We start from the raw sequence: 144,179 nt of genomic DNA on the forward strand, positions 1-144,179 counted from the left end.
CCTTGATGATTGATGTTGATATAGAGGGAGACATTCCTTATGATGATGTTGATAGAGCAGACATTCCTTGATGATGAGGTTTAGATAGAGAGACATTCCTTGATGATGATGTTGATAGACGAGGATACATTCCTTGATGATGATGTTGATAGAGAGACATTCCTTGATGATGATGTTGATATAGAGGGAGACATTCCTTGATGATGATGTTGATAGAGAGGGAGACATTCCTTGATGATGATGTTGATAGAGAGACATTCCTTGATGATGATGTTGATAGAGAGGGAGACATTCCTTGATGATGATGTTGATAGAGAGACATTCCTTGATGATGATGTTGATAGAGAGACATTCCTTGATGATGATGTTGATAGAGAGGGAGACATCCTTGATGATGATGTGATAGAGAGGGGACATTCCTTGATGATGATGTTGATAGAGAGGGGCCTTCCTTGATGATGATGTTGATAGAGAGGGAGACATTCCTTGATGATGATGTTGATAGAGAGGGAGACATTCCTTGATGATGATGTTGATAGAGAGACATTCCTTGATGATGATGTTGATAGAGAGACATTCCTTGATGATGATGTTGATAGAGAGACATTCCTTGATGATGATGTTGATAGAGAGGGAGACATTCCTTGATGATGATGTTGATAGAGAGGGAGACATTCCTTGATGATGATGTTGATAGAGAGGGAGACATTCCTTGATGATGATGTTGATAGAGAGGGAGACATTCCTTGATGATGATGTTGATAGAGAGGGAGACATTCCTTGATGATGATGTTGATAGAGAGGGAGACATTCCTTGATGATGATGTTGATAGAGAGGGAGACATTCCTTGATGATGATGTTGATAGAGAGGAGACATTCCTTGATGATGATGTTGATAGAGAGGGAGACATTCCTTGATGATGATGTTGATAGAGAGGGAGACATTCCTTGATGATGATGTTGATAGAAAGGGAGACATTCCTTGATGATGATGTTGATAGAGAGGGAGACATTCCTTGATGATGATGTTGATAGAGAGACATTCCTTGATGATGATGTTGATAAAGAGGGAGACATTCCTTGATGATGATGTTGATAGAGAGACATTCCTTGATGATGATGTTGATAGAGAGGGAGACATTCCTTGATGATGATGTTGATAGAGAGGGAGACATTCCTTGATGATGATGTTGATAGAGAGGGAGACATTCCTTGATGATGATGTTGATAGAGAGACATTCCTTGATGATGATGTTGATAGAGATGGAGACATTCCTTGATGATGATGTTGATAGAGAGGCATTCCTTGATGATGATGTTGATAGAGAGACATTCCTTGATGATGTTGATAGAAAGGGAGACATTCCTTGATGATGATGTTGATAGGGAGGGAGACATTCCTTGATGATGATGTTGATAGAGAGACATTCCTTGATGATGATGTTGATAGAGAAGGAGACATTCCTTGATGATAATGTTGATAGAGAGACATTCCTTGATGATGATGTTGATAGAGAAACATTCCTTGATGATGATGTTGATAGAGAGGGAGACATTCCTTGATGATGATGTTGATAGAGAGGGAGACATTCCTTGATGATGATGTTGATAGAGAGGGAGACATTCCTTGATGATGATGTTGATAGAGAGGGAGACATTCCTTGATGATGATGTTGATAGAGAGGGAGACATTCCTTGATGATGATGTTGATAGAGAGGGAGACATTCCTTGATGATGATGGTGATAGAGAGGGAGACATTCCTTGATGATAATGTTGATAGAGAGGGAGACATTCCTTGATGATGATGTTGATAGAGAGACATTCCTTGATGATGATGTTGATAGAGGAGACATTCCTTGATGATGATGTTGATAGAGAGGGAGACATTCCTTGATGATGTTGTTGATAGAGAGGGAGACATTCCTTGATGATGATGTTGATAGAGAGGGAGACATTCCTTGATGATGTTGATAAGAGGGAGACATTCCTTGATGATGATGTTGATAGAGAGACATTCCTTGATGATGATGTTGATAGAGAGGGAGACATTCCTTGATGATGATGGTGATAGAGAGGAGACATTCCTTGATGATGATGTTGATAGAGGGAGACATTCCTTGATGATGATGTTGATAGAGAGGGAGACATTCCTTGATGATGATGTTGATAGAGAGGGAGACATTCCTTGATGATGATGTTGATAGAGGGACATTCCTTGATGATGATGTTGATAGAGAGGGAGACATTCCTTGATGATGATGTTGATAGAGAGAGAGACATTCCTTGATGATGATGTTGATAGAGAGGAGACATTCCTTGATGATGATGTTGATAGAGAGGAGACATTCCTTGATGATGATGTTGATAGAGAGGGAGACATTCCTTGATGATGATGTTGATAGAGAGGGAGACATTCCTTGATGATGATGTTGATAGAGAGGAGACATTCCTTGATGATGATGTTGATAGAGAGGGAGACATTCCTTGATGATGATGTTGATAGAGAGGGAGACATTCCTTGATGATGATGTTGATAGAGAGGGAGACATTCCTTGATGATGATGTTGATATAGAGGAAGACATTCCTTGATGATGATGTTGATAGAGAGAGAGACATTCCTTGATGATGATGTTGATAGAGAGGGAGACATTCCTTGATGATGATGTTGATAGGGAGACATTCCTTGATGATGATGTTGATAGAGAGAGAGACATTCCTTGATGATGATGTTGATAGAGAGGGAGACATTCCTTGATGATGATGTTGATAGAGAGGGAGACATTCCTTGATGATGATGTTGATAGAGAGGAGACATTCCTTGATGATGATGTTGATAGAGAGGAGACATTCCTTGATGATGATGTTGATAGAGAGGGAGACATTCCTTGATGATGATGTTGATAGAGAGGAGACATTCCTTGATGATGATGTTGATAGAGAGGGGACATTCCTTGATGATGATGTTGATAGAGAGGGAGACATTCCTTGATGATGATGTTGATAGAGAGGGAGACATTCCTTGATGATGATGTTGATAGAGAGGGAGACATTCCTTGATGATGATGTTGATAGAGAGGGAGACATTCCTTGATGATGATGTTGATAGAGAGGGAGACATTCCTTGATGATGATGTTGATAGAGAGGAAGACATTCCTTGATGATGATGTTGATAGAGAGGGAGACATTCCTTGATGATGATGTTGATTGGGAGACACTCCTTGATGATGATGTTGATGGGAGACACTCCTTGATGATGATGTTGATAGAGGAGACATTCCTTGATGATGATGTTGATAGAGGAGACATTCCTTGATGATGATGTTGATAGAGAGGGAGACATTCCTTGATGATGATGTTGATAGAGGAGACATTCCTTGATGATGATGTTGATAGAGAGAGACATTCCTTGATGATGATGTTGATAGAGAGGGAGACATTCCTTGATGATGATGTTGATAGAGAGGGAGACATTCCTTGATGATGATGTTGATAGAGAGGGAGACATTCCTTGATGATGATGTTGATGTTGATAGAGAGACATTCCTTGATGATGATGTTGATAGAGAGACATTCCTTGATGATGATGTTGATAGGGAGACATTCCTTGATGATGATGTTGATAGAGAGGGACATTCCTTGATGATGATGTTGATAGAGAGGGAGACATTCCTTGATGAGATGTTGATAGAGAGGGGAGACATTCCTGAGTGAATGTTGTTGATAGAGAGGGAGACATTCCTTGATGAGTTGTTGATAGAGAGGGAGACATTCCTTATTGATGTTGATACAGAGACATTCCTTGATTATGATTTGATAGAGAGACATTCCTTGATGAGATTGTTGATAGAGAGGGAGACATTCCTTGATGATGATGTTGATATAGAGGAGACATTCCTTGATGATGATTGTGATAGAGAGACATTCCTTGATGATGATGTTGATAGAGAGGAGGACATTCCTTGATGATGATGTTGATAGAGAGGGAGACATTCCTTGATGATGATGATTGATAGGGAGGGAGACATTCCTTAATGATGTTGTTGATAGAGAGACATTCCTTGATGATGATGTTGATAGTGAGGGAGACATTCCTTGATGATGATGTTGATAGAGAGGGAGACATTCCTTGATGATGTTGTTGATAGAGAGACATTCCTTGATGATGATGTTGATGGAGAGGGAGACATTCCTTGATGATGATGTTGATAGAGAGGGAGACATTCCTTGATGATGTTGTTGATAGAGAGACATTCCTTGATGATGATGTTGATAGAGAGGGAGACATTCCTTGATGATGATGTTGATAGAGAGGGAGACATTCCTTGATGATGATGTTGATATAGAGACATTCCTTGATGATGATGTTGATAGAGAGGAGACATTCCTTGATGATGATGTTGATAGAGAGGGAGACATTGCCTTGATGATGATGTTGATAGAGAGGGAGACATTCCTTGATGATGATGTTGATAGAGAGGGAGACATTCCTTGATGATGATGTTGATAGAGAGGAGACATTCCTTGATGATGATGTTGATAGAGAGACATTCCTTGATGATGATGATGATAGAGAGGGAGACATTCCTTGATGATGATGTTGATAGAGAGGGAGACATTCCTTGATGATGATGTTGATATAGAGGGAGACATTCCTTGATGATGATGTTGATAGAGAGACATTCCTTGATGATGATGTTGATAGAGAGGGAGACATTCCTTGATGATGATGTTGATAGAGAGGGAGACATTCCTTGATGATGATGTTGATAGAGAGGGAGACATTCCTTGATGATGATGTTGATAGAGAGGGAGACATTCCTTGATGATGATGTTGATAGAGAGGAGACATTCCTTGATGATGATGTTGATAGAGAGGGAGACATTCCTTGATGATGATGTTGATAGAGAGGGAGACATTCCTTGATGATGATGTTGATAGAGAGGGAGACATTCCTTGATGATGATGTTGATAGAGAGGGAGACATTCCTTGATGATGATGTTGATAGAGAGGGAGACATTCCTTGATGATGATGTTGATAGAGAGGGAGACATTCCTTGATGATGATGTTGATAGAGAGAGACATTCCTTGATGATGATGTTGATAGAGAGGGAGACATTCCTTGATGATGATGTTGATAGAGAGGGAGACATTCCTTGATGATGATGATGATGATGATGTTGATAGAGAGGGAGACATTCCTTGATGATGATGTTGATAAAGAGGGAGACATTCCTTGATGATGATGTTGATAGAGAGAGAGACATTCCTTGATGATGATGTTGATAGAGGAGACATTCCTTGATGATGATGTTGATAGAGAGGGAGACATTCCTTGATGATGATGTTGATATAGAGGGAGACATTCCTTGATGATGTTGTTGATAGAGAGAGAGACATTCCTTGATGATGATGTTGATATAGAGGGAGACATTCCTTGATGATGTTGTTGATAGAGAGGGAGACATTCCTTGATGATGATGTTGATATAGAGGGAAGACATTCCTTGATGATGATGTTGATAGAGAGGAGACATTCCTTGATGATGATGTTGATATAGAGGAGACACTTCCTTGATGATGATGTGATAGAGAGAGAGACATTCCTTGATGATGATGTTGATATAGAGGGAGACATTCCTTGATGATGATGTTGATAGAGAGGGAGACATTCCTTGATGATGATGTTGATAGAGAGGGAGACATTCCTTGATGATGATGTTGATAGAGAGGGAGACATTCCTTGATGATGATGTTGATATAGAGGGAGACATTCCTTGATGATGATGTTGATAGAGAGGGAGACATTCCTTGATGATGATGTTGATAGAGGGAGACATTCCTTGATGATGATGTTGATAGAGGGAGACATTCCTTGATGATGATGTTGATAGAGAGACATTCCTTGATGATGATGTTGATAGAGAGGGAGACATTCCTTGATGATGATGTTGATAGAGAGGGAGACATTCCTTGATGATGATGTTGATAGAGGGAGACATTCCTTGATGATGATGTTGATAGAGAGGGAGACATTCCTTGATGATGATGTTGATAGAGAGACATTCCTTGATGATGATGTTGATAGAGAGGGAGACATTCCTTGATGATGATGTTGATAGAGAGAGACATTCCTTGATGATGATGTTGATAGGGAGACATTCCTTGATGATGATGTTGATAGAGAGGGAGACATTCCTTGATGATGATGTTGATAGAGAGACATTCCTTGATGATGATGTTGATAGGAGGGAGACATTCCTTGATGATGATGTTGATAGAGAGGGAGACATTCCTTGATGATGATGTTGATAGAGAGGGAGACATTCCTTGATGATGATGTTGATAGAGAGGGAGACATTCCTTGATGATGATGGTGATAGAGAGGGAGACATTCCTTGATGGTGATGTTGATAGAGAGACATTCCTTGATGATGATGTTGATAGAGAGGGAGACATTCCTTGATGATGTTGTTGATAGAGAGGGAGACATTCCTTGATGATGATGTTGATATAGAGGGAGACATTCCTTGATGATGATGTTGATAGAGAGACATTCCTTGATGATGATGTTGATAGAGAGGGAGACATTCCTTGATGATGATGTTGATATAGAGACATTTCTTGATGATGATGTTGATAGAGAGACATTCCTTGATGATGATGTTGATAGAGAGGGAGACATTCCTTGATGATGATGTTGATAGAGAGGGAGACATTCCTTGATGATGATGTTGATAGAGAGGGAGACATTCCTTGATGATGATGGTGATAGAGAGGAGACATTCCTTGATGATGATTGATAGAGAGGAGACATTCCTTGATGATGATAGATTGATAGAGAGGACATTCCTTGATGATGATGTTGATAGAGAGGGAGACATTCCTTGATGATGATGTTGATTGGGAGACACTCCTTGATGATGATGTTGATAGGGAGACATTCCTTGATGATGATGTTGGTATAGAGGGAGACATTCCTTGATGATGATGTTGATAGAGAGGGAGACATTCCTTGATGATGATGTTGATAGAGGAGACATTCCTTGATGATGATGTGATAGAGAGAGAGACATTCCTTGATGATGATGTTGATAGAGAGGGAGACATTCCTTGATGATGATGTTGATAGAGAGACATTCCTTGATGATGATGTTGATAGAGAGGGAGACATTCCTTGATGATGATGTTGATAGAGAGACATTCCTTGATGATGATGTTGATAGAGAGAGAGACATTCCTTGATGATGATGTTGATAGAGAGGGAGATATTCCTTGATGATGATGGTGATAGAGAGGGAGACATTCCTTGATGATGATGTTGATAGAGAGGGTGACATTCCTTGATGATGATGTTGATAGAGAGACATTCCTTGATGATGTTGTTGATAGAGAGACATTCCTTGATGATGTTGTTGATAGAGAGGGAGACATTCCTTGATGATGATGTTGATAGAGAGGGAGACATTCCTTGATGATGATGTTGATAGAGAGGGAGACATTCCTTGATGATGATGTTGATAGAGAGGGAGACATTCCTTGATGATGATGTTGATAGAGAGGGAGACATTCCTTGATGATGATGATGATAGAGAGGGAGACATTCCTTGATGATGATGTTGATAGAGAGACATTCCTTGATGATGATGTTGATAGAGAGGGAGACATTCCTTGATGATGATGTTGTTGATAGGAGCGACATTCCTTGATGTTGATGTCTGATAGAGGGGAGGACATCCTTGATGATGATGTTGATAGAGAGGGACATTCCTTGATGATGATGTTGATAGAGAGGACATTCACTTGATGATGATGTTGATAGAGCGGAGACATTCCTTGATGATTATGTTGATAGAGAGGGAGACATTCCTTGATGATGATGTGATAGAGGGAGACCATTCCTGATGATGATGTTGATAGAGAGGAGACATTCCTTGATGATGATGTTGATAGAGGGAGACATTCCTGATGATGATTGTTGATAGAGAGAGACATTCCTTGATGATGATGTTGATATAGAGAAGACATTCCTTGATGATGATGTTGATTAGAGAGACATTCCCTTGATGATGATGTTGATAGAGGAGACATTCCTTGATGATGTGTTGATAGGAGGGAGACATATCCTTGATGATGATGTGATAGAGAGGAAGACATTCCTTGATGATGATGTGATAGAGGGAGACATTCCTTGATGATGATGTTGATAGAGAGACATTCCTTGATGATGATGTTGTGATAGAGGAGACATTCCTTGATGATGATGTTGATAGAGAGGGAGACATTCCTTGATGATGATGTTGATAGAGAGACATTCCTTGATGATGATGTTGATAGAGAGACATTCCTTGATGATGATGTTGATAGAGAGGGAGACATTCCTTGATGATGATGTTGATAGAGAGGGAGACATTCCTTGATGATGATGTTGATAGAGAGGGAGACATTCCTTGATGATGATGTTGATAGAGAGGAGACATTCCTTGATGATGATGTTGATAGAGAGACATTCCTTGATGATGATGTTGATAGAGAGGGAGACATTCCTTGATGATGATGTTGATAGAGAGGAGACATTCCTTGATGATGATGTTGATAGAGAGACATTCCTTGATGATGATGTTGATAGAGAGAGAGACATTCCTTGATGATGATGTTGATAGAGAGACATTCCTTGATGATGATGTTGATAGAGAGGGAGACATTCCTTGATGATGTTGTTGATAGAGAGGGAGACATTCCTTGATGATGATGTTGATAGAGAGACATTCCTTGATGATGATGTTGATAGAGAGACATTCCTTGATGATGATGTTGATAGAGAGGGAGACATTCCTTGATGATGATGTTGATATAGAGGACATTTCTTGATGATGATGTTGATAGAGAGACATTCCTTGATGATGATGTTGATAGAGAGGGAGACATTCCTTGATGATGATGTTGATAGAGAGGGAGACATTCCTTGATGATGATGTTGATAGAGAGGGAGACATTCCTTGATGACGTTATTGATAGGGAGGGAGACATTCCTTAATGATGTTGTTGGTAGAGAGACATTCCTTGATGATGATGTTGATAGTGAGGGAGACATTCCTTGATGATGATGTTGATAGAGAGGGAGACATTCCTTGATGATGATGTTGATAGAGAGGGAGACATTCCTTGATGATGATGTTGATAGAGAGACATTCCTTGATGATGATGTTGATAGAGAGGGAGACATTCCTTGATGATGATGGTGATAGAGAGGGAGACATCCCTTGATGATGATGTTGATAGAGAGGGAGACATTCCTTGATGATGATGTTGATAGAGAGGGAGACATTCCTTGATGATGATGTTGATAGAGAGGGAGACATTCCTTGATGATGATGTTGATAGAGAGGAGACATTCCTTGATGATGATGTTGATAGAGGGAGACATTCCTTGATGATGATGTTGATAGAGAGGAGACATTCCTTGATGATGATGTTGATAGAGGAGACATTCCTTGATGATGATGTTGATAGAGAGGGAGACATTCCTTGATGATGATGTTGATAGAGGAGACATTCCTTGATGATGATGTTGATAGAAGGAGACATTCCTTGATGATGATGTTGATAGAGAGGAGACATTCCTTGATGATGATGTTGATAGAGAGGGAGACATTCCTTGATGATGATGTTGATAGAGGGAGACATTCCTTGATGATGATGTTGATAGAGGGAGACATTCCTTGATGATGATGTTGATAGAGAGGGAGACATTCCTTGATGATGATGTTGATAGAGAGGGAGACATTCCTTGATGATGATGTTGATAGAGAGACATTCCTTGATGATGATGTTGATAGAGAGACATTCCTTGATGATGATGTTGATAGAGAGGGAGACATTCCTTGATGATGATGTTGATATAGAGACATTTCTTGATGATGATGTTGATAGAGAGACATTCCTTGATGATGATGTTGATAGAGAGGGAGACATTCCTTGATGATGATGTTGATAGAGAGGGAGACATTCCTTGATGATGATGTTGATAGAGAGGGAGACATTCCTTGATGACGTTATTGATAGGGAGGGAGACATTCCTTAATGATGTTGTTGGTAGAGAGACATTCCTTGATGATGATGTTGATAGTGAGGGAGACATTCCTTGATGATGATGTTGATAGAGAGGGAGACATTCCTTGATGATGTTGTTGATAGAGAGACATTCCTTGATGATGTTGATGGAGAGGGAGACATTCCTTGATGATGATGTTGATAGAGAGGAAGACATTCCTTGATGATGTTGTTGATAGAGAGACATTCCTTGATGACGATGTTGAGAGAGGGAGACATTTCTTGATGATGATGTTGATAGAGAGGGAGACATTCCTTGATGATGATGATGATAGAGAGACATTCCTTGATGATGATGTTGTTGATAGAGAGACATTCCTTGATGATGATGTTGATAGAGAGGGAGACATTGCTTGATGATGATGTTGATAGAGAGGGAGACATTCCTTGATGATGATGTTGATAGAGAGGGAGACATTCCTTGATGATGATGTTGATAGAGAGGGAGACATTCCTTGATGATGATGTTGATAGAGAGACATTCCTTGATGATGATGTTGATAGAGAGAGAGACATTCCTTGATGATGATGTTGATAGAGAGGGAGATATTCCTTGATGATGATGGTGATAGAGAGGGAGACATTCCTTGATGATGATGTTGATAGAGAGGGTGACATTCCTTGATGATGATGTTGATAGAGAGACATTCCTTGATGATGTTGTTGATAGAGAGACATTCCTTGATTATGTTGTTGATAGAGAGGGAGACATTCCTTGATGATGATGTTGATAGAGAGGGAGACATTCCTTGATGATGATGTTGATTGGGAGACATTCCTTGATGATGATGTTGATAGGGAGACATTCCTTGATGATGATGTTGGTATAGAGGGAGACATTCCTTGATGTTGATGTTGATAGGGAGACATTCCTTGATGATGATGTTGATAGAGAGACATTCCTTGATGATGATGTGATAGAGAGACATTTCCTTGATGATGATGTTGATAGAGAGAGAGACATTCCTTGATGATGATGTTGATAGAGAGGGAGACATTCCTTGATGATGATGTTGATTGGGAGACATTCCTTGATGATGATGTTGATAGGGAGACATTCCTTGATGATGATGTTGGTATAGAGGGAGACATTCCTTGATGTTGATGTTGATAGGGAGACATTCCTTGATGATGATGTTGATAGAGGGAGACATTCCTTGATGATGATGTTGATAGGGAGACATTCCTTGATGATGATGTTGATAGAGAGGGAGACATTCCTTGATGATGATGTTGATAGAGAGGGAGCCATTCCTTGATGATGATTGTTTGATAGCGAGGAGAGACATTCCTTGATGGAATGATGTTGATATAGAGGGAGACATTCCTTGATGATGTATGTTTGATAGACAGGGAGACATTCCTTGATGATGATGTGATCTAGAGGAAGACATTCCTTGATGATGATGTGGATAGAGAGACATTCCTTGATGATGATGTTGATCTATGAGGGAGACATTCCTTGATGATGATGTTGATATCGAGGAGACATTCCTTGATGATGATGTTGATAGGAGAGGGAGACATGCCTGGATGATGATGTTGATAGAGAGGGAGACATTCCTTGTGATGATGGTGATTAGAGAGACACTCCTTGATGAGTGATGTTGATAGGGAGACATTCCTTGATGATGATGTTGATAGAGAGGGAGACATTCCTATGATGATGATGATGTGATGATGCAGAAGGGAGACATTCCTTGATGATGATGATGATAGAGGGACATTCCTTGATGATGATGTTGATAGAGAGGGAGACATTCCTTGATGATGATGTTGATAGAGAGGGAGACATTCCTTGATGATGATGTTGATAGAGAGGGAGACATTCCTTGATGATGATGTTGATAGAGAGGAGACATTCCTTGATGATGATGTTGATAGAGGGACATTCCTTGATGATGATGTTGATAGAGAGACATTCCTTGATGATGATGTTGATAGAGAGAGAGACATTCCTTGATGATGATGTTGATAGAGAGGGAGACATTCCTTGATGATGATGTTGATAGAGAGGGAGACATTCCTTGATGATGATGTTGATAGAGAGGAGACATTCCTTGATGATGATGTTGATAGAGAGGAGACATTCCTTGATGATGATGTTGATAGAGAGGGAGACATTCCTTGATGATGATGTTGATAGAGAGAGACATTCCTTGATGATGATGTTGATAGAGAGACATTCCTTGATGATGATGTTGATAGAGAGGGAGACATTCCTTGATGATGATGTTGATAGAGAGGGAGACATTCCTTGATGATGATGTTGATAGAGAGACATTCCTTGATGATGTTGTTGATAGAGAGGGAGACATTCCTTGATGATGATGTTGATAGAGTGACATTCCTTGATGATGATGTTGATAGAGAGACATTCCTTGATGAGGATGTTGATAGAGAGACATTCCTTGATGATGTTGTTGATAGAGAGGGAGACATTCCTTGATGGTGATGTTGATAGAGAGAGAGACATTCCTTGATGATGATGTTGATAGAGAGAGAGACATTCCTTGATGATGATGTTGATAGAGAGAGACATTCCTTGATGGTGATGTTGATAGAGAGAGAGACATTCCTTGATGATGTTGTTGATAGAGAGGGAGACATTCATTGATGATGATGTTGATAGAGAGAGAGACATTCCTTGATGATGATGTTGATAGAGAGGGAGACATTCCTTGATGATGATGTTGATAGAGAGACATTCCTTGATGATGATGTTGATAGAGAGGGAGACATTCCTTGATGATGATGATGATAGCGAGGGAGACATTCCTTGATGATGTTGTTGATAGAGAGGGAGACATTCCTTGATGATGATGATGATAGCGAGGGAGACATTCCTTGATGATGTTGTTGATAGAGAGGGAGACATTCCTTGATGATGATGTTGATGGAGAGGGAGACATTCCTTGATGATGATGTTGATAGAGAGGGAGACATTCCTTGATGATGATGTTGATAAAGAGACATTCCTTGATGATGATGTTGATAGAGAGACATTTCTTGATGATGATGTTGATAGAGAGGGAGACATTCCTTGATGAGGATGTTGATAGAGAGACATTCCTTGATGATGATGTTGATAGAGAGGGAGACATTCCTTGATGATGATGTTGATAGAGAGGGAGACATTCCTTGATGATGATGTTGATAGAGAGGGAGACATTCCTTGATGATGATGTTGATAGAGAGGGAGACATTCCTTGATGATGATGTTGATAGAGAGGGAGACTTTCCTTGATGATGATGTTGATAGAGAGGGAGACATTCCTTGATGATGATGTTGATAGAGAGGGAGACATTCCTTGATGGTGATGTTGATAGAGAGGGAGACATTCCTTGATGATGATGTTGATAGAGAGACATTCCTTGATGATGATGTTGATAGAGAGGGAGACATTCCTTGATGATGATGTTGATAGAGAGACATTCCTTGATGATGATGTTGATAGAGAGGGAGACATTCCTTGATGATGATGTTGATAGAGAGACATTCCTTGATGATGATGTTGATAGAGAGACATTCCTTGATGATGATGTTGATTGGGAGACAGTCCTTGATGATGATGTTGATAGGGAGACATTCCTTGATGATGATGTTGATAGAGAGGAGACATTCCTTGATGATGATGTTGATAGAGAGGAGACATTCCTTGATGATGATGTTGATAGAGGGGAGACATTCCTTGAGATGATGTTGATGAGAGGGGAGACATTCCTTGATGATGATGTTGATAGAGAGGGAGACATTCCTTGATGATGATGTTGATAGAGAGGGAGACATTCCTTGATGATGATGTTGATAGAGAGGGAGACATTCCTTGATGATGATGTTGATAGAGAGGAGAGAGGAAGACATTCCTTGATGATGATGGTGATAGAGAGGGAGACATTCCTTGATCATGATGTTGATAGAGAGGGATACATTCCTTGATGATGATGTTGATAGAGAGGGAGACATTCCTTGATGAGGATGTTGATAGAGAGACATTCCTTGATGATGATGTTGATAGAGAGGGAGACATTCCTTGATGATGATGTTGATAGAGAGGGAGACATTCCTTGATGATGATGTTGATAGAGAGGGAGACATTCCTTGATGATGATGTTGATAGAGAGGGAGACATTCCTTGATGATGATGTTGATAGAGAGGGAGACATTCCTTGATGATGATGTTGATAGAGAGGGAGACATTCCTTGATGATGATGTTGATAGAGAGAGAGACATTCCTTGATGATGATGTTGATAGAGAGACATTCCTTGATGGTGATGTTGATAGAGAGACATTCCTTGATGATGATGTTGATAGAGAGGGAGACATTCCTTGATGATGATGATGATAGCGAGGGAGACATTCCTTGATGATGATGTTGATAGAGAGACATTCCTTGATGAGGATGTTGATAGAGAGACATTCCTTGATGATGATGTTGATAGAGAGGGAGACATTCCTTGATGATGATGTTGATAGAGAGGGAGACATTCCTTGATGATGATGTTGATAGAGAGGGAGACATTCCTTGATGATGATGTTGATAGAGAGACATTCCTTGATGAGGATGTTGATAGAGAGACATTCCTTGATGATGATGTTGATAGAGAGGGAGACATTCCTTGATGATGATGTTGATAGAGAGGGAGACATTCCTTGATGATGATGTTGATAGAGAGGGAGACATTCCTTGATGATGATGTTGATAGAGAGGAAGACATTCCTTGATGATGATGGTGATAGAGAGGGAGACATTCCTTGATCATGATGTTGATAGAGAGGGATACATTCCTTGATGATGATGTTGATAGAGAGGGAGACATTCCTTGATGATGATGGTGATAGAGAGGGAGACATTCCTTGATGATGATGTTTATAGAGAGGAAGACATTCCTTGATGATGATGGTGATAGAGAGGGAGACATTCCTTGATGATGATGTTGATAGAGAGGGAGACATTCCTTGATGATGATGTTGATAGAGAGGGAGACATTCCTTGATGACGATGTTGATAGAGAGGGAGATATTCCTTGATGATGATGTTGATAGAGAGGGAGACATTCCTTGATGATGATGTTGATAGAGAGACATTCCTTGATGATGATGTTGATAGAGAGAGAGACATTCCTTGATGGTGATGTTAATAGAGAGGGAGACATTCCTTGATGATGATGTTGATAGAGAGGGTGACATTCCTTGATGACGATGTTGATAGAGAGGGAGATATTCCTTGATGATGATGTTGATAGAGAGGGAGACATTCCTTGATGATGATGGTGATAGAGAGGGAGACATTCCTTGATGATGATGTTGATAGAGAGAGAGACATTCCTTGATGGTGATGTTAATAGAGAGGGAGACATTCCTTGATGATGATGTTGATAGAGAGGGAGACATTCCTTGATGATGATGTTGATAGAGAGACATTCCTTGATGATGATGTTGATAGAGAGAGAGAGACATTCCTTGATGGTGATGTTAATAGAGAGGGAGACATTCCTTGATGATGATGTTGATAGAGAGGGAGACATTCCTTGATGATGTTGTTGATAGAGAGGGAGACATTCCTTGATGATGTTGTTGATAGAGAGGGAGACATTCCTTGATGATAATGTTGATAGAGAGACATTCCTTGATGATGATGTTGATAGAGAGAGAGACATTCCTTGATGATGATGTTGGTAGAGAGGGAGACATTCCTTGATGATGATGTTGATAGAGAGGGAGACATTCCTTGATGATGATGTGGATAGGGAGACATTCCTTGATGATGATGTTAATTGAGAGGGATACATTCCTTGATGATGCTGTTGACGTGTGAACAGTTAGATATTGTTGTTTTAGGCGTGTGTATTGACAATTACATATGCATCTACACGAGTGTATAGTGTTACATGTTTTGTATTTATACATTTTTATAATTACACATGTATTTGCACGTGTTTAAATTGATGTATCCACGCGTGTTTATAGATCTATACCATATACATAACATATTTAGATGGGTTCGATTAGCTTTGTTTTTGTCGTCATATCTGCGTATTTTTACAAAGACCTATCCAAAATTCGCTTGTCTATCGCTGGTAGTTATCGAAATATGGCTATGGGGTTCGTTTTGAAGCTTGTCTGGTAATTTTCATAATTTATGTCCAGAAAATTTATCCGCGATAAACAAGAAATACATATTAATCATACCAAAAAAGGAATGACCATGAAAATCTTCGAAAACACTTAGCTCTGGCATAGATTAATTGTTCAGATTTCACACGCAAGTACCATACTGCCTTTAGCAGGATGTGTAGCATTAAAAAGTATAGTCACACCGGAGTTATCCCCCTTTAGTTTATGCAGGCGCTATATCCAGCTAGGACTCCGTTTTTTCAATCTTAGAGCGTTTAAAAAATTATCTTAAAGACATTTTCGAAAATACGGTTAGATATCTGGAATAAGCTATACTTTTACCGTGTGCTCGCTAGATATGTTAAAGCGTTTTCTAGTAACGCATTAATTACAGATTTGAAACCACTTAATTTTTTCAGCATGAAACATCTTCATTTACTTCCTGTTAAATATATTATGCATATCATTATTACATCCTATAGAATAAAAAAGTTTCGACAGTATACAGAAAAAATGTCTTTTCCGTATGTGTATACATTTAATACAGTGGGATAGATCAATGTGGATGTAACAATGGAGGGTATTGTTGGCGAATGTGAACAGAAACTTGAATTATTAGTTATACAGTATTTAATGACATTAACGTCTCAAAACCCATCAATTTAATCAGATACATATAAAAATTATGTACAATGACCAAGGAGGACAAACTTTATGACACGTGTGCCGAATGGGCCTCGAACTCAAGAACTACGGCACAAGATCGCCTAGCCAGAACTACCCACAGCTTACACCAGTACACGAAGTCAAATATATATCTATATATTTTTTTTTCTTTTTGTTTTCGATCTTCTATTCTAGCTTGTTGAATTATGCTACACATATAATTAAAATATTAGATTATATCATCTGGACACAAAAATATTTTTAGGATTTTTTTTTTTTTTTTTTAATGAAATAATAGTTTTCCATTGTTTTCCAGGTGTTTTGTCTCCCACGGTTAAAAAAGAACAAGATACAAAATCAGAATCAGAGTGATGAATCCCAAATCCTTTCTCGGTGACACACGTCATTACCATCTAAAAAAAAGAATATTATAGTTCGAAAGTCTCGGTAGCTTTTCTATGTCTGACGTGAAGGTGAACACCTGTCATGAAAATCCTTATATCTATCTTAGTAATTGTAAAAAGTTCTTCGGATTAATTTCTCTCTTAATCTAAAAAAAAGAGTAGCACATGCGATTTATTATTGATTTTTCTAGCACGCTGAAATTAAGATATTATTCAGAATTGATGAAAGCTGTAATTCCATTCAATGTCGATATGGAATGAGATCATTAATTCAACTCGGTTTTATACTTATTAAAAGGGATTAGTAAGTAAGTTTTTTCCAACATATAAACAACTACTCCCATAATTCAAAAGAAACTATTATGTGTTTCAATTTCAATTTTATTTTAGTTGATTAACTTAATTTACAATCAATTATTTCTAAACTTGTTTAGTATATATGGTATATATTTGCATAAATCAACTAACGGCTGAGATTTCTTACAATAAAATTTGAACTTCTTAAAAAATCCTAAAATTGGAAAACAAGTTCTAATACATAATGCATTTTAATTTAGTCATACAAACCTAATTGATCGATTTTGTTATTAAATGTGAGTTTTAATAAATTAGTATAATATCGAAACGGTTATATTTGATGAAAAAATCTTGACTGAAAGTCTGAGAAAATAATTATACTATTCTCTACAAATCGTATTTTTTGTCGATTTTGTCTTTCATTAACAATTCAAAAAGTTCATTCCTAGTATATAATCACTACATCAAGATGCAAATGAATAAAATTGCGGTCAGTAGCACAAACGAGAAATAAAAATGGTATTAACAATTTCTAGTTAATTATGTTTGATATGGCTCGCATTATTTCATCTTAGTGTGAAATATATTTGATATCATTAAACTAACAATATGCATTCTCGCCTTCTTTGTCGGGTTTGCCTGCTAAATATTCACAGACGTATTTTTTGCAGTATCATGATTATTCTTTTTTTCTCTCCCGATTACCACGATGGCGTGATGCAAACCGTCTACAAATCTAGGCTTTTGATTGGCTGGTCGTGCAGACCGCACCCTGGGCCCACCTGAATGGCTAGTCAGAGCTAATGCAGGACTGATGTTTGGTCGATAAACATATTTTATTGCCGTCGGTTAAAAAGTAGTTCCGGCAGCCAGTGCTCATTTGTCGGTGAATCGCTCCGCCTACCGGCGGTTTGGAAAAACTTAATTTGATAAGACGGTGTAGCTGTGAGTGCGATCGATAAGCGTAACCAATGGAAACGGCCGACAAGGGCAGTAAGCCAACTAGAGCTAGCTTGCCCATCCGGCTCATCTGCAGGCCTAATTATAGCGCAGCAGCCAATGAAATACGTCCATATTGTCCGCGTGACTGCCTCAGCGATCAAATGATTGTGGGCTGACAGAACCAGTATTTATATGAGATTTATGTGATGTTAAATCGAGCTGTAGTCGGCCCAAGCGACGGGGTGTGACTGTTCGCAGCCATGGCATACTGATACACGACTGATCAGACTTCGTGTCCCTCGCTATAAGGCGATCTATGCTATTCGCTACGTGAAAATTTTATCTGAATGTCTCAAGCTGTATCCACGCGTATCCCTCCGTTGATGTCTAATTTTGTCTTTCTTTCCATATTTCTCTCAATCGTTCTCTGTTTCCCATTACATCCGTTGTTACCCATTTCTATAGATAAGTGTTTACTGAGATATCTATATGAATACCACGGACTTGTATTATTCTGTGATCTAAATTTTCCTCTTAAGGAACATTGTTTTCACCAGCAAAATCCACCTGTCTTTAGAGACGAAATACACCAATATGCAGATCGTTCGCCCCTTTGCTATATAGATTTAATATATCTTTCAGGAATAATTGTTTTTGACACAGGTTCAGGAATAATTGTTTTTGACACAGGTTCGGGAATAATTGTTTTTGACACAGGTTCAGGAATAATTGTTTTTGACACAGGGACTTGACACACAGTAAAACTTGATATTGAAGTTTATAAGGTCTAGGGGATAGCTGACAAGTTCATGTGATACAAATCGTATAATCTGTATCCTTATCATAACAGTATACCTATAGCCACAGGACTTTTTTTCATAAATAAGACAATATTATGACAATATGTTCTTTTAAATTACAATGTAACATGGTAACATTGGCTGTAAAACGTTATGAGGGGACACCAGGAGCACACAATTAATATTAACAGTATCACAGGGACCTGAGAATTTGTTGCATGTGTATTTTGGACCTATCCTGGTGTGTACATCACACACGTTTAAGAGGACTGGATTAAATGTCATTAAACATAATTAAAACTGTGGCGGGGGTTATTTTTACCCAACATTGATCTTGATTTTGATTTTTGAATTGTTCTATGTATCGATATTCCTCCGATCAAACAAACAAACAAACAAACAAACAAGCAAACAAACTCCTGCAGATCCTGTAGATCCCAGGTAAGAATTACATTCCTATGTTGTAAATAATCTGAATAATATTCCCCCTCATGCCAATACATAGAATACACCACGATTATCTCCCTTTCAGTGTTCCTAATTAACATTGCCTAATTAGTCTTAGTAATGCCGGCATCCTTGTTTTTTTCAGATTTTCCACCGGTTGATCATTGAACCCCAAACCACCATTTGTACAAGGTAAATAGTTGATAGTACACCGACATGACCTAGTAACCATTCTCATATCCCCTTAAAGTAGAGAGTGGAGCTCTGTTTTGTACTTTTCAAAAAAAAAGAGTTCCACTTTTCCAGCATTGTGTTAAACACAAAAACTAGGTTATGTGTTAAAAAATACAGAAGTATTTATTATTAATACCTAGCTAGGGATTTATTGACGTTTTAATTAATGTCCCTTTTCAATGATTATTAAGGAAATGCATACAAATAAGATACCCATGGGAGGTAACTCTGTCAGAAATAAAACACATCAAGTGTAAGGGGAGCTACTCCAAAGTCGAAAAGTATACGTAACTCTTTCTTGTAGTTTTTATTCGGGCAGTAGTATTATGACCCTTAATAATAATAAATTAGAGAGTTTACCAAATGCTCTGTCGACAATATTGTTTATGTTTATTCTTCAACTGTATTGTTTGGGACTATTCTTCAACTGTATTGTTTGGAACTATTCTTCAACTGTATTGTTTGGGACTATCCTTCAACTGTATTGTTTGGGACTATCCTTCAACTGTATTGTTTGGAACTATTCTTCAACTGTATTGTTTGGGACTATCCTTCAACTGTATTGTTTGGGACTATCCTTCAACTGTATTGTTTGGGACTATTCTTCAACTGTATTGTTTGGGACTATCCTTCAACTGTATTGTTTGGGACTATCCTTCAACTGTATTGTTTGGGACTATCCTTCAACTGTATTGTTTGGGACTATTCTTCAACTGTATTGTTTGGGACTATCCTTCAACTGTATTGTTTGGGACTATTCTTCAACTGTATTGTTTGGGACTATCCTTCAACTGTATTGTTTGGGACTATTCTTCAACTGTATTGTTTGGGACTATTCTTCAACTGTATTGTTTGGGACTATCCTTCAACTGTATTGTTTGGAATTATTCTTCAACTGTATTGTTTGGAACTATTCTTCAACTGTATTGTTTGGGACTATCCTTCAACTGTATTGTTTGGGACTATTCTTCAACTGTATTGTTTGGGACTATTCTTCAACTGTATTGTTTGGAACTATTCTTCAACTGTATTGCTTGGGACAAGTCCAAAATGTTCATACTCCCTAAATTCAATTGAAAAGATTTAACATCGGTACACAGGTGATCGGGCTGGGACGGAATAATGAAAATTATCTTGTTCGCGATAGGGGTTCGAACTAGCGAACTATCGCTCACTAATGGGGCCTTATACTACTGTAGTGGAACTGGACCGGGTATATCATCGGCGACCAGGTAGCTCAATCGGTAGAGCATCCGGCTAGTGTTCGAAGGTCCCGGGTTCGAACCCCGGTCTGGCCGTGCATTTTTCCACTCCTATTACATTTGGTGCCTGTGACCAAACCTTGTTTCAAGTGAGGTGAATACGTGACAAGGGGATACCCGAACCTGGGTTGTGAGTTGTGAAGTCTTCGGGGTCGAAGACTTAAACAAATAGGAGGGAAGAGTGTAGCGGAACTGGACCGGGTCGATCATCGGCGACCAGGTAGCTCAATCGGTAGAGCATCCGGCTAGTGTTCGGAGGTCCCGGGTTCGAACCCCGGTCTGGCCGTGCATTTTCCCACTCCTATTACACTACAAGGCTATATAGGAATTCTCACTAGCCTTAGCAAGAAAGGTGACATATTCATTCCAGTTTTACGTTTCTAAGTCCAATGTATGTAGAGATATAACTTACGATTTGTGTGGCCTCTCTGTCACGCTTTCCTCTTCTTTGTCCTCCGATGTCTGTAACAGAAACAAGGGACATTACTCTAAAATTTTCTAAAAAGTTTATCTATATTCCCGAGAAACACAAACCGACATGTTCGAGAGTCATTACCCGTGTCGGTTTGTGTTTCTCAGTAATCAGAGTAACAGGCGGATCTGTGCTGTCGTGGTTGTGTCCTTGGGCAAGACACTTTACCCTAATTGCTCTGGATGGCATGCGACGGGCCTCCTGTATGTTGTTCAGTGAGCTAGTCACCAACTACCACAAGACATTCCCGCCTTAATATGACTCTGGTTGTTCAGGGGGCGTTAAATCCAACAATCAGACAATAGTCAAATCTCATTCCACATTTAATTATGAATTGTTGCATTTGCAGTGTTTCAGTTAAAGAGTTCCTAAGATTAAAGGGATATAATGTCACTGTTCCTAGGGAGTCTTATCATCGAAGCAATTTAGTCTAGTGATGGTTATATAGATTTTTTTTCTAATAATTATTTGTTTGATTTCGACGTACGTCACTTTGTTACTTTAATCACGATATCGAAAGAGGCATATATAGCGTAATCGTATGCAAAATGATTTGAGAAAAAAAGCCTTTATTGCCAGTATGATGTGATAGATCGAATTATGACAATCCATCCATCCATCCATCCATCCATCCATCAAATCAGGAAACGGCATTAAAATTTAAATCAAAGTAAATGTCTTACCCTTCCGCTGTAATGTATTTTCTTTTTCCATTCCCACCGTCAATTGATCCAAAGTATTCTCTCCTTTTTTCGGATCTAGAAAATAAGCAAGAACCATTTTAACAAACAATAACACAGACAAGAAGATCACAAACAAGTACTGGCCATTATACTCTATATAAACACAAGGTCAAATCATCTGCACCTGTTGTAGCTGTGGCATATTTTGTGTGTGTTGACTGTGGTGTATTTTGTGTGTGTTGATTGTGGTGTATTTTGTGTGTGTTGACTGTGGCATATTTTGCGTGTTTTGACTGTGGCATATTTTGTGTGTGTTGACGCTGTGGTGTATTTTGTGTGTGTTGACGCTGTGGTGTATTTTGTGTGTGTTGACTGTGGTGTATTTTGTGTGTGTTGACTGTGGTGTATTTTGTGTGTGTTGACTGTGGCATATTTTGTGTGTGTTGATTGTGGTGTATTTTGTGTGTATTGACGCTGTGGTATATTTTGTGTGTGTTGACTCTGGCATATTTTGTGTGTGTTGACTGTGGCATATTTTGTGTGTGTTGACTGTGGTATATTTGTGTGTTTTGACTGTGGTATATTTTGTGTGTGTTGACTGTGGTATATTTTGTGTGTTGATGGATTGTGTGTGTACTGTATTTTGTTGTTGCTGTGTTTTTTGTGTGTGTGTTGTGTATTTGTTGTGCTGTGGTAATTGGTTGAGCTTGGTATGTTTGTGTTGACTGTGGTTATTTTTTGTGTTGACTGTGGTATTTTTGGTGTGTTGACCTTGTATATTTTTTGTGTTGATTGTGGTATTTTTGTTTTGACCGGTTATCTTTGTTTACTGTGTTATTTTGTGGTGATTGGTAATTTGTGTGTGTTGACGCTGTGTATATTTTGTGTGTTTGCTGTGTTATTTTGTGTTGTTGATTGTGGTTCATTTTGTGTGTGTTGACTGTGTCTTTTTGTGTGTGTTGACTGTGGTATATTTTGTGTGTGTTGACGCTGTGGTATATTTTGTGTGTGTTGACGCTGTGGTATATTTTGTGTGTGTTGACTGTGGTATATTTTGTGTGTGTTGATGTGGTATATTTTGTGTGTGTTGACGCTGTGGTATATTTTGTGTGTGTTGACGCTGTGGTATATTTTGTGTGTGTTGACGCTGTGGTATATTTTGTGTGTGTTGACGCTGTGGTATATTTTGTGTGTGTTGACGCTGTGGTATATTTTGTGTGTGTTGACTGTGGTATATTTTGTGTGTGTTGATTGTGGTATATTTTGTGTGTGTTGACGCTGTGGTATATTTTGTGTGTGTTGACGCTGTGGTATATTTTGTGTGTGTTGACGTTGTGGTATATTTTGTGTGTGTTGACGCTGTGGTATATTTTGTGTGTGTTGACGCTGTGGTATATTTTGTGTGTGTTGACGCTGTGGTATATTTTGTGTGTGTTGACGCTGTGGTATATTTTGTGTGTGTTGACGCTGTGGTATATTTGTGTGTGTTGACGCTGTGGTATATTTTGTGTGTGTTGACGCTGTGGTATATTTTGTGTGTGTTGACGCTGTGGTATATTTTGTGTGTGTTGACGCTGTGGTGTATTTTGTGTGTGTTGACGCTGTGGTATATTTTGTGTGTGTTGACGCTGTGGTATATTTTGTGTGTGTTGACGCTGTGGTATATTTTAGGTGTGTTGACGCTGTGGTATATTTTAGGTGTGTTGATGCTGTGGTATACTTTGTGTGTTTTGACGCTGTGGTATATTTTGTGTGTGTTGTGCTGTGGTATATTTTGTGTGTGTTGACTGTGGTATATTTGTGTGTGTTGACGCTGTGGTATATTTTGTGTGTGTTGACGCTGTGGTATATTTTGTGTGTGTTGACGCTGTGGTATATTTTGTGTGTGTTGACGCTGTGGTGTATTTTGTGTGTGTTGACTGTGGTGTATTTTGTGTGTGTGTGTATGTTGTGGAGTATATTTGTGTGTTGCTGTGGTTATTTTGTGTTTTGCTGTGGTATATTTTGTGTGTGTTGACGCTGTGGTATATTTTGTGTGTGTTGACTGTGGTATATTTTGTGTGTGTTGACGCTGTGGTATATTTTGTGTGTTTTGACGCTGTGGTATATTTTGTGTGTGTTGATGCTGTGGTGTATTTTGTGTGTTTTGACTGTGGTATATTTTGTGTGTGTTGATTGTGGTGTATATTTTGTGTGTGTTGACGCTGTGGTGTATTTTGTGTGTGTTGACTGTGGTATATTTTGTGTGTGTTGACTGTGGCATATTTTGTGTGTGTTGACTGTGGTGTATTTTGTGTGTGTTGACGCTGTGGTATATTTTAGGTGTGTTGACGCTGTGGCATATTTTGTGTGTGTTGACGCTGTGGTATATTTTAGGTGTGTTGATGCTGTGGTATATTTTGTGTGTGTTGACGCTGTGGTATATTTTGTATGTTGACGCTGTGGTATATTTTGTGTGTTAACGCTGTGGTATATTTTGTATGTTGACGCTGTGGTATATTTTGTATGTTGACGCTGTGGTATATTTTGTGTGTTGACGCTGTGGTATATTTTAGGTGTGTTGACGCTGTGGTATATTTTGTGTGTGTTGACGCTGTGGTATATTTTAGGTGTGTTGATGCTGTGGTATATTTTGTGTGTGTTGACGCTGTGGTGTATTTTGTGTGTGTTGATGCTGTGGTATATTTTGTGTGTGTTGACGCTGTGGTGTATTTTGTGTGTTGGCGCTGTGGTATATTTTGTGTGTTGATGCTGTGGTGTATTTTGTGTGTGTTGACTGTGGCGTATTTTGTGTGTTGACGCTGTGGTGTATTTTGTGTGTGTTGACTGTGGTATATTTTGTGTGTTGACGCTGTGGTATATTTTGTGTGTTGACGCTGTGGTATATTTTGTATGTTAACGCTGTGGTATATTTTGTGTGTTAACGCTGTGGTATATTTTGTGTGTGTTTGAAGCGTGGTTATTTTGTGTGTTGACTTGGTTTTGTGTGTGTGACTAATTTGTGTGTGTTGACGCTGTGGTAATATTTTGGTGTTAGACTATGTTATGTGTTGTTTTGTGTGTGACTGTGGCTATTTTGTGTGTTACTGTGATATTTTGTTGTTACTGTGGATATTTTTGTTGGTTGATGTGTGTTTTGTGTGTGTTGGACGTGGAATTTTGTGTGTTTGATGGTGGTATTTGGTGTGTGACTGTGGTATTTTGTGTGTTGACTGTGGTTATTTTGTGGTTGTATCGTGTGTGACTTTTGTTGTGTTGACGTGTGATTTTGTTGTGTTGACTTGTTGTGTATTTTGTGGTGTGACTGTGTGTTTGTGTTGTTACTGTGGTACTATTTTGTGTGTTGAGCTTGTGATTTTGTGTTGACGCTGTGTTATTTTGTGTGTGACTTGGATTTTGTGTGAGCGTGTATATTTTGTGTTACTGTGGACCTGTCTTTTGTGTGTATTGTGTGTTGAACGCTGTGGGATATTTTGTGTGTTTGAGTGTGGTTTTTATGTGTTGGACCTGTGGATATTTGTGTGTATTGTTGTTTGTGGTTTACGTGTGGTTATTTTGTGTGTTGAGCTTGGATATTTGTGTGTGTTGACTGTGGTATATTTGTGTGTTGACACTGTGGTATTTTTGTGTGTTGACTGTGGTACTATTTTTGTGTTGACGTGGTATATTTGTGATTGGACTGTGGTATATTTTGTGTGGGTGATTGATGTGTATTGTTGGTTGTTGACTGTGTGTATTTTTGTGTTTGGTCTGTGGATATACTATTGGTGTGTTTTTGACTGTGGACTATTTTGTGTGTATGTGTGTTGTGGTTACTGTGTGACTATTTGTTGTCGTATAGTGTGTTTGTGTTTACCTGTGGACTATTTTGGTACTGTGTGATTTGGTTGTGTTACTGTGGACTATTTTGTGTGTATGTGTTGTTACTGTGGACTATTTTGTGTGTATGTGTTGTGTTACTGTGGACTATTTTGTGTGTATGTGTTGTGTTACTGTGGACTATTTTGTGTGTTTTGTTGTTACTGTGGACTATTTTGTGTGTATGTGTTGTGTTACTGTGGACTATTTTGTGTGTATGTGTTGTGTTACTGTGGACTATTTTGTGTGTATGTGTTGTGTTACTGTGGACTATTTTGTGTGTTGTGTTGTGTTTACTTGGAACTATTTTGTGGTATAGTGTTGTGTCTGTGACTTTTTGGTGTGTGTATGTGTGGACTATGTTTGTTTGTATGTGGTTGTGTTACTGTGACTATTTTGTGTGTATGTGTTTGTGTTACTGGTACTATTTTGTGTGTATGTGTTTGTTACTGTGGTTATTTTGTGTTGTATGTGTTGTGTTACTGTGGACTATTTTGTTGTGTGTATTGTTTGTTACTGTGGACTATTTTTGTGTATGTGTTGTGTTATATGTGGACTATTTGTGTGTGTGTATGTTTGGGTGTAGTGTTGTTACTGTGGACTATTTTGTTCTGTATGTGTTTGTGTTACGTGGAACTATTTTTGTCTGTATTTTGTGTTGCTGTTTATTTGTATGTTTACTATTTTGTGTGTTTGTGTTGTGTTAAATGGACTATTTTGTGTGTATGTGTTGTGTTACTGTGGACTATTTTGTGTGTATGTGTTGTGTTACTGTGGACTATTTTGTGTGTATGTGTTGTGTTACTGTGGACTATTTTGTGTGTATGTGTTGTGTTACTGTGGACTATTTTGTGTGTATGTGTTGTGTTACTGTGGACTATTTTGTGTGTATGTGTTGTGTTACTGTGGACTATTTTGTGTGTATGTGTGTGTTACTGTGGACTATTTTGTGTGTATGTGTTGTGTTACTGTGGACTCTTTGTGTGTATGTGTTGTGTTACTGTGGACTATTTTGTGTGTATGTGTTGTGTTACTGTGGACTATTTTGTGTGTATGTGTTGTGTTACTGTGGACTATTTTGTGTGTATGTGTTGTGTTACTGTGGACTATTTGTGTGTATGTGTTGTGTTACTGTGGACTATTTTGTGTGTATGTGTTGTGTTACTGTGGACTATTTTGTGTGTATGTGTTGTGTTACTGTGGACTATTTTGTGTGTATGTGTTGTGTTACTGTGGACTATTTTGTGTGTATGTGTTGTGTTACTGTGGACTATTTTGTGTGTATGTGTTGTGTTACTGTGGACTATTTTGTGTGTATGTGTTGTGTTACTGTGGACTATTTTGTGTGTATGTGTTGTGTTACTGTGGACTATTTTGTGTGTATGTGTTGTGTTACTGTGGACTATTTTGTGTGTATGTGTTGTGTTACTGTGGACTATTTTGTGTGTATGTGTTGTGTTACTGTGGACTATTTTGTGTGTATGTGTTGTGTTACTGTGGACTATTTTGTGTGTATGTGTTGTGTACTGTGGACTATTTGTGTGTATGTGTTGTGTTACTGTGGACTATTTTGTGTGTATGTGTTGTGTTACTGTGGACTATTTTGTGTGTATGTGTTGTGTTACTGTGGACTATTTTGTGTGTATGTGTTGTGTTACTGTGGACTATTTTGTGTGTATGTGTTGTGTTACTGTGGACTATTTTGTGTGTATGTGTTGTGTTACTGTGGACTATTTTGTGTGTATGTGTTGTGTTACTGTGGACTATTTTGTGTGTATGTGTTGTGTTACTGTGGACTATTTTGTGTGTATGTGTTGTGTTACTGTGGACTATTTTGTGTGTATGTGTTGTGTTACTGTGGACTATTTTGTGTGTATGTGTTGTGTTACTGTGGACTATTTTGTGTGTATGTGTTGTGTTACTGTGGACTATTTTGTGTGTATGTGTTGTGTTACTGTGGACTATTTTGTGTGTATGTGTTGTGTTACTGTGGACTATTTTGTGTGTATGTGTTGTGTTACTGTGGACTATTTTGTGTGTATGTGTTGTGTTACTGTGGACTATTTTGTGTGTATGTGTTGTGTTACTGTGGACTATTTTGTGTGTATGTGTTGTGTTACTGTGGACTATTTTGTGTGTATGTGTTGTGTTACTGTGGACTATTTTGTGTGTATGTGTTGTGTTACTGTGGACTATTTTGTGTGTATGTGTTGTGTTACTGTGGACTATTTTGTGTGTATGTGTTGTGTTACTGTGGACTGTTTTGTGTGTATGTGTTGTGTTACTGTGGACTCTTTGTGTGTATGTGTTGTGTTACTGTGGACTATTTTGTGTGTATGTGTTGTGTTACTGTGGACTATTTTGTTTGTATGTGTTGTGTTACTGTGGACTCTTTGTGTGTATGTGTTGTGTTACTGTGGACTATTTTGTGTGTATTTGTTGTGTTACTGTGGACTATTTTGTGTGTTTTGTTGTTACTGTGGACTATTTTGTGTGTATGTGTTGTGTTACTGTGGACTATTTTGTGTGTATGTGTTGTTACTGTGGACTATTTTGTCCGTATGTGTTGTGTTACTGTGGACTATTTTGTCCGTATGTGTTGTGTTACTGTGGACTATTTTGTGTGTATGTGTTGTTACTGTGGACTATTTTGTGTGTATGTGTTGTAACTGTGGACTATTTTGTCATTATGTGTTGTGTCAAATGGACAATTTTGTCCGTATGTGTTGTGATATTTGGACTATTTTGTGTGTATGTGTTGTTACTGTGGACTATTTTGTTTGTATGTGTTGTGTTATATGGACTATTTTGTGTGTATGTGTTGTGTTATATGGACTATTTTGTGTGTATGTGTTGTGTTTCTGTGGACTATTTTGTGTGTATGTGTTGTGTTACTGTGGACTATTTTGTCTATAGGTGTTGTGCTACTGTGGACTATTTTGTGTGTATGTGTTGTGTTACTGTGGACTATTTTGTCTGTATGTGTTGTAACTGTGGACTATTTTGTCATTATGTGTTGTGTTAAATGGACAATTTTGTCCGTATGTGTTGTGATATTTGGACTATTTTGTGTGTATGTGTTGTTACTGTGGACTATTTTGTTTGTATGTGTTGTGTTATATGGACTATTTTGTGTGTATGTGTTGTGTAACTGTGGACTATTTTGTCCGTATGTGTTGTGTTATATGGACTATTTTGTGTGTATGTGTTGTGTTTCTGTGGACTATTTTGTGTGTATGTGTTGTGTAACTGTGGACTATTTTGTGTGTATGTGTTGTGTTATATGGACTATTTTGTGTGTATGTGTTGTGTTACTGTGAACTATTTTGTGTGTATGTGTTGTGTTACTGTGGACTATTTTGTGTGTATGTGTTGTGTTACTATGGACTATTTTGTGTGTATGTGTTGTGTTACTGTGGACTATTTTGTGTGTATGTGTTGTGTTACTGTGGACTATTTTGTGTGTATGTGTTGTGTAACTGTGGACTATTTTGTGTGTATGTGTTGTGTTATATGGACTATTTTGTGTGTATGTGTTGTGTTACTGTGAACTATTTTGTGTGTATGTGTTGTGTTACTGTGGACTATTTTGTGTGTATGTGTTGTGTTACTATGGACTATTTTGTGTGTATGTGTTGTGTTACTGTGGACTATTTTGTGTGTATGTGTTGTTATTCTGAACAGTTTTGTTTGTTTGATGTAGACTAGTTCATAACAATGTTGAAAACATTTAAAAAAAATAATTTCTTAAAAATAAAACATCTCGACACTAGCAGCTCTGATAGTACTAAACCTACAATTAGTAGTGAGAGTTAGAATTTTACTCTGAATTGTTGCGGTGTTAGTTTCGATACAGGTATACCGGACAGTATCTTTTTCTCGCCATTAAAAAGTGTGTCATGCAACTAACTGCTGTATCCCCGTCGGGAGTTGATTTAAACTGATACTGTTGAAGTTGATCTGGCCTTTAATGTAGACCGGCACATCAGGTATAGAATGTACCAGTTCGAAAAAAATTTGATCTTATCATCAGTATTGTTCACATAACAGGCCATTGGGCTATCTTTGTGATGCGCTCAATTTGTACAAATTAACTTAAGTATAACAACTTAACGTTTTTACGACGTGAGAAGCCGCGAGTACTGATCTAGTGACTTGGAATCTGGAAACGAATCAGTTCTTTGGTATACCACGAAATAATGTTAGATTTGAATCTTGATTTAGGTGTCATAGGCTTTCAAACTTTCAGACTTTGAAAGAAGAAAATGTAAGTATCGAAACACGACCCTCTCCCAATGAATAATTAAATAAATAAATAGATAAATGAATTAAGAGTGAGTGAGTGAGTGAGTGAGTGAGTGAGTGAGTGAGTGAGTTTACTTACTTACTCATTTCAAGGAATCTAGACAATATCCTGGTCAATGGTAAGTTGGGTGATCAACCAAATGTCATTACTGAGACGAATAGGAGTACTCTAGGTTCAATCCTCCTGAAATAGACAAGGTTGTATTAGAGGGTATTCAATCCGATGCATTCAGAATGTAGAAAAATCCAAGATGATAATTTTGAATTCTAAACGATGAAGGATTATGCCGCTGAAACACGAGAAACTTACATACACGTGACAATGACATACACGTGACATTGACACACACGTGAAACCGACATACACGTGACAGAGACATACACATGGCACATGACACTGACATACACGTGACATTGACACACACGTGAAACCGACATACACGTGACAGTGACATACACATGACACATGACACTTACATACACGTGACATTGACATACACGTGACAATGACATTAACGTGACACTGACATACACGTGACATTGACATACACGTGACAATGACATTAACGTGACACTGACATACACGTGACACTGACATACACGTGACACTGACATACACGTGACATTGACATACACGTGAAACCGACATACACGTGATACTGACATACACATCAAACTGACATATGTAATGTATTAGAGAATGATGTCAAAATTGACAACAACAAAAAGCAAAATTGAAAACATACAACGGGAAGGCGGCCGTAATAAAGCAGAAGCGTTGAGAATATTTTTCAATGAAACTGTAGCCTAATATTCGCTATCGTATAATTATCTTACGCTTGACAACGAGAAATACAATAAATCTCTTATCGGTTGAGTTTTGCCCACAAAATAATTGTCAAATAAGTATTTGATTATAACCCTGCAAAGAATAGATGCAGCAAAATAGCCACGTATTCTACCTTCGCTTCATTTGGATCAGAACCGAGAATAGAAGGATCTCAAGCAGTGAATAGAAAGCACCGTTCTGATTGGTCAAAAACTAGACGTTTTATCATATCATTTAAATTTTTATTTCTCCCGTCGTTCACAGATTTGAGTCTTGATTCACTTTTTGATTTATTTGTCACCACCATGAGTGTGAATTCTAAGTCAACCCCTAGGGAGGACAAATAGCACAGTAATAAAATGACGTCACGGCAACAATATCATGACGTTACGGCAACACTACAATGACGTCACCGCAATAATGCAATGACGTCACAACGATAGTGTAATCGCGTCAAGCAAATGTTGTGTTAAATTACAATATTTTTTTTTCTTCAAGATGATGGGAGAAAAATAAGCTCCTCCTACATTGATGACGTGCAGCCTCAATTTCGAGGAGTGATATTCTTGGTTGTCTAACCCGAGACTCTGCCAATGGTTAGATTACATCAAAGTATATCACTCCTCAGGTTTGAAATTTCTCTGTCACATCCGTAAGTAGGGAGAGATTATATCAATGATCAGTGCTAGTAATGATGTAAGCATGAGTTGTATAGGTTATCATCAAATTGTCAACTTCTGATAATTTAGAAAAAATGATTTCTTCCATTGTGATCGTACGGGTAACGATGACAAGTTCCCGTCAGCTCGATCACGGAAGTCCGTGGCTCTATAACTCAGCCGAACTTGGTATTCCTGAGTGAGCACGTTGTAACTTATTCCTAAACGTGTTGTGAGGTCCTAACATCTTAATGCTACACACATGCCCGACAGGCTAGAATGATAGAGTTTCCTACAGTCTCACAACCACACGGAGATTACGATTTCGCCACAAATATGACGAGGTGATACACTGTATATTATGAACAAGACGTGAAGTTTGACTGTTGGCATGTTTTCGGTGATTGATAGTCGCGTGTCTATAACATTATAAAATTATACCGAGAGGTGGTTTCTCTCAACGTATGAAAGCATAATAGTTGCGAAAATGTCAAAAAGACAAGAGGCCTGATGAATCGGTGGAGAGGCTAAAAAAACCCGAAACGTTTCAACGTTTCGCTCCATCTTGCCTGAACCAGCCGTCATCAGACTCTGAGCCAGTAGTAGATCATTGAGTTTGCTATTATTAAGGTTGTCAGAAGACGATTCGGGAGGAGAGTACGATTTCCTTTTCATATTTGAATAATTGAAAAAGAACCTATGACTTCAGTATTACCTCCATAGAGCGACGTTTATAGAAATGCCATGTCTGTGGTATTATATATATATCGACCTTTACAATATAGACATTGTCTGTAGTATTATATATATATATATATATCGACCTTTACAATATAGACATTGTCTGTAGTATTATATATATATATATATATCGACCTTTACAATATAGACATTGTCTGTGGTATTATATATATATATATATCGACCTTTACAATATAGACATTGTCTGTAGTATTATATATATATATATATATATCGACCTTTACAATATAGACCATTGTCTGTAGTATTATATATATATATATATATCGACCTTTACAATACAGACATTGTCTGTAGTATTATATATATATATATATATCGACCTTTACAATATAGACATTGTCTGTGGTATTATATATATATATATATCGACCTTTACAATATAGACATTGTCTGTAGTATTATATATATATATATATCGACCTTTACAATATAGACATTGTCTGTGGTATTATATATATAGAGGTTACACAACGAGTGGTTGTTGGATATGGAATTTATTTCACACGAGTAAGTTATTTTTTTAAAGTTACAAAAGACACGAACTTAAGCGAGTGTTTTTTGCAACTTTTAAAAAATAACTTACGAGTGTGAAATAAATTCCATATCCAACAATTTCGAGTCGTGTGACCTTTTTCTACCACAATAATATCGGCTTGAATCAAAGGGAAACGTGGCCAAGTATAATTTCGCGTATGCAAATAAAGTGTACCGGTGACGTCCGGGACCCGGTGATGTGACGTCATTAGATTATTGATGACGTCAATAACAATTGCAGCTTGGGTCAAAGTTCACCGTGTTAGCCAATCAAAATGCGTACAGAGTTTATACCACGTGTGGTATAAACAGATTGTTAATCAACAGCTGTAATGATTAACTGATGGTCTGAGAGTTGAATAACACAGGGTATTGTGGTAGAAATATATATATCGACCTTTACAATATAGACCATTGTCTGTGGTATTATATATATATATATATCGACCTTTACAATATAGACATTGTCTGTGGTATTATATATATATATATATATCGACCTTTACAATATAGACATTGTCTAGTATTATATATATATCGACCTTTACAATATAGACATTGTCTAGTATTATATATATATCGACCTTTACAATATAGACATTGTCTGTAGTATTATATATATATATATATATATCGACCTTTACAATACAGACATTGTCTGTAGTATTATATATATATATATATATCGACCTTTACAATATAGACATTGTCTGTGGTATTATATATATATATATATCGACCTTTACAATATAGACATTGTCTGTGGTATTATATATATATCGACCTTTACAATATAGACCATTGTCTGTAGTATTATATATATATATATATCGACCTTTACAATACAGACATTGTCTGTAGTATTATATATATATATATATATCGACCTTTACAATATAGACATTGTCTGTGGTATTATATATATATATATATATCGACCTCTACAATATAGACCATTGTCTGTGGTATTATATATATATATATATCGACCTTTACAATATAGACATTGTCTGTAGTATTATATATATATATATATATCGACCTTTACAATATAGACCATTGTCTGTAGTATTATATATATATATATATATCGACCTTTACAATATAGACATTGTCTGTAGTATTATCTACAGATACCATATTTTAAAACGAAGACCATTGTCTTTGTTGATGTCATGATGCAAAAACACTCTGAAAGAAGAAACAAGCTCGACAGATTTGGTCATATAACAGTTGTATTCTTTGTAACTCACACTTGAAGATTAGCTGATACATAATGCATAACAAACCATTTCCTGCGAGTTGTATTTCTCCTATTGTCTACAATTTTGTTAAACTTTCTAAATCTCTCAATTTTATTTTAGTTTGCACAGATCCTAGCAACAAGGTTGCTTGCTCGCTTGATGAAATCGATTAATTCGTGAAAACCAGTTTGTTCTGCATTTAAAAAAAAAATCCCTTAAAACTTCATTTTTTTCTTGATCAAATGACTAAGTTTCTATTTAAAGATGCATTTAAAGCTGATGAAGAGTTGTTTCCCTTTGCCCTAATGCTAGGAAAATTGCTGACGGGGAGGGGGAACTAAGGGATACAGAGCTATAGCTGTTTGTTTAGACATACGTGTTATATCGGGGGACTTTGTTATTTATGTTTCGCTTTCTCTGTTCTTCATCTAAATAAACGGAAATTATATTACAGAGAAAATTCAACATATATGTAACGACAATTTTTATATGCACAAAAATGTTAATGATGTAGCACATTAAATGAATTTCCTTTTGAACTTGATCTTCAGATTTCGACTGGTTTTACATAGACCAGCATGGATAATATTAACGAGGTAGGTGGTGATTATCTATATCTACTTACAGTGCACACTTATTATCAAAACGGAAATGGACAACGTACATACATGTTCAGGTAAGGCAGGCATATTACTCTTAGGTCGTTCTGGGCGACAGTGTCTGGAAATACACTAAAAACTGGCACTAAACAAAGTCTCTAGACAGCCTCGATTGGTAGATACAGTCCATTCACGGCCTGGGGATATACTGTCTGTTATGGTAGCTATATATGATATATAATTTATCAGTCAGATTTGTAACCATATTGTCTGGGTATATAACACTCGGTTGTCAGTAAATAGCCTAGTATCAATGCAGTCTGCTATTACGGTATCTATGATGAATAAGATATATGATATGATTGGCATATCAGTTGACAGGAGAATCACGTGACTGCTTGATATATAATTTGATTCCTTGGTATATTATTGAACTGTTTTATAAATAATTGGACATATATATTATTTGTTTGATACATAATTTGATGGCTTCTTATAAAATTTGATTGCTTGATACACAATCTGATTACCTGGTATATAATTTGACTGCCTGTTGCACAGTTTGACTGATTGGTATATAGTTTGTTTGCTTGGCACACAATTCGATTGAATGGTATATAGGTTGATTGCTTGGTATACGATTCCTTTGATTGGTATATAATTTGATTGCTTGGTACACAATTCGATTGACTGGTACACAATATATATTGAATGGCATACAATTCGATTGCTTGGTATATAGGTTGATTGCTTGGTATACGATTCCATTGATTGGTATATAATTTGATTGCTTTGTACACAATTCGATTGACTGGTACACAATTTTATTGATTTGTATACAATTTGATTGATTGAATTATAGTTTGATTGCTGGGTATATACGGAAGTTTGATTAATCTATATGATGTAACTGTTTGATATATAATGTGACTGTTTTATGTATAAATTAACAAAACCGTTTCACACTTTGATCTAGAATTAGACCATTGGTATATAATTGGATTGTGATTGATGTATATATATGTATACATAAAATGACAATTTTTTTACTGTTTGTATGTAATGTATTAAATCTGACTGTATATAATTCGATTATTTGAAATATAATTTGACTGTTCGTATAAAATTTTACACCCTGAGATATAATCTACATTTGTATCGTTTTGTATAAAATTTATTGATTGATATATTTATATATATGTGTGGTATATATATTATTTATGAGTTTGACAAAGAATTTGGCTAATTCTATAAAAGGTTCTTGTTTTATATATTATTTAGCTATTATATAGATAAATAACTCCTTGACATACAATTAAGTGTTTTTTTTATTATTTGTTTACCTGATATACAATCGATATGAATTTCACTGTTTGGCATATAATCTAATATATAATGAAAGCATTTAGTCTTCGAATATTTGTTTTCTTATTCAACAATTTGATAATGCATTTGGCTATTGTAATTATTTGACTACTTAGTTAAAATTTCACTCTTCAGTATCGGTACACAAGTGTTTTACTTTATAATAGACCGTCCTATGTGTGAAAAAGGCTGTGAGGGCGGCGACTCATGCGTTGCCTTTGCATTTCCGGTATTTAAAAAAATCTTACCAGTTCTGCAAGTTTATGCTGAATTTAGCAACTTTCATGCATGTTCTGGCAATATACTTTCTAACTCTTAATCTCTCTTTTAAAAATTCTAAAAGTGCATGTATACTAGCTATTTGGTTTTTACTAGTATCGTAGAGTCAAAAAAGAAAATTAAACTGAATCATATCGCTGAGAATATACATATACAAATATGAAAACACATAGGACCTCGTAATCAAACGGAATGCCCACAATGTTAGATTTTCAATAATTACTTGTTTCCCAAATCCGACTGTTCTAACACTGTGAAATCAAGCACTGCCGCGTTCAACGATAGACGATATCAAACTCGTCCAACACTGTAGAGAGAGCCATTCACACCTTTCTGAAAGTCACATCTGAATCAGTTGACCAGAGGTCATCAGTATTGGACACTAAAGAGACCAAATAGACACCATAAAGACACCATAGAGACACCATAGAGACACCATAGAGACACCATAGACACATCATAGAGAGACCATAGAGAGACCATAGAGAGACCATAGAGACACCATAGAGACACCATAGAGACACCATAGACACACCACAGAGACACCATATACACACCATAGAGACACAATAGACACACCATAGACACATCATAGAGACACCATAGAGACACCATAGAGACACCATAGACACACCATAGACACACCATAGACACATCATAGAGACACCATGGACACACCTTGGCGCACCATAGAGACACCATAGAGACAACCATAGACACACCATAGACACATCATAGACACACCATAGACACATCATAGAGAGACCATAGACACATCATAGACACACCATAGACACATCATAGACACATCATAGACACACCATAGACACACCATAGACACACCATATACACATCATAGACACACCATAGACACACTATAGACACACTATAGACACACCATAGACACACCCAAAATACACCATAGACACATCATAGACACACCATATAGACACACCATATAGACACCGTAGAGACACCATAGACACATTATAGACACACCATAGACACATTATAGACACACCATAGACACACCATAGACACACCATAGACACACTATAGACACACCATAGACACACCATATACACATCATAGACACACCATAGACACACCATATACACACCATAGACACACCATAGACACACCATAGACACACCATATAGACACACCATAGACACACCATATACACATCATAGACACACCATAGACACACCATAGACACACCATAGACACCATAGACACACCATAGACACACCATATACACATCATAGACACACCATAGACACACCATAGACACACCATAGACACCATAGACACACCATAGACACATCATAGACACACCATAGACAAACCATAGACAAACCATAGACACACCATAGACACATAATAGACACACCATAGACACATAATAGACACACCATAGACACATCATAGACACACCATAGACACACCATAGACACATCATAGACACATCATAGACACATCATAGACACACCATAGACAAACCATAGACAAACCATAGACACACCATAGACACACCATAGACACATCATAGACACACCATAGACACATCATAGACACACCATAGACACACCATAGACACATCATAGACACACCATAGACACATCATAGACACACCATAGACACACCATAGACACACCATATACACACCATAGGCACATTTTAGACACACCATCGACACACGATAGACACACCATAGACACACCATATACACATTATAGACACACCATAGACACATCATAGACAAACCATAGACAAACCATAGACACACCATAGACACATAATAGACACATAATAGACACACCATAGACACATCATAGACACATAATAGACACACCATAGACACCCCATAGACACACCATAGACACACCATAGACACACCATAGACACATCATTGAGACACCATAGACAAACCATAGACAAACCATAGACACACCATAGACACATCATAGACACACCATAGAGATATCAAAGACACACCATCGACACACCATAGACACACCATAGACACACCATAGACACACCATAGACACACCATACACACCATAGACACACCATAGACACACCATAGACACATCATAGACACATCATAGACACACCATAGAGAGACCATAGACACACCATAGACACACCATAGACACATCATAGACACACCATAGAGAGACCATACACACCAAAGACACACCATAGACACACCATAGACACACCATAGACACATCATAGACACACCATAGACACACCATAGACACATCATAGACACACCATACACACACCATAGACACACCATAGACACACCATAGACACATCATAGACACACCATAGACACACCATATACACATAATAGACACACCATAGACACACCATAGACACACCTTAGACACATCATAGACACACCATAGACACATCATAGACACACCATAGACACACCATAGACACACCATATACACACCATAGGCACATTTTAGACACACCATCGACACACCATAGACACACCATAGACACACCATCGACACACCATAGACACATCATAGACACACCATAGACACACCATAGACACATCGTAGACACACCATAGATATACCACAGAGGAACCAGAAAGACACATCAGGAAGCACAACACAGAAACAGATCACAGAGACACATCAGAGAGACATCAGAGAGAGACATCAGAGAGACATCATAGAGAAACATCACAGAGACAAATCAGAGAGACATATTAGAGAGACACATACGTGAGACACATGAGCGAGACACCATAGATATACAACAGCGACACCAAAGAGACACACCAGAGAGACACATCAGAGAGACACATCAGAGAGACACATCAGAGAGACACCATATATATACTTCGGGACACCTTAACCACTCGGCCACCGCGGCCCCCCCCCCCCCATATATATACAACAGCGACACCAAAGAGACACATCAGAGAGACACATATGAGAGACACATCAGAGAGACACCATAGATATTAAACAGCGACACCAAAGAGACACATCAGAGAGACACATCAGAGAGACACCATATATATACAACAGCGACACCAAAGAGACACATCAGAGAGACACATCAGAAAGACACATCAGAGAAACACATAGGTGAGACACATCAGAGAGACGCATCAGAGAGACACCATAGATATTAAACAGCGACACCAAAGAGACACATCAGAGAGACACATCAGAGAGACACATAAGAGAGACACATAGATATTAAACAGCGACACCAAAGAGACACATCAGAGAGACACATCAGAGAAACACATAGGTGAGACACATCAGAGAGACACATCAGAGAGACACATCAGAGAGACACCATAGATATACAACAGCGACACCAAAGAGACATACTAGAGATGCATCATGGAGACACCAGATAAACATACCAGAGAGACATCACAGAGCGACTTACCAGGGAGACATGCAGAAATCATAGAGACATCAGAGAGATACCAGAGAGATACCGTAGAGATATTATAGAGACAACAGAGTGATATAAGAGAGACACAAGGGGCCGTGGTGACCGAGTGGTTAAGGTGTCCCGACACGTTATCACCAGCCCTCCACCTCTGGGTTGCGAGTTCGAAACCTACGTGGGGCAGTTGCCAGGTACTGACTGTAGGCCGGTTGTTTTTCCCCGGGTACTCCGGCTTTCCTCCACCTCCAAACCTGGCACGTCCTTAAATGACCCTGGCTGTTAATAGGACGTTAAACAAAAACAAACCAAACAACCAAACCAAGAGAGACACATCCCAACGTGGCAATAAAGAGACATTAATAAGGCATGACATGACGGAAATATGAATTATCATTATACACAACATTGTAAAGATCTGACGGTGTTCGGGTGACCTCTATGCTTACCATACAACAGGGATTTTTCAGCCAATGAAAACGCGTCTCGTTTATGCCTGTTAGGCATTAAAAATGACAGAAAAAGTGATGTAGCCATACAAAGGGTAACTGAAACAGTGTTGGAATGGTTTAAGCCGATGATATATCCGGTTTTATTTTCACTTTAACTCCAGTAGGGGTAGTTTCCGTTGTATCAAACCAAAATGTGTAAACTCCACATACTTTGTCCAATAGATACAACATGTTTGACGTGAGGGACTTGCGAGGGGCGGCCATTTTAGTTTGGTTGTCATACGGAACACTCATTACACTAACGACAAAGCATGATGATTTACAGGAAGACAGCCTTAGCCAATGGCGCTTTGATTGTTTGATTGAACGTTCATTTGACCACGACCTCTTTCCGGCCACTGTACTTCATAGTATATAGCGTATATTGATGAAATGCATTTGTAATCAAATTGAAGAAGAAGTAGATGATATCGAAAGATGACGGACACAGATTTGGCAGATGCTACGGAAAACCGCATCAAGCATTAACGGGAAGGTTCTTACCAGACTCTAAGACACAAACTGATGCAAGTGGAGGATCAATTGGAGAAGAAGTATGCTAGTAGACAATACGAGGCTAGGCTAACCTAAACAAGCTGAAAATGAAGGCATGGGAAAGAGAATTATCGAGTACATGTACTGTCGTTGGCTAAACACTGAAAGCAGCATGAAACTTTGGAAGAGAACAGAGTAAGGCATCGGCAGTCAGTTCACGTTTGTTCACGTGAGTGTTATGTACTAAATCTAAGAGCACACTGAAGAGATGGCAAAAGACAGAGAGATATGGCAGATTGTGATGTGTTCATGGGAGGGTGACGGGCTCAATATTGAAACAAGCTGGAAAAGATGGCCGAGGGCACAGAAATATTATGTACAGTATTTGGTGGTTTGTTCCTGGGAGGGTGACGGGCTAAATATTAGAACAAGCTGGAAAAGATGGTAGAGGACAAAGAAATATGACGTTCTATCGTTGGTTATGTGTTCCTGGGAGAGTGATTGGCTAAATCTTTAAAAAAGCTTCAAAAATGACAGGATACTGATAAATATGACGTATTGTCGTTATTGGTCAGTTTTATGAGGGCGAAGGGTTAAATCATAAAAGAAGCTGAAAAAATTACAGGGCACAAAAACATGGTGTCTCGTGGGATAAATCTCAAAGTAGTTGGAAACGAAAAAAGGACAGAGATATGTGACGTTATGGTGCTGTCTTTTACTGGGAGGGTGATGTACGTCGCTATAGAGGCTATCTGGGGTCGAACAGTATTGTTATGTTAGTATGGAAGGTTTAAGGGAATCACTGATAGTACAACAGCAATCATAGAAAGTAGTTTATGTTAGCGAATCATCTTCATGATTAATTGTATTTAAATGACAAAGCATTATATCTTAAAATGTAGTTCAACTTAGATTAATCTTTATATACACTACATAGGAACTAAAGACATCGTTGACTGAAGTGTGATTTCTGAGTCCCATGAATTTTTTTCCAAAAGAACAAATGCTTCATGAATGTCCTTGCGGACCTTTTTGACTTCTAAAACTGGCGTGTTAGAACGTCAATAGACTGGTTGCTCGTACTAACGTTTTATGTGTGTTTTAATGACAGACCTAAATTGATTCTCTATATATGCACATAGATATAGAAAAAAAACTGTCGATAACAGGGAATTTTTAAGAAATATGTTTTCCAAGATAAAAAACCCACTTGAAAAGGACCTATTCTGCATCTACATCCAGCAGGATTGTTCAAAACATACACTGGATATTAACCATTTTCAATACAAATTCAGAGTTAGATATTGTAGCTATAATTGAATTAACCTGTGCCACCCAGCTGCTTCGTCCCTCTAGGACTCGTTAGTGATGTTAAGGGGCCATTAATATTGATGCATAGGAGGCGATGGAGGAAACTCAGTACAGGTCGACAGAAACGTCAAAATCGGAAGGGGTAGGTGCAATAGCGGCATAACTTAATCAATTTCATAATTTTTAATATTGAATTTCGAAACCAAGTACAAATTAAAATTGAACCAGACTCGATGATATTCGTCTTTTAGGTACTCGACAGATAATATAGTCTCTTATTTTCTGTCTGGAGATTGGCCAATCGAAGGATTTAGGTTTTCTTTTGCAGTTTGCAAAGTTATGTTATTGGGAATGAATACTGAATTACTTAAGGCCAGTGAATGAGGCTATTCTGGGCCAGTGAATGAGGATATTCAGAGGTAAGTAGTTTTTTGTAATTTCGCTTAAATAATGGTTCCTATCAATTGTCGTTATTTTCTGTCTCTAGGTAAGAATTTATCTTAATAACATTACAAATATAAGAAATAATCATTTCTATGATGCAAAACTGTAACCATGATTTAAGTAAACATTAAAAAGTATCAAATATGTAATTAACATTTTGACCTTCTTTTCAACCAATGCATTTTGTTTCACAAAAATATTCTAGTGATTCCTCCATAAATTTATAAGGAAGTTACAATAAGATTAGTTTGTGTACCAATTGTCTGTCAATGATATCAATATAGATGAAACCAGACAAAATCTTATGGTAGCTTCCATTTGAGAAGTAACTAATGTGATAACATTGAATTATGATAATTATCAAGTCTAAATAGCCATCCTTTAGTGACAGTCATTAATTTGATTGAAAACCTTTGTTACGGAAAAAGAATAAAGGGCGGAATTCAGATATCATGGTGCATTATACTGCTGTTTTTTATTTGTTTGTCTAAAGGAAACAATGGCAAATGACAATAGGTGGAAGCATAATGTAAATAAAGCCTCTTGTCATATCGTAGTATACATGGATTACCATTGTAGTTAAAAGAATACAGTTATATAATAATTGAGGTGACCGGTATGGTATTGTATTATGTGTTACAATGGACGTGACTATTATCGTAGTGGTATGGTATGGCATAACGTGTTAGATAATCAGTTAAATCCAGATATTAGTCTTCAGTAAAAAATATCTTTCAATTTAAAATCATTAAAACGGGGCTCTTAAAAACAAAACACCATCGATCACTATCCATTTGATAATTAGTACTGGTAAGTAATTATTGAGTGAAAAACATCCATACTAAAAATAAATAAATTAAATTAAATTAAAATAAAGAAGGAAAATATATGTCAATATATGATGCAGAGACAGAATTTTGGAGAATTCCGTAAACAACATTACCATATTTTTTAGCATCTTAATATATGATAAATACATTTAATGATAATTTATGGTTTTGAATTTTTAGTTTACATACAAAGACTTAATACAAATGTTATCTATTAGATTTGGATCGTCAATTATCACGTATCAAAGCGCTGATATTGCATTGTTTTAATGTTTGTAAAGTGTGTAAATAGCTGTAATGATGCTTTGAGTTTGTTTGTTTTTGAGTATAATGTGAATAAAACAAATACAACTGATGATTCTTCGAGGTGGTTTGGAGTTTCAGTATAACGCAACTAAAACTGATTATCATGTATATGTTGTATATATATTGTTAAACACAGTTTAAACTAAAATGATGATCGTTTGAGATGGTTTGGTCTTTATATAAAGTCTGTATGATCCATATATGGAGTATAATGTTAATAAAACTGATGATGCTTTGAGGTGGTTTGTTTTTGAGTATAACATATATTCAAGTTATGATGCTTTGAAATGTTTGTTTTTTGAGCATGACATATATTAAAGTTATGATGCTTTGAAATGTTTGTTTTTTGAGCATGACATATATTAAAGTTATGATGCTTTGAAATGGTTTGGGTTTTGAGTATAATGTGAATTAAACTGATGGTGTTTTGAGTTGGTATGGTTTTTTAATCATAACGAATATAAAACTGATGGTTTTTTGAGGTGGTTTGGGTTTTTAAGTACTTGTATAAAGCAAATAAAACTGATGATCGTTTGAGGTGGTTTGGTGTTTGAGTATAACGCAAATAAAACTGATGATTAATTGAGGTGTTTGAATATTCCATAGATAAAGTTAATTATGTTTTGGGATAGTGTAATGTGTTATAGTATGACTTTAATAAATGTTAACATGTTATTGTTTTTAGTTCAAAGTTTTACTTTTATGCAAGTTTAGACGCTGATTGGTAAAATATTTAGAATGACGTCAGTGAAAGGGATGACGCTCTGTCGTGGTTTTGGTGAGGTGATTTACGAGATATGCGGTATCGCAGTTTTATGATAATTTTAATTGATTATGGGATGTCGTGCTGTGAATTTTTTGGTATAATGTAGATAAATGTGAAGAGGTATGTTTTAGGAATTGGGCATACATTTTCAAACCCTTTTTCCATTATGAGACTTTGTCTGGGTTGTGGAGATAGGATATAGGAAAAAGGAAAGATATTTAGGTTTTGACATTTTGTTTTTATGATCCTATCTTAAGAAACGTATTCAAGACAACATAAATTCTACTTTAAATCCCAAACAGAGCTCTTCAAACGACTTTACGTCTATATTTTTACTTACAATACGTGCGTGTCTATATAAATACGGTCTAAATACAAATTAAATAGTTTCAGTTGATTTGAATTCAACATGTTTATAATTAAAAGATAATTTTGTTTTAAATGTTTCTTACATGTTTTAAGATTTGGCTACTCCAGGAAATTGCACTATTACTAATATCAATTGGCATCATCCTCTTTCAGAAACGTCATTTCAAAAATAATATTTTATATAGATGTATATGCCAGATAGATTAAAGGGTATGTTTTTATGAAAGATTGTTGAAAAAAGGTGTTCTTCTTATTGCAGTTTATCTAAATCAATATTTGAATTTTCATTCTCTTATTTCGATTGCTTTTGTTTCTGATATCTGCAATTTAAAAATACCATTATGGAGCATTTGATGTCATAAATGCTTTCGAATACCGTTAATCAACTTATAGACGCATTCAATATACATATTTGGACTTAAATACAATACTGTTTTGTAATCATTATTTGTTGAAATAAGAATAGAAAGACTGTAGATTTGATATAAGTTTTCCGTTCTGATAACTGGAGAGTTATTGCCCTTTGATCATTTCACATGCAGCACTGCAAACCATTAAATTGCTTTTAATTATGCATGCCTCCTGAAATGTCTTGTTTTTGATAAATATCGCATTATGTTTTTAGTTAAAAAATATTTTCACATGATATGTAGAAATAATAAAATTATATACACTTATATCATTTCCATAATAAATTTAAAAAAAACAAACTTTTTCACTTTAAAAAAAATATGTAGAATTTGCACTATATAAATACATAATTGTGTTAAGTTTCAGAATGCAACACAAATTAATTCACAATTTTGCGTTAAGATACCTGCAAAATCATATTTTTAAACTCGTAAATACTAATAAACAAGACACTCTTAATGAATCGTTGAATGGCAGGTAAGGTGTTTGACAGAAGGTAAGTTACACGTATTCTATAAGTGTTTTAAAATTATTTTTAATTACTCGCCAAAAAACAGGCTTATATCATGCTAACCAGAATAATGAACTTGTTTTTAATTTACAAAATTAGAGAGAATAACTGCAATATGTTGTGTTTATATAAGAGATAGTATAATTATCCTATGTCAGCCTAATAATATACTTCAAGTGTGTTGCATTTTCTATTTCATAAAATACGATGATGGTACACATTTTTTTGTTTAATTTTCGTTTGCTTCAAATGGTAAAGAGAATGCATGTATATACGAAAAAGCATCGGATTTGCAGACTTCATTTAACGACTACAATTTAAAACAAGAAACATCTTTAGAAAAGATGAACGGCATAGTTTCAATGTTGGTGGTTATAATGTAAAACTGCTGGTGAAATAAATTAACGAACTAATGTGTTTCAGCAATGATAAAAAATCAGTTTGAATCATTTTGGGTGATAATAAGACTGCATTTGAATCACGAATATAGTTTAATTAATGTGCCATTTGAAAAAATACACCATTTATTCAGCTTACATTCAATCTTTACTTTATGAGTCGGAAGACTCAAAGTCAATAAAGAACTTGAACTAGAACTTTGTTTCGTTTTTAACTGTATATCTGCATTTTGCATTTACCGCTTAATTGACCAATCATATACTTCATTTTGACTAGTAACGCCACCTGTCGCGTCATATCTGGGGCCAAAAGAATATTAAACGGCTATGCCGAAAAAAAAAAAATCTAATGTCTAAACGCCGATTAATATTTAAAGCATAAATATTTTTAAATTTTTAATATTTTTTTTTAAAGCCCACTTTAAAATTGATTTTAAGACTGTTATGGTTTTATCTAACAATCAACATATCTTCAAGTTGAGAAATATAAACGACATATTTTATTATGCCAAAGATGTTTAATGGAGTTATATACCAACACATAGGATAGATTATTTATATTCTTAATATGACGTGTTATTTGTATAATGTAATATACGACATATGCTAAAAAAGTGTAAGAAAAACCAAGAGAAGTATGTTTAACGATTAACCACTATTTAAAACAGGCAGCTTGAGTTAAATGATTTCAGTAATCAGTTTAACGTAATATTGACGATCATAAAGATGGTAAAAGATGTAGGCAATGTTCCATAGTTATAAAGAATTATTATTGGATAAAAATATTTTTAATTTAAATTCAATCTTAGTTTAAACTGCGTTTTATTTGTCAATTTCCAATTAACAACATATAGATAATACAAAAAAGGAATCAGAAACAAGTGTCAAGACATTTATATAAATCTGACACCTATATACACACAGGTTAACGTTACAGTTTCCATCTTAATGCTTTGCAGATATTTGTTGACCATTTAATAAGTATTTTACTATAAAAATCCCATATTTTACGTCATGTCACAAAACATAAATCAAAAAGGGAATGCGTGATAGCTTATAATTGTATCATAATACAGGTGTATGTACGTAGCAGAAATTAATTCATTTTCAAAATATCTTTTACTGACCTTAATTTCTTATTTTAAAATGAAAACTGCACTAGAATAATTGACATTTCAGTAATACGTATTTGACATTTAAGGTAGATTTATGCTTCTCTTTCTACGTTTTTCGGTGCCCTATCCTTGTTTTAATTGATGAAAGTTCGCATTTTCTCCTTTGTTGTACTTTGATTTTTCATTTATTCCAATCTTTTCCATTAAATGAAGTGAGTAGAATTATTCAATTTGCAATCATAAAGTACATCTTTCAGAATTTTCAAGAAATAGCCCATTTCCATTCATAAAGAATCGTCAAGAAATATTCGATTTTAAAGCAGTTATTATCTGTAACTATTTATACTCATACAAAATCTATAAGAATAAATATTTATCTAGATATCGTACACACATTTCACGAGACTGACCTGTTACCCATTATTTGATATCAGATATGCAGAGTTGGATATATGAATACACGTTTTAGATGTAAATTGTTTTAAGGAAAGCGCACAGAGCTCGATGATTGATATATGGTATTATTTTATTCAAAACCAGTCATAACCATGTTTAGTTTGATATAAGTTAGTAATGTATTTTCATTATAAGAATTTATGTCGTAATGATGAGTTATGAAAGGCAAGTAACTGTTTAAAGAGAAGATACGTCAGGGAATAAAGAGAATTATAAAGTTAATATCTTAGTGAGGAAACAAACAGCTTATAATTCCATTATAAGTGTGTGTTACGTGGTTTATATGTTGTTAGACATAGATATATCAATGTAACATGTTCATATTTTATTTTGAATCAATTGTAAAACAATTTTGTATAAGAAATGTCATAGATGATTATTTTGTTTCCATATGCGAAAGATAAAACCGTCAATCGACAAAATAATGCATCCAAAATAAAGTTCAAGTAAAAACGTTCAAATAAAAAATATAACAAAGTTTGACTGAATTGCCAGTGGTGTCAATATGGTTGAAGTTAACCCCTTTCACAAGTTAGTGAGAAAATTTGGTGACGTTAGATGTGAAAATAGATAATAATTATTATAGAAAATAGTTTATCTTTCTTCGTGTGTCGAAATTCGAACCAATTCCAGATTATATTAGACCAAAAGATTTAGAATGTATATAACAGATGATATTTAAAACAAAATTTAAAAAAATTGTTCTCAAAAATATGATAAAACTTAAAAAATGAACTAATCCGGAAATCATCAAAAATTTTAACTAATGTATCAACTTTTAGGGGTTAAGTTTTGATATATTGAGAGAAAAATTAATGTTATACTTAAACGAAATATAAATCATGAAGTTTTATTTTAATTTTTGATCATATAGATTGTCTTAATTCATATCATTATTACACACAATTTATGCTATAATTATACCCCATATGCGTGAAATGTTATGATTGTTAATTTCTATTATGTAACTGAACATATATACATGTATTTGCTATTGTCATCCTCATTTAAAAAGAATCATTTTGATATTTTGTTTTAATATTTTGATCGTTTCTATTCAAAATTAAATCATTGGACTAAATTTTCATTGTACAGTTCTTATTCCGATAAAATATATTAACATTGTAACAATCTGTTTAATTGTTAAATTAAAATGAAATAGTAACATGTACAGGTACTTGTATTCTATATTTTTTAAGATATATATTTTTGTTAGAAGAGATCAATATGAAATTTATATTTCATTTAATCTTGAAGAGCCAAGCAATTAAAGAGATATATTACATTGTTATTTTTTTTATTTCAAGAAGTCAAATTATACAAATATTCAGATCCATAGAAAAATTCAATGTTGAAATTACTTTTTACTTTTAAATGTGAAATAAATCGACATATAGAAAAATATTATATAGATAGTTAAACTATATAAAACTATTTTTCTAGTGAATCAAGTTAAAGTTGATCTTACAGGAAAATTAATTTAGAAGAATAATATACTTTGAGTACTGTAAGATTATATAATGATATTTTAAATTATTTCTATTCATATTTTTCGTCCTTGGAATACACGTCAGAATAATATCTAGATATAAATTCTATGTTCATGTACATGCCTTTGAATATTGAAACAATACATATATTTTCACCCTTTGAATACGCGTTAAAACAACATCCATATATGATATATAACGTATGTATATTTAAGATACACAGTTAGTAATTATCATCATGTTTAGCGGGATATGTCAAATACGTATTTTTATCTTTTAATTATATTTTTGATATTATATGTTAATATATAGATTTTGGTACCGACCACAGATATCATCAATGATGGGTTTTGTTGAATCAATACCATTTTCGCCAAAAATGAACATAATTTATTTATTGAATTCGAGTTATCCAATCAAAAGCGTTAGTTTTGAACTCCGAATGTAAATGATCATGTATGTATTGACAGATATAACATTACATTGTGAATACCCGTCTGTTGGTGTGTGTATTAAACCACTGACGAATTCTATATTTAGCTTTATCTAGAGCCCAATTAGTTTTATCATGAAAATGTCTCATTTTGTTTTTAGAAAACAAAAAAGGGTTGAATTTGGCCAATTTTTAAAAAGTACACATGTTTCGGGGTTTCAAGCGAATCATTGGAACAGATGGTGTTAATATGTATAATATGGAAACAGACATGCATGCCAACAAGTGGTAAGTGAATGTAGACAAACTAGACAAACGAGACGCATATTATCAAAATATCTATAACTTAAAGAAATAAGCATATATTTCATACGGCAAACATATTTTTAATTTATATATAAATAATGATATCAAACCACACTTTAACCCTTGTATTTTATAAATACGTATATTAGATCTATATACTGCCGCCATTAGTTTGGGATACCTACAAAACGTGACTACAATACACCGACAATCGATCTCCACGGTTACTAAGGTATCTTTAACTGTGAACGAACATATATATGCTATCAGGTTCTACCCGTTTCGCTCTCGTTACAAATATTTTTAAAATCGATATTTGCTCATATTTCACCTGTTTTAATCTTTGGACTGCCAAATCTTAGACTTACTGATATTAACTATACATTATAAGTACACCAACGCTGAGCATGCTATACAATCACACGATATCGCGCCATTCAAGGGACTTGAGCTTTACAGATCACAAAACAAAATTCTGCTGATGAAGCATATTTACGGGCAATGTATTATAACATGCTTTAGAACACGAAACATGCGAACATTGGTCAACTAGTAATACAGCAGTTGTAATATTCATACAAACACATTTTGAAAATATGACAACTCACCTTCATAGAAGTTTGTCTGTTCTCTCGCTAAGGCCCTGTAGTCTACAACGGATGTCTGGAAAACAAAATTTACATATTAGACGGACTGTGTACGCCACCACCTCAGTAATGTGTTAACATGTGTCTGATATACGTAATCTGTAACCAAAAGACGTGATCGACAATAACTAAAGGGACAAAAATTAAATAACAAGTAGGGACTATTTTCCGCGGATGAAGCGCCTCATTTTACAGCGATAGTGGATGGATTAGTATTCCTACGCGTGTTCATTACTTTTGGTGGGAAACATCTTTTAGGATGCTAGAAGGCCGATGACTGCTTCTGTCAAAGCCTTAACTGTTCAAAGTTCCCTCCTCCTGTACGCATGATTTCGCATCATCGATCAGGGGACATATAATTAATTCAATTCGCAAAGTAACACGGGAACAATGATATAGGAACCGTTTCTTTGCACGTGGGTCATTAAAGGTCATTTCGATACGGGTCCTATGTCTGTGATCCAGGTTAGACGTGCATAATGCTGTAGAGAATTCAGCGAATAGCGATCATTGTGTTAACATGCTAATACAAGTACTAGAATTTAATACGAAAAATGGTTACAAAGCATTGATGAACGAGGATTCTTTCCCACAGGTAAAGGCGGATTTTGTCGTCCTGAATTTTCGAAATTGTTTTCAACAGAGTTCCCACCAATTGACGTTATTTGTAATGTTAGCTAGCATGTTATTGAAGCAATACCAACATCGTAACAAATTATAATATGTATATGGTTTAAGTATGATCCAATCAGTAAACTTTGTCAGGTAGAACCTTTGAAGTATACATATCCCCAATAAAAAAGAAAACAAAACCGTATTGTGACGATAAACTTATTCTCATCCAAAAGAACATTGCTAATTAATTTGAGGTCATACCATTGTTGAATCGATAATCCCATTTAACGCAGTATAGCTTGAGTATTAGGAGGTTTGTACCAGAAGATGTTTTCTAAAACTCCGACCATATATAGAAGTTGATCTTACGGGACTCATACGATTTATATTAATTTAGAGAACAATAGAGAACATTGAGAACAATAGAGAACATTGAGAACAATAAAAGGATCAAGGTATATAGCGTTCTGTTATAAAAGGTTTGCCATTTTCACTGAGCATGACTTTCGTACATTTGAAATAATGAGAATATCAATTTCTCTTAAGATGGAAATACGTATTTTAACTTTACTTATGTATAATGCTTAATTATGTTACAACACAAGGAACATGTCTTTTTTTAGACATTTTACCCGCAGGAAGTTTAACTCTACTGCGATTGAAGATAATTTCGTTTTAATTAATTCGAATAGTGACAAGCGTGCTTGATGTTATTTTGAAACGCAATGTTAGAAATAATAAAATTTGTTTAATTATTAATATTGATACTAATGATATGTTGAATGTATAACAAAATATATTATTTATATAAGATGTAATAACATCAACAGTTTCCTGTACATTATAGCATACATACAAATGTATCTATCTTAACATTGTGACATGTAGTTGGCAACAAGTTGGAATTCAGAGAAATAAATATGTCTATTGCTATTGTTGGTTAAAGGTAATTTTTAATGACGAATAAATCATAGGGATACTGCACTTTTACAATTATTTATAATTCTACATGGAAAAGCTCTGACAATAACTGGACAATGTCTGACAATACATTGACAATGTCTGACAATGCATGACTTAATATGTCTGACAATACATGGGCAATGTCTGAGAATCCATGACAACGTCTGACAAAACATTGGTAATGTCTGACAAAACATGACAATGTCTGACAATACATGGACAACGTCTGACAAAACATGGGCAATGTCTGAGAATCCATGACAACGTCTGACAAAACATTGGTAATGTCTGACAAAACATGACAATGTCTGACAATACATGGACAACGTCTGACAAAACATGGGCAATGTCTGAGAATCCATGACAACGTCTGACAAAACATTGGTAATGTCTGACAAAACATGACAATGTCTGACAATACATGGACAACGTCTGACAAAACATGGGCAATGTCTGAGAATCCATGACAACGTCTGACAAAACATTGGTAATGTCTGACAAAACATGACAATGTCTGACAATACATGACAACGTCTGACAATACATGACAATGTCTGACAATACATGACAATGTCTGACAAAACATGGATAATGTCTGACAATACAAGACAATGTCTGACAATACATGACAACGTCTGACAAAACATGACAATGTCTGACAATACATGACAATGTCTGATAATATATGACAATGTCTGACAATAACTGGACAATGTCTGACAATATATGGACAATGTCTGACAATATATGACAATGTCTGACAATACATGACAATGTCTGATAATATATGACAATGTCTGATAATACATGACAATGTCTGACAATACATGACAATGTCTGACAATACATGGACAATGTCTGATAATACATGACAATGTCTGGCAATACATGGACAATGTCTGACAATCCATGACAATGTCTGACAATATATGACAATGTCTGACAATCCATGACAATGTCTGACAATCCATGACAATGTCTGACAATCCATGACAATGTCTGACATTGCATGACTTAATGTCTGACAATACATGACAATGTCTGGCAATACATGGACAATGTCTGACAATATATGACAATGTCTGACAATCCATGACAATGTCTGACAATCCATGACAATGTCTGACAATACATGACAATGTCTGACATTGCATGACTTAATGTCTGACAATACATGACAATGTCTGGCAATACATGGACAATGTCTGACAATACATGACAATGTCTGACAATACATGACGATGTCTGACAATACATGGACAATGTCTGACAATCCATGACAATGTCTGACAATACATGGACAATGTCTGACAATGTCTGACAATACATGACAATGTCTGACAATACATGACAATGTCTGACAAAACATGGATAATGTCTGACAATGTCTGACAATACATGACAATGTCTGACAATACATGACAATGTCTGACAAAACATTGGTAGTGTCTGACAATATATGACAATGTCTGACAATACATGACAATGTCTGACAAAACATGGACAATGTTTGACAATACATGACAATGTCTGACAATACATGACAATGTCTGACAATATATGACAATGTCTGACAATACATGACAATGTCTGATAATACATGACAATGTCTGACAATACATGACAATGTCTGACAATACATGACAATGTCTGACAAAACATGGACAATGTTTGACAATACATGACAATGTCTGACAATACATGACAATGTCTGACAATACATGACAATGTCTGACAATACATGACAATGTCTGACAATATATGACAATGTCTGACAATACACAACAATGTCTGATTACACATGGACAATGTCTGATAATACATGACAATGTCTGACAATACATGACAATGTCTGACAATACATGACAATGTCTGACAAAACATGGACAATGTTTGACAATACATGACAATGTCTGACAATACATGACAATGTCTGACAATACATGACAATGTCTGACAAAACATGGAAAAAGTTAAATGGTAAGTAAACGAATTAAATTGTTTAAGTCATGCTTGAAACAAGTTTGCTTTGTTCCTGTTGTATGTTTTGTAGAACCAATGTCTTCTTTTATCATTTAGAACAGTATTATATCATTGATGGTACATTATGTATAGGTACATCCATCCATCCACCATACATACAATGATTTTGTTATAATTATTTTGTTTGCTAGATACAACATCAATGAAATATATTTCAGACGTAACACAAGTTAAGTAACGTCTCGTTAAAAAGACATAAATATTCATTCAAAACCAACAGGTGTTAGTATGTTTATTTGTTATCATCCTAAAGGCCATGTACTGCTCTTTAGTAACGGACTTATGTCAGCTTAATTTACATCAATGTATGACATTTGATATTGTCAGACTGTATCTGTTCAAAATCAATGTAATCATGTACCGCAATTCGTCAAGTACAAACACATTATGTATACAAAGTTACGTGCTAAAAAGGTATATACCATACCCTTTATGTATTAAATAGCGAAAGTCTTACTGAGCACCTGTGTATAAGATTTTGAATAACTTGCACTTTTCCATATTAAGTAGAAGTAGATACGGACATTACTTCCGTACCTAAATTATTTTAAATGTCATTTAGGGGTAAGTAATACTCCCCAAAGTCATGGAAGTGTATGTTATACTCCCAAAAGTCATAGAAGTGTAAGTAATATTCCCCAAAATCACTGAATTGAAAGTTACACTCCCAAAAGTCATTGAAGTGTAAGTAATACTCCCCAAAGTCACTGAAGTGTAAGTAATACTCCCAAAAGTCATGGAAGTGTAAGCTATACTCCCAAAAGTCACTGAAGTGTAAGTATTACTACCAAAGTCATGGAAGTGTAACTTATACTCCCCAAAGTCATGGAAGTGTAGGTAATATTCTCCAAAGTAACTGAAGTATAAGTAATACTCCCCAAAGTCACTGAAGTGCAAGTTATACTCCCCAAAGTCATGGAAGTGTAAGTAATACTCCCAAAAGTCTTGGAAGTGTAACTTATACTCCCCAAAGTCATGGAAGTGTAAGTATATTCCCCAAAGTCATGGAAGTGTAGGTAATACTCCCAAAAGTCATAGAAGTGTAAGTTATACTCCCAAAAGTCATTGAAGTGTAAGTTATACTCCCAAAAGGCATGAAAGTGTAGCTTATATTCCCCAAAGTCATGGAAGTGTAAGTAATACTCCCCAAAGTCATGGAAGTGTAGCTTATACTCCCAAAGTCACGGAAGTGTAAGTAATACTCCACAAAGTCATGGAAGTGTAAGTAATGCTCCCCAAAGTCTTGGAAGTGTAAGTAATGCTACCCAAAGTCTTGGAAGTGTAAGCTATACTCCCCAAAGTCACTGAAGTGTAAGTAATACTCCACAAAGTCATGGAAGTGTAAGTTATACTCCCAAAAGTCACTGAAGTGTAAGTAATACTCCCAAAAGTCATTGAAGTGTAAGTAATACTCCCTAAAGTCATTGAAGTGTAAGTTATACTCCCAAAAGTCATGAAAGTGTAACTTATACTCCCCAAAGTCATGGAAGTGTAAGTTATACTCCCAAAAGTCACTGAAGTGTAAGTAATACTCCCCAAAGTCATGGAAGTGTAAATTATACTCCCTAAAGTCATTGAAGTGTAAGTTATACTCCCTAAAGTCATTGAAGTGTAAGTTATGCTCCCTAAAGTCATTGAAGTGTAAGTTATACTCCCCAAAGTCATGGAAGTGTAAGTTTTACTCACCAAAGTCATTGAAGTGTAAGTTTTACTCCCTAAAGTCATGGAAGTGTAAGTTATACTCCCAAAAGTCATAGAAGTGTAAGTTATACTCCCCAAAGTCATGGAAGTGTAAGTTTTACTCCCCAAAGTCATGGAAGTGTAAGTTTTACTCCCCAAAGTCATGGAAGTGTAAGTTATACTCCCTAAAGTGATGGAAATGTAAATAATATTCTCCAAAGTAACTGAAGTGTAAGTTATACTCCCAAAAGTCATGGAAGTGTAAGTTTTACTCCCCAAAGTCATGGAAGTGTAACTTATACTCCCCAAAGTCATGGAAGTGTAAGTAATACTCCCCAAAGTCTATGGACTATAAGTATTTTTTTGTAAAGTAATGGAATTCCAAGTGATAATCTATATAAGTATGTATATATAGTAAAAACTATGTGCGTTGCCCGTATGAAAGAAATTTGAGGCAACAACAACAACATATTCTAACAAAATATACAAGAATGTGCATTATAATAAAACACTTCCTAATAAACGGTCGGATTCCCCGATCGGACCTGAAAAGGTATGGGGTCACCTGCCCGATCACGTTGGTTTTCTCCATGTACTCCGGTTTCCCCCCACAGTAAGACCCCTCGCGTTTTCATCCGGACTAACAAGCATGGTTAATATCAGTTGATATCAATTGTTGTAAAATAAATAAAGTTTACATTAAAGGATTATCATCTGAATAATTTCACAGGGCAAGTTATACTCCCAAAAGTCACTGAAGTGTAAGTAATACTCCCCAAATCACTGAAGTGTAACTTATACTCCCCAAAGTCATGGAAGTGTAAGTAATAACCCCCAAAGTCTTGGAAGTGTAAGTTATACTCCCCAAAGTCATGGAAGCGTAAGTAATACTCCCAAAAGTCATGGAAGTGTAACTTATACTCCCCAAAGTCACTGAAGTGTAAGTAATGCTCCCCAAAGTCATGAAAGTGTAAGTAATACTCCCCAAAGTCACTGAAGTGTAAGTTATACTCCCCAAAGTCATGGAAGTGTAAGTTATACTCCCAAAAGTCATGGAAGTGTAGCTTATACTCCCCAAAGTCACTGAAGTGTAAGTTATACTCCCCAAAGTCATGGAAGTGTAAGTAATACTCCCAAAAGTCATGGAAGTGTAAGTTATACTCCCCAAAGTCATGGAAGTGTAAGTTATACTCCCTAAAGTGATGGAAATGTAAATAATATTCTCCAAAGTAACTGAAGTGTAAGTTATACTCCCAAAAGTCATGGAAGTGTAAGTTTTACACCCCAAAGTCATGGAAGTGTAAGTTTTACTCCCTAAAGTCATGGAAGTGTAAGTTATACTCCCAAAAGTGATAGAAGTGTACGTTATACTCCCAAAAGTCACTGAAGTGTAAGTAATACTCCCCAAAGTCATGGAAGTGTAAATTATACTCCCTAAAGTCATTGAAGTGTAAGTTATACTCCCTAAAGTCATTGAAGTGTAAGTTATATTCCCAAAAGTCATGGAAGTGTAAATTATACTCCCTAAAGTCATTGAAGTGTAAGTTATACTCCCTAAAGTCATTGAAGTGTAAGTTATACTCCCTAAAGTCATTGAAGTGTAAGTTATACTCCCTAAAGTCATTGAAGTGAAAGTTATATTCCCAAAGTCATGGAAGTGTAAGTAGTACTCCACAAAGTCATGGAAGTGTAAGTTTTACTCCCCAAAGTCATGGAAGTGTAAGTTATACTCCCTTAAGTCATTGAGGTGTAAGTTATACTCCCAAAAGTCATAGAAGTGTAACTTATACTCCCCAAAGTCATGGAAGTGTAAGTTTTACTCCCCAAAGTCATTGAAGTGTAAGTTTTACTCCCTAAAGTCATGGAAGTGTAAGTTATACTCTCAAAAGTCATAGAAGTGTAACTTATACTCCCCAAAGTCATGGAAGTGTAAGTTTTACTCCCCAAAGTCATTGAAGTGTAAGTTTTACTCCCTAAAGTCATGGAAGTGTAAGTTATACTCCCAAAAGTCATAGAAGTGTAACTTATACTCCCCAAAGTCATGGAAGTGTAAGTAATACTCCCCAAAGTCTATGGACTATAAGTATTTTTTTGTAAAGTAATGGAATGTCAAGTGATAATCTATATAAGTATGTATATATAGTAAAAACTATGTGCGTTGCCCGTATGAAAGAAATTTGGGGCAACAACAACAACATATTCTAACAAAATATACAAGAATGTGCATTATAATAAAACACTTCCTAATAAACGGTCGGATTCCCCGATCGGACCTGAAAAGGTATGGGGTCACTTGCCCAATCACGTGGGTTTTCTCCAGGTACTCCGGTTTCCCCCCACATTATGACCCCTCGCGCTTTCATCCGGACTAACAAGCATGGTTAATATAAGTTGATATAAATTGTTGTAAAATAAATAAAGTTTACATTAAAGGATTATTATCTGAATAATTTCATAGGGCAAGTTATACTCCCAAAAGTCACTGAAGTGTAAGTAATACTCCCCAAAGTCACTGAAGTGTAACTTATACTCCCCAAAGTCATGGAAGCGTAAGTAATACTCCCAAAAGTCATGGAAGTGTAACTTATACTCCCCAAAGTCACTGAAGTGTAAGTTATACTCCCAAAAGTCATTGAAGTGTAAATTATGCTCCCCAAAGTCATGAAAGTGTAAGTAATACTCCCCAAAGTCACTGAAGTGTAAGTTATACTCCCCAAAGTCATGGAAGTGTAAGTTATACTCCCAAAAGTCACTGAAGTGTAAGTAATACTCCCCAAAGTCATGAAAGTGTAAGTAATACTCCCCAAAGTCACTGAAGTGTAAGTTATACTCCCCAAAGTCTTGGAAGTGTAAGTTATACTCCCCAAAGTCACTGAAGTGTAAGTTATACTCCCCAAAGTCATGGAAGTGTAGCTTATACTCCCCAAAGTCATGGAAGTGTAGCTTATACTCCCCAAAGTCATGGAAGTGTAGCTTATACTCCCCAAAGTCATGGAAGTGTAAGTTATACTCCCAAAAGTCATGGAAGTGTAGCTTATACTCCCCAAAGTCATGGAAGTGTAGGTAATCCTCCCAAAAGTCACTGAAGTGTAAGTTATACTCCCCAAAGTCATGGAAGTGTAGCTTATACTCCCCAAAGTCATGGAAGTGTAGCTTATACTCCCCAAAGTCATGGAAGTGTAAGTTATACTCCCAAAAGTCATGGAAGTGTAGCTTATACTCCCCAAAGTCATGGAAGTGTAGGTAATCCTCCCAAAAGTCACTGAAGTGTAAGTAATACTCCCCAAAGTCATGGAAGTGTAAATTATACTCCCTAAAGTCATGGAAGTGTAGCTTATACTCCCCAAAGTAAAATAAATAAAGCTTACATTAAAGGATTATCATCTGAATAATTTCACAGGGCGTAACGCCTATCAACTTTATCAATTCCAACCATTAGTTTAAACATATTTTATTACCATAAATAGCAACAGGATTGGGCACTAGTTTCACAAACCATTAGTATTGTAATACACACGTAACGACAAATCGTGAGTTAAGTACTTAAGGATATCATCTTATTATTTAACGACGGTGATATTTTTTTTTACTGTGAAGTAACTTTATTAACGATATATTTGAAATAAAACCTAATCATTTCATAAACCTGCGAAAAAAGTTTAATATATTTTATATGATATACAGGTACATTTATACTGATTCAAGTGTGTTACCACTGTGCCACTCGACCACCTTGGTTACAAGACAGGGTGTTTAAATCTTGTTATGCAAGCTCTTTTCATCGAACCAATCATCTATCTCTTCTATTCATATTGACAGGGGCAACTTCTCTCCCCCTCCCACATCCCAAACCGAAACCCCAACCCCCGCACCACACATTTGTTACTCACATTTCCATAAACCAACCAAATTATGTTTATTAATATGTTACTGTAACAACAGTGTATGTTGATTTAAGTAATTAAGCCTTCATGTCCAAATTAAATTAGATAAAGTCAGGAGACTATGACGTTCCTAACATCGAAGGAGCGAAGAAACGAAAACACGATGGTGAAGGAGCGAAAACACGATGGCGAAGGAGCAAAGGAGCGAAAACACGATGGCGAAAGAGCGAAGGAGCGAAGGAGCAAAACACGATGGCGAAAGAGCGAAAACACGATGGCGAAGGAGCGAAGGAGCAAAGGAGCAAAGGAGCAAAATCACGATGGCGAATAAGCGAAGGAGAGAAGGAGAGAAGGAGCGAAGGAGCGAAGGAGAGAAGGAGAGAAGGAGAGCAGGAGCGAAGGAGAGAAAGAGCGAAGGAGAGAAGGAGAGAAGGGGCGAAGGAGAGAAGGAGCGAAGAAGCGAAGAAACGAAAACACGATGGTGAAGGAGCAAAAACACGATGGCGAAGGAGCGAAGGAGCAAAAACACGATGGCGAAGGCGCGAAGGAGAGGAGAGAAGGAGCGAAGGAGAGAAGGGGAGAAGGAGAGAAGAAGCGAAGGAGAGAAGGAGCGAAGGAGCGAAGGAGAGAAGGAACGAAGGAGCGAAGGAGAGAAGGAGCGAAGGAGAGAAGGAGAAAAGGAGCGAAGGAGAGAAGGAGAGAAGGAGCGAAGGAGAGAAGGAGCGAAGGAGCGAAGGAGCGAAGGAGAGAAGGAGAGAAGGAGCGAAGTAGAGAAGGAGAGAAGGAGAGAAGGAGCGAAGGAGAGAAGGAGAGAAGGAGCAAAAACACGATGGCGAAGGAGAGAAGGAGAGAAGGAGCGAAGGAGAGAAGGAGAGAAGGAGCGAAGGAGCGAAGGAGAGAAGGAAAGAAGGAGCGAAGGAGCGAAGGAGAGAAGGAGAGAAGGAGCGAAGGAGCATAAACACGATGGCGAAGGAGCAAAGGAGCGAAGGAGATCGAAGGGGCGAAGGAGCAAAAACTCGATGGCGAAGGAGCGAAGGAGCAAAAACACGACGGCGAAGGAGCGAAGGAGCGAAGGAGAGCGAAGGAGCGAAGGACCAAAAACACGATGGCGAAGGAGAGAAGAGAAGGAGGGAAGGAGAGAAGGAGCAAAACACGATGGCGATTGAGCGATATTGGAAATTTGGCCCAAGCGGAACACCATAGGAAACGGATTTATATAAGTTACTACAACCTGTTTTCGGATCCTATTCTTTTGTACTGTACTATGTGTTGTTGTAAAGTCAATGTTAAATTATGAATGAAACAAAGTTTATATTAAAGTACGATATAAATATCATCATCACAAAGAGACATAACTTAATGTAAACTCCACACGAAAATATACGAACAGAACTTTAATAAACACAAAGGTATCTCCTACATAAAGAGCGGCATATACAATAGCACTGAAACAGTTAACGTATTACAATGTTCTGAGGTAGGAACACTTAAAAGTCTAAAGAATGAGGTTCATAAAAACATTTTCCCGAGAAAGAGAAAAAAGAAAAATGAAAGAAGCTTAGGTTCAGTTTTCAGATATAAAAAATCAGGTAATTCGGTAATCATTTTGCATTATGTGTACAAATAGGAAATGCCACATTTCTTTCTATAGCTTAGAAAACTCCGCTAGCTAAAAATAATATATTCTATGTAGAACACAGACACTCTATCATTCGGCATAAACCAACTAGACGATGATTCTCTAAAGAAGTGTTTGTGCTCATGGAAACTGATTTCCTGCCAGTAGCTCAGAGGTTAAGGGCGAATGTGATTGATGGGCACTTTTGAATTGATTGATTAAATGTAAATATGTACAGCGATTGTTTCTGCTATGTGTATACTCTTGTAAACTTGAAATCATTATAATAAAATAATGAACTTACGACCCCGTCCCCTATGTCCCTTCACCCGGAGTACATGGAGTGTTGAATGAGATAGACTTACATTATGAGTAGAAAAACGTTAGTTTCTTAGAATTACTGTTATGGTGAAATGAAAGGTATCTCCGCGACTTCAGATTTTTGTTTTTTATTTTTTAGACTTTAGTTTTGTAAGACCCCCCCCCCCCCAAAGAAAAACAACCCAACAAAAACTACAACAAACAAAACATTTGGTTTGTTTTTGTTTAACGTCCTATTAACAGCCAGGGTCACTTAAGGACGTACCAGGTTTTCGAGGTGGAGGAAAGCCGGAGTACCCGGAGAAAAACCATCGGCCTACGGTCAGTACCTGGCAACTGTCCCACGTAGGTTTCGAATTCGCAACCCAGAGGTGGAGGGCTAGTAATAAAGTGTCGGGACACCTTAACCACTCGGCCATCGCGGCCCGACAAACAAAACATCAATATTTTACAACTATATTACAAACATAGCATCTTAACTTAATCAGGTTGGTCAGGCGCTTCTTTTCCAAACCATTCAAAGGCAAATTATGTAATAACTCTCAGAAATCAAGTTAAATATGTGTTAAAGTGTCAACGTAACTAGATATACAGAGGATTTATTCTTTATGACGGCAGATAACGGCAAACTCTACATACCTTCAATTATCGCCTTCAAATATCAATATCCTTTTTCTTTTTAGCTTTTCGCGTTTAGATATTTATCTTTCCCCTCCCTTTGTGAAAATAACTTTTGATTGTGCAATAAAAAGCAAGAAGAACTCAAAATTTGAATACTGTACGAATATTGGTTATGTTTATGTATATAGATGTTTAGTAGTCAAGCATTACCTTAAATATACAGTAAATATGAGATGTTTGTCTATTTTGCCATATGTGTATCGGTTGACAGTATATTTACTTGTAGATATTTCAGCAAAATAGTTCTGTTACGAACAAAACTGTTCAATTTGAAAATAATCTATATAGTTGAAAAAAATGCTAAAATCACAAATTGTGTGACATTCGTCATAATGTTAATTTGCACTGTCGAAATTACAAGGCAAAGTGCCAAAACTCAAATTAGAAAATATACAGCGGAGGCCTAAATAAAGTATATCCTTTTTGTTTCTTCTAAAGTCATTGTACGGAATAAGATAATCACTAATGTTCATTTCGTGACAAAAATTAACATATCTATATTATGCGATAATAAGCGAAAGTATTGGTAATTAGAAACACAACACCTTGTCGTCTCGTGATGCCTTTTTCTTAATCAGTTTCGTCATTTAATAAATTATGTAAAGTAGGTCTGGCACGGAATGGGCATGAAAAAGAGGATTTTGGAGGCCTCTGATACCATCTGCCCGATTTCCAATCCCTTTGTTTGAAATTGAAACTGAATGCATATCAAATATTGCATTAACAACTGTTATTCAGCGACAATTTCCTATTTATAATAAAAAAAAAAAAAATCACGAATTTTATGAGTTATTTACTTGAATTAATCTCGTTTAAATTTATGGAAAGAACGCAATATACAACTTATAAAAAATTAGATGAAATTATCATTGACTAAAATGGTGAAAATAAAATTTAAAAAAAAATGGTAAAAAAGTGATAAAATCATTTGTCATAATATCAACGGATATTAATTATTTTTAATAGGACAAGTAGTTGAAACAGGAAAAAATAGGTATATGGTGATATATATATATGTGTGTGTGTAAAAGTTTTGCTTTGAAATATTTGATTTTCTTTTCGTGGGGTTTATTTTCATCGAAGTCTTAAAATGAATAAAATCATCCATGAATTCATAAAATGTAAAAATGTTTTACATGATAACATTGTAATAATTGTTGATACACATACATATATTAGCTTTTAAAATGTTAACTGATGACGTTATGTGTGTTATTATTGATGACGTCACGTTACCATGAACGACGAATAACCATTCTGCATGAAGAAACCAACGAGGACAGAAGGGCCTTGCAGTAAATCTTTGTTTTATTTTTCTAATAAAAAACATATATATACTGATATACTTTGATTTGGTTTTGGTTTATTTTGTTTAACGTCCTATAGCCAGGGTCATTTAAGGACGTGCCAGGTTTGGAGGTGGAGGAAAGTCGGAGTACCCGGAGAAAAACCACCGGCCTACGGTCAGTACCTGGCAACTGCCCCACGTAGGTTTCGAACTGACAACCCAGAGATAAAGTGTCGGGACACCTTACCCACTCGGCCACCGCGGCCCCGAAATGAATGAAACAAAACGCGATATCTGTTGACTCCGTAGTAGAACTTTAAAGGCTCCGCTGATATGGTTTATTTTGTTTAACGTCCTATAACAGCCAGGGTCATTTAAGGACGTGCCAGGTTTTGGAGGTTGAGGAAAGTCGGAGTACTTGGAGAAAAACCACCGGCCTACGGTCAGTACCTGGCAACTGCTCAACGTGGAACTCGGGACCGAGAGGAGGCGGGCTTGTGATTAAGTGTCGGTACACCTTAACTACTCGGCCATCGCGGAGTATATCTATATATGTACATATATAGAGAATAATAATAGTAAAATATATACATAAATAAATATAAATATGTATGACTGTGTTAATCACCAATAGGCAAAACTCTTGTAAAACATTAATACCATATCAAATACATACAATTAATAACGTTCAAGAAGTCTGAATACATAATGATATGCAAATTACCTTTTGTCGTTTTAACTTCAAAGTTAACTTACAGACCATACGGATTCGTATGATGTTACAACATTATCATTCAAAGACATGTCCTTACTTCTCCAAAACTGATTTCAATTTTAAATTCAAAATTGAAATTATCGAACGTCATTTGACAAAGTTATTGGACGTCAAGCAGAGCCTATTTGAGTTATCCAAAGTGCTCTTTTTTATGAGCACTCCGTGTTCCCTTACATATTAGTTCAGTGCTTCTCATGGGCACTAGTGTTCCACGAATTCAGGTACCCATGGAATTAATCTTTCATTTACAAAAACCGTGAAATTTGAGTCCCACAAATATATTTAATTTTAAAGTATATAACATAATCCCAACCATCTGCCCTAAGGTCAGTTTCCGTCCTTCCTTTGTCGAGGTTTAAGTCTTATTGTGACTTTACATCACATACGCAACTCAATGTAAATGTCACCTGCCGAAAACAGTTGGAATGGACAGACATTAAAAGAAAGACATTAATAATTACCTATGTTTACTATCCTTATTGGTACAAGGATGAAGTATAGGGAGATAATGAACCACTTGATGTTGTAATTATGTAATGCACTTTGATATTTGGCATTCGCATACGGTTTAGTGAGAGAAATGAACTTTCGTAATTACTACGTAACAGTTTGGTTAGAGAGTACTGAATGTCTATCAGTACTATGTGCCAATTTGGTTAGAGAGTATTTTGGACGTCTGTAAGTACTACGAGACAATTAGTTTAGAGAGTAACGAACTTCTGTAAGTACTATGTGCCAATTTGGTTAGAGAGTACTGAACTTCTATAAATAGTATGTGCTAATTTCGTAAGAGAGTGTCTTGAACTTCCGTAAGTACTGCGAGACCATTTGTTTAGAGAGTAACGAACTTCTGTAAGTACTTTGTGCCAATTTGATTAGAGAGTACTGAACTTCTATAAATACTATGTGCCAATTTGGTTAGAGAGTAGTGTCCTAGGCTCGGTTATAACCGACGTTAAGCCCCATCAATCAATCAATCAATCAATCAATCAATCAATCAATCAATCAATCAATCAGGTTAGAGAGTACTGAACTTCTATAAATAGTATGTGCCAATTTGGTTAGAGAGTAGTGTCCTAGGCTCGGTTATAACCGAACAAGGACGTTAAGCCCCATCAATCAATCAATCAATCAGGTTAGAGAGTACTGAACTTCTATCAATAGTATGTGCTAATTTCGTAAGAGAGTGTCTTGAACTTCCGTAAGTACTACGAGACCATTTGTTTAGAGAGTAACGAACTTCTGTAAGTACTATGTGCCAATTTGGTTAGAGAGTACTGAACTTCTATAAATAGTATCTACTAATTTCGTAAGAGAGTGTCTTGAACTTCCGTAAGTACTACGAGACAATTTGTTTAGAGAGTAACGAACTTCTGCAAGTAGTAGTGTCCTAGGCTCGGTTATAACCGGAACAAGGACGTTAAGCCCCATCAATCAATAAATCAATCAATCAGGTTAGAGAGTACTGAACTTCTATAAATAATTTCGTAAGAGAGTGTCTTGAACTTCCGTAAGTACTACGAGACAATTTGATTAGAGTGTACTGGACCTCTGTAAGTACTACGTGACAATTTGTTTCGAGAGTATTTTGGACTTCTGTAAGTACGACGTGATGATTTGGTTACAGATTGCTGATCCCATGTAAGTACTACGTAACAGTTTTCTTAGAGAGTATTTTGGAATTCAGTAAGTACTACGTGGCAATTTCGTTAGAGAGTTTTTTGGACTTCTGTTAGTACTACGTTACAATTTGGTTAGAGAGTACTGAACTTCTATACGTACTATGTGCCAATTTGGTTAGAGAGTGTCATAGACTTCTGTAAGTACGACGTGACAATTTTTTTAGAGAATACTTGACTTCAGTAAGTACGTGACAAATTGGAAAGATAATATTTTGGAATTCCTTAATTACTTCGTGACAATTCGGTTAGAGAGTATTTTGGACCACTGTAAGGGCTACGTTACAATTTGGTTAGAGAGTAATTTGGACTGCTGTAAGTACATGTACAACGTGGCAATTTGGATGGAGAGTAATGGACTTGTGTAAGTACTACGTAACAGTTTGGTTAGAGAGTATCTCGTTTCCTGTTAGTGTTGTATGAGTTATATGGCGAATCTATGGTGCTCGCTTCGGTACTTTTCGAGAGTTTACAGCTCGGCTATGAGTTAACCATTGTCATTTGGGAAATTATCATTAACATTTAAAATGATAGCTCGTGATTAAGACCAATGTATTATAGATGGGCTGATATTCCAGTATGTTTCCTATAATAAAAATTGACATTAAACATATCGTCTTTCTTAGCTTTTAAGCTTGTACTATATTTGGACTGTAATTGCAAACTTGGAAGTAATTTTTTCTGAACATAGATGTGTGGAGTTTCATGATAACAATAATTTAAGTACGGGATGATTTATAAACACGTGATATGTATATATATATGTAATTATGACAAAACTTCAAAAAGTCAGAAAAACATAATGACAAGACTGTTGAAATTAGCTTGTCCGCCACAGGGTATATGTTGTGGATGCGTTGGACGAGATAAACTTGTGTACAGAGTAAAAACATTGCTTGTTTCTCTGCATAATGCTCAAATGTCAGATACTTCTGGGATTTCTGATGTTCGTTTTGAAAATAAAACGTTTTACAAATATATTGCAAACAGCGTATCTTAACTAAATCAAGTTATCCCAGCGCGTCGTTTCCAAACCATTCAAAAGCTGAATTCTGCATTAACTCTAAGGAGAAGCACGGGTTAATGTGTTTTAATGTGTCTGCGTAACAGGATATACAGAAGATTTAACCTTGTTGACGTCAGATAATGGCAAAAAGTTCGGGATGCAGACTTATCTAGTGTCTTCTCGTTGTTTTTTTTCTGTCTGTTTTTCAAATGTACATCAGATCGTCAAAATGAAAAAAAAGGCAAAATGAAAATAAAGAAATAAAAGATATTTATAGATAGGAAGCTAATACCGTAGTATACTTGAATTTGATCAATGTATCGTGATCGAATTTAAATCTGTTCTATTTGTGTGAAATCAGTTATGTGCAAAACTTCTTGGTGTGCAATTCCGTTGTCACTACCCTAGTTCTTATTTTGAGAATGTGACTAACCCAGATTTGACTCTTAGAGTATGACGGGTGTTGCCGTGACCTAGATTTGTATGGAGGGTGTTGCCGTGACCTAGATTTGTATGACGGGTGTTGCCGTGACCTCCATTTGTACGGCGGATGTCGCCGTGACCTAGAATTGTGTGGTGGTTGTCGTCGTGACCTATATTTGTGTGGTGGTTGTCGTCGTGACCTAGAATTGTGTGGTGGTTGTCGTCGTGACCTAGATTTGTATGGTGAGTGTCGTCGTGACCTAGATTTGTACGGCCGATGTCGTCGTGACCTACATTTGTATGGCGGGTGTTGTCGATGAAGCAGAAGACGCTAACTCTTCCGGACCAATGACCCTTCTACTTATTCTAGGGTTATACAAATATATATTGCTTTCGTAGTTTGCTGTCGTGTTGTCGATTTTGAGCAAAAAGTCATGATTTCGCATTAACATCGGTATTCTCTCTCTCTCTAAAATGATGTATTGTATATTTGTATGTGGAAATGTCCATATGTCTTACTGATAAACAAAACACAGCCCAAAAAAGTCATTTGATATTGATGGACAGTTTATGTGACGCAGGCTGAAAAATTGTATATGTCTAAAGACAATTGAAAACAAATTATTCCTTTTTTTTTGGCAACGCAATGAAATTATTTTGTTTTTTAAATACAAAAAAAACTTTTAATTTTACGCTATTATAATTAATTTTTCTTTGTTTTCATGGTAAATACCCAAATGTGATTGGTCGAAAAATTCTTTTCATTCTTCTATGAAAGAAATTCCGAGAATGGCGCGAATAATGTGACGTCACAATACGACAATTGACGTTGCGTATTGATTTGAGAAAAAGAATCCCATTTAAAACCAGTAAAATTGTACATAAAACATGTTTTAAATTAGAAAATCATTTTCAAAAATTAATTATAAGCGTTGATGTCAATTCTTTTTAGTTTCATCGGGGTATGAAACAAATTTTGTTTGCAAACTTCTGTAAGAATCCGCTACGCGGATTCATACGCGGATTCATACAGTTTGCAAACAAAATTTGTTTCATACCCCGATGAAACTAAACAAAAATTACATCAATGCTTAAAAAGATGAGATAAATAATTCAGATGAAAAGCCAACCAGTGTACGATTAACGGCATTTCCGTAAGCATTTAAAAGCCTTAGGACGAATGACATATGAGAAATCAACACTTTCGAAAATTTTCACGATAAAAAAACATCACAAAGAGTAGATATTCCCTTTTTTATATGAATGACCCGAGAAAGAAAAAAAAGACAGAAAAGTTTGCATTTTAATATGACGATGCAAATGGATGAGTCATCCCTTCACAGCCAAAATACATTTCCAAACACAGTCACGTGACTTTGGAGCAGACGATAGTTCAGACGCAATCGATTTCTTTGACAGAGAGACACGACGATAGCACCTCATCAATGCCGAAAGCAACTATCCTCGAACCTAGACTGGGAACAGACACCGCGCTGTAAGGTAGAAGCCACGTAGACGTAATGCCTATGTATGTATGTAAGTAATGGGGTGAGGGCGTATCACGGACAGGTATTACTGAACATGGTGTTAATGTGGTGATATTTGAAATCTGCCATGCAAGAAAAGCATTTTATACGTCAAATAACTTAAAACAATTTCAGCGTTTTTTTTAGCTTTGTTATCAACGATTGTTGTGAAGAGGATATTTTCATCTTTAGTTTTGATTTCGACGACTGTTGTGAAATTGATTTTATGATATCCACGATTATTGTGTAGATGATATTTTCCTTTTTAGTTTTGATACCCACGACTGTTGTGAAGATGGTTTTTCGATATCCAGGATTGTTGTGTAGATGACATTTTGATATCCACGATTGTTGTGTAGATGACATTTTGATATCCACGATTGTTGTGTAGATGACATTTTGATATCCACGATTGTTGTGTAGATGACATTTTGATATCCACGATTGTTGTGTAGATGACATTTTGATATCCACGATTGTTGTGTAGATGACATTTTGATATCCACGATTGTTGTGTAGAAAATATTTTCCTCTTTAATTTTGATATTCACGATTGTCGTGTGGATGATTTTTTTCCTCTTTAATTTTGATATCGACGAATATTGTGCAGATGATTTTTGTATATCCACGATTGTTTTTTTTAGATGATGTTTTTCCATTGAGTTTTGATATCCACGATTGTCGTGAAGATGATATTTTCCCTTTAGTTTTGATATCCACGATTGTCGTGTAGTTGATGTTTTCCCTTTAGTTTTGATATCCACGATTGTCGTGAAGATGATATTTTGATGTCAATGATTATTGTAAAGATGTTTTTTTATATCCAGAATTGTTTTTGTAGATTATGTTTTTACTTCAGTTTTTATATCCACGACTGTTGTGTGGATGATGTTTTTGATATCCACGTTGTTGTGTGGATGAGTTTTTTCCTCTTTAGCTTTGCTATCAACGATTGGTTTGTAGATGATGTTTTCCCTTATTGTTAATATCCATGATTGTTGTGTAAATGATGTCCTTCCTTTAGTTTTGATATCCACGATAGTTTTAAAGATGATGTTTTCCCTTTAGTTTTGGCATCCACGATTGTTGTATAGATGATGTTTTTCTCTTTAGTTATGATATAAATGATTGTTGTATAGATGATGTTTTCCTTTTAATTTTGATATCTATGATTGCTTGATACAATGTAGATGATGTTTTCCCTTTAGTTTTGATGTCAACGATTGATTTGTAGATGATGTTTTCCCTTAGTGTTAATATCCATGATTGTTGTGTAGATGATGTTTTCCTTTTAAATTATTTTAAATTATCCACGATTGTTGTGTAGACATGTTCTGTTTGTTTTGATATCAAGTATTTTGCCTTGTTCTGTGGAAGATATTTTTTGTCGTTTCCTGTATTTTGTTTTTAGCTCCAGACAATTTTTTGTTTTGTTTTCCAGTCAATTAAATTTTCATGTGATATGGTTTATAATTCAATGTATCAAATTATCTCTGGCCTTTAACAAAAATGTACATGTAATACCAGTTTAGTATAATTTCAGCAATGTAATCGGCTTTCTCTACTGGTCCTGCATATTTATGAAGGTGTTGAAGACCATGCCAGTGGGATATTAGATTATTAAATAAGAGTAAGCTAAAATGCCTAAAATTATGTAATATTTTCCAAAAATGATGGTTATGTGCCCCCATTGTCAGAAAACATTTTGGATTTAAGCTTGGAATATGATTTTCGGCACAACACTGACTGTATTTATTATGCTATACAGATCCATAGCTATGGTACATTCTGTATGAAGGAAGAGTTCTAGTTTTGTGGTCTAGCAAATGGTCTATACCATTCCTCTGCCTTTTTTTTTCTATATTGCCATAATAGGCATGTAAGTAGTTCAAATATGAACATTGTTTAAGCATCTAATCATGAGACAGTATAAATGAAACATCGCCATGATTTATCGTGCCCTAACATTTATCGGGGTTGAAACAATTGCCATGACGTCATTGGATAATAGCCGCAGCCTTATACAGTTGTAAATCAAGTTTTGACCCGAATTTTTATAATAAGATCATCCTATGGCTTAGTGGATAGCGTGCTTGTCTTATTTACCAGTCTGAGGCCGCCCTTGCCGGCGAAGCAGCATTCCAATCCCCATCTCCCCTCCCTTCGACAACCAAACCTATCGGTATCGTATGTCAGAATTGTTGATTTAGCGTCCTGTGTGAATCAATATTGTTAAAAACTTCACTGTCATTTTCGATTGATTTAAAACGGTCTTCATATATGTATGTCTTCCGAAATTTATTAATTAAATAAACAATAGTTAAAGAAGATCGCAGTTTTAATTCCTCATTATGGATAAAACGAGATCAAAATACCTTAATACATGTAAGACCAAAAGTTAACGTCTTCTCATCATCATGCCTTTCTAAGTCAAGCTGGAACCAAAATGATATCTAGTGTAATGGCAGGCATTTCAACAATCATCAAGCACGTCTGACATCAAATAGCATATATATGGCATAAGAACATTCTCCAACGGAATTCACTTCCCCCCCCCCCCCCCCCCCCCCCCCCCCCCTCATCAACCTTCATCGAATCAATTTGCCGTAGTTGGGAACTATTACAAAATCACTTTTCCTATTAATTGGGAACTTTACTAACATGCACTATAAATATGTAGGTATCTGATTATATATACCTAATGGGTAACATAAATGAGCATCAAATATTTTGTGATTTTTTTTCGACCTCTTCCGAGTCCCTAGGTTTCAAAACATTATGTCCTTTATTATCACTAACGAGACTTCGAAAGACGAAAAAAAAGGATTTCAGCTTAATTCGTTTTGGCTCTACTCTATCTAACTCTCAATTGTGTTCAAAGGTGTTGGTATCGTGTGTGTCTTGCAGAATCATCACAATCCGATAGACTAATTTAATTTATCCGGATACTGGCACGATTCAGAATATACACATGTACTTAATGTTCTTCTGAAATCAAAAATTATGAAATTTATTTAAATATATTTAAATTTATTTAAATTTATTATAATTATGGGTCTTTTATACCTCTCGTCTGTCCAGATTTTTATATTTATTTTGACCTATTTCGAGTTTTCTTGGTCACCTTCTATGGCTCTACGCATTAGGCCTTTAGCATCACTGACGAGTCCTAGAATGACGAAACATCTGTATGATTTCCCTAACATCACTGACGAGTTCTAGAATGACGAAACATCTGTATGATGTCCCTAACATCACTAACGAGTCCTAGAAGGACGAAAACGTTGTATGCTGTCCCTAACATCACTGACGAGTCCTAGAAGGACGAAACAGCTGTATAATGACCCTAACATCACCGACGAGTCCTAGAAGGACGAAACAGCTGTATGATGTCGCTAAAAGTACAGAGGAGTCCTAGAAGGATGAAAAAGCAGTGTGATGTCCCTAACATCACTGACGAGTCCCAGAAGAACGAAACAGTTGTACGATGTCCCTAACATCACTGACGAGTCCTAGCCCAAGTTTCCTCTGGCGCTGACAACATGCCTGGTGTAGGGCCAGAGCGCACTACTATATGAAAACGTGGAATTCTCCGACACCGTTTGGTGTCAGTATGATTTTGGTGCAAACACAATAAGATTTGGGGTGGCATAACACCTACCTTATATATATGGATAAATGAGATATCGGTGTTATATTCCGTCCGTATAGACCCTGGCTTTACGCTGGTCGAAGTGTTTCCGTTTTTGTTTTCTTATTCGCAAAAATAAAACTGACTTATACTGATTGAAATATGTGTTGTGATATTCGTGTCAAATTTCAGACAAATAAAATGATTTCAACGACAGAGAAGACGTATCTGATAACGATAATGAATGTCCTATGCAATCATCAACTTATTTACCCTGTGAAGAAAGTTGAACGTAGCTATCTACCAGAAGTGAAGAAAGTGAAATGAAACTATCCACCAGAAAAAAGAATTCCTGGTACGGGAATTGTATTGTATTGTAAACCAACTAATTTTTGAGTGCGATTTATTTTCGCGAATTTGAATAGCTTGCGAAATACGCGAAAATAAATCGCACTCAAAAATTAGTTGGTTTACAATACAATCGCGAAAAAGTTTCAATCACAGGTAAAGTAGGCTTTTTATTACTGTAAATCGCAAATTAAATCGCCCCGATATTAAATTTGTTGATAGTACAAGCATTTGTTAGCAATTGTTTTTACGAGTCCAGTGGGTTCGGTCGAAGACAGTAGCATAGAGGCATATAACATCACAATTTTGAAAGAGTTTGACAATATATATCCACTTTAGATGTCGTAATTTGTTAGTCAAGTTTGTGCTAAGTTTTCGCTAAGAGAGAGTTAATTCTAGTTGGGGATTTTTAGATTTACAATACTTATATATGCATTTTACTTCCGTACTTAAATTACTATAATTGACGAAGGAACAATATGAAGCCTAACCTTCTGTATGTGAGGTGGCACATACCATTACTAGCAGTAGTACTTCAACCCTATATTGAATTTGCCTCAGCAATTTACGGATGTGACACAGACCGACACCGTAGCATGGCTCCTAGCAGAGTGATGTCACAAGAATGGGCGGGAGACAACTAGACCTTCAAAGCATGATAAGCTTAATTTCCATCATATTATTCATGTGTTTATAACTTATGTTGATGTTTTATCATATCAAATATAATTTAAATATTTAAAATTATATGATCTGTGAACGGTATAAAATATGTTAAAAAAAGTAAAGAAATATGGAATTATATCCAACAGAAATGTATAAAGGAAGCTAACGGCTCTCGGTACAATGGAGTTGTCCTAGCGCTGAGTCATTTACACATTGTATCATATGTATTGCGTCATGCGTGATTAGTGTAATCACGACGTGTGTAATTATGCCATCATAACCGGTAGTGTATGTGTTGGTGAGCAAGATCGGTTCACTAATAGAGGATGTTTTGTCGCTAAATGCTGGCTCATATTCGCCTGTCAAAGTTGACCTTTATAGTGCTGTACTTTTCGACGTTGACCTTTAGCCGATTCTTAATAGAGATATACTTTCGTCTTACCCAATGTCTAATAATTTTTTACAGTTTTTAATGGCAATAAAATTTGTCAAAGTTCTTTTTACCCGTAGTCCAGTTCTTAATAGTGGCACACAATCCAGTGCTTGTTGTCTGGACCTCTGATAACTCGAACATTCTGCCTTACGCGAACTAAAAACCAAGTTCCGAAAGTAAAACTCGTACAAAAAGATATTGGCTACCTCAAAGACTCGTTATGTCTCGACGTATTATAATGACCCCGCTGCTTTCGAGACAGCGAAGTTCAAATGTACTTGACATAGTTGAACTTTCACTTTCACAGAGTTCTTTATACATGTAGTGATAGCATTGTCAAAGTTGACCTTTGACCCAGTTCTTAATAGTTATATATTTGTCAAAATTGACCTTTGACCCAATTCTTAATACATGTTGTAGTAGTACTATATTTGTCATAGTTGACAAGTATATTACGACCCTGTCATCAAGATCAGTTGTATCAATGTACAAGTATGTTGGGTCATACCACTAATCCACTTATTAGGGGTGTCGCCGGGTGTTGGGTCATACCACTCCATCCAAGGGATGTCACCTTAAACTACTGATATAGCACTCAAGAAGATAAGTCTGTGTTGGATATCGATTGATATTTTGTAAAACATAAGAATAAGACGGATAATTTCAGAATCAAAGATTAAATTTTTAGCTGTATGAGGTACGTACAAGAAATCTTCTCAAATTTGATTTTTGAACAAGATTTTCAAATATAAGAACACTAATGAGAGTGTTTTGAAAAGGACGACTTTTTAATGACTTTGACTTTAAACATATTTTATTGTCTAAACAAGAACAATAGGATTAGGCACAAGTTATTACAACTTATGAAGCCTTCTCCATTCAACATGTTAATATTTACAAGTAATGACATAGGTATAATATATAGTAAATCATGTAACAATTAGGAGGAAAAATGGATAATTTAACATACAATATACATTTACATAATAAAGAGATACAAGTATATATATTCAAAATCTTCTGCTGGACTTTATGAAAGACTGCACATATCCAAATACATAACTATTTACTTCCAAAGCCAAGTTTTCATTACCATATAATAACAAATTTAAATTTACATGTATATTTAAATCATTAAAATATTGGAACATTTCAGCACGAGCAGTAGCATATATTGGACATTCAAAAAAGAAATGATGCACATTTTCACAAATGTTACCACAGTTTACACAAATAGAGTCCTCTGCCAAATTTACACGAAAAAGATCATCCTTAAGAGAACTACACTTATATCTTAATTTTGTATGTATTATATTAAACTTTCTTTCACCATAATTATAGTAGCAAGGCAGACTAGTAGAAATAGGTTGAGAGAGAGCTAGTTTGAAAGAAGAAAGAGAAATGGATTTAACATTGTCGTCTAAATTGTTCCAGTTTCTTAAGGTAGAGGGAAAGAAGGAGTTTATTGTAGAAGAGAGTCTGTAATTTGGAATTCTGAAATTGTCCTTATTTCTTAAAGGGTAAGGGTTATTATTTCCCACTGAAGGAGGTAATAAGTTAGATAGATAACTTGGAGTCATATTATTTTTTATTTTATAAAGTAATTGAAGATTTCTTTTAGCTCTTCTGTCTGAAAGTGGTTCCAAAGATGTTTCAAAATATAAAAATTCTTTTCTTGTATAAGATGGTAGACCAGTTATTATTCTAGCTGCTTCAAGCTGACTTTTTAATAGACCTTGGTATATTGTTTCAATTTGACAACAGATGTTCTAAAATCCCCCACCATGTCTACAACAAGAACAGGAAGAACTAAGATGGTAGTACTGTTTCCATAGAAACTGTCAAACGTCTGTAAAGTATTTATACTGTGTTCAAAAAATAAATCGTTGATTTGGAAAATCGCCAATGACGGGTGTGAATATTCTGAACCGGTGACACTATTTATAAGAATTTAAAACGTGGCCTGCCGGTTAACGGCAACTCTTGTGGACTTGAATTTTACCAGCAGAGTCTTTCGGAACATTGTATTTAGATTATAAACCAAAACTTTGTCAATACAAAGCATCTATATATGGATTAATTTGTTGATTAAAGTCACTGTCACAGTTTTACTAGAGTTGTAGGAGTTATTCACGAATCTTATACCTAAAAATATAATAAACATTTTGCGATCTAAAGGTCGATGCTTCGATCATACCTCGGATTCTATTGTCACAACACTGGCTCTCATTTTGTGATCATGACATTTTAAATTTAGTCAAAAATAACATGACAAATGTCGAAAAAACCCCGCTGACTTCCCCGGTAATATCTCAACTTGATATATTGCAAGTGAGAAAAAGTGTATGAAGAAACATGTATTGAAAATCAACATAGAACATCCACATAGACACAAAGGTATCTATTCTAACCCCATATCGATAAAACGAGAGAAACTACCAACACAAATAAAGATTGGCATGGAGACTATTGGATAAGACCTATTGTTAAGCTTGTTATAAAAATAGTTTTACGCCAAGGTGGCTGTAAATATATCTTTCTTAAGAGATACCACAAAACTCCATTATCTCGAGCTCTGATAATTCGATGACTTTGTTTATTTCGAAGTAAAAATTCAGTCTGGACAGTCAAATGTCGAATACTCGGTTTATCTCGAAGTTTTTTTATGACCCCATGGCTTCGAGATAAAGTGGTTCGACTGTACTTCTCACGTGATATTGTCTTGAATAGACAATTATCCTACAAGAAACGAAACTTATATGAAAAGGAAGTTACATTAATGACTCGCGTTAAAGTGAATTTCAAGTCTCACAGGTTTGAAATCTTAACAGCAAAAGTCGTCTGGAGATAAAAAACAACATGAAGAGCCCACCTGCCAACAGAGATTTATAGAAACGAGATGTGAACCGAGCATACACGGCACCTCTTTCAGTTGGACAACCGCCATCTTTAACGTTCAAAGAGACAGATTCGAACAACTGGAATAAGCTTGCCAAAATGATGACCTAACTGCCTTGTGAGTTTGGAATAACAGGCCTTTTTCAATGAAGCGAAATGAAACATAATACGAGAAGGAGTGTATTTGTCTTTATATTAGATAGAACCTGGGTATAAGTAACAAAAATAGTACTAACTTTGCCAAAATCAAAATATGTGGAGTACTTTTAGACTTCAACGAATTTAATAAATTACAATGTTAAAAGTGCGTCATGATAGTACACGTGTTAAATTAAAACACCAGAGTGGCCAAGAGAAAGTTATTCTTATATAAGAATTAAAAAATGATTAATAAAAGTTTCGTCTAGTTATTATATCAAGATATGTTTTAAAACATTCTAGGTAATTAAAATCATATAATGGAGAATATCTATCTATCACACCGGACTACCACAACATAGCCGTAACCCAGATTTAATTATTAATAAAAAGTCTCACATGCTAAGACATTTACTATACATATACATAGGTGACAGGGAACGATGACGTTACGATATGTGCTTTAAATAAGCATGACCCCTAAAACTGACATAAGCTATATTTTACACACACATGCTTTCATGAGTTTTCCCATTATTTACTAATTATTAAAGTGCATTTAACCTGGTACATTTAAACCTAATAAAAGAAATGACAGGACTCAAGGACAGTCGCGTGAATTATCAGAACAATAAAGCAATATCATAATACGTCTTTATTTTCCTAAGATCTCATTGCAGCTTTATTTATTGATATCTGATTGATTTCGCAAACATATGTCATTTGTATCACCATTTTTGTTTATTTGTTTGTCTGTTTTTCTGTCTGCGGTGGCCGAGTGGTTAAGGTGTCCCGGCACTTTATCGCTAGGCCTCCACCTCTGTGTTACGAGTTCGAAACCCACGTGGAGCAGTTGTCTGGTACCAACTCTAGGCCAGCGGTTTTTTTTCTGCGGGTGCTCCGGCTTTCCTCTACTTTCAAAACCTGGCACGTCCTTAAATTACCCTGGCTGTTAATAGGACGTTAAACAAAATAAACCAAACGAAAAAGTTTGTTTTTATTTGTATCTTTTTTTAATCCATTGGTATCTGATTGATTTATCAAATTAATGTAATCTTGTTATTTTAATCAAAACTTGCTCCTGGATCTACAAACTATGCTTTGTCGCTGTGACACAAGACACAAAGAGAACTCTTTAATTGTTTTGTATGTTTTAATGAAGCTTAAAGTATACTTCACATTTCTGTACTCAAGTTAAAACAACACGTGGCATAACGTCCTTTTCGGCCAGGTAAAACTTCACTACGGTTTCAAACAAAGCATCAGTACACAGTTTAAATTACCACAGTCAATTCAATAAGGGGCTACATCAACGTTGTTAGAAACTGGTCAATGTTTTACGCCACATTGTACGTACCCCCAATAGTATACAACCCGTATGGCGTGTAGTTATATTGACGAAACTGCATTATGCATGTTTTCTTGTAATAGTACCAAGCTTCAAATGTCTTCTCTCTCGATATTTAAAAAAAAAAATTACAATGAAGAAAATGTATAGAAGCGGTGATACATATTCACAAAAACAATCTCAATGTCTAATCTATGCTATACATTTATAATTTCAACTTAAACAGACCAGAACGTTTTACGGTTAGGTGCTGATTGCAGTGTGAAGGTTTGTCCTCGGAAACCCTGTATAAACGTCCGGACAGAGAGTTGAAAGTTCAGGCTCAAGAAAAGAGCTAGACTCACCGAAATGTACAATATAATTGTTTTTGTAATTATTTTAGTTCCACGAAGAAATAAACATTGATATAAAAGCCATATATTGCATTTTCAAATATACACATTTCAAATAAAATGAGAATTTGAAAATTTGGCAACGAACCTGAGTGATTAATGAAAATATGACAGGAGAAAGTCTAGAGGTTAACCGAATATTTAGGACTTTAGTGACAGGACAGAAAGTCTAAAAAATCCGAAATGAGAAACGAGAATTTGATATAGAACACAGGAACTATGGCAATTTGACAACGATAGCAACGAATAAGCACTTAAAACGCAGACAAGACGACCCGGAAGTAGTAATATTTATCTGACATACGACCCGGAAGTAGTAATGTTAACCGTACAGACAACCTGGAATCAGTACTATTAACCTGACAGGCGACCGGATGAAAAAAACCGCAATGAATCCTATTCTAAATGAAAACGTCACTCGAATGCATCCTCAAGCATTGACGGATAGAGCTGACGACATCTATTAGAGCTTGCTTTTTCAAACTTAAAGATTTTCATTATTATATTAGGAAAACTTCATTCTCATTAAACATGAGAGCTTAGTTGCCTTGCTTAGTTTATGACGCCTGTTAAACCTCGTAGCGCCAAACTTGATACCTGTTTGAAAAGAAATGTCAACATCTTAAAATGAGTGAAAACAGTTTGGTTAATATATACTAATGCCGAGAGAAAAGATTTTAAAAATTCGATGTCTGGTTTACCTCGATTAAATTCCATTCTATCAAATAAAAATAAGAAATAAGATTATCGAGATTTTCCATAATTTCATCTAAGATAACTGAATCCACCCAAAACACGCTCTCAGAAATTCCTCCATCACAATCACAATCTCAGTCTTTTAAATCCGCGATTTGTGAAAAATAGTTCGTTTTCATTTGTGTCGATATCGGTAATTGAAGGAAGGAAAGGAAGAAATATCTGCACCGGACGAAAGCTTCAGCATGTATGTATATATATAGAATTACAAGTAGCCTAATAGAGGGACATTGCTTCAGCACGCTTGAGATTACAAGCTCAAATAACACTCACGTAGCGTGTACGATAAAATGAGAGTGTAATGGACTTCACATGTTGCATCAATTATATATATAGCATGTAGCTATCTACCTTACACAATAATAAAAATTCGTAAAATAGAATAACAAAATATCAACTCTAATTATTTAATGTATTGTTTTATTAATAACAACAGGATGAAATAATCATGACATAAGAATTAATCATGGCTTTATCGTATTTTCACACAGGTAATATACAGTGTATTGTTATTACCTACAACTGTGTCTATTTGCGATTTAGATATTTAAACCTATAACTTCTGTGATTAATGCAATTATAAATTATCTCCCCTCTAAACATATCCGAACAACATTAAAGTTTTCCCCCTTTTTACCCTAATTTTCACTGTGTAGCTCTTACCTCAAAGATGACGGGCTTACTTCATGTATGTCACGCGGACTTAATTAGACTTCAAATAAAAGGTGTTCCGTAATTTTCATTTTGTGAATAAAGTCAGAAAGAAGAAAATGATATGTTGAAAGCATAATCATAATGAATCTAAAACGGGATTTGAATTCAACAAATGTTTTTGAAAAATAAAACCTGGAATAAGACGTGGTCTCTAAGAAGCCAATCAGTCGTCTTATTATACTGAACCGGCGATGCGCGCCATGTTAATGTACGTTCTCTAAAAGAATACCGGGGCAATGAAATGAAAACAAAAGACATTTCGATTGTCATATCGCATCAATGAATCTGGATAAAAAAAATTGCTAACATTTGTTTATCAAGCTGCACCCCTCTATATCCTGTTTTGTACATCACAGGAAACTTTGTTATCATGCTAACATAATTGGTGTTGGAAGCAGGGATGTTACTCTCAAGCAATGGAATGTCCAGTTTTGCAATATCGAAATTATTGATCTCATTTAAACCTCATCAATAAAAGTCTTCTTAAGTTAATAGCTTTATTTGTCTCCCTTTGATTGGCTGAAATTCTACACATCTGACATGGCGACTGGGCTACGACGTGTTTCAAGCCCGCCACTAATTTTGTACTGTTGCTCATCTGTACATAATGTGATATAAAGTGTTATTCTATTACCCTGATACCTCCAGAGTTTACCTGCATATTCCAACTGAAATTTAATTACTTTAGAACACTTTATATAAATGTAATATAACCGGTGTGCAATTGACAGTCCCGCAATCCAAATTATCAATATACATACTCTCACTTACACATGTACAGCATCCCACAATAAATTCTTTATCATTTCTAATATTTGTCATAAGAAAAGATGAGACAAACAATTAAAATTTTCTGACAAAAAATAACTAAATATTAATTAATCTTAAAGTAAATAGGTAGGAATTACAGCAGAATTATGTATAGAGTATATCGGTAGGCACTTACCTATTGATATAAAACACAATATTATATCCAATTTTATACATATAACGCGATATCATTCCATTCTTTATGAAACTAAGTCGATGTCATCCCTTTACTTCTTGTTATATAACGTTATATCTATATATAACACAATATCACCCTTATTTATATACAACAATACCACCCTTATTTATATATAACACAATATCATCCTTATTTATATATAACACAATATCACCCTTATTTATATATAACACAATATCACCCTTATTTATATATAACACAATATCACCCTTATTTATATATAACACAATATCACCCTTATTTATATATAACACAATATCACCCTTATTTATATATAACACAATATCACCCTTATTTATATATAACACAATATCACCCTTATTTATATATAACACAATATCACCCTTATTTATATATAACACAATATCACCCTTATTTATATATAACACAATATCACCCTTATTTATATATAACACAATATCACCCTTATTTATATATAACACAATATCACCCTTATTTATGTATAACACAATATCAACCTTATTTATATACAACAATATCACCTTTATTTATATATAACACAATATTATTTCACTGGGGATTTCTTAGTGGTGTTGGATTTCTATCAAGATGGATGAGGCTTGGGTATCTCGTTTAATTTGCCTTAGGCTGTCTAAGAGGAAGGTTTTGCAAAAGCGATACATTTTCTATGATAAAAAGTACTATGAATTTGGAGAATATATATATATATATATATATCCCACAAAAGATAATTCTATATTTATCTTTAACTACTGCTTACATTTCGAAGTTTGATATACATCGATAATTGTTTTGATGTAAGATCAACATAATCTTACATGGGACTGTTCCGTGGACATCGATATCACAACCCAAGCGTACAAGTTTGGCTCAAGACTAGATTTACTGAATACTGGCTAGCTAAACTCGTACACGAGGGTTGATATATCTCTGTCCGCGGTAAATTCCCATGTTTGATTGTTTTTCTCACTTACTTTTTAAAAGAAAGTAACAAATTGTAAACTGTTCTGAAACCTTTTCATCGCACTTTCATCGATGCCCTTGAAATGTGCGTCAAAATTGATGACGTTATCAATTTGCGACGTGGTTACGCTACATAAAATGATGACGTTACGCTGTTGTGAGAGGCGTCATAGCGTGTGTGAGCAGTATTTTCCCTAACCCGGTAAAAGACCGAGTTATCCTTTTCCTACCAAAAACGGAGATTCACCTGTCAAGTATGGGATAAATAGTCTGAGCTATAGTAATTTGCTCTTCTTTGTAAGTTCGTTTATTCTCCATAAAATGGTGATAGATAGAATCAAAACTCACTTATTTCGGTCTGTTCCAGAAAAGAAAAAAAGAAAAAGACGTTATTTACACTTGATCAAGAAGAACAAACACAAGGGACAAAACAATAAAACTGAGTATCAGATTACCATAGTAACACCAAGGCGTAAGGGGGCCTTAACAGAGATAGAACATATGGAACATACCACTCGGACAAGACAAGGAAAGAAGGCATAGAGCAAAACTATACCACTGGGCGCGATCGGCTCTCAAATTGACCTGTCACATGTCGACGCCATTACTGTAATTCCATCTCGTACCATGCTTATATAACTCCGGATGATATAGTAAGCTGTTAAAGTCGAATAAAGCAAACAGATATCTGTGTTGGTTCTTGGAACAGTTTTAAAGGTTAGTTAGCATACAGACTAGCAGACACATGTGATATCGTCAAAGAAAGGGCCATGTTTGAGTTGTTATGATAAATGTGTGTTCTGTATATAGGGGTTTAACGTCCTCGTAAAAGTCATTGTTATATGAGGACAAACGGTCAAGGGACAGTAACAGTCATGGTTATATGAGGACACGTGGTCATTGGACACCAACAGTCATGGTTATATGAGGACAAGCGGTCATTGGACACCGGATAGTAACAGTCATTTCTATATGAGGACATGCGGTCATTGGACAGCAACAGTCATTGTTGCTATATGAGGAAAAACGGTCAGTGGACACCAACAGTCATGGTTATATGAGGACAAACGGTCATTGGACACCGGATAGTAACATTCATTGCTATATGAGGACACGTGGTCATTGGACAGCAACAGTCATTGTTGCTATATGAGGAAAAACGGTCAGTGGACACCAACAGTCATGGTTATATGAGGACAAACGGTCATTGGACACCGGATAGTAACAGTCATTGCTATATGAGGACACGCGGTCATTGGACAGCAAGTCATTGTTGCTATATGAGGAAAAATGGTCAGTGGACACCAACAGTCATGGTTATATGAGGACAAGCGGTCATTGGACACCAACAGTCAAGGTTATATGAGGACACGTGGTCATTGGACACCAACAGTCATGGTTATATGAGGACACGCGGTCATTGGACACCAACAGTCATGGTTATATTAGGACACGCCGTCACTGGACACCAACAGTCAAGGTTATATGAGGACACGCGGTCAAGGGAGAATAACAGCCATGGTTATATGAGGACATGCGGTCACTGGACACCAACAGTCATGGTTATATGAGGACAAACGGTCACTGGACACCAACAGTCAAGGTTACATGAGGACAGACGGTCATTGGACACCAACAGTCAAGGTTATATGAGGACACGTGGTCATTGGACACCAACAGTCATGGTTATATGAGGACACGCGGTCATTGGACACCAACAGTCAAGGTTATATGAGGACAAACGGCCAGTGGACACCAACAACCATGGTTATATGATGACAAACGGTCAATGGACAGTAACATCCATGGTTATATGAGTACAAACGGTCAGTGGACACCAACAGTCAAGGTTATATGAGGACACGCGGTCATTGGACACCAACAGTCATGGTTATATGAGGACAAACGGTCAAGGGACACCAACAGTCATGGTTATATGAGGACAAACGGTCAAAGGACACCAACAGTCAAGGTTATATGAGGACAAACGGTCAAGGGACAGTAACGGTCATAGTTATATGAGGACAAACGGTCACCGGACAGTAACAGCCATGGTTATATGAGGACGTGCGGTCACTGGACACCAACAGCCATGGTCATAGGAGGACACACGGTCAAGGGACAGTAACGGTCATAGTTATATGAGGACAAACGGTCACCGGACAGTAACAGCCATGGTTATATGAGGACGTGCGGTCACTGGACACCAACAGCCATGGTCATAGGAGGACACACGGTCAAGGGACAGTAACAGCCATAGTCATAGGAGGACACGCGGTCATTGGACACAAACAGCCATGGTTATATGAGGACACGTGGTTACAGGGTACCAACAGCCATGTTTACATGAGAACACGCGAGTACTGGGACACCAATAGCCGGACGTCGAAAGGAAGGGCTATACGAGGACACGCGGTCAGTTGGACACCAGCTATAAGGTTTAGAATAGGATTGTCTTTAAGTGAAACGCCGACAATAAGGTTCATATGAGGACGGCTGTCAAGGAGATACCTATATCAAGGGTCATATGAGGACGGGTGTCAAGGAGACACCAATAGCAAGGGTCATATGAGGACGGGTGTCAAGGACGCCAACAGCCAGGGTCATATGAGGGCGGGTGTTAAGGAGACTCCAACAGTCAGGGTCATATGAGGACGGGTGTCAAGGAGACACCAATAGAAAGGATCAGATGAGGACGGGTGTCAAGGAGACACCAATAGAAAGGATCAGATGAGGACGGGTGTCAAGGAGACACCAATAATAAGGGTCATATGAGGACGGGTGTCAAGGAGACACCAATAACAAGGGTCAGATGAGGACGGGTGTCAAGGAGACACCAATAACAAGGGTCAGATGAGGACGGGTGTCAAGGAGACACCAATAACAAGGGTCAGATGAGTACGGGTGTCAAGGAGACACCAATAACAAGGGTCATATGAGGACGGGTGTCAAGGAGACACCAACACTGAAGTTATTTTTATAAACTCCATGTCACAATTTGTATCTACAAACATAACTGCATACAGTTGGGTGATGTTTGTGACAACACACGACCTTGATCTACATATGTGTTTGATCTATCCCGACGTAGACATTGGATATCCCGACTACACCTCAGACAAACTCTATATACGATTGTACACCTTTTCTCATTACGGTTTTCTAACTGACCTACTGAACAGATATACAATCAAGCTGATCTAGCGAAGAATAAAAAAAAAACCTCCATTCCGTTGATCCAAATGATGTCCGGTCGAACGTTATAGATTTTTTATTATTTTTTTCCCTTAAGTATTGATATTTCAAAGCTTGAGATATATTGACAAATATTCCGGATATTAATTTGCCATTTCATGTTCATAAAATCAAGTTAACAAAACAGACTATATGATGTGAAAAAGGATCAGTGCAAAGTGTACGGTATTTTTCAAAGACTGTCTGTGTAAGTCGGAGAACGGAGCTATTGAAGATAATTGACAAATGCAATTTTACTACAGCAGCCTTCGGTTCCTTTCCCGTTTTGCAATCCACATACGTATACGGGTTACTCTTAAAAGAGCCTCTCTTTTATCTTCCTTCGATAATGTAGTAAAGTACCAATATTCCCACATCTCATTTCTAAAGAACTTATCTTGGAACTTACTTAGGTATGTGCCATTATAAGCATTTATAATCGAATGATTGTAAATAAAGCTGATTTTTAGGCAAAACTCTTAATTAGGGTATTCTTATTGTACAATTTACGATTTTAGTTATTTTTTATAAGGAATTACAAGCATTTATAATCGAATGATTGTAAATAAAGCTGATTTTTAGGCAAAACTCTTAATTAGGGTATTCTTATTGTACAATTTACGATTTTAGTTATTTTTTATAAGGAATTACACATTTTTTTTTAAATGCATATACCACTGTCAGTGGTGTAATAATGGAAGCCATTGTTCATGGGTAATGTAAGTAAGCATTGTCTTGTGTAGAAATGGTAAAACAGTGGCGGAATGTCGAAACAAATAACCAGCGATTGAAACGTCAAATTTCTCAACATTACAGTAAATGACCTTAGATGGCCAAAGCTGTTAATAAGACGTTAAACCAAATAAACAAAACCAAAATTAAAGTAAAACTCTGGTACATTAGGTTAAGACTTAAATATATTGTAAACATTGCAAACACTAAACATTAAATACATAAATTAAACAAACACTTACGATAAATATTTACTGTCAAGATAAACGGCTTTTAAATATGGTATATGGTTTATTCTGTATTGCATCTTATCAACGAACAGGTCATTTCAGGACTTGCCAGGTTTTGGAGGTGAAGAGAAGCCGGAATACCCGGAAAAAAAACCACCAATATATACTCAGTACAAGGCAACTGCCCCACATGGGAGGTGGAGGTCTAGTGATAACGTGTTTGGACATCCTAACCACTCGCCAACCGCGGCTCCTTTTAATTACTAAAATATTTAATATCAGTAAAATACTTAAACGCGAAATAAACGCTGAAACCTAGAATAACAAACCAAACTATTAAACACTTAACTAATTCAAAATATTACACAAATGTCAAAAAATTAGTGGATTTAAACTATTAAACATAAGTTAAACACTTAATTAATTTAAACTGTTAAGCTTAAGTTAACACTTTAACATAGTATACACTTACATGTAAGGTAAAATCATAATGAAAGATAACTGAACATCCAGAGCAAGTTTCATCAATATTCCTTAATCCATAGATACATTTTACAGAATTTAAGGAAGGCTTCTTCACCAGGATTTATTTCCTTAAATTCTGTAATGCTTTCTTATCGAAAATTTGAAGTAAATGTATTTTCTTATGTTAAGGAACGTTGAAAACTACAGAGAACTAAAGAGATGTACAGAGATAAACATATATCTACAGAGATTTGAAGAGATCTACAGAGATATACTGATGGAAAATATAAGACATGTTCAGTATAATACATTATAATTACCGAAAAAAAGTTATATACATGTAATTGATTCATGATAATTAATTGAAGCCGAGGTTTGACAACACGAGAGAAAAAGTACCGACATCATAGCTAAACCATCATTGCAACACAAAAATCGATAAAATGATGGCAAAATTTGAACCAAAGTATAGATTTGTATGGAGAAACTTCAAGTACAAGGAGAATAAGACCAGGTGTTCCTGTAGAGTGAGCGTCTTTTGCTTCATCGACGACACCCGTCCTATAAATATGGGTTAATCTCTGAACTAGATCTAGAATGTTGACAACGGAGCTGAGATATATCAACAATTATGGAACACGCCTGAGCGTATTTCCAGCTTTTCAATCAGAATTAGTTTTTTTAAAGTGAGAGTTGGTTGGTTGGTTGGTTGATAATACGTTACTCAGAATCAATCAATCAATCAAATATCTCAAATGATATCAATGACAAAAGCTTACATGTCTTCTCAAAATGTCAAAAAATAAACATAGCTTTGATGCTATCCGGTAAACACATAGATAAGGGGGTACACTGGCAGCCTTTATATTTACGTGAGATATATCACCAACAATGCAGGTTGGTTTTCCTGACTCGACATTTACACTATTTACACATGTCCGATGCTTGAGGAACTATATAAACACGTAGACAATAAAGGGCGTACATCATGTATGTTAGTCTTTGTGTGCGCAGTTTGCATCCCGAAAGCGTATGATACAGAGCTTATTTCAGTCCTAATGCAATGCTTCACGTCCTCGACATTTTCGTTAATTATCTTCTTATTGCCTCTCATTATAAGTCATTACAAATAAGTGCAATTTCATATTCCCTTGTCTATACTTATCTATATCTGCACAGATATATAATGTTTTCTTTTAAGAATTGCCCATAGTTATTTTTTTTTATTCGAGAATTAAAAGGAATGGTTAATACACAGGGGAAAATCTAAATGCAGATCGAAAAGTACTGTATGATAGATAATTTTGGCGGAGTGGAAGATACTTCTAAGTTCCGAGTTGTAGAGATTTTCCAGCAAACTCTTCAATATTCAATGATTGTGGACATAGCGAAATTAAAAACCCCATGAATTTTACCGACTATGCAGTATACGTGTACTTCCATTGCCAGGATTTAAAATGACAACACACATAAAGACGCCTACCCTTCTTGAACACCTGGTCTCTTTGAACTCTTTTCTATTTAGGTACAAAGTACATACAAGGGCTCCATGGAAATCTATATCTTATTTCTGTTTGTCCTCGTGGTGTTGATTTCTAGTTATTATTTTAATTATTTGCTCTTTACTGTCGATATTTGCTGTATTTTCATGCATATTAAAATAAATATAACTGTCATATGCCATTTGGAATTCGTGTTATTCATCCAAAACAAAGATTTAGAACACTGGGTATTTAATACTATACACAATTTTGAAAAAAAAAAAAAATGGAATAACAATTCAATTTTGTTCTATTAATTTTGTTCCTGGCATGCATTGTTCTGTTATATTTTGAAAACTTACGTGCTGACCACATTTTATCATACGTTTTGTTCTCCTCAATAAGATTTTTTATTAAACAGGATATGGTTTGATACTAATCAATTAAAAGTTGAATTCATCCTCTTCGTCAGAGGAGGAGGAATCAAACTTCAAAATATATCAAAACATCTATGCTCTGTAGGTAAATCTGTTTTTAAGCAGAGACTGTATTATAGCTGGTGAATCTAGTAGTGGTAGATATCAACATAACGACTTAATAGTAGATATACATGATAACCCCATCCCTAGGTGCAGGAAGTGTAAGTGTTTCCGATGCCACATGTGGCAGCTTTGATAAAGTCGCATTATAAACGTCAGACTAGGCTACGTCTTAGTATTCAACAACACATATGACGTCATATTTGTTCTAATGAGGGCCTTACGCCACACGCATTGAATAGCGTAGGCAATATCTATATATATAATCACCCTATCAGTCTTCATCAGCACCTAATACATTGTACGGTGTTGGCAAACAAAGAATATCGTTTTCTGTCTATTTAAACATACCATATACCTAAAAATACAGCGAAAATATGGTGTCATACGCACCATTAAGAGCATATACAGCGGAAAATCCAAATTCTATATTTTATAGCTCAGGGAATGTGTTGAAGAGTCATTAAGATACTTGATGTGTTCTTCTTAACTGTCGAATAAGTAAAATACTTAGATAATGGACCATTGTAGTATAGCTTTACTTCTTATGTTATGTTCAGCCCCGTTAAAATGTTTGCATTACGAGTATTGTCCATAATTAACTCAAAATGGAGACTATATGCACTGCCATCCAAGGAAAGGTTATTTCTAATTTCTTTAACTTAATAAGTCTGTCAGTGACAATACAAATATCATTAGAAAATAACTCACCTCCATGAAGCTCAAGGGAGGGTCAAGAGAGGGACTCTTTTTTCTGAAGACTAATCCCTTTAAACTCATCAAATATTGCGACTAACATTTGTGAAAAAAATTTCCCATTACAAGAACACATCGAATGAAACCACTGCTACTATACATTGTACATACAATAACAAAGAATACCGACATCTTAACGAAGACACCAATCAAACGCAAAATCGGTTAAACGAAGGCAAAATATCAACAATAAGATATATTTGTTTCGAGACTCTTATGATAGAACAAGGAATACAAGTTGTTCCAGAAGAGGAAGCGTTTCAGCTTCATCAACGACAAATAGAGAAATTCTCGAACTCATTTTCATTCTTTAGTAAATTAAGTAAATTATTATTACTAATATCATATTAAGATGAAAGATTATTATATTCAGTTTATGTACTGTTCTTACATTCTTACATAATGATTTCTATTGTTTTTCTTCTAGTGACGAAACACGGGTGGATATATTCTCACAATGGTAGCAATGGCTTGATGTCATAACAAGTGAGTGTTCTATTTTGTGCTGAATATTTAATTGATCCAGAAATTTATCATGATTAATAATGACATGATTTTGTAATTTTGCTTGTATATATAACCTAGTTGATATATGTATGTTGATTTGTCTACGAAAAGGTTGATTCAGTCAATGCTTTTGAACCTTCTGATATTTTTCAAATGTAAAAATTAATGAGATAATTAACATAGAGACATTTATAAGATAAAATGTTTTTTAAGGTTTTCTGTTATAGATAACTGAATTTATTCGTTGTATACCTGTCTCAGTTAGCCAACCTTTGTATCATAGTATATTAAAAAAAAACTGAAAGGTCTCACAGACTTTTATTTTCAAATTGACCGCACAAAGATCACAAAGATAATTAGTAACATAAAGTACATAATACAATGTACTAAAAATGAAGATCTGTCATGGTATCTTATTGGATAGCAATGAGTCGCATCCCTGGTGACGATATCTATACGGCTGCGAATTGATTGGACAAACTGTAGCCAATCACAACCCGGGGAAATGAATACAGGTGTATCAAGCCTGATTGGTAGGATTTGTAACCTCGCCATGAAATGTATGTAAAAAAAACCACACACAATATTGTGATTACATGTACATGTCAATAACATTTTTTTTATCACAATCTAACTGCGGTTATTGAGTTTTGACTTCACCAACTTAGCAACATCGTATATGTGAAAAAAAGGAAAAACAATCATTTGATAACTTTCCAAAAAATGTGTTTTACTTAAGTTTTATCCCTGCACAATGTATCTACTTAAATAAGTTTTGATTCGAGGATAAGTTACGAAGATAAAGCTAAGTAACCCTATCAAAGCCATTAGACAGATGAAATGTAAACAGATGAAAGAAAGAATTTGAGTCTGTTACTGAATAAAATTTACCAATGCAACAAAGAAAATATGTTAAAATGATGTCTTACTAATTTACCCAAATGTTTTGATGAAATGGAAATAATTTACATTTCCTAAAATAGATTTAAAAATTCATCTACAAAGATTTACCGATATAAGCTTTTTTATTTGCGCATTGAACGTTGTTTGTTTGACGTATAGGTACATTGCTGCCTTGCCTATATCATTTCTGGTGTAACATCAATGTCAGTATAAGTTACGAATTTTATAAATATATTCATTATATTAATACGCTTTATTTAAGAATTTATTCATATATTTTTACAGAATTTATCTAGGAAAGGTACGATTTGTAGAGTGTTATTATATAATAAGATAATAAGATTATTTATATGTCTATATTTTTAATAAAAGTGCCAGTTCAACTGGATAATTCAAGGCAAGTGGATGGATTAAACAAACTAATATAATTTAATGTTTATTTTCAAATGTTGTCTTAAATATGTATGATGCCACAAACAAAATAATCTTATTATGAAAAATGAAAAATGCATTGAAGACTAATTTCCAGTATTATATTTAGTTGCTGACACAGGAATTTCTTTGACTGGAACTGACAAGTAACTTCGGTATCCTCGTTAGAATGGATATAATTTAATTGCCTATTTACAGTTGATCTCTCATAGCCATTAATTTTCAGTATATATATGTGTACATAATTCATATGGAAATACAAATCAATACATTTGCCAATTAATACGTTAAATAAACATTAATAAAATAGTGATTAATACAGTTAATTGTGAGTAATATTAGACAATATGATATCAATATTTTCTACTTCTTATGAAAATAAGTTTGAATTTATATAACGAGCGCTGAAATTCTCGTATTTCAATGTAAAATAATAATATAACAGTATATTAAATATGGAGTTGGAATACACTGTAAGAAAAAGATCAAAACTTAATCATCATGAACATCCAGTTCTAATGAAAAGTGACATCTGTTCAGAATATATTGCGGTAATTCTTGTTCACATTTCAATATCCAAAAATACAACAAAATGAAATTAAGGGTTTTAATGCAGCTTTAATATTTTAACATTTACGTAAGACCCATTGTTATTTCCCTAGCTAGCTTCCATTTCTCGATTGTCACCCTTGATGTAATTTTATATTCGTTATTCGGCCTATACTGTATCTATTACTTAATTTACATTCAAATGTCCTTTTCATCACATGTGTGTCCTTTTTTTAATGAAACAATCGTTGATTGCGATTTTTGTTTCCCTGAGACGTTGATGTCCCCGCACCACATGTGGTTCCATTATGATGTAGATATTGAAACAAAAGACGTTAGGGTAAATACTATAGCTATGGGAGCAACTGTCGCATATTTTCCATATCAAATTGTGGATTGCTGTTATTTTTATAAATAATTAACATGGTTCACTGAACTTTCATTTTCCCTTGTTTAAATAAAATATTTTGATGATTGACTGATGTTTACACTTTGAACTTGCATATGACATTTTTTACAATAAAATATTATCGATAGCACACAAACATAAATATATATATATATTTATTTAAGATGTTACGTACAGTATGTGTGTGAAGCCCGAATTTCTAGGTGGACTATATACCGTCCTCACTATCATCACCTATGTCTGTAATCAACCAAGTATTGTCATCTTAAAATGTCCATACCTGAACTTTTACAATTGCATACACCCGACATGCTGCCGTGAAAATATTATTGAATGACTGCTTTTATAAGAATATGTTAATATAAATCTTATTTTATATTTATAATGGTACAACTATATTTTACTTTCTGTCTGGAAGCCCTGAACTATTTGATGACGTCAACCTGATAAGGCATTTTCTTTGATATTCATAATTTGTTTTAATTGTCATATATAAGTATATAAGACTGACATTGCTTTTATTTCTATGCTAGTGACCTAATGGTGATCATGTGATCATGTCTGTTATGAGCTTACCCTCGCCTGCTTCACAGCCATTAAATTAATCCCTGTTACTATTTTTAGATTCAGACAGTGTTTTTAACCTCATACAACACATCACTGTTTTGGAAGCCGTGACACATACTTACTGCCCCAAATATTTCAACATGTGTTTGGTATGTATTTCTCTGCATGCCAAATGTAGGTCGGAATGATAACAACCTGATAACATTGAGATATATGATTACTATGTCTGTTTCTTTGAACCAGAGATTACAATACATCAGATGCATTTTAAACTGTTCATTTGAAATTAACACATATCTGATTTCGTTCGTTCAGTGATAATCCTACAAAAGAAAGGATACATTTCCTGTATTAATTACGTCACGAATTTGCATACATCTGCCTTCAGTGTAGGTAAAAATCTGTTCGGCGGCTCGATTAACCTTGAGCTTTAGAACAGCAGTATAGTCCAGACGTTACCTAACCCCGCTCACGTTACTGGGAGGGGTTCAAAATAACATGTGCTTTCGGGCACTTGAACATTACAAGGTCCAGGTTGAGTACTAATATATTCTGAGGTAGTTTAAATAGGTAATTTGTATCTTTTTCATATTTGTACAAGTTTTTAAGTATGCTTTCAAATGTGTCAAGCATATTTTGAAATTGAGTGATCAAATCTGACTGACACTGCGAATTTGATATGTGATTTATCTTTGATAAATGATTTTGCTCCATATTACTAAAATCTATCTATTTAGGTGTAACATAAAATGCAAGATTAAGCCTCTTAGCTATTGTACATACCAGTCGCTTTATGATATAAATAGAATATAATAATACATTCTATTCTCAGATCATATCACATATAAAATGAGCAATTTACTCAAATTGTCTATATAGTTTTGATAGATAAATTACCGGAACAAATCTGCTCGAAAATTCCTTAGTTACACTGCAGTCAGTGATTAGATATAAAATATGACTAAAACAATATTATCGAACGAATTCCTTAACGATAAATGTCATTCATGGATAAATGAAATTAAATATTATGCATATAGTAATATGCAAAAAAGATATACACAAATGATGAGGTAGGTTAATTAATATCAATTGATATCATTAATTTATATTCCTACTATTCATTTAAAAAGCATGGTCCTCATTCGAGATGTTTGCTGAGAAAGCTTTGCAATTAGATTATAATGTTTCCTATATATTCTCATTTCTCGTCCTCGTTAGTAAAGGCATTAAAGGTATATGATTATGTGAAGGTAAGATATGGATACTTATAGTATAATTTGTCTTTAATACCACAATGTATTTATGTTAATAGCGTTAGGTCTACATGAATACTACTAGATGTATCTTATATTCACCTGGCTCTTATTACAGATACAACGGTCATTTTGAAGGTCAGAGAGGGACGGTGTTATAAAACAGTCTATATATACAATTTAACACGGAAATCACAACATTTCATAGGCAATTTAGTACAATTTTACTGCTGCAAAGATGTAAACACTGTCTGATAATAAATTATTTCCCTATAAAATTTTGCTTATAAGCACACTTCCGTGGGGTGTATTCTTTAGCTAACCTATTATACATTTACACGATCCAACTACACTCTATCACTCCTGTTATTATAGTAACATAAATAACATCATAATATCTATCATTAAAATTACGCAACTTTTGAAATGATAAAAAAGGAAAGTTTCGTGCAACCTCTTTCTCTTGTCGTAGTTTAATCCTTCGAGTTTGATATAGACTTTCCATTGATGTGATGTCATAACCTTCCACGTACTCCTTATAAAGCATAATGCCGACATATCATTAACACTTACTTAAGTATATTAATTCTATGATATGTTCATATTCATAATTATGATGGTTCATGCTCAAAGTTCATACCCATATTTAAGATAATTCATGTTCAAATTTCATACCCATATTTATGAAAGTTTATGTTCAAAGGTCATACTTATATTTATGAAAGTTCATCTTCAAATTCATACTCATATTTATGATAACTCATGTTCAGACTTATTATCATATTGGTAATATGAAAGTTCATGTTGCAAATTCATACTCATATTTAGACTAGTTCTTGTTCAATGTTCATACTCATATTCATGATAGTTCATGTTCAAAGGTCATATTCATATCTATGATAGTTCATGTTCAAAGTTCATACCCATATTCACGATAGTTCATATTCAAAGGTCATACTCATATTTATGATAGTTCATGTTCAAAGTTCATACCCATATTCATGATAGTTCATATTCAAAGGTCATACTCATATTTATGATAGTTCATGTTCAAAGGTCATATTCATATTCATGATAGTTCATGTTCAAAGGTCATATTCATATTCATGATAGTTCATGTTCAAAGGTCATATTCATATTCATGATAGTTCATGTTCAAAGGTCATATTCATATTCATGATAGTTCATGTTCAAAGGTCATATTCATATTCATGATAGTTCATGTTCAAATTCATACTCATATTTATGATAGTTCGTGTTCAAAGTTCATACTCATATTTATGATAGTTCATGTTCAAAGTTCATACTCATATTTATGATAGTTCATGTTCAAAGTTCATACTCATATTTATGATAACTCATGTTCAAAGTTCATACTCATATTTATGATAGTTCGTGTTCAAAGTTCATACTCATATTTATGATAGTTCATGTTCAAAGTTCATACTCATATTTATGATAACTCATGTTCAAAGTTCATACTCATATTTATGATAGTTCGTGTTCAAAGTTCATACTCATATTTATGATAGTTCATGTTCAAAGTTCATACTCATATTTATGATAACTCATGTTCAAAGTTCATACTCATATTTATGATAGTTCGTGTTCAAAGTTCATACTCATATTTATGATAGTTCATGTTCAAAGGTCATACTCATATTTATGATAGTTCGTGTTCAAAGGTCATACTCATATTTATGATAACTCATGTTCAAAGTTCATACTCATATTTATGATAGTTCATGTTCAAAGTTCATACTCATATTTATGATAGTTCATGTTCAAAGGTCATACTCATATTTATGATAACTCATGTTCAAAGGTCATACTTATATTTATGATAGTTCATGTTCAAAGTTCATACTCATATTTATGATAGTTCATGTTCAAAGGTCATACTCATATTTATGATAACTCATGTTCAAAGGTCATACTTATATTTATGATAGTTCATGTTCAAAGTTCATACTCATATTTATGATAGTTCATGTTCAAAGTTCATACTCATATTTATGATAACTCATGTTCAAAGTTCATACTCATATTTATGATAGTTCGTGTTCAAAGTTCATACTCATATTTATGATAGTTCGTGTTCAAAGTTCATACTCATATTTATGATAACTCATGTTCAAAGTTCATACTCATATTTATGATAGTTCGTGTTCAAAGTTCATACTCATATTTATGATAGTTCGTGTTCAAAGTTCATACTCATATTTATGATAGTTCGTGTTCAAAGTTCATACTCATATTTATGATAGTTCGTGTTCAAAGTTCATACTCATATTTATGATAGTTCGTGTTCAAAGTTCATACTCATATTTATGATAGTTCGTGTTCAAAGTACTATTTTGTGACATTCCTGGTAGTCGTATGATGAAATAATTTATAAAAATCATATGCTTAGATAGTTATATCAATTTCTGACATGTTCTCAAATGTAACATTTTATATAAAGAATAAGCAATTTTAATGATGAATAATACATAGGTGCTAGAAAAAATTACCATATGAACTTCGCTGTGCAGTACGGGACTTGAGTAAGGATATGCCTTAGACTTGTATTAGGCTTTTATGATACATGGTACATATCGTACGGTACGAAACAGCCTTAGCCCACATCTCAAAAAGTAGTGTCAACTTAACAAATATTAACATAAATAAAATCACTCTTAAAGAAGCATACCTTTTTACATAACTCAAACAGATCATTATCAAACATAATAGCTGTACGATAATATTACAATATATATGTTATATATCACAAGAGACCGAGATAAAATGAACTACAGTAATGATTGAACTGATAGACAAGACTCGAATGTTTTTCATTTTGCCAGAATGCACTTTACCCCATGTCTAGACCACACAATGTACATATATACACGTATTGTCGCATATTTTAGCCGTCTAGATACGCCGGTGGTATGAACCGGAGTACAACAATATCTATCAATCTATGCGAAAAATATTAATTATGTGCATCCCGGGAGGTAATTATGGAAATTCCATATGTAAAGTATGCACATCAATAATGTTATTTTAATGTTATGAAATATTGCACTTTTAACGACAATTCGTCTTGACAGCCTATGTCATTTATAAGAAAATGAAAGAAATAATACATCATTAAGTTGACTGATATTCAAGAAGTGTTAATGTCTTGTATCCTAAAGCTATTCTACAATACTATGATGTAGTTATTCAGTTATATTGTTTGCAATGTATTATCGTATTAGATATTAAATATGTATTTATATATAACTATACAATATCAATTTTGTAATAGAATCGAACCGTCATACATTAGCATCATATTATATACTTTGGTACAATTCATTGTGTCGTAATTGATCTGCCCTCTTGGAATATGTCATGGCATCTTCGAAAGTTTGCGGGTAGCGATTTGGTTTCAGATTAAAAAAAAATAAAAAAAAATGATGAGCTTGAATTACGATTTAGGTATTATGTATTTATCACCCAAATCCAATCCGATGATTTTTCTAAGATGCTGACATGTTCTAACATTTGTTATGTTCCTTAGTAGTTTCCAGAGTAGTCAGCTCGTGTCATCCGCCTGCTGAGGTTGTTGGAACCGTCCAATTTTGTAAGCCATATTCCAAGTGTGTAGAGAAAATTGATATATTAAAAGCAGGATCGTGAAACTTTGACGCTTGGTATCAATGCAGACGGACAGAATCAGACAGAACCACTAAAATTATTGAGAATTGCGTGCATTTCATCAAATACACAAGGCGTCTTTAACGGATATTTTTTAAATACATTTTATATTCTCCTTGTATTAATATAGCATGCTGCAATCGTGTCTTCGGTACTTTAAGGGCTCAAAAGGACGTAAGTTTTACAAAACATAATACTATGATCACCTGGTCCAACCCCCTTGTCCTTTTGCAGGGGTCTCCATGTAAATATATATTTAATTCATAATTACCCCTCGTTTTATTGATTTTAGGTTATTAATGAAAATGGATTCGTTATTATGTCGGTATTATATTTGTAGTGTTTTCACGGGTTGTCTTAGCTAAACACTCACCAGTCTGAGATTATACCTAACAGACAGGTATACACTTCAGTAAATGAACGTTTATACGGCCATATCAATTGATTTGGAATTAATCACTTTAATTGGTTATAATATTATACATTCGGTTGCAAGTCCTTAAGAATTTTTTTAATAACGATTTTTTAAAAAGATTTTTCAAAATTTGCATAGTAGCCTGTATCCATTAGGAGCTTTCAGTCCGGCATAAAATTGACACAACGCAAGTGCATTGCAGTTCAATTCTGAGTAAAATATATTATTATCATTGACAGATCCAAAAATGACGTCACACCATATCATTACCGGCAACGATTAGTTTGTGTGTAGCCATATTGAGTAGCCGCCATTTTCTCAACCTTCAAGACAACAGAAATGATAATAATGATAATAAAAACATTAAACAAAGAATCCCCAACAGGTTCTTTTGTTGTATTTCACAATTTTTTTCCGATTGATCTGTCGAATTATTTTTAAATGTAACAATATAATTATTGTGGTTAAAATAGATGAAACTAGAATATTCACAAAACAATATATTCCAATTATAAATTCCAATTAGTTATTTTTTAGACATTTTATCTTACATTAGCTAGGGTGTATTGGTCCTAGCGACACATATGTAGTAAGAAATATAACCAATCATTCTTACCTTAGGGTTATATTTCTTTAAGGCTCGACCACCAACGTTTGCATTAATGTACATATCTACACAGTATATTAGCAGGCCTATAAGTGCTATTATCTTAGATATATATAAAGATGTATGAACGCTAAAGATTCATGTACAATCTCCAACGCTGCGGTGAATATTGGAAAACACATACCATTAACGATCCATCAGTTAATAAATATGTGATAAACATCCCACCATGAAGATATTGTCTAAACCGCAATACATTTTCGCTAGTTTGCGTTTTTTTTGTCTAATAATGTATAACCGATAACCTATGTACCACGTACTTTACTAAGTTGTATTCTTTGCTCTCTCTCGTTTACCACAAACCGCAAAAAACGGTAAGCTACCGTGTCTTATTCTACACCCATCGACTTAACCAAGTGCCAAGCATTATTTCAAAGTGTTATGCGACCACACAATTCAGTATCGCAATTGGAAATCGAGATAAATTTCTCGAACGTTTTTGCAACACATACAATTTTCAGCTATCCCACTTTACATAGTTGCCGTCATTATATAAAAGATATGATCATTGCTCTTTATAAGACCTTTGTATTTATTAGATCATTGTTGTACCATGATCATTGTTATCTAGATGGTGTTGTAGCATGCCCATTGCTATCTATATGGCAATTTTTGTATGTAGAAACATCGTTAAATCACTCGGAAAACTTGATTCGAGAAAAAAACAGATACTGATACTGCAGACTAAGAGGAAAAAGCGATAACCAAAATCAAGCTGCTTCCTTTCGTCAACCGTCTCCATATGTGATACCTGTTATGCTGTCTCTCGTCATCACGTTTGTACCCTCATGATGTTTACCACATATGGTTCATTCATGATATCTCATGTTACCGCATATAACCGCCATATTGTCTTCCGTCACCATATGAGGTACCTGTATGTCTTCCATCACCACATGAGGTGCCAGTAAATATGTCTCCATCACCACATATATCACCCATCATATTGTCTCAAGTCACCACATACATCACCCACAATTTTGCCGCCCGTCGCCACATGATGTACCTTTAAGTATGTCTCCAAGTCACCACAAATAACACTCGTCCTATTTTCTCCTGTCACCACATGAGGTACCTAAATGTATGTCTCCATCACCACATGAGGTGCCAGTAAATATGTCTCCATCACCACATATATCACCCGCAATATTGTCTCAAGTCATCACATACAACACCCGCCATATTGTCTCCAATCACCACATGAGGTACCTTTAAGTATGTCTCCATCGCCACATGTAACACCCGTCATGATATCCTCTATCACCACATTAGGAAGAATGAGTTAATCTAGTTTTATAATTTTGCAGTTCTTTACAGAATACTTAATAACTGCTGGCCTATCTAGTCCGTAACCTTTAATTTGTTATACAAGGAACAGGTGAATCTTGGCATATGTATAAGTATACATATAACTTTTTATTATAGTATTACATATAACTTTGTATTACAGTATTACATGTATATAAAGATTAAGCATTAACAGCATTTTCATTTAACTTTATATACCAAATATATAAAGATTAAGCGAAAATGCTATTCATTATAGTAATTATCTTAAATATATTCATAACAAAATCTATTTTATTCACAGTTTTACTAATTTGGCGGACTATTTTGTTTGATAAATTATTTCGCCGCTCTACCAGCCAATCAGAAGCAATGTAAGTCAATATTCAGACATTTGAAAATTAGATTAATAGAAACATCCGTTTCAAGCAGGGTTGACTTAACATAGCATAGATCTTTTTTATATCTTTATCATATTTTTTCAATATCTATTTAAAGTCATTACGTGTGTTCCGTAGTAACTTACACTATTCATGATTATTAAATTACATCATTCGTCCATTTTCTTCTACAACACTAAAATGCTATCTTATTGCATCATATCATTATTTTAATGAAATATATTATTCATAGAATAGTCTTACGAATATTGAACGAAATTAGGAAGGAATTATTTACAATATTAAATTATATCAACAAGATAACCTGACTTAGATACCCCTATACATATTATAAAAATACTTAATTCCTTTTCATTCCCTATATATTTTACTATTTTGATATAACTTATTACACTAATAAATTTATGTTAAAATATTGATACAAAATGTATCTTCTTATATTTATCAGCTTACCATGCTCACTTATATGAAGGCAATTTATAAGCATTTCAATAGGAGTACGACTGAAACAAGTAAGTATAATATAATTGGCAAGATGAATAATTATTATCATTCAAGCATGACGTAAAATCACACGTATCTTGTTAATTATATTCCTATAAACTGTGACAACTTTGTTACCACTTGATATGATAATTAATTATAAACTTATGATTTGACAATCTATATAACTCCTGTATTACTGAAACCACCATCTGAACTATTTGTGGTTAGTCCGATGTTAAAACATGAAACCGCAAATATGTGTAAACGCTTCTTCCTGTGTCCTTTATCCAGACAACTCAACTCTCCAACTGTCTGGAAATGTACACATGTTTCATCTTGTTAGGTTCAGGTTCAAGGGATTTCAGGAAACACGTATATATCACGATATTATAAAGATAATAACTCACTTGGGAACCACAAACTCTGTGTTCGGTAGTAAACATAAAATAAAAAAAATCTTATATAGTGATAAGATATATCGTCTACGTCTATATTGGTGTTCTGAAATGAACATCGTATACTGAAATGGTATACTGGAACGAACATTGTATACTTGAATGTACCTAGTATACTGAAATGGTATACTGGAACGAACATTGTATATTGGTATGTACAAAGTATACTGCAATGATATACTGGAATGTACATAGCATACTGAAATGGTATACTGGAACGAACATTGTATACTTGAATGTACCTAGTATACTGAAATGGTATACTGGAACGAACATTGTGTACTGAATGTACATAGTATATCGGAATGTACATAATATACTCAAATACTATACTGCAACTAACATTGTATACTCGAATGTACATTGTATAATCAAATGTTCTACTGCAACGAACTTTGTATTATGGAATGTTCATAGTATTTCGAAAATGTTATACATCAACGAACATTGTATACTGGGATGTGCATAGTATACTAAATAGATTATCATATATTGAACTAAATACTGCAAAGTAATATTAACAAGTCATGTGATATTTAATGGTATAATTCGAAATATATATTAATAAACAAATTTGAAAACTTTCGACATTAATCTAACTGCCATTTGACGGATTAAATTAATGTTTTATCTAGATATATTGTCTATTGCTCGGTTTAGTTTATACATATTTCGTAACTGATCATAGCATATATTACAAAGAACGGACTTATTTCGATACATTTAAAGTCATGTCAGTTTGACATAATTTGTCTGTATTTTTGTTTATTTTGTCCTTGTTTGGTCGATTTAGAGTTGAATTGTTGTTTGGCTATCATGTCCGTATTCTTTGTCGTTATTTTTAACAAATATTAAAAAAAAATGTAAGTGAATAGTATCTCATCCTATATTACATGAAATGTATTCGAAATAATTATATCTAACCGAAATACTAATGCTTATCTCATACTTCAGTTTAAGTACAAAAGCAAACATGATCATTCTCTTTACTGGATGAGCATTAACATGAATTCGGTTTTAACATAGAGATGTATTTTTTAACTATTGTATACGAAAACAATATGTCTGACGGTTATGATATATAAGCATATGGCAATTTATAATAGATAACACCATTATGTCGTTCGACGGTCGGTGCCTGAAAACATAGTTATAAGACTCACATTCAATAAAGGTAAGTAAACTCTGCGTATAGTAATGTTATATGACAACTTGTGTATGAAGAAATGACAGTGATAAAACAATCCACTTTATCATCATGATAAAATATTAAGGTGCATTGGCACTAACACAATTTTAGTGAAAGTCAAAGTATGCAAAGTTGTATGTATATCCCAAATTCAAATACTAAACAATTTATTATAGCAATATATTAAAACGTTAAATGTATAACTGCCATAGTATCATTATCATTACAATAAATCTAAAATGAATAACGTAAACAGACTGAGCAACAGTACAAATCCACGTTATTTGCTCCTAAAATAACTTGTGTTTTTATACACTCTTTGGTCTATCTCTGGCTTGGGAAAAACCTTATATAATCGTCTTTATCTTTTCATATTAAAACAGTGTCTGATCTCCCATGTGATTCAAATATTACTATAAAAAAAAAATCATATAAGTTGAACTGGCTCAATCTAACAAAATACTCATACATGTATAGTATTTTTGACAGACACAACGTCTTCTTCAGTATAGCACATTGGCAATGTAGGTTTTTTTCGTATTTGTTTATACATCCAAAATATAAACATTTTTCATCTACTCAGACAAATCAATAATGGCAAGCATATCTCTCCTTTATATCACAAGGTCTGGTAATGGATGATGAAGTGAACATTAACCATGCGTATTACACATTTGTATATGTGTCTATAAGCGACATCTCCAATATACACACTTCATTACACTATGCACTCTATCTTCCTGTCTAGACAGTGCAGTCACCATGCATATAAGAACGTATGTGGGTTGTGGAGTGTGCCCACTGCACTGATATAACATGTCGACTCACCACGAACACATTGGTCTGCGCTAGATCGACACACTGTGCAGACATTTAGGTCATATCGTATACATCCTTGAAAACAGACACCATTCAATGTATTATCGATATACATAAATCCCAGAGGTGAATCACGTATATTAATTAATTACACACAGCAAATTTACGACCATATATCCCTTGGGTTTTTGTGTGGATTTTCTTCCCGTACTTGACCTTGCTTGCGATTAGCACTCACAATTTGCATTAGTGCATCAACACAAACGTTTGTGTACACCTCACCAGAAATTGTGCATTGGATGTGCAGCGGTTGTGCAGTGTGCAGACTACTGTGCAGAAAGACACTGCGTAACTGTGACCAGTGAGCGTTAGGGAGGATATTCTTAAGTGTTTCTGTGGTTTATATTCGTAAAGGATTTGTACTACACGACTACGTATGTAGCGGGTAGGTGACAAAAGTGACTTAATGCCATAGGGGGGGAGGCTAGATATGATTTGGCTCATCATAAATTATGCTTATCTCTAGCTAAACTAGAATAACATTGGGATTAGACTGGGCATTCATTGTGTATCATACACATTACTGTCGTGTTGTTACGCTTGATTGCGCCGTTGTGTATAAGTCTTTACGAATGTCGGACGTGACAGTGAAACTCTGTGTTCGGTAGGTCTTAGGCAGGTGTCGGAAAAAGCCGCCGAGCTAGCGTTATGACATGCAAAAGTAAAATGCCTGGTAAAATTGATCATCAGTTTTGCAGACGACATAGTCGTATCCAGACAGTTGGCACGTGACTAGGTCGTCTGAGTCCTATTTTTATCATGCCAACGTATTAAATGCGTCCGCTTGATACTATATCAACGGAAAACAATATTTCATCATTTTTCACTTATGGATACCGTAATAAGGAAAGATCTGTATAACCATCCCTTTATCAAATTAAGATATTAAGTAAGGCAATCAGAAAAGAGTCTTAGAAAACCAGTTCTTGCCGCCGAGAATATTGGACTTCAGTTCTGCTGTCAGACGTGTAATGACAGTGTAAATAGAATAACCATATATATAAATATTACTCGTCATTTCGCCTACATTACTTATAAAACTAATCATCCTGTTCAAAGATTTATCATATGACGTCATTGGAATGGAAATTGTTTTAAAAATTGACAAGTTACATTTTCATTTTGTCATTGTTGATAAGGTCAAATTATTCTCATGACGTCGGCAAGAAGAAAGGTTCAAACAACAGCCAATCACAAAGCGTAATGCATAATAAATTAGGCGTGTTCTTCGTTCTCTTAGATTTTCTAAATTTATGCTAAAAATTGATCACCAAATACACGTGTATTTCTTAACTATTGTAATTGTATTGATAGAAGATTCAATTTTGTTCATTCTCTTGTAGGCTACAGAAAAAGGTTTTCTGTCGTACATGTTCCGATTTGCTTGGCGCTGATTTTATAAAGGCAGAGCATATATATAAATAAGCCCCTGTATATCGAGTAGACTCAGTATGACGGCTATGCCGTAGAATGACGGCAAAATGCCGGTACGCGAATTCCAAAAATTATTATGCACTTGAGATTTCTATGAAATTACTTAAAGAACAAACAATGCATTACCTTTTGTTCGTCAGAATCGGCTCTTGTGTCTTCCTTTGGTCCTTGTTCTTGCATAGCTACGTCCGCCTCTAGCAATAGAGGATCTTCTCCTCCTTCTAGCCCAACTACTACTGTGGTAATATGCCTAGCATCACGAGCAGGGCGCGCGCGCCAAGCGCGAGGACTTAGTCTTGTCTGGGGTGCCTTTCGTATCGAACCCTGCACAGCTTCCATTCACGTTCACCTTTGACCTCGAATAACTCAAATTCACCCTCAAGGCCATGTAGTTACTGTAATATCAAAAACAAAGGTGAAATATATAGTTGAAATATCTCAAAATATATTTTTCAAAAATATTGAGAGCAATTGAAATTCAGACAAAAAAGTTAAGAATGTATTTTAATTTTCTTTCTTTCGGATTTAAACAAAGAATTTTCAAAAGAAACACAAACGACAAACGGCTTTGTACTTTTTCACATGAATAAGGTTTACATTCCAGAGATGATTGGTGTGAATATTGTTTTGATATGAAGTGGAACAGCAAACAATTATAATGTATGTAAAATGGATTTATATTTGGAATCATAAGATAATTGATATAAACGTATACTGATCGTGCAGTCATGTCACAATAATAATTTCATGACCTTAAAAGTAAGCGAACTACTTAAATTCTTCGGCACTTTTTTTTCGTATAACTTATTTATTGGAAACTTGCTTTTTAATAAAATGTTTCTGTTCGCTTTTTCTAAAAGTTATTATTTACAATTTTCCCCCATTCCAGAGCCTTAATTCATTGCTCAGATACTGTATAGATTATAGATGTGTATTTATCAAATTATTTTCAACATTATAAAAATGAATCCAGGTAATCAATATAAATAATTTTTTCAAAAGCCTGTTCTTACTTAAAGCTGCATATTTAAAGAGTTATCCATGAATGAAAAAAGTTGTGTTTTCGAGAAACCATGTATAATATAGACGTAATAATAACAGGAAAGCATAAAATATTAATACAAAACGAATAAATTTGCATTGGAGCAGTATATGGAGGATACACTAACAAACGAGTATCGGAAATTTGTGTTTAATGGACCATAAAGTACAATAAGATGAATATTTGATGTGCTGTATTTTCTTATATTACTGTAAAGGGAAGATATCAATAGAAAAAATGAAAAATAAATAAAGAAGGAAAATTTATAAATAAATAACCGACTTATTAAGACATTATCAATGCATAAATTAATTACTTCGTAAGGGAAAAATAGATAAACAAATATAAATGATAAATAAAGAAAGAAATAGATATCATTTTCTGTCATGATTTGTATATTATTACATCAATAAAGTACACATCTTCACTTAAATCAAAAAAAGAGGAACAACCAGGTTTCTTTTATACATTTACGCTGGCAAGCGTTAATGCATAACGGATTCTTTTCAATACAGAAAAAGAGGTTTGAGAAGGATCACTGCGGTGTAGGAGGAGAAAAAAATATTGATAAAAACAACATGTTATTTTGATAAAAGAATTGACTACACACAAAAATAAAAATACCCTTGCACGAAAAGAATTGATCATTAATACTGATGATTTATGAATCTTGTAAGGATGTTTGTGTTATTACAAAACCAAACAGTTATATAGTCATTACATTTTGAAAGGAATAAAGGGGATGGCATGCTACAACATATATGGTGTTTTTATACACTTCGATAGATTAAGGTAAATCCTTAAAAAATATGGCGCGTCAGGTAGAAAAAAATTGAACTAAGAATAGTCTTACCACATGACTACTACCATGAATCGATACTGGAATCAATACTTGTAGATGTGCTTCATTGAATGTTAAAAGGGTCCTTTTTATGGACATTTTTTTTTTATTTTCAATGATTTCATAAGCAAATGCATTATACTGTAAAATCAAATGCTTAAATACACACTATTACTATAAGTATACGTAAATATAAGGAAATCGAGGTGAGACTAAGTTCTTTTATGTTTGATGAATTGTATTATTCCAAGTTATTGATGATTAACATGCATATCATTTTCGTTAACGGAAGAGAAAAAATATTCAAGTAAATTAAGAAAAATTGTATTTTTGATATACAAATCAGTACTTACTTTTATAAAAGTTGCAAGCCTTTAAAAAATTCATATCTAAATTAAGTTAAAAAAAAAACTACACTCACAAAAAAATAAGAAAAAATAAGAAAAAAAACAACAACAAAAAACCGAAAAAGCTTAAAACAATAATAACAAAATGTAATAGCGTTGACTTTTCCTATAGTGGACAATCCTATACATTCCTACATTTTTGTGTTACTTCTTGATTTCAGATAAATGCAAATATGGTAACTGCTAAATGATTATGCATTATGTAGTTAAGTATTCATCTGTATTTTGTTTTAATTCAATATTCATAGCAGTGTTATTTATAATGCATGAATAAACGAGGATTCGAAATCAAGTACTGGGTACTTACATCATTTCTCATGTTTGAAAGAGGCAGTTATTTTAAAACCAATTTTGATATAAAATACTTCAATGAGGAAAAGTGACCACTATATAACATATCTTAACAGAAGTATACGACTGACGATTGATGTAAGCTATGAATGCATCAAGTCCTACAAAATTTATAGATATTATTTGGTAAAGGATTGAAAACAGGAAAAAATCATACATCAGCCTAAAGGGGATGCCAGGAAAAACTTTTCTTACTTATGATAAACTATTTATGTTTGACTCTGGTGATAAGTGTTACACAAACCGTACTGATACACACCTAAGTGTGTTTGAATGATTTCAAATGAAATTATATAACTAACATATGTATTAATGTCATATAAAGTTATGATACAAACCCAAGTTTATTTTAATGACTCCAGATAAAAACTTATAACTAACTTAAATATTTCTATCATATAATATACTGTACAAACCCAGATGTATTTCTCATGACTTCAGATGAAACTATATAACTAAGATAAGTATTTATATCATATGATATACTTAAAAACCCAGATGTATTTCTCATGACTCCAGAGAAAACTATATAATTTATATCGTATAATGTATTGATATAAACCATGTTGTGTTTCTCATGACTCCAGATAAAACTATATAACTAATAAACCTACTTATATCATTTAATGTACTGATACAAGCCCAGCTGTTTCTCATGACTCGAAATTAAACTATATAACTCACATATGTATTTATATCATATAATGTACTGATACCAGCCCAGTTGTGTTTCTCATGATCGAAATTAAACTATATAACTCACATATGTATTTATATCATATAATTTACTGATACCACCAGCCCAGTTGTGTTTCTCATGACTCGAAATTAAACTATATAACTCACATATGTATTTATATCATATAATGTACTGATACCACCAGCCCAGTTGTGTTTCTCATGACTCGAAATTAAACTATATAACTTAGTACATTAGTATTTACATCATATATGTTGGGTAGTGAGTGCCATGCAATCCTGCTTTTTCTTACTTAACCAGATCTGATTGGAAGGGTAAATACTGGTGTAGAAAGTATGATTCCTTTTCTTTTTTCACAACAATCAACAGCAACGACAAGTAAATGTAGACTTTGCATATATGACTGTCAATGTTGTATCTATAATATTTTGTAAAAAAACTCATGTGCGAGATATATGATAAAGTAGGAAACTGAAAAGAAAACCAACATTGAATGATAGAGTTAGTATATCTGTATTTGTGTATGTAATGTATGTCCTATATTCAATCAATTACAACTAATGAATGCTAATATAAACTTGATATCATTCTTAAATATAAAAAAAATCATAATAACAATTCAAATCGGATACGGAAACAAGATTTGTAACTTATATCAAGCTTTCTCCAGTATTGAAACACATACAACATACATTGTATTCATATATATTGTTTATTGTATAGAGACGTAATAGGAAAGGGGGGGGGGGGGGGGGGGGGGGGGGGGTGAGCTCAGTATACCAGCAAAAGTAATTGAATCCTATTCTCTCTGATATGCACAATCATGATTATCGCTGGAATGTGGTATACATAATATATATGTTAGAGTACTTATGCTTATAATTATTAAATGAAACGTTATCCATGGTTGATATCTCGTAAGTAACATATGCTAATGAGATGGATACATAGACATAAGTTTATGTACAGATTGTTAGCAGTTGAACCTAATGAACATCCTCAAAATTGTACATAACAGACGTACAAATCAGTGCTACAAGTACTCAGCAATACTTACACGAGTTTATATAGCGTTATACACAGACATTATCTTGTATGCATACATGTATATCGGGAATATATGTAAAACGTGTGTTTATGTTTATTTATGCTAAATTCTGGGAATATCATTACATCAGCGAAGGCATACAAAATCAATTTTGGACATATGGATTTAGATGTATACTTGTGCATATGTGTACCCTTCCTCCTAATGATCTGACTTCTTGTATAATCTCATTGGTTTAATCTGGCAATGTGCTGGTTCTTGCCGAAAATAATACCATTTATCTCCTAGATGTTGCATAACATTGTATGTTACAACTTTTCGTTGTATTACGTATGTAGTAGGTATATGCCTATGACAATGGTTTTGTTTATAAATAGAATACACTACATTTTGGGTACGACGTTTATGTATTGTAGGACAAAATACGGTTGGGATATATATTTAAAACGTCAGCATTATTTAGGAATATATTTTTATATAGAATAAAGACTTTTATATGAACAAATACATGAGTATCGAGTTTTGTTTATTTACTGCTAGTTTAGAATTGAAGTTTGTATGAATATTACCAAAATATAAATATAAACATGATGATGAAATTTTAGACATACATACTAATTATCTCCCATATTGACCCATTTAGCAACGGTAAATACGTCATAATTGTGATGTTTATATCATGAAATGGTCATGGTAGATCTTGTGTAAGTAAAACTAGTGTCACCATCCGGTTATTGAAATATATTAGTGCATGTATTACAATCCAAGTAAACATCTTACTTTTTAAGCTGAATGTTTTTACTTGGGCTGTTTTCATGATCTTAAATGCATCAAACATACCTTACATTATAATAGCTTATGACTTTGATACAAAGGAAACAAAGACGATATTTGCAATCCACATAATTATAAATGAATATAACAAAAATGAGATTGATTCGGGATATTTATGGAATCAAATATAGATGTTAATGAATTTTTAATATGGCATCTTGTTAGAAAAAAATGAACACTGATTGCTGACTCAGCCAAAATGTTTTATCTATTGAATTCATAGCTTTCGATTTTAGAAATATTTAATTGTCTTATTATAAAACCTGATATGGCCAAAACTTCAGCATAGAACAGCATTACCTGCTTCCACCGAGTGGATGAATATTTTAATAACTCTTTTTAAATGGTTTAGTCTGTTAAGTTTTTAAGTGGTTTTGATAGCGGGTATATGGTAATTCTAATCAACGAAGCGACATTCTTGTGACATTTCAATTCTTCTTGTCATATAACAGCACACATAAAGACACATTGATGTATAAATTGCATTCATGATCTTTACAAATAAGTCCATTGCCATCAAAGGTAGTAATCATTCCTTATCTAAAACATAAACTTGGAATATTCGTTGATTTTATTATTGTTTCATGGTGTTTAAACTTTCGTTTAATCAAATATACACACTAGGCTGCCCTACTTAAGTCTTACTCAACCAGATTTAAGTAGAATCCTTGGAATTTAATGCATCATTAGTAGTCTTTCGGCTGTGACACATAAACCAACATTACTAAGACTACCACAATGTAGCCAGGGTTCATATCATTAGGTATATATATTTCAATGGAGTAGATTAATGGATGTTTGTGTATATTAATTGATTTCTTGTCTTCAACAAATGTAGTATCACATATCCGAATATATATATTAGTGTACATTAAGTACATTCAGTTATTAATCTACTTAGCAATACCAGTAACAAAATCGGGTTTTGATCTAACTTGTAGATATTTGTTTGATTTACCCGATACTTTAAGTAAAATTATATACATTAGCGTGCAATATGAAAACGTCATCCGTATTGTGTGTCTTATCATTTCGAACTTGAGATGTTTTTTTTTTATATAATATGTATTTCAGGCGAGTTTACATTACGTTAGTTATATATGTAAACGTCATCATTTTTTGTATGTGTCGTGTGGTATGGACGACATCATTAATATGCTGTAACCATGTGAATTTCAGGTGATGTCATATTAAAGATTAGTCATTAAAATAACCTGTAGAGACGAATGAATTAAGTTAAATCTCAGTTTTTGTTTTTTCATTAGTTTACACCCCTATAATCACAAGAATCATTCTAATTCCCGGACAACAAATATAGCTTTCTATTCTATTTCTTTTTAACATAACATAGGGATTTGTTAATGTAAGAGATTGTTCAAAGATACATAGTAACTTTCAATACAAATTAATTCATTAAAGTCGAATATATCAAAATATTTTAAAACCTAAAAGGATAAAGAAAAAAATGAGAAAACTAGAGGTGTGGTACAATAAAGGGCTTTTTTTCTGTCATATGTGTATATATAACGCTATATATCATAATGTATACAAAGACCTACACTTCGGTTAATGTATAAATCTATTGTACAATGTAGCGTTATTTATTTAGTTGTTTTTTTATTATTGCAATTTAGAGCTCGATCGCGCGGACTAAACACACACGATATGAATGATTCAACAACAATATAAAAAACGTACATGTACTATACTTATAAACATAATTTATTCGAATGCATTATGCATATTGGCATTGACAAATCAACGTATATTATATTTGCTGCAGCGATGTTGATCAGTTTTCTCATAACGCAAACTGTTAAAATGATAATTCAAGTATAGTTTTAGCTTCAGACTAATCTTTTTAGACATTAAACATTCATATTATCTATACAATGCTATGGCTAATTTTATTTGGGACAGAGAAACGAGAATAATTGATATATTAAATATTGAAATACAATGATGAAGTTGGAAAGGCTCAGGGGCAAATACTAATGTAACGTCTCGCACACAAAGAAAACCGCCCTTAAATGACTATAGCTGTTGATGGGACATTAAACAATACAAAACAAAACTAATATACTAATGTATGTGATGTTTACACGAAGTTCTTGACTTTGCAAAAAAGAAAGTTGCATTCTGTCATCATTTGATCATTCATAGTAAAATTAGCATTGACGACTACTCCCTACCTTTTCATTACCGATACCTCTCTAGAAGTTACCATTAAAATAAAGGTAAGAAATCGCGTTAAATATCAATTTGGTATATTTTGATATAAAGAACTTTATATTGATACAATTGATTGTAAATTCCTGAATAAGTACTATACTGGCTGTCAACAAGATTTGTATATACAGAACTTGATATAGATATAATTAGTTGATTAACACTGAGGAAATTCCCGAATAAGTACGATACTGTCTGTTTATATATAAAGAAATCTATATCAATATTGTTTATTAATTAACACTTAGATAATTCCCTAATAAGTATGATACTGTCTGTCAACTATGTTTATATATAAACAACTCTATATTAATACAATTAATCGATAACACTAAGGTAAATTCCTGAATAGGTACGCTACTGTCTTTCAACTATGTTTATATATAAACAACTCTTAATCAATATTATTAATTGATAACACTAAGAAAATTCGCTAATAAGTATGTTTATGTCTGTCAATTATGTCTAAATAAAGAACTACTAGAAATACTAAGGTCTATTGGCGAATAAGTACGATATGACCGGCAATTAACTTTACAGAAATATTGAAAATTATAAACATTGTATGTAAAATAAACTTATTGGAAGACACTTTTGTTATGTTATATAATGTATCACAAAGGATACAATTATTTCAACGCATATAACACATAGAATAAGCGTAATGAATGAATTATTTTATGAGAAAAAATACATGACAGAAATAATTTCGTTTTTGATATTATCAATAAAGGGTTTATATTAATTTTTTTCTGAGTGATCTATATACATTAACACTGAAATAATTTCTTTACTTGCCAAGGCTGGTGTGATCAAATGTATGATTATATAACCTATAGTATTTTCTTTCTTAACTTCAATCCCAATCACATCCCAAATATAAACCAAATACTGTGAGGAGATTTTCCCAACTTAAATATCGTTTTCATTTTAAAAAGGAAGTAATCTATGTTCATTATTAGTAATACCATTAATTTTGATCTTTGTTTTATTGGAATAGATACTTACGTATATATTGAAAGCATACTACCTTATTTGGTATTAATGCATGTGTTCGTAAAGCAAGAATGAAATCATATTGCTTATAAGAACAAGAGTTTTTAAATTGTTGAGACAAAAAATTAAAAATTAAAAAAATGATCATCTTACACAATTTGGTTAATTTGAAATCATATGAAATTATTGTCGAGAAGACATTTAATACCTATAAACTACAAACTTTGTGAATCAACACTGCGGCATTAAGCTGTACGTACAAGTCGGGCAGGATGAACTCCAAGTGCATGTCATAACTATATGTTTTAACTTGTTGAGACCAATGCATTTTGAACATCTTATCCGATTTGATGAATTATTATCAACGCGGAATTTAATGCCTCCCAACTTATTAAAATATATCACCATAGAATCAAACTTCACCTCTGAACACATTGTCTCCATTTCTAAAAAACAAACCAGAGAACTAAGTAAAACATTCCACCAGAATATCCAACAGTGCGTACGAATACATTATCTTTATTTCTAAATTAAACAGAAAGCAACATAGTGTATGCAAGCGAATATTAACCATAGCATACTCTTCCATTCTCGCCCTTCGGCAGTTCGGGTTAAAATTGTTAAAAAGGTGACACTGACCTTAAACGGCAAAAATATACCCAACCAATCAGGGTAACTGACCTCTAGTCCGTGCTTGACCCCGGTCATATAAAACACTTGCCCGAAACATCCCACACGCACTTGACTGACAAAAAAGCGTGTGGGATGTATATTTTTGCCTTTTAAGGTCAGTGTCACGCACCTATAGGTTAGACAAAGTGCAATTTTAACCCTCCAGCCTTCGGGCTTCATTACAGAGAATCCTTCTCATCCATCATATCCATGATACTCGGATGAGAGGGGGATTATCATATTCATCATTTACAGTTTAGGAAATATAGGCAATACTGTCACATCTGTATTATGACAATACCAACTACGTACTTTTTGTTTGTCAATATTACATTGTGTTATTGTAGGTGTTGTACTAATGGCATGAGAAATAGTGATGGAGATTCAAATAATATTTTGATCTGATAGTGCTAGACATGTGTTTTAGCCCTTATTTGACGGTTAAAGGTTACCCAATGGGTTGGTATGATATACTGCTATATTTATGAAGTATATAACATATATAATGTTTTTGAAGGACGGTATATCAATGACATACTGATAATAGAATAACATATATCATTACCTACACGTTTTCCATGTTTAGCGGTAGGACCATGGATCATGAAAAGTGAACTTGCCAAAACGCGGAAAGGCCATTGTAGGAATCAACGATAGCTTCATATCACAATTTACTTGACTTCAAACTTCCTTCAAATCAGAATATATTTGCAAACTAATTATAACTTGTATACAATGTGCGTCATGGGGATTGTTTTAATTGTACCAGAAAGTATTTTTGGGAAAATAAAAATAAAATAAACAGTCCAGTCATTAAATTTTATTTACGTTATAATTTCTTTGGTAAAATACTTTAATGTTAAAATAGAGGATACCGTTACCTAATACTTTAATGAATGTGATAGGTTTATAGACTGTACATAAATCAGCATACATGTCACTAACACTTATTTAAGCTTTTCTTGATGTGTTTTCATGTTACATATCAAAAAACAAAATCTCGATGCAAAAAGCATAATTAACGAGGAAAATGTACATGGATTCCTTAGAAAGTAAAAAATATTCCAAGAGGACACATAATTAAAGATATCGAACAGATACGTGTCGTTTCTCTCTCATAAAATGAGTTAGAATGAGTTTATTTTATGGCCGTCACTTTTCCGTGTTCTAACCACTAACAAAGAGACCACTAGAACCTACGTAGGAATTGTGTAGTTATATGCTTATTATAATGTCATGATCAAATTTATCAACAAAGATATTATAAAGGATTAATATCCTTACATCATTATCGTTTAACAAATATGTTATTTTGTTCTTACATCTTTATATAATGATGTTTTTCCCCATTTTGTGACTATATAGCGTGATGTAATTGCGGTTTTATTATGATATAATTTATGAACTCGTATGTGGACGTGTTAACAGTACTTTCTGCATGAACGAAACCAATGATATGGTGTAAACGAACGTGATAAATATATGGTATCTTATTTCAAAGGTACTGAAGCATCCAAATCTTGATGCATGTGCAATACTGATTATTTCAGTGTGGGGTAGTGATCAGATTTAAGTATCAAAGACAACAAATTCAGTTTAAAATATCACAATGAAATATTTTTATCAATCGAGTGTCGATGCAAGAATTGACAATGAATTCTAAAAAAATCAGCAAAACAATAATAAGTGGAAAAAATTAAACAAATTAAAACAAAACAAAAACAAGCAAATAAAGCATATAAAAAAAACCCCAACCAAAAACAGGAATTTAAAACAGTGAAAATACATCGATACTGTCAGACACTATGATATTATTACCTTGATATACTTACGTTAACATGAGCTTTCCATTACGGATTGGTTCCATGACATACTGTTGAGACACGGGAAACTACAAAAGACACGCCAGATATTAACACCTTTCATCAAAACAAAATTAGAGTTAGAAACAGTAAAGCCAAAATGCATTAAACTGCACCATACAACTGTGTTGTCCTTCGAGGACTCCTCAGCAATGTTCAGGTTAACGCGATCATTGGGGCGAACATAAAACCCGAAATAGGTCAAATCAAATGTCATGGATTGAGAGAGGCAAAACACCAATAACTCATTAATTTTCATAATTATAACATCATATTCGGGTACTTCCACCCGAAAGACCCCCTGATTTACTTTCGGGGCATTATTTCTAATACACGAGTAAGTGAAACAAGACTTTGAAACAATACGTGATAATAATATCATAAATATATATACCTATATATAGATTGCTCTACTTTTTCATTAATCTTATCTACAACCCAGTGTATTTAATATTTGTACAAGTGTTATATCTGTATAAAGTTGTTAAACATTTAAACACAAATGAAACCAATACATGTTTATGCAGACCATTGCAAAGACGATGACATTTCACTCGATAGCTCTTACACAACGTTAATGTAACGCTAAATATAGAACAACAGACGTTATGCTATTAATAAGCGTGACATTGAAGGGCTATTTACGATGATGAGAGTATACCTTGGTGACCAATAAAACAGGATATTTTCCTATTAAATTTCCATTAAAATTATTGTTTAATTGAAACAATGAATTATGTCTAGACACACGTTGCGTGCGATATTGAATCTGGTATGTATAAAATACTTTCAAGTCTTTAGCACATTGGATTAAATATCAATATAAAATAGATATTGAAGCTATTCAGAAACACCTGTATGATACATATCGCAATTAAATTGAAGTAACAGTGTATTATACAAAGTTGTCCGTTCCGCCTCACTTCACTTTCTCTTACTGATCGTATTGGTAATGTATTATACTTTTTCTCTTTGTTACTAGTGAACTTGTTTGTAAATCTGTGGGTGTGTTTATTTTTCGATTCAAACTTTTAAAACCAACTAGACATGTATATGATAAAACATATGATTATATTATCAGGTAAGAGAAATTAGTACAAATAACATATCATTTCAGTCACAATGTTACACAAGCAAGCTCAATGAATAAAAAATGTATGTATAGTTTACTTTCGATTCAAATTTCTAAAACTCAATACAGATGTATATAACAAACATTCTCAGGAAAGAGAAATATGTACGAAAATCGTAAACTTACAGTAATTTTAAAGACATTTATAGAAATTAAATATATTTATAACATTGTGAGGTTAATGTATTATAACAAACGGCTTTGAGTTAGATTCTTTATGAAGTACAAATCATATATAACAAAAGGTTTGGATAGTAAGTAATATGTCCCCATATCATACACTATAGAGTGGGTGCTATATATAGGAATATGTCCATAACAGACACGAATGCTTGCTACAGTTATGGCAGTTCTAAAAATATCAATATTGATGAAACGAAAACAAATTAACTAAAGATACATATTTGACATCTCTTCTTTAGAGCGTGACTATCCTTTATAGTGGATATCGTGACAGATATAGCACATTAAAAAGAAACAAAAAATAATAAAGAGGCCAAACGGACAACAATATATATATAAATTCAAGCATCCTCTATTCCTTTGCATAATTTATGCCATTTTCCTCAAACAGCTTTCTTATTACTAGTATGGGTCTTCTGCACCTTCCCATCCAGATAGTGTCATTTCATTTGACCTATTTCGTTTTCGTGTTCCCCTTATGATCACCTTAGGCCCTTAACGAAACAGCTGTATTATAAAGTATAATTCATTTTCGTTCTATTGTATTCATTTGTCATTTTGTACAAAAAGGTGCTAACATCATGTGTCTTTTGTACAAGCAAGTGTTATTATGTTTTTCTATCAGAACATTTTACCCATTTTAATAGATATTTCATCAAACTAATACGATTCCAATTTCGGGGATAAATAACCTTTATACGAGAGTAACTTCTATATTTGGTCATAATTAGATACACAATATAGAAATACCAATCAATTATATTAATCAAACACTTTCTTGGTCCCTATTACAGAAAAGAAAGAAATGTTAGACGAACAGTCTTGATACGATTTTCTGGTTATTACGAAATAAATTAAAATCCCCAAATTTTCTACAATCTTATTTAATTTTGTAGTAATCGTAAAACGAATTTCGCCTACAAAGGGGTATTTCCTTTGATCCAACGGTATTCATTAGAAAGATTTCACTGTTTTTCTTTTCCGTATCATAAACAGGAACTGATGATTTATGTCGACCTAAGGGATCGTTACTAAAATATAACGATAATCCTCGTTGCTTATCTACTCAACTTGTCTAACTGTTTCATGTTCTATGATTGTATGTGGTCGTTTGTAATTTACTTGTATGTTGATAAAGGGACAGATTGCCTCGAAATTTAATTGTCTATACTGTTGTTCTTACTACATGACCAAGTATATATATATATATTTAATTAAAAATATATAATGTCCTTGTGATGGATATACATAGTAATAATAATAAAAAACACAAACCAGAAATTCACAGTAGCGCTTTCACATGCTTTGCGAGCAAGCTCTTCAGGTGTGTCTCAAAGCATGTGAAAGCGCTAGTGTGAATTTCTGGTTTGTGTATTTTATTATATATATTTATATAGGTATGTATATAAACAAAAAATATTCAACATGATAAACAATTGCAATCAATAACGCTAGGCGCTTCCATGCCTTTCCTGTCCGTTGTAGGCATCATAGGTATATGTATGTACGTATATTTCTCTCGGTACAACTACGACAGGAAATTCAAAGTCTATATCTTCGGATCACCAACACATAGTGTATATGATACATTGTGCTAATAAATAGATATATAACTTTGCAACACAAATGACGAAGGAAGACAACTTTTTAACTCGTGCCCTGACCGGGCCTCGAACTCACGATCTACGGCACCCAATCGCCTAGCCAGAAATACCCGCAGCTTAAAATACCGCTGCGCCACATCGGCGTTCTTAAAAAAGAACGTTTCAATGGCGCAGTGATATGTATATATATGTATAGGTCAAAGAAGTTATATAATCGGCAATAATCCGGATAACACTGGATCCTTGCAAAGGTATGTCTGCACAATACGAATTCAAAGTTAATACGGGGCAAAGTAGCAATTCTAACAGTTTGGACAATGAAAACTGTCAAATTTTCGAGGCAATCCGCCCCTTTATCAAGACACAGATAATACAAATACAATCACATGATATATAAACTGTACTAAAAATACAATAAGATACAGTAAGAGTAACATTGTAGTTAGTAGTTGAAATAGCAACCATGAACCCTTCCTAGCGTGACATGTACAAAGCCTACTCTATGTATGTATGTATGTATGTATGTATGTATGTATGTATGTATGTATGTATGTATGTATGTATATACTCTATGTATATGTATATACTCTATGTATGTATGTATATACTCTATGTATGTATGTATGTATGTATGTATGTATGTATGTATGTATGTATGTATGTATGTATATACTCTATGTATGTATGTATATACTCTATGTATGTATGTATATACTCTATGTATGTATGTATGTATGTATGTATGTATGTATGTATGTATGTATGTATGTATATACTCTATGTATGTATGTATATACTCTATGTATGTATGTATATACTCTATGTATGTATGTATATACTCTATGTATGTATGTATATACTGTATGTATGTATGTATATACTGTATGTATGTATGTATATACTCTATGTATGTATGTATATACTGTATGTATGTATGTATATACTGTATGTAAGTATGTATATACTGTATGTATGTATGTATGTATGTATATACTCTATGTATGTATGTATGTATATACTCTATGTATGTATGTATATACTCTATGTATGTATGTATATACATGCAGTTGTTTGAAAACTACTAACGAATAACAACAGGGCCCAGTTGTTCAAACGGTGATTAGGCTAATCACATTTTAACAACATTTTTCAAATTCTGTTATAATAATTTCTGGTAGAACTATCTTGTCAAAACTTTTTGAAATTCTGTAATTCTTAATTCTCTTCGAAATGGTATAATTTAAAGATGATATACTCACAGGTTTTGCAGCAAATGAGAAATGAAATTTTCACTAATCAAGTGATAAAGCTAATCACCTTTTGAACAACTGGGCCCTGGTAGGAATCTCAGATATAGGTTGATGCCACGTAATCTAAATCTTCCTTCACATTATTAAAAAATTAAGTGGTATGTTATACATGAAACATTTTTCATAAAATCAATATTTTCATGATATAATACTTTAATATTCATTTACAAATATCAATATTACAATGACATATCGCATCCTAAAGATTCGAATACAAAAATGTTACTTCGAATACAAAAATGTTACTTCGAATACAAAAATGTTATTTCGAATACAAAAATGTTATTTCGAATACAACAATGTTACTTCGAATACAAAAATGTTATTTCGAATACAAAAATGTTATTTCGAATACAACAATGTTATTTCGAATACAAAAATGTTATTTCGAATACAAAAATGTTATTTCGAATACAAACATGTTATTTCGAATACAAAAATGTTATTTCGAATATAAAAATGTTATTTCGAATACAAAAATGTTACGACGTATGCATTTGACAGAGACATCCGGGCGTATTTTGATTGGAGCACGTTTGGTAAAAACTGACCTGTCATTACTTACTTATTCAAATAAATGCGGATGTAAAAAGTGGTCACTTCCCGTCATTTATCTGTGTCATATTCATTCTGTGTTATACCCAGTCAAATGTTTTCCAATATGTTTTTTTTTATAGAAAAGCAATTAAATAAGATATCATGTTATTTTTAATATTCTGGGAAAACAAATCAAATAATGGTATATGAATAGTATATATTAGGTTTCCGTTAAGAATTTTTTTCATAGAACATGACTTTTATAGAATATTGATTAAGGTATCATAGTATATTTAGCCAGTTTATATTTTAGCAATACAATAATTTGAAATAGATGATATATGCACTATTCTTCCGTTTATGATATTGTAATGATAATACATTATTCAATACGTGCATTCAGCTTATTCATACAATACGTGCATTCTGCTTATTCATACAATATGTGTATTCTGCTTATTCATACAATACGTGTATTCTGCTTATTCATAAAATACGTGTATTCTGCTTATTCATACAATATGTGTATCCTGCTCATTCATACAATATGTGTATTCTGCTTATTCATACAATACGTGTATTCTGCTTATTCATACAATACGTATATTCTACTTATTCATACAATATGTGTATCCTGCTTATTCATACAATACGTGTATTCTGCTTATTCAGGCTTTTCTGTGTAATTACCCAATCTACACATACATTAGGCTGAAATATCGCTTAATGACACGTCCCTTTCTATATATATATATATATATATATATCTTTTGGCCGATCATGTTTTGCCCTGACCTAATTACCTCACTTCTGGTCCCCAGCATTATCAGACTGAATCCTAGAAGGACACAACTGCTGTATGATACAATTTAATTCATTTTTCTGCAAATATTGTATTGATGACCTAATCTATATTTAAAGATGTCATTCTTTTTTCAATCATTCATCTCAGTCATGGCAGTTAAACAGATCCATGTCTCCTTTGGCGTATTTGTCCTTTATTTATATATACGTCCTATATCTATATACGTACTCGTATACACCGCGTCTTGTGCATAGCTCTACGCCAAAGGCGCCAACTCTTACTGCCTAACATTGGCACACGGGCGACCGTATCGATCGGACGTGACATATGCTACACATGCAGTTTTACAATATCGATCGAAAACTACGAAACATACCGTCACAGTGACACATTAATCTGATACTATGAAATGTATCCAAAACTATTAAATGAATATGTTTAACTAACAGTACATATCTATAGATAAGATAAAACAGTGTGGTGCTTTACACAAAGAACACAATATGTATATGTATGGTATATATATATATTGAACAGGAAAAGTATGGAGGCGATGTAAACTAAATTATGTAATTAGATATTAAATTTGTATAAATTGGGCAAACAAGAAGACAACATATAATACATGATATGCAGAGTTGAAATATGTGATAAAGCTTTTGCAGCATATTTTAAGATTTCTCAAAGTGTACACGATGAGAACGATCAGAAAAGTTGTATGCCATCACGCAATGTAGATATTATCGTGGCCATTCGGAACACCTCAATAGGCTAAATTACTGACAACACGCATTTATAAATATTTGCCGACATATAATCTGTGATTATTATATCATACTCACATGCAGTCTCTTGTTGATTTTTATTTATCCTCGGAAACTGACAAATTGTTCTCCCGGCCAATTTTCCCAGCGACTTCCCCTTGACACCTGGAACATAGGGAAAACGTTTAAACATACCTCCGCATTTCTATCAAATTGCAAATGATGTTCGTGTTTGTTTAGTTATGTTGTGGACAAATATACAGAACCTGTTTACCCCGCTATGAACATCGTGAAATATTTGGAGGTTTGGTTTGGATCGATAAGTCTTAAGTCTCCAAGAACGGAAGCTTGCAACTTCCGACTGCAGAGTATGCAGAGAGGAAGGTCATATGGTAATATAAAAGGTCATACAGTAGTTACGTCTAGCCTAAAACCATGGTTTGGAAAAAAAACACAATTTTACATATCAAATAATATGATATGTATGACTGTTTTGTACACTGGTATTATTTGAAATGTTATGGGAAATGAATTAATGTTGCAGCTACCGTCCAATGTATTATTGACTTCATTCATGATACATTATCATACGCAATGCACACAGCTTCCGTTTTGGCTGTAATAATATACAATATGTTGTATCGTTTTATCTACCTATGGTTGCTCACGACAAAGGGAATTACGTCATATTTTAAGTTTATGTTAAGGACACAAATTTGGGTATCATACGTACATGAAAATTAACAAGTCTTGAAAGGTAGACGTATTTATATCTGTCTCATGCCAATATGAGGTAACATGTCATTGAACTGCATCATATTGCAGTTGTGTCTTTCTAGGACTCGTCAGCGATGTTAATTAAGGACATAAAGTGATAAAATACAACTCGAAATAGGTCAAATGAAATGTCAAAACCTAGATGAGGAGATGCATAAGACCCATAACTTCAACAATTTTGTGAAAATTTGATATTTTTCAATATTGAATTACTAAGGAACATTAGATACATGTGCATATCCTCTACTGTGTTACTATCATATTAGATTTAAACGTGACAAGCAGGTTACGATCAATCTCATGGACTACAAAATCCACCAGCAATGACTACCACCTGTAATCCCAAAGAATTGTACAAAACACACACACACACGGTATTAGCACCATTCTGGTAATTGTTGTAATACGTGAAATTGTATAAACAATATACCAAAAGCACTGTTAAAGTGAATACTTTTCTTGACTTGACCACTATGGTAGATACAATCATGCTGAACTTCTGAGGGAGATTGATTGATATTAGCTTTAAGCTTGTTTTCAGATCTTTTTTGCAAATTCGAAACTTATAATTTTGTATTTTTGTATGCAATGTCTATGAAGTATATAAAATAAATACCAACAACACTGTAAAAGTGAATATTTTTCTTAATGTTGATGTACTTAGGTGAGTCATACAATATTATACAATATTCCAACGCATTGTAGTTTCGTTAATTCCATTGAAATATCAGTATACAATCACTAACCTATTTATAATGTTTAATGTCATTATATAAATGAAAATACAACCTTTAAATAATAAACCATATCAATAAATATCTGGCTAGGATATATCAGCATATTATGTAAATCAAATAGTATTAAAATAACAAAAACAAAATCTAAACGTAATTTAGAGTCCACTTAACCTAATTTCAAAGGAGGATTACATCAATGTATTGTAACGAAGACAAGATAGTAGACCTTAGAAACTATTACTTCTTTTGTATCAATACCTAGCGTACGAATTTCGTTAATTTTTGTTTATTTGTAGTGTAATAATAAATCAGACTTTCTGTATTGATTGGTGATAACATTTTTGTTAAAAACGTGGTGTAATATATATATCATATACATAACACTCGTTAGTCTCTACTGCAACCATGCTATTTACAGTACATTCTTGTGGGAAATGTTGAGAAACACGGTCATGAAATGCTGTTAAAGTGTTAAAAAGCTACAACAAAAATTGACATTTGTTTTCACCTTCCAGTCAAATTGTATCGGTAAATATTGGATGTATACGTTATCTCACAACGAAGCAGTCATACATTTTGTACAAGACAAGACAAAACAACATTAAAAAGAATATTTGATTCTAGACCCCTAATAAATGCAACTAGACTGAGACCAGGTCATAGAAAATAAGAACGCTAAGACTTATTTATACATCATTTAGTTCAACCTGTATTTTTATTATTATTTAACCTTAATCAAGATACCAAATCTTTGATATCTTATCAAAAAGGAAAAATAACATTTTAAATGAGTTTTTCTTTAAAAAAACCCCAAGTCATATATTTCTTTTATATTTGCAAGCCTTGGCGAATACATTTATTGAGTGTTTCATAAAACATCATATCAAATGAAAACAAAAGTAAGATACTACTTATCACAAAACATTACATTTTCTAAAGTGAAAATATGGACGGTGTCAGCCATTTTAAATTCATGACGTAATGTCAATGACTAAAGTATGACGTCACAATAGATTTTCGGCTACCATAGCAAAAGAAAAACGATCCAGGGTATGTTGCACTGGTGACATTACCCAAAATATTACAAAGGCAAATTTACTGGATAACAGGACAATTGTGTGATGAATTATTTTAAGTTTCCCAATTCAAAAGTGCCATTGTGGCTCAATTTCAAAAGAATTTACCTATCAGTTTATTCTCAATTGTCCTGATAGATCAAACCAATTTAAGTAAGCTGATTGCCTCTTACATAGTTTCACATAAATTATTTATTAGTTATTAGAAAATACGCTCACTCCTCTGGACACACCTGGTCCTATTCTCCTTGTTGTTTTTGATAAGCCCGTCGTATTTTATAGTTGGGTATGGTTTTGTTAATAATATATCTTATATATTTAGATTACAAAGCAGCAAAGAATACCGACATAACACAAAACCATATTTCCAACTAATACTAATGCGATAGCAAAATATGAATAAAAATATAAGATTGAATGGAGACTCTTGACAAGAAGCATACCACTATAGGTGCTCCAGCATAGGCAATTATGTAAAAAAGAAAACGATATCATATTCAGTGGGGTGTTGTTTAACTTGATAAGGTGATCAAACTCCTACTAATATCTGTTAAATTTATTGATTGGGTTGATATCTTTTTATATTACTTGCGTATTACTTTTTCTAGTACTTAGCACATCATTCCATACAAATTACATATGGAAACTGCACTTTAATACAAAATGTGTGTTCTTATCAATAAAGTTATCCTCACCACAAAAAACGATGAGCGAACGCATGTGTTAGCGCGATTATTGAAATATTGCACCAATCACCTCTGAATAGAAGAAGTAAGATAATTTCACTTAAAAGATAGGATAGACGCTAATAAATTGATTATATCATGATTTCATTATATCACAGGGAATCAATCGAATAGACGAAATGTTTACAATAGAAATGAATCTGTTGACGTGTCATAGTAACCGAGTACCATACAATCAGTTATTATATTCAAACCACGAGCTGATGAAATAATGACAGCAGAAGTTTCAAGAAATGCTAAGCTTGATGATAGCAGGATAAGATTTGAAATTTTGACTGTCATATTTTCAAAACTTTAAGTAGAATATCCCTACTTCGACACAAAAAAACAACAGTGATATATTCACATTTAAACAGAAAATTTAAGCGTAATATCCCTACTTCGGCAGATAATATTAAGTTAAATATTCTTTCTTCGAAAGAACATATTAAGGGGAATATTCCTTCTTCGACAGATGAATATTAGGGGAATATGCCTTCTTCGACAGATAATATTTATCTGGCGGCGGAGTTTCCCATATTCATAGGAGATATGGTTTATAGTTGAATATTCATTAATCAGATAAAAATGCATAATTTGACAGGTAATATTCAGCACAATAGTCCTACTTCGACAGGTTTTAGTGTTTAGAAATCAGACGTCGAGAAATAATATTCAGCATAATATACATGTGATTTATACAGTATACACTGTAATGTTCACATTCCTATTGAGGCCATATTCATTAATTAATTCTTATGTGTATCAATATTTTATATATATCACTCTACGTTGTACCTTTCACGTAGAACGATGGCCATATCAAAATTATCAATAAACTATCCATTAATCTAGCAAACTAGAATACTTTCCCGTCGAACCGTACTAATCTTATTTTCATAAACTTAAAATCAGACATTGGGCGAATTTTCAAAAAGAAATCTAAAAATAGCGGACAGCTTACTGCAACTCCTTAATATGTTAACTGATATATAATTGATAATTCTATTTCGACTTCTAGCTATCAAATTGCTGAATACAAGTTATTGAGGAGTGAGAATAAACAAATGGACATCTTTTGTAATTTTTCGAGGAAATAAAAGTGTTTTGTGACGCTTTACATTATTTTGTCAAAAACGCTGAATTTCATGTTATGCTTACGTTCACGAATAATGTGAATATTTGAATGATATTTAGGTTCTATTTATAGATATGCCAGTGTTGTAAAGCCAAACCTTAGACATAAAGGTCAATATCCGCAAAATGTTATAATAAGTTTTGCATTTAAATAATTTCTCAATCATTCTACAGATGAATGACATAACAATGGACAATTGAATGTCATTACATGATTACTAATCTTAGACAAACAATATAATGTACAACTGGTATCTAAAAAAGCATATGTAGTCCATGACGTGTGTTATTTTACAGTTTATCTTTAGCCATATTCCTTTCCAAATTATAGTTTAAACTTTATTTTATTCAACAATACATGGCAATATAATATATACAATATAATTTTCAAATGTTACAGATGATATCATCACAAGACTAATATTCCTAAGAAAATAAAGCTAAAATATTATTTTGAAAAAAGCATATTCAGTCTTATGACACACTGTGTCTTATTATAACGTATAATATATATATATATATATAATATTATGACATAAATTATCCTAAAATATATTTCTAGTGATTTTCTACCCCAAACTTTATAGGTTATACAGAACAATCTCGGGGAAAGATAACACGACACATTATATATATATATATGCAAGTGCATACATGCAAGTGGCGCTGTAAGGATACATTAAGACCGACACTTTTTCTTATTAACTACATATACGACAATTGTCATACGAAAAACTTAAGAGCCAGACGATCGAGTTCAAGAGGTTGTCTCCCTTGGTAGTTTGAATACTGAGTAGACACCGATCTCGACATCAGCTTATATCGCTATCAAATGTCAGTAGAGTTTGTGTATCCGTCTGATAGCAGGGTTACACATCAAATCAAAAATGGAATTACTTCCGGGTTATGTAGCTTACGCAAAATTAATTACTCTGTCAATAAACAATTATTGAAAGAATATTTTGAAAGAATGATAATTATATATACAAATATTATATTGATAATGGGAAAAGATATAATAATCCTTGAATAAATGTTATCCTTATTCTTTAGCATTACATATATTTTAAGTCAGAAATAAAATATTCCTTTAAAAGAAATTTTCTAAGGAAACTTGTTCTTTCGTGGTAGTATAAATATGATATATATTATTGTTACATTTTGTCTAAATTCATTTAGATAGGACATTATATTAATACCTGTTATGTAGGTTGATACTTACCAACATTGCTACAGATGCTGTTGAATATGCCTTTCATGCCATTGTGTCTGTTCTTGCATCGGATTATTTATTATGATTAATGTTTGAACTTTATAAAAAAAAATTGGTCTGTCATTAGTTTCACAACACCAATTAAACAAAAATGTTTAATGAAAACAAACTCTACAAAACAGTATCAGAATTTATATTGTTCCCCTAGCTTCATTGATTGTCAAAACGTCATAGTGTCAAATATATCGTGATATCACAAAAGAAAGATGCATGTTTACTCATCGTTATTTTCACAAATGTATCCAAGAAAACTTAAAAACTTTAACACTTTAAAACTTTAAAACTTGAAAAACTTTAAACCAGAAAGTTCTGACGTTCGCTTCCATTTGATTTATGAAGATAACTGAATCTCGCTGCCGCTTGGTTTCGTTTATACCCCGCCAGTGACGAAAACATAATTCAGAAGACTTCCATCTTTTATGACATTTTTTTCAATTTCTCTATTTTTGATAGATAACTTGGAACGATTTATTGATAATTTGAAGTTTCAATACTTTTATGACAAACACTTTAAGATATTCTTTAATCGTTATATTTGATAATCTCCCATATCAAGAAGTTTATAAATAATAAAATATACTTTTTTTTTATCCTGACTTCAGTTATCGTTGTGCGATACAAAGATAGCAGACTTTGTGACGTATGGGATGAATTTAGTGTTTGTCAGCGTTTCTTCCGTTTGACAATGTAGTTATAAAATATCTAAATTTGTTAACATATCTTTCCTGAATAGATTAGGAGAAAATACAAAGAATTGCTTAGATCAACTTTTCGTTCCACGATTTGAAAGGTATATATATACACTGTCTTCTCAAAGGAATACATGAAGATTAGTATGTGTTATAAATGATCAAGATGTTACTATAATATCGCATTGAATAGAGAGGAAAATTGACGATATCCTTCTGTTTAAAAAAAAATAAAACAGAAAAAAAACAAACCCAGAGAAATGACAAAACTTGTATTTCCACGTTTCATATTAATTTGACAAGGCTTTAAACATCTAAGAAAGTAAAAAAGGTTACTTATTCTAAATTATTCTCTAATTTACGTTACTTATTCTAAATTATTCTCTAATTTACGTTAATTATTCTGAATTATTCTGTAATATACACAGGGCATGATTCCTTGTAAAGGTTACTGTTGTGTTTCCTTTTCTATGCATTCTTAGTGTTCAGATTTGATATGATTAAATAAACTCACAACATGGTCACATGAACATTTTGTTAAGGAAATGTTAACAATAGAACACAATACACAAACAATTGTAAAACAAGTTAGAAAACAATGTTGGTGACCTCACAACTATTTTTATGTAAAGCTTATTTGTCTTGCATCTCATTATATAAATATACTCTGTTTTGATATATTCGAGATGATTCGAAAAATATTTCAACACCGTTTTTTAATTTCGTATTTTGTTTCAGATGCAAAACTAACGGTCTAGACACAACTTATGCGATGATGGCAGAGGCTCGGAATATGCACACGCATTCATTATTTTATTAAAATTATCGAATTTACAAAACATGCTTTATTGAATAAATCAGAGTAAGCGTCCCTCAACTTTTAAATTTCAATATCTGTTTAGGTCCTTAACGATGTGTATAAGTCTCCTTTTGAATTTCCAAAATATTGGCCCTAAGATTCAATAACGAGTCTTAGATGTACGAAACTGCTGTATGTATATAATTTATATTCATTTTCCAGTATATATACATACATTCACCGCACTACAACTACGGAAGTAAATTCAAATCTTTACCTTCAGATCAACAGCACATAGTGCGTTTGATAAATTGTGTTAATAATTAGATAGTAACACAAATGACGAAGGAAGACAACTTTATGACTCGTGCCTTGACCGGGCCTCGAACTCACGATCTACGTATATATGATATACATTATATGATTATAATAGGTATGATCCCTACGGACGACGAAATGAATAAAGGAAAAGAAAAACACGAGTGAAACACCTGTTTTTCTTCTTTATGTAGCTATATATATATTTGTAGCCGCGAAAGTACTAGGGAGACAGCAGATCTGTGTTTGGCTTTTTATTTTATTATTATTTACCGTCACATGGACATTTTAACTTTATTCTATATATTTATTTAGTCTGTTTTTTGTTATTTTTTATACATTCACCTTCGCAAGGACAGATTTCAATTTCTTATATACTATATATATATATATATATATAGCACATTCATATTTTAGCTGTATGGTGCAATGCCATTAACATTATTTTATTTATATCCATCTGCTAGTAAATTCATATTTCAATATATATTCACTTTTACATCTCTATTCACTGATAATTAACTTGATATTCGAGTCATCTTTTACCATAATAATTTGTTATATGATTTGAAATAGAAGTATTTTTCATTGAATTTCAACTCAACATATATAGAGACAATATGGTATTAGACCTACTTATGTAAACAACTTTTTTTCAAACAATTTTGCGAATAAATTTTCTCAACGTCGTTAAACATGCTTTTAACTATCAAATATGTGAAACCTTATTTACAGCAAATTAGTATCATTTTTACTATTTTCACTGATAAATAATGATTTTGTCCTTAGAAAGTTGAAGTATGACTATGAAACATGCGCGCCATTTCCTCATCTAATTCATTCTTATATCAAGACAATGCTCTCATATTGTTTAATTGAATAAGACTGATCTCACAGGTTTTGTTTCTTATTAGTTTTAATTATATATCATATGTAGTGTATATTAGAAACTATAAACTCAATAAAATCATTACAAAGGGAGCTTATAGCGAAAATAAAACTACAATGTATCAACTTCAAAACATTTTGGAAACACAAATATTTACATATATATCTACGGATATATAATGTAAATGTTTTCCAAATCAATTTTTATAAGGTATCCCATAATAATTTATGTTTAACTAATAACATGTATATGTTAATTTTTCTGTATATTTCACATATATAAGAACATCAGGGAATAGCAACTATTGAAACAATTTCTGTAAATAAATAATATCATGATACCAAACTATCAATTTTGAGATTTCTATTTATCAACAATTTAATTGTTCTATGAAAATTTGTAGAGTAATTGTTAGTTAATAATATAAGTGTAAATATGAATGAAACTTATATGAAAAATAGGAAAAACATTAGAATACAAACTCTGGAATACTCAATAAAGAAAAGTGATCTAGCGAAGAAAAAAGGATATAAAACATATGTAAAGAAAAAATATATATAGGTGTCAGATTTATACAAGTGTCTTGACACTTGTTTCTGATTCCTTTTTGTATAATTTATTTGTTGTATATAAATTATTAAATGGAAATTGACAAATAAAACACAGCTTAAACTAAGATATAGCCGTGCAATATCTTAGCCTGATATCGTAACATTTATTTATCAAGTGTTCATAAAAATCACAAAGAATACATCGTTCGTATATAAAAAGAATAACCTATAAGATCATGTCTTATCAACGATGGTAACTGCTAAAGTGAATTATAATATTGCCAGGAATGAAATATATAGTAAAGTCGCAGTCTTTGTTGTTAGAAATTAAAGAGTATTAACGTAGTAAGATAAAAATCGCTTACGTTTATTTTAAACTGTATTTTATCTAATTCAAAGACATTGCATATAAAATACAAAATATCAGTTCATAATTTGACAAAGGATCTGGAAACAAACTTAAAGCTTATATCAATCCATCTCCCTTAGAAGTTGAGCATTTAGGTAAAACGTCTGCAGTATAATTCTATGAGAATTGAACCTTTGGAATTTATTTATTATTTCCATAGTCAGTCAAAAATAAGGTATAAGTGGTATTGATTTGATTTTCTTTTGACATTTTTTAAGATTTCAAATGTTGTTTTTTCATGAGTATATCATATATTTCTCTTTTTTGATAGCAAAATATGTTTAAGTCGTTTTAAGGTTACTTAGAACACAATAATCACATGACATTAAATTGGAACCTAATGAGATATGTACTAGTCTTTGTTTTATAAATGTAACAAAGTCAAATGACCTCTGATTAAAACACCTGCCTTGATTTTATGAGGCAATGTCGTAGAAGTACGGTTGTAGGAATTCCTATGCATTCCTGACACTGGACAGGCTTACTATTAATCCTGATATATGGCATCGGTAACTAAAATGTTACGTTAAGTAAACACTTACTTCCGTAAACAACGGAAACATCAAGCATTCTCTGGAAATAAGCTACCATCCCATCCAAATAGCAATGAGAGAATAAGTCAACGCTTCTACTCCTTAAGAGGAAAATATTTTGGCATGGAACCGAAAAAAATCATGATGATTAGCTTCATGGGTTCATTTGTTTTATAATACCAATCGTAATAAAAACAATTACACTCATGTGAAATTAAACTGCAATAAACTGTAATTGTATTTCTCCCGTGTGTGCGAAGAAATACTGCATTGTAAATATAACAAATATAACAAAAAGTTAAGGTTTTCTCTATTTCCCTCCCCATTCAAAATTTCACATTTCTTTCAAACTTTTTTTTTTTTTTTTTGTTCTTATGCCCCCTCCCAACCAGATTATATATATATATATATATATTTAACCTTTTTTATATATATATTTAACCTTTTTAGTTTCCTTTGTCCACTCCCTAACTAGCTTTTTACATTTCTTTCGACCTATTTAAGTTGTTTTCCAATGTTCCTTCCCCATCAAATTTTTTTCGACCTCTTTTCCTTCGCAGCCTCTTAGATACAAACAAAAAAATACCGTAATAAGCTCTACTCTATCACACTCTCAATTTGTGTTGAGAGGTGCTTATATCTTGTGTGTCTATTAATTATTTAGATAAAATTAGAAATAAAATACACGGATAATGAAACAATAGGCCTAGTTATTGTTATTTTTTTTTTAAGATTGACAAATGATTTGGCAATATATATTACTTTACGAACTTGTTTATAACATTCAAGTTTAGATATTTGATAAACATTCCCGTTGTGAAATTATATGATGACAGTACCAGTGTTTCATTAAACAAATGTTGTTCTGATATAATACAAATACGCGGAGGATAAAACATTAATAATTTATTCCTAAATATGATTAATGACAGATTGTCTTTGAATGATAATAACAAACAAGTTTGTGTAGTGTTGGCTCTGCATCAAAAGTTACATAGGTCCGATTACACTAGTGAAAATTTCTTTGAAAAAATAAAAATTGAAAATTTGGAAAGAAGTCTGCCTAGAAGTGAGTCATGAAAGCGATTTTTAAACGTAGATTTTGTGGACAAAATTTAAATAGAATATTAGGTAATTGGTCTTATTGTTAATAAATTAGATTATAAGCATTTCAAAATTGTTTGATATATTTCTTCTTATATCGCTATCAGTCCGGTTGGCAGAATTTCTAGATTTACATGAAATTTGCATAACGAGTTTCAGTTGTATATAAATTCATACATTGAAAATGTATATAAAACACGAACTCTTTACAATAATAATGAAAACATAAATATTATAGACCCTACACATTTCGGTACTGCTAAAGTTATAAATAAGAGTAAATCTGAACTTGTTGGGCACATTAGTAATTGGAAACTCCGATAAACAGAAAGAAATTGCCAAGTTAATGGTAAACGCATAAATTATAAATGATGGCCCATACAGGTGTCGTCGATTAATCAGAAGACGTTTATCCTTCCCTGAACACTAGACCTTATTGTCCTACTTTTTAAATGGTCTCAATGCAAATATATAGTTTGAATTTCGCCTTCGTCTTTTCGATTTCGAGTGATAATTACAGTGTCACTTGTTTAACATAAGTCACGCTTGTTTTAAAATAAACTCAGTTTGTTGGTTTCTACAACATTGTTTTATTCTATTTTTGGGTAATTTCTGTACATTATCGCTTTAATGTTTATAGGGCATATTTCTCTATGACTGATCTATATGTCTGTACATAATGTATCTTGCAAGATTTTTTATCCTGATCTTGGAATGTGCATTTTAATATATATTGATATTAAAATGTTAACTTTATTTATTTTACAACAATTGCTAAACAAGTTATATCAACTTATATTAATCACACTTGTTGGCCCGGATGGAAGCGCGCGAGGGGTCTGACTGTTGGAGGAAACCGGGGGAAATGCAGGTGATAGGGCAGGTGACCAAAACACCTTTTTTTTCACATCCGACCATGTAACTGTTTTATTGTATATATATGTATTACCATGTTGTTATTTTCACTTATATACCGATAGGTCCTTTGAATAAATTGAACTTGAACTTGATCGCTCAGGGAATCGAACCCATTCCGTGGAGGTGAAAGACAAGTGTGTTACTACTGTGCCACGCGACCACCGAAATATTTGATATATGACAGCAATGGTAGATCAACGATAACGTGTTAGCAATAAATCATATAATTTATTGATTTCAAACCCATTGAAATCTTTATTTTCAGATTTAAGTTATAAAGATAAGGAAGAATGACATTTAAATAGTTCCTTGCAAAAGATAAACACAATTAAAATAAGATTAAGTGATAGGAATCCATAAAATCCTTCATGCATGATTGTATTTTTTTTTTTCGGTTACAGCCATAAATATTTGATTTAATAGACCACCCATTGCCTTAACACCGTTTCATTTTATAAAGTTTAATATCTATGTCTTAATATATATTTGAAATATTATGTAAGTACTTCATTCATATAATCGGGCGCGTGTTCCATGTTCCTTAGCCTAAAAATGTCCTTAGCTTATAACTCTTCCATATGAAAGCATAAATGGAGTAAAATGGGGGAAAACTTAGCTAAGGAGCTTTTCTTAAATACTGTAATTCTTTCATATCGAACATTTTAAGTTAAATCATTTTCTGAAGTTAAAGAATATTGATGAAACTGAAGCATGGTCTATGATCATATAATATTCAGTTCGTAAAAATACATATACTCCGATACTTTTTATTGATTACAGTAACTTGTATACCAAGTAGTCAAATATTCAAGAACAGTCAACTAAAAACAAAAAAGGCTATATTTATTTGGAATGTTAGATGCATGACTTAATTTGACCATTGTCTTCAGCCCTTTGTGTAGGATTGTAATATGATAAATTAAACTCCATTATCTTGAACTCTGATACTTTAAAAAAAAAAGGACTGCTTAACTCGAAGTAGATAATATAGTCAGTATCGACATACAAAATCTGTGTAAAGTATCCTCGGTTAACCTGAATGCTCCCGAAAACTCAAAAGGTTTTTTTTATAACCCCCACTTACTTCGACTGTAGGTGTTTATACTACAATACTTTAAATAAAGTAAAACGAATGTCAAATACTCACGTTATCAATCATAAATCATTCTTATTTTATTAAACGTTATATTAAAGAAAATCAATTATTGGATATTAGTATATTAAACACATTGTATATCAGGCTTCCTAAGGAATACCTTTACATAAAACAATGGATATAAGTCTTATATTTACTGCAAATCATGTGTTTACCCACTACATGATATAAATGGTTGACTTTACTGCACCCTAAAGAATAAATATGATTAAAATATTGTTGGACTGTGAAGTTTGATATACAGAACCTAAACATAAGATTTCAGCAGCTTACTTTAAGTCTTAGATAGTCAGGTTTTTTACTTTCATATATCTGTCAAATTTATAGTTTTTAAGTATGTAGCAATAATTATATGATACCCAGGTTTACACCATATAGCAATACTGTCCCATTTAGACTAAATAGATAATCCTTTATATGTACAACCAGGCCTTCAAGAATTCATCAGGATAATTATTTGATTCAAATGCAACTTGATATACATATTGTGCAGGATATTTAAAAAGCTATACAAGGAAATGTATAACAAAAAATCAATAAATTAATTAATCAATTGTTTCCTCAAGTCAATTAATTCACTACTAAAACTAAATATTAGGGAACATTGTTTATATGATACTGTGTAGATGACAATATTTGCTGGGTTTGAATTTTCGCTGTATTAGTGTTTACTTATACAAGAATGGCGTACATGTATAATAATCTCAGTGAATTTTCGTTATATATGTCTGTATATGTACATAAAAAACATAAACAAAATTAGTGGTAGACAAAAGTTAATACTCACAAAATATCTCCTCACGTTCGAACGGGACAACTGCAAAATAAAATTTCAAAGAAATTAGGGAACTATACATTATGCATAATGACTTGTCTCGCCTGTCCCGCTTTGTCGGTATGGTAAGCTTAATGCAAGTCCCAGAATAATCTGAGATGTATGCATTTTATCACTATCATTTGAATCATAATTTTTATCAAAACACTATCAAGCAATCATCATATACAAATATAGGTTGGAGTCGTATTTAAAAGCTGATGCCTTGCGAAACAAAAATTATGATTTTTTCAAAAACGCTGTAGCCTCCAATATTTGAGAAGATAGCTGTCAACCTTTGTAGGTTACAGTACCTGTCTATGTACGTGCAGAAATTATCAAATATACAGAATACGAAATTGTTTGAACTATGAGGCCAAATGTTAATTTAGCGTTTATTTAGGCCAATTTGACCCCTGGCTTTTCTTCTGAATCCCCAATCTTTTTGCTCCTGGCACCACTGACGAGTCCTTGAAGGACGAAACAGCTGTATCATTCAGTGTATTTTTAAACAAATAAATACCTGAAGGTGCTATTCACTTGCATGCACGATCTGTTCAAGTGAAATGCAAAACTGGTCTAACAGAAATTTCTTAAAATTTTCCCTAAATATGATGCTGTCTCCCATGCGAAAAGAAGCCTGTCTGATATATTATGTAGCCTGTTTCCATTTCACCATTAGCTGATTGTTAATGAATTGGAGAAGCCATAAACACATTATAACCATTTTAAACATTGATATTTTAACGTACAAAATACAGAAAGCATAACAAAAATCACATAATCTATTTGCTTGGATGGAATGTCTTTACTCCAGTGAAAAACAATCAAGGTTTGGAGAAAATAACTCTTGCACTTTGTGAGAAACTATCTAAACGACAAAAAGTCCATTTCCAAATCAACATTTGAGCAATGAAAACCTGCCAATGCTTCCCAAACGATGCGCTTTGTAGAATTCCAACTATAGCATCTTACGTATTTTAAATCTGGTTTGACTTTTACATTAAAAAAAATGTTTCTGATCTAAATGCTAGACTTTGAAATAAATATGGACGTGAGGTCGCCGTTGCTGTTAACGTTGTCGCTGCCAGAAAAGTATATTTTAAACCACGACGAATTAATTTGTATCAATGAATCATCGGATCTGATATAGATCATGGTGGGGAAACATTTTACAGTCTCTGTTGGAATACAGTTTGATTTTTCAATTCCCAAGATATTTGAGAAATAGAATAATACTATGAACTGAATACACAAATTGAAGTGGTATGTAACGTGTGCTGGAGATTAGAGTGCGTTTATATTTAATGTACAACATCATAATAAAATAAACTAATGGGAATGGTTGGATCAGTCACGATGATACTATGCTGATTGTGAAGGGAGATACAGACATATAGAAGGGATGATATTGTTAAGTTTGTCTTAAAATTAATAACATTTGATGAAAATACAGCAACACGTCTAGTCAAACATACCTTAGTGAAACACTTCTCTTCAATTATTGTCCGTCAATAATACTTTGAATCTATTTACCGTTAAAATTGTTCTAATTACCGTTAAATTTGATCTAGTTACAGTTAACGATGATCTAGTTACCGTCAATAATGATTTAGTTACACCGTTAAAGTTTATCTAGTTTACATTAAATTGACCTAGTTACTGTTAAAGTTGATCTAGTTACTGTTAAAGTTGATCAAGTTACCATTAAAATTGATCTAGTTACCATTAAAATTGATCTAGTTACCATTAACATTGATTTAGTTACCGTTAAAGCTGATTTAGTTACCGTTAAAATTGATCTAGTTACAGTTAAGGTTGATCTAGTCACAATTAACGTTTATCTATTTACCGTCAAAAATGATCTAGTTACAGTTAAAGTTGATATAGTTACCATAAAAGTTGGTCTAGTTACTGTTAAAGTTGATCTAGTTACTGTTAAAGTTGATCTAGTTACAATAAAAGTTGGTCGAGTTATCGTTAAAGTTTATTTAGTTACCATTAACATTGATCTAGTTACCATTAAAATTGATCTAGTTACCATTAAAATTGATCTAGTTACCATTAACATTGATTTAGTTACCGTTAAAGCTGATTTAGTTACAATAAAAGTTGGTCTAGTTACCGTTAAAGTTGATTTAGTTACCATTAAAGTTGATATAGTTACCATTAAAGTTGATCTAGTTACCATTAAAGTTGATTTAGTTACCGTTAAAGTTGATATAGTTAATGTTTAAGTTGATCTAGTTAATGTTTAAGTTGATCTAGTTAATGTTTAAGTTGATCTAGTTAATGTTTAAGTTGATCTAGTTAATGTTTAAGTTGATTTAGTTACTGTTAAAGCTGATTTAGTTACCGTTAAAATTGATCTAGTTACCGTTAAATTTGATTGGAGTATTGCTAATGTTGATCTTGCTATCGTTAACGTTTACCAGTAAACTTCTTTGGCAAAAGTGAAAGCAAATACATGCATGGTGATTGTCATTGGTACTTTTTCTAAACAATAATTGGATATTCAATCGTTTTTGTTCCGTCATGACCAGAATAGCTAGTGTATACGTTATACCTTATATAATTTACGACAGGGAAAAAGTCCTAATGAAATATGAGGAAACGGAGATGAGAGAAAATATACTAGTCTTATTTAAAGGGATATTAAAGTTTTATTCCGAAGAGAGAAATATAGAAGACTTAGCGAGATGAGAAGAAATATAAGTTTAAAAAGTTGTTTAAATGAGAGGTTTTATGTAGATGAGAGATAAATGATATCATGTACTCAGATGAGAAGAAATACAAAAACATTATTCGGATGAGAAAAAAAAATATGAAAGTTTTACAAAGATTATAGATAGTTTGTAAAGTATTTCTCAGATGGAATGGATAGATTAAGGTTTTTTTCTAATTCTAGGACCGAAAAGATCAGGTCTCACTAAGACAAAAAAAAATGTTCATTGAAATCATCACAAATGTATATATCATCACATTTGAATCAGGCATACACTTAGTTTTATTCGTTTTGTTTTCATTCTATGACGTATGGATGTAGTTGATGGTTTTGATGGACATTCTAAAACACTTGAGAACAGTTTGATTGTATATTGCTTTGTATTTCTGTCATTTTAAAAGTAGATATTATAAGATTGACAAATGCAGGCCGATACAGGGAATTACATTAGTATAACATGCTTCCAGTTCAGATAATTCATAAAGTATAATGCTTCAAAAATTCTGGTTGTTTATCCATACATTTTCTAGTTATGTTTTGTGTTTTTAATCCAAAGAGGAAATAACTACCTGCGTTTCGTCTTATTTCCTAAATATATGAGGAATTTATTAGAAAAAAAAACCATGAAAAAGTATTTCGGTAGCAATGCCGCCGTTATCAAGATTCCCAACGTAACGAAAATTTCTTATACACCGTAAATAATATCACAATGTAACAAAGTTTGGTGTAGACGCCAACATTAGGTTTTTCCGTATAAGAAATTTCGGTATACAAGCAATGCTTAAGATCAGCACATTAGACTTTTAGGGAGATATGCATTCGTTAGGATTACCACGTTAGCATCTCAGGTATAGACGCGAAAAATAAAATTACCACGTTAGCATCTCAGGTATAGACGCGAAAAATAAAATTACCACGTTAGCATCTCAGGTATAGACGCGAAAAATAAAATTACCACGTTAGCATCTCAGGTATTGACGCGTAAAATAAAATTACCACGTTAGCATCTCAGGTATAGACGCGAAAAATAAAATTACCACGTTAGCATCTCAGGTATAGACGCGAAAAATAAAATTACCACGTTAGCATCTCAGGTATAGACGCGTAAAATAAAATTACCACGTTAGCATCTCAGGTATAGACGCGAAAAATAAAATTACCACGTTAACATCTCAGGTATAGACGCGAAAAATAAAATTACCACGTTAGCATCTCAGGTATAGACGCGAAAAATAAAATTACCACGTTAGCATCTCAGGTATAGACCCGATAAACAAAATTACCACGTTAGCATCTCAGGTATAGACCCGATAAACAAAATTACCACGTTAGCATCTCAGGTATAGACGCGAAAAATAAAATTACCACGTTAGCATCTCAGGTATAGACGCGAAAAATAAATTACCACGTTAGCATCTCAGGTATAGACGCGAAAAATAAAATAACCACGTTAGCATCTCAGGTAGGTCCTATAGACCCGATAAATAAAATTACCACGTCAGCATCTCAGGTATAGACACGTTAAATAAAATGACCACGTCAGCATCTCAGGTATAGACGCGAAAAATAAAATTACCACGTTAGCATCTCAGGTATAGACGCGAAAAATAAAATTACCACGTCAGCATCTCAGGTATAGACACGAAAAATAAAATTAACACCTCAGCATCTCAGGTATAGACCCGATAAACAAAATTACCACGTCAGCATCTCAGGTATAGACACGATAAATACAAATACATCGTTAGCAATTTTGGAAAAGACATGTTAATTTTTTTTTTAAATCATTAGCAATTTAGGTACATCAAAACATATCCAAAACTAGATATGCAAACAATATAATTATCTGCATTGAGACCCCCAAAATCGTGTAGAAAAGAAAAGACCAGCAGGACAGGTGTGTTCTGATTAATCGATGATACCAGAAATAAAAAAACCTAGGTCGAAATCCGGATTAAAACACAATATAAAAATACGAACGAGGTTGGTGACAATTGAACCACCAATCATATCAACAAGACCGTACGACACAGCATCAGAATCACAATTGAAGTACCAGTATTTCCTCGTGGAGATCATTTTCTTTAAATATACGCGTCGGAACGTTACTGTCACAAAACTCCTTACCAATAAACTTATGAGTCACTCAAAACCTTCACAATTTCGAGGTACAAATGATAATAATCATTAAAATATCTAGAGAATACAACAACGAATACCTACATAATAACGAATAATAAACTCAAAATCGATTAGAATATAAACAAAATGTTAGATTTGTATAAAGACTCCTGAAAAAGTACAAGCATCATAACGTTCCGGAAGAGTTAACGTCCTTTGTTTCATCGACGACCCAGCACACACATCAAGGTCAAATCTGTGTTAAGTCACAAGCTCAAAGGGAGTTACAGTGACGACAACACACCATAATGCAAAAATATTAATTTTCGCGAGGAATTTATTTTCGGACATTTCGTAAGAATCCTTATCACGAATCCATATAAATTAACACCGATAACATTTCTTATTTAAGAATATGTATTAAATTAATGACAAAACATTGTAATGGAATTTGTTTAGCATCCTCTTTCCTGGTAAATAGCATATCAGTCAAACATCAGCAATTTGATATAGAAAAAAAACGAATAGAAATATTGAGCTTTGGCTAATCCAACGAAGCTCTGTATTCATCACACACACATTCCAATTAAATTATCAGATAGGGATGAAGCGAAGGCAACATGCGTAATGGGGTTGTTTCATTAGTTTTTCATACACTTACGTCTATGATTAAATACATATTTGATAAGCAAGTTGTTTTAAGGAAGATTAACAAAAATAATTACTAAAATTAAGTAAGGCAGCTATTACAAACGCCGTGGTCTGATTCCAATCGTAACGTCAAATGTTATATTTGATTTATGAGCGTTTTTGACTAGGAAATCTTTTTAATCTTTTCAAAGATATTAACTTGAATGTTTTGTTTCTTTAATGATGAGTTCAGTTTTACGTTTAAGAATCACGACATGAGGGACCGACCTTCCATTAAATATGATATAGCCAAGACAATGGAAAAAAGGGCCTTATATAGGTCCCCTTTCGGACGTGAAAGCACTGGGATTTCTCCATGTCACCTAAAATTGATAACGTTATATATTTGAATTGTTCAAAATCAGGAAAGTGGGTAATTACGTCCAGTTAATGTGTATAAAGCCTATGAAAACCAAACAGATGTTTACGGCCAGATAACAACAGCGACTTGACATATCTAGAATGGTTACGTTTTCACCACTTTAACAACAGTAACTGGATCAATCTCGAATCGTTCTGTCTGCAGTATTTTATATTTCATAAAGATAATGTGATCTAACCCGGATTTAATGAGTGTGTCGTCAAAGAAGTAGAGGACGTTTATCCTTTCGGAACATCTGGAACCGTACTCATGAAACTACTCTCGCACTCAGACATGACATCTGTACTCACCCCAGTTTTCTTTACACTCGCTTAAATCACAGTAATACAAAGTGAGAAAAAACTAATCATTGAAAATAAGATTTCACATGAAGTCTTTCCTTGAAATCATTGGAAACTATTAATTATGATATCAGATTTTTCACCAAAAGCATCTGAGTCTGAGCATAATACGTGTATTTGAACATGAATATTTTTTCATGAATACGAGCCCTGGTCTCGTTCTTGTACTTTGTCATAGTTCGGTTTGGTTTGGTTTTACATCCTATTAACAGCCAGGGTTATTTAAGGACATGCCAGGTTTTGGAGGTAGAAGAAAGCCGGAGTCCCAAGAGAAAAACCACCGACCTACGGTCAGTACCTGCCAACTACCGCACATGGTTTTCGAACTCGCAACCCAGAGGTGGAGGGCTAGTGATAAAATGTCGGGACATCTTAACAACTCGGCCACCGCGGCCCCGCTTTGTCAAGACTTTCAACGCAATTCTATATTTTGCTCGTGTTTGTCGCACGTTTTGTCGATTTTGAGTTAGAAAACACGGCCTGATTTTAATATCGGGATTCTCTGTGGTATCAGTATTGAAATATCACGTCATTTGAATCAAATTGTTATTTCGTTTGGAATTTTGGCCGCCATAATAATCGGATTACTACAGATGGCTGGGCTCCGCCACAATTAAACAAATCATCTAACACAGAGAGGGTAGCATGACACCCCATACTGTCACACTATGCCCGACTAGCTAGCTGGTATGGACTGCCAATTTATTTGAAACAATGAAAATGAAGTAGAAGTCTTTAAAAACCAATTAATATACTTCGGTTTGTCTCGGTAACGGGAGTGGAGCTATGACCTTCTCAAATTGTGTAGCGAATACATTTTAGTCGCATGTACCCTTATGTCAAGGACATGAATGTAGAACCGA

General features: G+C 34.0%; 1 protein-coding gene across 1 annotated transcript; it reads right to left on the reverse strand.

Moving 5' to 3' along the window:
• Positions 1–22,444: 22,444 nt before the first annotated feature.
• Positions 22,445–106,422, reverse strand: LOC117340312. Its single transcript, XM_033902082.1, has 4 exons — positions 105,962–106,422; positions 51,057–51,111; positions 30,687–30,791; positions 22,445–22,519 (listed from the first exon to the last, which is right to left on the reverse strand). The coding sequence occupies exons 1-3, from the start codon at positions 106,172–106,174 to the stop codon at positions 30,754–30,756; spliced, it is 306 nt and encodes a 101-aa protein (XP_033757973.1). The 5' UTR covers positions 106,175–106,422; the 3' UTR covers positions 22,445–22,519; positions 30,687–30,753.
• Positions 106,423–144,179: the final 37,757 nt, after the last annotated feature.

This window comes from Pecten maximus, chromosome 13 (assembly GCF_902652985.1).
Source record: "Pecten maximus chromosome 13, xPecMax1.1, whole genome shotgun sequence".
Lineage (NCBI taxonomy): Eukaryota > Metazoa > Mollusca > Bivalvia > Pectinida > Pectinidae > Pecten > Pecten maximus.

Bases quoted from the DNA above. Each gene is read 5' to 3' on its own strand.
- LOC117340312 (XM_033902082.1), bottom strand. From the start codon at position 106,174: ATGGAAGCTGTGCAGGGTTCGATACGAAAGGCACCCCAGACAAGACTA. The intron at 51,112-105,961 runs GTAATGCATTGT...TTTGTTTTCCAG, and splicing joins CCGATTCTGACGAACAAAAG to ACATCCGTTGTAGACTACAG. The intron at 30,792-51,056 runs GTGAGTTGTCAT...TGTCTATTTCAG, and splicing joins ACAGACAAACTTCTATGAAG to GAGGATTGAACCTAGAGTAC.